Genomic DNA, 136924 nt, shown 5'->3' on the forward strand with positions numbered 1-136924 from the left:
ATGGTCAGAGAAGCTACTCAGCTCTCCTCCGTGCAGCCGCAGGGCACAAAGCCGAAAGAGACGACGACCACCCTTCTCGACCAGTGACGGCCCCTTCATTTTAACCGGGAGCCAGAACCTGAGCTGGGACTTTGGTTCCAGCGCAAACATTCTGCACTATTTTTTCAGCACAGTGTAACCGGATACAGGGGTATCAGCAGCGGTCCAAACAGAACATGCTTGAACAGCATCAACTTTTTGGCTCACCATGATACAGCCTCTCGCCCAGAAACGATTCTCTTCATTTTTCACATGGTTTGACAAGGAGTGACTTTCCATTAAAAAAATTCTTTTTTCACTTGAGCAGAATTTTTTAAAGGAAAAAAAAAAGGACTAATAAAGACACGCCCATTGCTGAGAGAGCCCCGATGGCGAGGTGAGCCCTGACGGGTGTCCCTTCATGTCTGACCCGCGCAGTCTGGGGTCAACGCCGGACGCCTCACGAGGAGCCGGGAGCCTCGTGAGATGCTGCCGGTGGAGACGGGACAGCCCAGCGACAGCTGCAGGTCAAGGACAAAGACTGGGGTCCAGCCAGTCTTTCAATTTTGCATATGTTTTATCACTTGATCTGTGAGGTAGCTCTTTTTATGATCTACACCGAGGGAGCTGAACCCACAGAGGTCAAGTCACCGAGCTGATGTAATGAAACCCCGGGGCGTCTGTGCCCAGTTCTTCAGCCTGCTGGGCCTCTGCTCCTCCAGGAGGAGAACTCTGCCGAGTTCATCCTCAGAGCCCCATCGCACTCAGCACAGCTCCCAGTGGACAGTCCGAAAACGTTTGCTTAGTGAATGAATGGGCAGGTCCTTGGACGGTGCCTTCACTCTCCGCACTTCAGAGGGCTAGGTCAGACGGCTTTAACAGTCCTCCCTGCGTGGAAGAGGTGATGGCAACCCCTCTGCGACCTCCCTTCTGACGCCTGTCCCCGCTGTGCCAGCAGGAAAGAGCCAGGGTGTCCATCCCGTTCTGTAACCCTTCTTCCACGGAACAGACCGCATTCATTTCCCATCGCTGCCATGCCAAGTGAGCACACACACAGCGGCTTCCAACACGACGAACTGACTCTCTTACAGTTCTGGAGGTCAAAAGTCAAAATCGGTCCCACTGGGCTCAAGTTCAAGTGTACACAGAGCTGCTTCCTTCTGGAGGCTCCAGGGGAGAATCCCTGTCTTTGCCCTTTTCAGCTGGTAGAGGCCACCTCCGCGCCTCGGCTTGCGGCCCCGCCTCCGCCTTCGAAGTGCGCCCCTCTAAGCTCTGCTCCCACCCTCGTGTCACCTCCTTTTCTTCCGCAGTTGGCTCCCCCCTTGCCTCTCTCTCCTACGGACGCCTGTGACTCCAGGTCCACCCGGATAAGGTGACGTTCACAGGGAGTTACAGGGAGCTGGGCATGTTCCGGAGGCATTCTTCAGCCTACCACCGTTATCGTAACACTTAAGATTTACATTTTTTACAAGGATTTTTAAAAATGTATTTTTAGAGAGAGGGGAAGGGAAGGAGAGAGAGAGGGAGAGAAACATCTATGTGAGAAATCGGTCTTTATGTGTAGGTGCCTCAACCCAGGCATGTGTCCTGACCGGGAATCGAACTGGCGACCTTTCCCTGTGTGGAATGATGCCCAACCCACTGAGCCACACTGGTCAGGGCAAAATTTACATTTTTAAAAAATATTTGAAAAAATATTTTTAAATTTATTTTTAGAGCTGGGGGATAGGAAGGAGAAAGAGAGAGAAACATCAGTGTGATGCAGACCCCAGCCCACAGTGTCCGTGTCATCACGGATGAAACGAGACATTCACACAGACTACCGAGTACAGTGGAGGAAAAGGGACAGCATGGCTTTTCTCTCAAGGGGAGCAAAAGCCTTGGCCCTTGCTGTGACTGGCCTTTATTGGGTTTCTCGGCACATTACATGATGGTCCTCATTTACTATGCACAGGTTTGCTGTAGGTGGTTACCTTTTACAGAAAACAAAGGAGCCAGTGCTGCTAATCACATCACAGAAGAGGGATATTTGCAAAAGAAAAGGCAAAAGTGGTTGAACCGGTTACATTTGTCCTTGGAAGGTTTAGCATGGAATTTAGGAAGTTGCTTTGCAGTAAATGTCCTCAATTCAGGGTGAGGGAGTTTTTTAGCAAGAGCAAAACTCAAGGCAGCTTAGGCCCATTGCAGGCCTGATTCCTCACGAGAGAACTTACTATGGGTGTGGGTCCTGTGCATCTCCGAGTGGGAGCTGGGCCCACGCCACGCAGAACAGTCTCCTACAATTAGTGTGTGGTCGCCTCTCATGCACCCCCTACTAGAGACCTGGCCCACAACCCAGGCATGTGCTCTGAGTGGGAATCGAACCGGTGACCCTTTGGTTCACAGGCCAGTGCTCAATTAACTGAGCCACACCAACCAGGGCAAAATTTACATTTTAATTGTGGATTTTCCTGTCTCTCTAGCACACTCTCAGCAACATGAGGGTAAGAACGGTACCTGATTTACCTCTACATTTCAGCTCCTAACGTGGTACCTCACATACAGTGACTGCTTAACGAATAATTATATGAAGAAAGAATCCCATGTCTATGGATTGCTTCTGCCTAAAAGACCATCACAGTACAACATTCCAAAGAAATCTAAATTGAACTTCAAAGAAGTCTTGAAAGATGAGTCCGTCTTTAGCAAAACTCTCTTGGAGACCCAGAGAAGGAAGTCACATAGCGCATTAAACAGCAAAGCTTCCTAAACGTACCCTGGAGACATCTCTCCCTCCCCCGAGCACTTTGCTCAGTCTCTCCACTTGCCTGCCCAACCACTGTAATTGTTCCCAGGAAAAACGCAGGAGCATCAGGATTTAATTTTGACACTACCCACTCTCAGCCAATCAGCAGTCTATCAGGAATGGGGAAGAAGAAAAAAATAAAAAGAAAGCACTATTTACTTCCTCAATTCTTGGGTGTGTTCTTGGATCCGTCTGCTACAGCGGGGTCTGGGAGGCATCCGTGACTAGTCCCCAGTGGTCCCTTCTGGAGCATGTTTAGGACCAGTTCTCTGTCGCAAGAAGTCACTGAAGGGGAGCTGCTCCAGGCTGACTCTGAGGAGGCCTCTGGGAGCCCACCCGGCCCGAGGCTCAGGGACCTCCAGCCTCTGCCAGCCAGCCCGCATCTCCCTGAACACTTGCCTTCCTCCTCCTCCCAAATTAACATCATCAACCCAGAAAAATGAGTCTGGGCGAAATCTCACTTGGTTTAGTAACTCTCCGCTATAAATTCCTGATGCTTGGAAGTGACCCAGCCCTTTCTGGTTCTCTAAGCTGCGCTTGCAGGCACTTGGCTCTGTGTGCGTGTCACCCCAAGTGCATAATAATGGCAGGAGTTCCAAGGCAGGAGTTTTACCTGCTTTGTTGCACCGAATCCTCACGCCAGCCCCCTGAGCTAGGTATCCTTGTCATCCTACATCTTTCCCAGGGGAAACCTACCCCCTCTGAGTTTCAGTGACTTGCCCAAGGTCACCTAGCTAATAAGCAGTGGGGTCAGAACTCATATCCGGGCACTCTGTCAGGCCAGACACCTCATCTTCCTCATTGCCTGGACTGCGCAGTGAACTTCACCTTGACCTGTGCTCTATTAGGGCTTTCAGGCATCCTGCCTCATAGGCAGAGGGCTTGGGTCAGGGCTCAGCCTCTGAAACTTCCGGTCCTCCCTGTCCAGCCACGCTCCTGCCTTCCACTTACTGTGCCCATGAGGCCAAGCTCATAGCACCTGAAAGCGAAGGTAAATCCTAACTTCCAGCTGCAAGCCTCTTCAGGAAGCTTCCTAGACCTTCTGAAGAGTTGGCATAACCCTGTGGAAGGTGGTCCTTCACCTGGTACAAACAGCCTCCTTGGGGCACCGTCCCAAACATGAGGTTTCTGACCCCAAAGGTGCCCTCGGCTAGATTACAGAGAGATCACACTTTGCGTTCAGCGTCTCGAATGGTAGCTCTGCTCTGCTCTGCTGACACTCACATTTCACAGTCACGCATTAAAAACTCCCCACATTGCCCATTTTAGTTGTCCAATGTGTTATTATAAGAAAGTTTGTTTGGAAATTCTATCATTCAGTACTTCGGTTGTTTCCAACTTTTCACTTCACTGCACAATATAAAACAGATTACTTTTTGTTTGCTTAATTTTTGGTTTATTCACTTTCTTGAAGATAAGTTTTCCAAAGTGCAATAAATAGTCCAGAAGATATCAACGTTTTTATAGCTTTTGATACCTATAATTGTCCAAGGAATTACGCAGATGCCTATTGTCACCAGCAACATATTTCTGTCATCCGCAGTTCTGTTAACATGGAGTTTATCATTTTTATTCGCTTTTCCTAGTTTAACAGTTCTAGGATGATATCTTAACGTTGTTTAGATATATTTTTCTTTATTGCTTTGAAGGTTGTATATTTTTCCATGTGATGTTTGTTCTTTCTTTTTATTTGGAAATAAACTAGTCATCTCCTTTGGAATCTAGACACAAACTATGTATTTGTATCAGCTCTTTCCTATTTTAAAATAAACTCCTAACAGTTCTATTTTTCACATAAATTTTATTTTTATAGCTTTGTTTTATATGTACTTACCAGGCATTTTAGAGTAATCTTTATATATTCATATCTTGTCCTTAATAATATTTCTCATTGCTTCAACAGTGAGGCATCAAGCAAAAAACCAAAACAAAACCTCATAGAAACAGATAACAGTGTGGTGATTAGCAGAGGGAAAGGGGGTGAGGGGGTGGAAGGAGGTAGAGGGGGGACAAATGGTGGCGGAAGGAGACTTGACTTGGGGTGGTGAACACACGATACAATATCCCGATGATGTACTGTAGAACTGTACACCTGAAACCTAGATAATTTTATTAACTAATGTCACCCCAATAGAGTCAATAAAGAAGAAAAAAGTACTCAGACATCCATCATACCTTCAAACATGAGAAAGCCATGTTATTTTTTCCCATTCTTAAAAATCCTCGTGTATGTTTTTCCTCTAACCCATCTGCAGTATATTATTCCATAGGATGTGATATATTACTCCAGAGTAATTAACTTCCTTCTGTGATCCCATTGCCCAAACAATCAGTTAGCACTGAAACCTCTCTGTATTGTATTGTTTCTCCTCTGTTCTAAATTACATGTATAAAGTAGGACAGGACATATGTGCTACAGGAATTTCTCTTTTGTTTCATTCATGCAACAAATATTTATCAGGCACATACGATGTGCCAGGCACTGTTCCAGGTGCTAAGGATACAGCTGTGAGTAAAACAAATATCCTGTTAGAGAGGAGGAAGAGAGACCAATTTTAAGAACAGATGATAGATGATGGATAAATAAATCACAAGTAATGTAAGACAGAATGATTGGGAACCTGATGTGGGGGTGAAGAATTGACATTTTCAACTTTGGAACTTAAGGAGATGACATTTGAGCAAAGGCCTGAAGGAAGGGAGGAAGCAAGCGTGCACACTCCTGGGCGGGGAAGAAGGTTCCCACTGAGAGAACAACAATCGTCAAGGAACAATAATTATAAAGGAATGTCAAGGTCGTTGGGAGGAAAGGGCCTGTTGCATCCTGGCTGTGGTGCTGAGAAAGCAGGAGGAACGCAGCAGAACCCCCATCTGTGAGCCCTCCCTCCCCCACCCCACCCAACAGTGGTGCAGCCCAGCAGTCTTGGTGGTTCCGGTGGGGGCCGAGGAGGTGAGGTGGTGAGGAGCAGTCCATTCTGCATCTATTTTTGACCTTGGGGTGGCTCCACATGCTTTGGCCAGACCACTGGCAGGGTGGATTTGCCATTTACTGAGATGCTTCAGACCGTAGGAAGAGCCAGCCATTTGCAGTTTGGAATTGGTCCTGTTTTAAGCTTAAGATGCTATACCAAATAAAGATAGCTCCTTTTTGTAGCTACACTAGTACTTTTTTTTCTGTTTGTGGACCTCCACTTTTGATAAACGTACTTTCTGTAAGGCATTTGAAATCTTGTGAGAGAATCCTTATCTTTCCTATTATTCTATAACATTGATAGCAATTTTTCAGCTTCTGTAATTATTCTGTAAGGCCTTAAACTAGCACTGCATCACAGCTGTTCACTCTGAAAGCCCTGTCACATTTATTAAGTTTTGTTTTTTCAATAATGATCTGGTATATCTCTCCATTTGTTCACATTCCGCTCTACTTGTCCTGTTATGGTTTCGTACTAGTCTTGGAATAAATCTCGTGGCTCAAAGAAAATCCTCAAGCAAATTTATTTTTGGTTTGTGGTTATAAATGGAATCTTTCCCTATCTTTATTTTATGTTTTTATTAATATGCAGCTCTGTTTCACTGACAGATAGAAATGTGTTTGTTCTATGTGGGTTTCTTTTGGCTATGTCTTGGCTGAATTCATTTATTATTTCTAGTAATTTAGGAGCTGCTTTTCTTGGAACTTTTGGGTATATAATCATGGCAACTACAAAAAAAATTTTATCTCTCTCTATATTTTAAATTTAGTATTTTTTAAAAAATATATTTTATTTATTTATTTTTAGAGAGAAGGGAAGGGAAGGAGAAAAAGAGGGAGAGAAACATCAGTGTGTGGTTGCCTCTCATGTGCCTCCTACTAGGGACCTGGCCTGCAACCCAGGCATGTGCCCTGACTGGGAATTGAACTGGTAACCTTTTGGTTCACAGCCCATGCTCAATCCACTAAGCTATACCAGCCAAGGCTATCTCTATATTTTAATGTTTTTCCCAAAAGCTATTACCAGCATTCTCAATACTGTGTTGAAAAGAACAGTCCTAGACCTCCGGCCAAAATGGAGGTGTAGGTAGACACACTGTGCCTCCTTGCACAACCAAAACAAGGACAACAGTTTAAAAACAAAAAACAACCAGAACTGACAGAAAATCGAACTGTGTGGAAGTCCAACAACCAAGAAGTTAAAGAAGAAACATTCATTCAGACCAGTAGGAGGGGCCAAGACAGGTGGAGAGGACGCGCAGCAAGGCAGTGGCTGGCGGACCCAGTGAGGCCACGGCTGGTGGAGCAGGCAGTCCCACATTTAGATAAACCGGGAGGAACAACTGGGGAGCGGGGCAGACTCCACAACCCAGGGCCCCAGCACGGGAAAATAAAACCTCAAACCTCTGACTGAAAACACCTGTGGGGGTTGAGGTAGCAGAGGAAACTTTCAGCCTCACAGGAGAGTTTGCTGGAAAGACCCACAGGGTCCTAGAATGTACACAAACCCACCCACCCAGGAACCAGCACCAGAAGGGCCCAATTTGCTGGTGGGAATTGGGGGAAGGGACTGAAATCCGGCAGAGAGCAGAGCAAGTGCCATTGTTCTCTCTCAGACCCCTCCCCCACATACAGTGTCACAACCTAGTGTCTGGGTTGCCCTGCCCTGGTGAACACCTAAGGCTCCACCCCTCACTACATAACAGGTGCATCCAGACAAAAAAAATGGTCCAAATGAAAGAACAGATCAAAGCTCCAGAAATACAACTAAGTGACAAAGAGCTAGCCAACCTATCAGATGCAGAGTTCAAAACACTGATAATCAGGATGCTTACAGAATTGGTTGAATTTGGTTGCAAATTAGATGAAAAAAATGAGGGCTATGCTAAGTGAAATAAAGGGAAATGTACAGGGAACCAATAGTGTTGGGAAGGAAACTAAGACTCAAGTCAACAGTGTGGACCAGAAGGAAGAAAGAAACATCCAAACAAAAAGAATGAAGAAACAAGAATTCGAAAAAATGAGGAGAGGCTTAGGAACCTCCAGGACATCTTTATACGTCCCAACATCTGAATTACAGGGGTATCAGAAGGAGAAGAGGAAGAGCAACAAGTGAAAAACTTATTTGAACAAATAATAAAGGAGAACTTCCCCAATCTGGCAAAGGAAATAGACTTCTAGGAAGTCCAGGAAGCTCAGAGAGTCCCAAAGAAGTTGGACCCAAGGAGGAACACACCAAGGCACATCATAATTACATTACCCAAGATTAAAACTAAGGAGAGAATCCTAGAAGCAGCAAGAAAAAAGGAGACAATTACCTACCTACAAAGGATTGCCCATAAGACTGTCAGTTGATTTCTCAGAAGAAATCTTGCAGGCAAGAAAGGGCTAGAAAGAAGTATTCCGAGTCATGAAAGGCAAGGACCTACCTCCAAGACTGCTCTATCCAGCAAAGCTATCATTTAGACTGGAAGGGCAGATAAAGTGCTTCCCAGATAAGGTCAAGTTAAAGGAGTTCATCATCACCAAGCCCTTATTATATGAAATGTTAAAGGGACTTATCTCAGAAAAAGAAGATAAAAAATATGAACAGTAAAATGATAGCAAACTCACAATTATTAACAACCACACCTAAAGCAAAAACAAAAGCAAACTAAACAAACAAGTAGAACAGGAGCAGAACCACAGAAATGGAGATCACATGGAGGGTTACCAACAGGGGAGTGGGAGGAGGAGAGAGGGGGAAAGATACAGAGAATAAGTAGCATAGATGGTAGGTAGAAAATAGATAGGGAGAGGGTAAAAATAGTATGGGAAATGCAGAAACCAAAGAACTTATATGTATGAATCATGGACATGAACTAAAGGGGGGAATGTGGGTGGGAGGGGGTGTGTAGGGTGGAGGGGAGTGAAGGGGGAAATGGGACAACTGCAATAGCATAATCGATGAAATATATTTTTAAAAAAAGAAAAGAAAAGAACAGTCCTAGTTGGACATTCTGATCCTGCTTTCAAGACGATGAACTCTGACATCTCCAGCAGGTGACATTGGTCTTCAGAGGGAGTACATGGCTCTCTTCATCAAAAAATAAAAAATCTCTTGCCCTGGCTGGTTGACTCTGTTGGTTTGCATGTCATCCTGCACACCAGAAGGTTGTGGGTTTGATCCCCGATCAGGGCGCATACCTGGGTTGCTGGTTCAATCCCTGGTTGGGCGTGTATACGGGAGGCAACCGATTGACGTTTCTCTCTCTCTTTCCCTCTCCTTCTTTCTAAAAATCAGTAAGTAAACATATCCTCAGATGAGGATGAAAACTATATATACATAAACTTCTACATCTGATTTCAAAGCTTTAAGAAGAAATAAATATTAAACTTTATTGACTGGCATTTCCATAACTATTAAAAATGTGATTGTAAGCTTTACAATAGCTTTTCTTGTTTATTCATGATTTTATTTTTTCCTTGTTTTCTTTTAAAAATGAAAATGCACTAGTTAACAACATGCTCCAGCATCCAATTGCAATTACATTCTTGTTTTCCTCTTGCATTTGTACCAGCTTTTGGCATGTCTTGATTGTCATATTATTTAGAACCTCACACTTGAAAATTGGTAGGCCTTTATTATTCAATGTATGTTCTCATTCTTAACATTTGTAACTGTAAAATCTACTAAATTCGATATCGTGTTTTCACCATATTTATGAGAGAACTCAGAATAGTCCCATTACTGTAGACTTTTTAAAAAAGATTTTTATTTATTCATTCTTAGGGAGAGGGGTAGAGAAGGAGAAAGAGAGAGAAATATCAATGTGTGGTTGCCTCTTGCACACCTCCTACTGGGGACCTGGCCCACAACCCAGGCATGTGCCCTGATTGGGAATCGAACTGGGGACCCTTTGGTTCGCAGCCCGCACTCAATCCATTGAGCCACACCAGCCACGGCTCACTGTACACTTTTTAAAGTCCTGAATTTCATTATTTTTCTTACAGGCAGTGACTAGTTATATTTATTTTATAATCCAGTCTTTACATTTATTTTTTTCTCATAGGGGAGCTTATCTCCTTGACATGTAATATAAATGATAAACTTGTGTGCTCTTTCATTGTCCCTTATCTTTATCTTTATTGCATCTTTTTTTTTTTAACTTCCCTGTTTTCTTTCATTTGTCCCTGTGAAGAAACAGAAGTACCAACATTTGTGGTAATGTTTTGACAATCTAGAATCCTGTTTGAGAGTCAAGGTTTTTACATAGGATTTAGCAAATATCTGAATGCAGGCTTTGTTTTTTTCTGTGTGTAGGGGGGGGAGATTTTTTGTTTTGATTTTTGCCTATAGGGTCTCATTGATATGTGGCAACAGATCTGGGAAATGGGTCTCATTATCCTCATTTTGAAGATCTGAGGCTCAGGGAGTTTAAGAGGCTTGTGGATGTTTTACATCTAGTAAGTGTTAGAACCATAATTTAACTTTACTAGACAGGGTGTTACCTGGGGTTTTATTGTGACTCATTAGCTCTGCCTGCAGCAGGGTCTAGTGAATTATTTTGTCCTAAGGGTTTTTTTCCTGCTTCATAGGCTTTTTTTTTTTAAAATCCTGACCCTTGGACACTTTTTTATTGCTTTTTAGAAAGAGAAGAAGGAAGGGCGGGGGGAGAGAGAGGGAGAGAGAGAGAGAGAGAGAGAGAGAAAGAGGGAAACATTGATGTGAGGGAGAAACATTGATTGGCTGTCTCCCGCTTGTGCCCTGACTGCAAATCGAACCCAGAAGCTTTTGGTGTTCAGGATGAAGCTCCAGCCAACCAAGCCACGTCTGCTGGTGCTGCTTTGTAGACCTCTTTGTCCCTGGCTGTGGTTGGTCTGTGTCTCCGTGGGGTTCTGCTGGTAGGTAGTATCCAGCCTCCCCTTTGGTTTTCAAGAAGAGAAGACGGAACTGGTCAGTCCCGCTTACGTACTGGCAAGGGATCCTATCCAGGTGTGCCCCTCTCAAGGCCATGCTGTTACTCGGCGACAGAGTCTCTGTGGATGTGACCTGGGGGCCACCTGCCTCAGACATAGCTGAGAAATTACTCACTAACAAAACAGTCTCCTGGACCCCATCCAGACTTGCTGAGTCAGACTCCGGGGATAGGTCCCAGGAATTGTCACGTTAACTGTAACAGGCCCCCGAGGTGACTCTTACAGACACTCAGGCTTGAGAACCACTGTCCAGGTTTGACACAGCATGCCCCCCCAGGCCAAACACAGGAGGGGGTGTCTTCGAGTCACGTTCTCGTGTGACCCTCTCCCTGGAGTGTGGGCAGAATCTGTGACCTGCATCCAGCCAATAGAAAATGGCAAAGGTGATGGCACAGACACTCCTGGGATTACGGTACGTTATTTAGGGCGGTCTTGGAGGGCTGGAGACAGAAACCCCTCCGCCGGCCTTGAAGAAGGAAGCGGCGCGGGGCGAGAGCCTGGAAAAGGGCTGCGTGCCAGAAAACTTGGGTGACCTCTAGCTGCTGAGAGCAGGCCCTGGGTGACAGCCAGCGAGGAAACAGGGACTTTGGTCCTACAGTCACAGGACCGGAGTCCTGCCAACAGCCAGGTGAGCGGGAAGAGGAGTCGGAGCTCCTTGAACGAGCACAGAGCACAGTCCCGGCTGACGCCTGGAGTGCAGCCTTGTGAGACCCGGAGCACAAGGCCCCGCAGAGCCTCGCCTGGACTCCGACCCACAGACACCGCGAGATGACAAATGCCTGCTGTTTTCAGCCGTTCAAGTCCGTGATAATTTGTTGCACAGCACTAGAAAACGAGTACACCTCCCTTCTCAAAATTCCAACACCCACCTCTCTTGTTATCACATTATTTAGAGCGTTGGTGGGCGGTGAGGCAGAGGCTGTAAGTATTTATTATTGACTTAAATCTGAAATGTATCTTTTAAAGTAAGGAATACAGCAGCATACACTCATTATACAATTTAAAAGACCACCACCACCAAGGATGTAGACAAGGGTGTGGAACAATTGGCACCCTTGCCTCTGCTGGCTGAGGAGTAAAACAAAAAGATTTTATTTGTTTATTTTTAGGGAGGGGGGAGGGAGAAAGAGAGGGAGAGAAACATCGGTGTGTGGTTGCCTCTTGTGCACCCCCTACTGGGGACCTGGCCCAGGCATGTGCCCTGACTGGGAATTGAACCGGCAAAAGTCTGGTTCACAGGCAGGCACTCAATCCAGTGAGCCACACCAGCCAGGGTGCAACTTTTAATTTTTAAAGATATCCTAAATCGCCTTCCACAGAGGTTACATATCCCCACCAGCAGTGACAGTCCTGCTTTTCCCAAGTCTGGTGCTGACCTCTGCCACAGCCTGTTACCGGACTCTCCGATCTGATGGGTGAAACAGTGTATTGTAACCTTACTTCGTATTTGTCTTGTTAGGAGTGAGATCAATCATCTTTTTGCATTTGTAAGGCGGTATTGACAGCCACCTTTCTGTGAACTATTTATTCACATCTGCCTGCGCCTCTAGATGGTTGTTTGGCTCGAATTCCCAGGATGCAGGGGCTGAGACAAAGCTCCTGTGCTCGTGCTCACCTGGGGAGTGCAGTGTCAGGACCCAGGACCGCAGGAGTGACAGGGGGTGTGGCGGGGGGGCACCAAGAAGGGAAAGCAAAGACAAGGTGGTTCGTGATGGAGCCCTCCGTGGGTTCAGGAGGGGGGTGGGGATGGGGAGGAGAGGGTTTTAGCTGCCCATAGATCAGCGTTTCCCCACAGGGCGTTCGCCGCCCTGCACCGCTGGGCTGCATCACCCAGCACAGCTGCTGGGGAAGCCGGAGCCCGAGTCCCGCGCCACGGTGCTCTGCCTGAGCCGCGAAGAGGGGAGAGTCACACCTTCCCGATCGGCCACCAGGGCGGCCGTGGTCCTCGCACAGTCTTCATCCTGGTGGAGGACAAGCTGGGCAGAGTTGCTGGGGACAAAGCAACTTGGGCAGGGGCCAGGGAAAGCCACTGAGCAAGCCACTGAGGTCCTGGAGGGCAGGGAGATAGATGACGGCAACTCTAGAGAAAATGTCGTATGTATCAAGTGTGGAAAGTCCCATCCCAGGGCATGACATGTAGTGAGGCCCTCTACAATCCGGTCCTCTTGCTATTGTTGTTATTATTATTTACTGTTACTGCTATTAGCAGGTGTAGGGGAAATACAGAGGAAGCCACTAAACTGAGCGTTCAGGCAGCTTTGGAAGAGACAGTTCAGGCATGGAATCGTGTTGTGGGGAAAGGGACCTCCGGGAATTGCTCAGGTGAAAATAGCCACCAAATTCTGAACACCTGCTCTGTCAGGAACTCCACACACATCATTTCATGAAATCCTTACCACAAACCTTAACCTCAGGGGTATCATCACCCCACTTGTCAAAACAAAGAAACGGAACCTCAGAGCAGTTCTGTGAATTTCAAGGTCAGAAAGCTAGCGGCCGGGCTTGGTTCAACCCAAAGCCACGTGATTTCAAAGCGTGTTTATCTCCAGGCTTAACTCGTAACCTTTCGGGAGGGCCCAGGACCTGCGGCTCTCCTGGGAACAAAGCCTAGTAGTTTCAAGGCTGGCCAAGGGCTTGGACAGCGAGGTAAGCTGGGCTACGTTCTTGAGTAAAGTCGCAAGGCTACACGTGTCCGTCTTTCTGTCGACTGGTGCTTATCGCTCCGACTGTCGTTAAACATGTCTTAGTGTTTTAAACAACTGAACTTGGGCTGGACCACATGGACCACCCTGGGTGTGGGGAGCTGGTTCTCGGGGAATTCAGGCTTCCCCTGCACCCCTCCCAGGCGCAGCAGCACATTACCCCTGGTTTTCGGAAAGCGGCCTGGAGTAGGACACGACTGCAGAGTTTCTTTGGTTTGCATCTCCCCTCACGCAGCAGATGTTCGCGTTGGCATACCACGCATGCTCCGTCCCAGCAGGCCAGACGCGGAGACTGCCCCAGGCACGGCTGCCCCAGCTTCACCTGGCCGCAGCCTCTGTGACCCCCGCTCCAGTGCTCAGGCTCCTCCCGGCCAAAGACTTCTCCTTGGCATCACAGAACTTGCAGGTGGAGTCTGAATTCCCACGCAGTGTCTGCCACGTGGTGACACGAGCCTCCTCTCCACCAGCCATGGGGTCTTACACGTGCTCAGACCCCCCCGCACAGTCCCCGGTAAGTTGCAGAATACTTGGCAGGTGATCGGGGAATATCCCTCAATCAGAGAGGTTCACGGAACAGGAGTTGAGCTCTATCGCCTCTTGGCGTTAGTATTCCAGAGGGACTGAGGGGCTCTGGACCTGGGGTGGCTTCTTTAAAACCTCTCCATTTGTATGTGTGTCTCCCCCACCCAGCGTCCTGCCGAACATGAACCTGCCCTGCCCTGCCCTGTGCATCCCAACCACAGGACGGTATATGGCGGGGATGAGATCTGGCTCCTCTGGGGGGAGCTTTTCCAAGGACTCCGACTGTTTACTCAGCAAATATTTACTGAGCAAAAGGGGAAGAGGAAGGGCATTCCAGGGAGAGAGAACAGTTTAAACAAAGCCAAAGAGGAAGGAAAACCAGAGGTATGTATGGGCTCTGGAGGAGTAGTGGAATTCAGTAGATAAAATCTGGAAGATAACAGGAATCCAATCAAGAAGTCACTGAATTCTTGGCAAAGGGGTTTAGGCTTGTTTCTACAAGCCAGAGGGAGTCCAGAAAGATTTTGAGCAAGAGACAGACATCATCAAAGCTGCTCATTAGGAAAATTAATTGGACGCTAGTGCCTAGACTGGACGGAGAAGAATAATCGCATGAAGCAGACAGCCATGATTGGGGACTCACCCTGCGCCAGGACTGTGCCAAGCCCTGTGTATATCCACGCACTGTCTCCTCCAATAAAAGCAATAGAGAGTGCATTTAAGACTCAGGGCCCGGCACATGGTGTTTTCCAATCCTCACAATCACCTTGTGAGTTGAGTTTTGTTATTGCCTCCCTTTTACAGATGATGTCTGAGGTTCAAAGGGATTAAATATTAAATGCTCCAGGTTAAATGGCAATGAGTGGCGGAGCCAGGATTTCAGTTCAGGCTGGTCTGACTCCAAAGCTGGTTCTCAAGGGAGGGAGCTCTTAGGACGCAGTTGCGGACGTCTTGACAGTCGGTGATGAGTGGAGGAGGAACAGGAAGGAAGGACGAGAGAAAAGGGATGCGCAGCTGATTTATGGGCCCCTAACAGGCGTGTCATGGCAACAGAGAGACGGGCTGAGAGAGAAAGTGGTCCAGGATGGGGCAAGGCTGGTGCGTGGGAGAGCAACGGAGAAGTAGCATTGTCATGAAAAGCAAGAACATAGAACTGGAAGAGAAAGGCAAGACCACAGGAGGCAACGTAAGTTAAAGGGATTCAAAATATGTTGAATTTGATGTGTTGATGTTGATAGAGATTCCTTACAGGCATTTGGAAAAATCATCGTATTCCTTACACCCTGTTCCCCACTTACAATTTTTCATTCTTTAAAAAATTTAGCCCTGGCTGGCGTAGCTGAGTGGATTGAGCACAGGCTGGGAACCAAAGTGTCCCAGGTTCGATTCCCAGCCAGGGCACATGCCTGGGTTGCAGGCCATAACCCCCAGCAACCACACATTGATGTTTCTCTCTCTCTCTCTGTCTCCCTCCCTTCCCTTTCTAGAAATAAACAAATAAAATCTTTTTTAAAAAATTTACTTAAACATGTTTATTGTGGTCAAATATGCACAGCCTCAAATTTACCTTTAACCATTTTGAAGAGTCCTTTATTTTTTTTTTAATTAGCCTAAAGTTGACTTCCAATGTCCCGTTCAACATATGTACGGAGCTTGGAAATCATCGCTCTATTTTAACAAGTAAAAAAGCTGAACAAACAGAAAAATCAACAACTCTTCTCAGACTCAGCAGAGTGGTGAGGTCACGGGGCAAACTCCTGCCCTCAGAGTCGGGGAAGCAGACAGGCAAACACGGAGTCGTGGCTTCTCAGAGCAGAGACTCTTGAGCAGAAAGCTCTGTGGGAACCGGCAGCAGGGCAGAAAAGCCTCAACTCCCAGTGACAGATGGCTGGGGGCTCAGCGTGAACAAGTCTGAGTTTAAAACTACCAGGGGTGGGGGCCGGTCAGTCATAAGGGGGGATCCCCAAGCTTTGTGAATTTTAGCCCCAAGAGCTCTACCTGGCTCTCAGAGCAAATGCCCTCAGGCTTCCAGCGGTGGGAGGGGAAAAGGGACCGTGTTAATATAAGCCAGAGACAGGAACAGCATCACGGAAGTGGAGATCACATGGAGGGTTATAGACAGAGAGGGGGAGGAGTGAGAATGGGGGAAAAGGTACAGGGAATAAGAAGCATAATTGGCAAGTACAAAGTCGACTGGGGAAGGCTAAGAATAGTATAGGAAATGGAGAGGCGGAAGAACTGATATGTACGACCCATGGACATAAACTAAGGGGGGGATGCTGGAGGGAGGGGGGTGCAGGGTGGAAGGCGATAAAGGGGAGAAAAAAATGGGACAACTGTAATAGCATAATCAATAAAATATAATTAAAAAAATAAAATATGCCAGAGTATTCTGTTTTTCTTTCTTTTTTTAAGATTTTATTTATTTTTATTTTTAGATAGGGAATGGAGGGAGAAAGAGAGAGAGAGAGAAAGAGAGAAACATCAATGTGCAGTTGCTGGGGGTCATGGCCTGCAACCCAGGCATGTACCCTGACTGGGAATCGAACCTGTGACACTTCGGTTCCCAGCCTGTGCTCAATCCACTGAGCTACGCCAGCCAGGCCTGTTTTTCTTAACAAGGCCTGCTTTCAGGAGAAGCTATTACTACTTTATGAGAGCCTAACCTGTTGAGGTTTTAGCAGAGCTTGATCAACCTAGAGAAGGAAAACACCACGCCAGCCCACTCTAGCCATCTCGTCCCACCTAAGGGGAGAGAAAACTGAGAAGCGCTTGTGAAGTTCCAGCCCAGACTCGCTAAAAAACTGAGACCTGGTCATAGAACTACAGAACACTTCCCCTCCCCCTGCACCTCACCACACACCAGTAAAGGCCTGTTTGCGGAGCTCCTTTTCCCAATGCACCATGTCTGGCGTTCAACGACAGCAAAAAATGACAAGGCATACCAATGGCAAAACTTACAGTGTCAAGAGACAGAGCAAGCATAAGAACCAGGCTCATCCAGGGCAGAGAGTGTGGGAATTATCAGACAAGGAATTTAAAACAACTGTGATTAATATGCTAAGCGCGCTAATGGAAAAAGACAACATGCAAGAACAGATGGGTAATATAAACAATAAAGATGGAAGGTCTAAGAAAGAATTTTTTTAATGCTATAGGTCAAATACACAGTAACAGACATAAAGAATTCACTCATTGGGCTCAATAGTAGATGAACATTGCTGAGGAAAAATCTCTGCACTTGAGACTATGTCAACAGAGACTTCCAAAATTGAAAATCAAAGAGAAAAAATACTGAAAAAAAAAAAAAAAGAACAGAATATCCAGGAACGGTGGGACAACTATAAAAAGGGTTATATTTGCATAATGTATGGAATCCCAAAAGAAGAAAAAGAAAAGAACAGAAGGAATATTTGAAGCAGTCATGACTGAGGACGTCCCCCAAATCAAGGTCAGATACCTAACCACAGATCCAGGAAGCTTAGAGAATGCCAAGGAGGATAAATGCCCCCAAACCCACACCTAAGCATATCATATTCAAACTACATAAAAAGCAAAGATGCAAAAAATCTTGTAAGAGACAGAGAACAAAACACTCTGCCCATAGAGGATTAAGGATAGGTATCAGCCCTGGCTGGTGTAGCTCAGTGGATTGAGCCCTGGCCTGCAAATCAGAGAGTCACTGGTTCGATTCCCAGTCTAGGACACATGCCTGGGTTGCAAGCCAGGTCCCCAGTGGGGGGGCACATGATAGGCAACCACACATTGATGTTTCCATCCCTCTCTTTCTCCTTCCCTTCCCCCCTCTCTAAAAATAAGCAAATAAAGTCTTTGAGAAAAGAAAAGATAAGTATTAATTTGACTTCTTAGGAACCATGAAAGCAAGAAAACAATAGAGCAAAAATTTGAAGTGTTGAGAGAGAAAGAGAAAAAAAAAGTTCACCTAGAATTCTGTACCTTATGGAATTATCCTTCAAAGGAAAAGAGAAATAAAGACTTTATCAGACAAACAAAAATTGAGGATACTTGTTGCCAGTAGATCTGACTTGCCAGAAATATTAAAAGAAGTTCTTCAGAGAGAAGGAAAATGATATAGATTAAAAAGTTGAATCTATGTTTTAAAATATGGAGACCATTCGAGAAGGAATACGTTAGGTAAAGTTAAAGTTGTTTTAGCTATTCTAGTTCCTTTGCTTTTCTGTGTGAATTTTAGAATCAGTTTATATATATCTACCAAAAATCTGCTGAAGTTGTGAGTTGACTTGAGTTCCGTTTATCAGTTTGGAAAGAATCAAATCTGTACCCTATTTGAGTCATTTAATCCGTGAACATGGTATGTCTCTTCTTTTATTTAGGAGGTTTCTTTCATCAGTGTTTTGTACTTTGCAGCATATACAACCTGTATGACATATCTAAATATTTCATTTTAAGCTATTGTAAATGATACTGTTTTTTTATTTTTTATATGAATTTTGGTTTCCAATTTTTATTGCTAGTATATATAAATATGACTTTTTATTTTATTTTTTTAAAGATATCTGCTCATGTGCATATTCTTTTTTTTTATTTTTAGAGAGGGGGGAAGGGAGGAAGAAAGAGAAGGAGAGAAAAATCAATGTGTGGTTGCCTTTTAGGTGCCCCCTTACTGGGGACCTGGCCTACAACCTAGGCATGTGTCCTAGATGGGAATCGAACCAGTGGCCTCTTGGTTTGCAGACCTGTGCTCAATCCACTGAGCTATGCCAGCCAGGGTGAAATATGATTGATTTTTAAGAGTTGACCTTACATTCTATCGTCTTGCTAAACTCACTTATTGGTTCTAGGTTGGGTATTTTTGTGTGTGTAAGTGAATTGTTTGGGCTTCTCTGTAAATAAGGACAGTTTTCTTTTTTTCCAATTCATATGCTTTTTATTTCTTTTTAGAATTATAAACAGATGTTGAGTTTTTTCAAATGCTTTTTATGTGTCAATTGCTATAATCATGTTCCTTTTTTTAATCAAATGATGTATGTGGGAATTACACTGATGGGTTTTCAAATATTGAACAAGCCCTACACTCCCTGGATAAACCCACTGGCATGGTAGTCTTATTTTTTAAAATATTTTATTTACTTATTTATTTTTAGAGAGGGGTGGGAGGGAGGAAGAAAGAGAGGGAGAGAAATATCAATGTGTGGTTGCCAATCACATGCACCCTACTGGGGACCTGGCCTGCAAGCCAGGCATGTGCCCTGACTGGGAGTTGAACCAGTGACCCTTTGGTTCACAAGCTGGCACTCAATCCACTGAGCCGCAGCAGCCAGGGCCCAATCCTTTCTTTTAAAAAAGATAGAACCTAAGAAATGATAACAATCCTGTTTTCTTAACATCCCAGTTAAGACATTTTCTGGATTCTGAGCCAGTGGCATTTGCTGTGAATGGGGTATAATTTCATTTATGTTCTGCTCCTGAATCCAAAATACAGATGGTAATAATGTTAACTGCGGTGATAACCAACTTTTGTAATCTCACTATCTTATCGCCAATTGATAAAACTAGTCTTCCCCGCGGAGCCAATTTCAGTGACAGACACAACAAAGACTGACATTTTTCTACAGCTGCCGTCCCAACCTGATCTCTTTTCTTCTTCCGTTTCTCGGCCACACCTCGGATGGGACAAAATCTGCTGACCAGGCAAGTTAAGGCTTCTGTGCGATTCGGCACGATGGGGATTTCTAGGGGACTTAGGGCATTTCTGCTTCCTTCTCCTCCGGAAGGGCGTGAATACAGTCGTGTCCCCTAATCCAGGGTGTTATTTCCGTGGTTTCCGTTACCTGCAAGTCAGTGGTGATCCAAAAGTATTAAATGGAAAATTCCAGAAATAAACAATTCATAAGCATTAAATTGTGTGTGGTTCTGAGTAACGTGACAAAACCTCGCGCCCCCCAGCTCGGTCCTGCCCAGCGGAGGATTCAGCGCTCCACCCAGCATTTCTGTGCAGTGTGCGCCACCGGCCTCAAGGAGTCGCTCTCTCAGTCATCGGGTCCACTGTCCCGGTGTCTCTGTGCTCGCTGGTTTCCAAGTCACGCTTATGTTACCTGCTAAGGCCCCAAAGTGTGAGCGTGGTAAAGCTGACTCAGAATATGCCAAACTAACATGAGAACTGAAATACGCCTGAGAGAGGCCGTACAGTGCTTCCTCTACCTGGAGAGGCGTGTATGTACAGGAAGAACACAGTGTGAACAGGGTTTGGTACCATCCACGGTTTCAGGCATCGCCTGGGGCTCTTGGAACGTGTTCCCCGCGGATAAGGGGGGACGACTGTGGTTCAGGTATTAGGTGAACATGTCGTCCACCTGAGGCCCCCGGAAGAGACCAGCCCAGGTCACGAGTGTGCAAGTGAATGAAGGAGCAATTCCCCACCAGGCAGCCCCTCTCCAAGTGAGGGGAGAAATGGACTAAAAAAGTCCACTATTCATGGATTTTGTCTCATTTTTAAAAAATGATTTGAAATTTTTCCTGTTTAGTTGACGTAGTCCTGCTGTAAAGGGATGTCTGCGAAGTAGAATAGGGGATTAAACAATAACTTCATTCAAAGAGTTAAAACTCGTGCATGCTTGTGACGGGCCAGGGACGGCTCTACGAGCTTTCATGTATCAATTCACCTAATCGTGACCCCCAAGGAGGCAGGTACCTGCTCTGGACCTCCCCGGGGGGAAACTGTCACAGGAGGGGTTGTCCAATCCCGAAGGAGCGCTTTCACTTTTGTGGCATCTACATCTGTTGCTTAGATCTTTCGTGAGTATGCATTATTTTCATCATTGAAAATTGATTTTTCTTCACTCACCACGAAAAGGTCCTATGCACTCACTGTAGAGTTTTTACAATATGGGAACAAGCTCAAATGGGTAAAGAAGAATGACCGGTAACCTCGCCCCCCAGAGGTCGTAGAGCATTTTGGTGTGTACTCTCTCAGCTCTTCTTTCTTTGACTAAATATATAATTTGACACACTCGCAACCGAACCGGTTCCCTCTGGAGCGCTGTGTCCAAGGCTGCCTTTTCAGCGGGTAGCTCCGTCGTGGCCAGGATTCCACATCACTGTCCAGACGCCCGCCTGGTTGCCCAGGGTCGCCGTTGCCGTATTTTTGGTCGCCTCCTGCCGAACTTCCCTTTTGCTATAGGAAGTGGCACAGGGTGGCTAATTGAACATTTGAATGTGGCAGAATAGCCTGATTGATAAGTCAGCCCTATCTGGTTTTCTTAGCTGTGAATTCTTGAGAAAAGAATGCGAAGTATTTTTCCCACATCCTCCCAGGAGGGCGGCCAGGGCTTCCGCCCCGGGAGGTCAAAGCGGAGGGAGCTGGTTTTCCAACGGGGAGCGAGCGCAGCAGCCTCACCTGTGGGGTAGCAGCTTCCCTCCGCAGCAGAGGGCGGGGCATCGCCTGCAGCCACAAGTGGCTGCGGTTGAGATCCCACTGGAATACAAACAGCCGCCCACCTCTCGGGACGCCAAAACCTGGTATGGAGGTGGCTGGGAGAAAGAAAAAAAAAAACCCACTAGGTGGTCAGCTGCTGGGAGAGGCCAGTGTGAGTGGGCAGCTCAGCAGCCTGCCTGGGGAAGCAGTTCCCGCAGACAGGAAGGCCCAGCCTTCGCCCCGCCGCGGGAGGAGCAGCCACACTCCGGCCATCTGCGCCGATTAAGGACCAGCTGCCCCAGCTCCACAAGATCCAGCCCTTTGTTTACGGATCTGGGGATTTCTGGTTTTTGTTTTGCTCTGTTTTAATTCAGTAAGCCAAGGGAGAAAGCCCTGATAATGGTATGTGTTATTAAACTTCTTACCAGCTTCGAAAAATAAAGAATATTGGTCGGCATTTCTCTCTCATCCAATGTCACGGAGCTATTCCCTCCTTCCTTATAGGCGGAACCCTCGAGGGGTTCCTCGAGGAGCGTTCACGTGGGTACCCCGGTGTTCCTTCTCCACCACTGGCTGTTCATTCCAATGTCCTCTATGCCTGTTAGGGGTGGCAAGTTCTGCTGGATCAGTCAGCTCTGCGGATTTAGGGACCTGGCCTGGGCCAGGACAGACGAGGTTAGGGACCCTGGTTCTGGTCCTTGGTCACTGATCACTAATCACTCGCTTGAATCACTGACGTGCTTTACACCCCAGCGAGCTTCTTCACCGCTCCGTGCCTCCCTGCTCTGGGCTGGACAGATCTATGAACCCGTAGGTCTTTGCCCCTTGGGAGCCCTCGGCCGATGGGCAGTCTAGACAAACTCCCTGGCACATGAAATGACATATCCATGGAAACCATAAGCAGGTCAATAACTTCCCACGGGCTCCAGTCAAATCGGACTGCAGGCAATGTTCCAGAATAGTTTTTGCTTTGGCTATTCCCCTAGAATGAGCACCCCTCTTTTCTGCCTGTTGACACCCTAATCACCCTTTCAGATTCAACAAAAACCTCTCTCCTCGGGGCGTATGCCTTTGGTGGCAGCCAACGGATGGGATGTACTTTGCAAGCTCCCTGCAGGCAGAGGCTGGGCCTCATTCACCTCTGCGTCCCCCACAGGACCCAGGCCAGGATTCTGCAAGTGAAGGTGCAGCCAAATGTTTGTGGAGCTAAAAGTGGGCCCTGGGCCTCGGCTTGGATGCAGCCTCAGGCTATTTCAGGCCCTGGAGCGGGAGGGTGGTGCAGCGGCAGCAGCAGCCGGCGTTGGGGCTGTGAGATGAAAGGGCGAGCAGGAATGAGGCTTGGGTGGCTGGAGGCCTCTCTGGGCCCCCCTCCTCCTCGCCTGCCCCACCCCCTCCTCGCCCAGCCCCTACAGGAGCAGGAGACACTGTGTACTTGGGACACTCTTCCATCAGACTTGGGCCCTCTGGGACCCTCGCTCCACCCATTCCGTCCCCAGGTCCCTGACCAGAGGGCAGGGGTCCATGTGGGTCTGTAGGAAGCAGTCAGAGGGGCTGTGGGGCGAGGCCAACGTCCAAGCTTTTGGTCCCTGACTTGGGCCCCGGGCTTGCTCTTGGTCTAGTGTGAGGTGTTGACCCTTTGTCTGGGCTCCGTTTGGAGCGTGGAAGGGCCATGAGCTCATGCTACAGGCTGAGGAGTTTTCCCTCACCGCCACAGAACGGGACACGCGCTGAGGGTGGGGGTGAGGGAGGTTAACCCTTTTCCGAGGCAGGAAGCCGGGCTGGCACTGGGTCAGGTGGGGCCCTCGGCCCTCCCAAGGCTGCCCGGGCAGGAGCCCCACGCGCCGCCGTGGAGCAGAAGCGAAGTTTCTGAGATTGGGACAGACGGATGTGAGGGACCCCGCCTTGGGAACCCAGGTTGGCCACAGGAAAGACTAGGAGGGTGAAATGGTTAATGGCTTGTTGAAAAACAAGGAGAGTCCCTCCTCCAGGGGCCCAGCTGGCTGGAAAGGCAGGAATAGAGGCTCCAGGGGTGATGCAATGGGACCCGCCCTGCACACCAGAGAGGGTGTGGAAGGCGGGCTCCCACCCAGCGACAGCCTCTGCACAACCAACAGCCCCAACAAACGGGATGCAGGGCGGGGCCTCTGGGCCACAGCGGGCAAGACCCTGGCCACCCAAGACCCGGGAAGGTGCCTCGTCTTCCTGTCCCACTCCATGCAGCCCCCGAGTCTTCCTGGTCAAGGCAGACCCTTCTGCTAGCCCTCAACAGGGTGCCTCATCAGCAGGGCCAACCTCTTGTCTCTGCCAATTAATTCCAGGACCAGTCCCAGCCCTAGGGGCAGGTGGCAGGCGGGGGGGGGGGGGGGGGGGGGGTGCTGTGCCTATGAGGAGCACACACAGGCAATGCAGTGCCTGATCCTGGCATACCGGCACCTCCACCTCACCAGCCCACTCTCTGTTGTCTAGGGACAGGGTATCTGCCAGGATCACAGTATTCCAGAAACTTCCAAATGACTCAGAGCCATTCCAAGGGCGGATGTGTTGATCTGCACTCAAGATGGACCGGTGTCCCCACCTTAGGGTCCGGCAGTCTCAGGGACAGGGAGAGCATGCCATTTATTTCTGAGAAGGACTTTGCAGGGTGGGGCACAGGGGAGGGTAAGGAGAGAACCCCTCTCTGAGAAGGTATTGGGGGTGCCCACATTTTGCAACAAAGTCCTGCTATTGACTCTAAGCCCCGTGAGGACAGGAACTGCGTCTCTCTTATGGACGGCAGCCTCCCTGGCATCTCGCCCAGCTCCTGACACAAAGCCGGCGCTCGATAAATAACTGGACGACAGAGACCGAGCAGAGGTTCAAGGCCAAGGTCGGTTTCACAATTTCATCAGTCAGTCAGCTTTTGTGGTCAGCTCCTTACCACCACACACACGTACCCACAGACACAGAAAAATACACAAAGGAACACAAAGAATCATCAGGAGCAGACTTCCCTGGACATGGGTCGTAATTCCTGGATGCCTCCTCAGCCTCCACTTCTCCCGCCACAGCTTTGAGAACTGAAGAAAGAGGCATCAGGATTTCTGGTACCAGCCAGAATAAAGCATTCGAGGCCGCTCTGAGGGGCTGCTGGACACACAGGAGCCAGCCCTGGGGGCCGGAGCTCACGGCTGGGGCAACCCTGGGCCCCCTCTTCCAGGGAGTGCAATCCTGGCACAGACCAGCTCCACACCAGCAACGATAGTCGACAGCCGTCTCCTGCAGCCAGCGGGGTCCTCGCTTCCCCTTGTCCTTCTGGGAAGTAGGGCGCAGAGGGAATTCCAAATGCACAACAAGAACTCCTTTCCCTCCAGATTTTTAGCACGATTCACGTCTTAGGAACTTACATTTGCACAATACTTGTAACTTGTTCAAAGCTCTTTTATGGTCATTCTATTGTGAGATGGGACCACCTCCAGCCCCAGAAGAAGCGCTGTCACCCGGCTTTGCACGAGGAAACAGATTCCAGGAAACAGGTCCAGGCTTGCAGGGGCCGAGCTGGGGGCAGAGTCAAGACTCAAGGCCACATCTCCGTCTGCCCAGAGGCCTGGCTTCCCTCCATGGGGCGCAGCCTCCCCATGAGTCAGCTGTCATGAGTTCTGGGGGCTGCACCTCATGTCCCCTTAGCAGGGGGTGTCTAGTTTGCAGCCCACGGGCCACATGTGTCCCAGGGTGGCTATAAATGTGGCCCGACACAAAATCGTAAATTTATTTAAAACATGAGATTTTGCATGCCTTTGTGTGTGTGTGTGTGTGTGTGTGTGTGATTATATGTTGCAATGTATTTATCGTCTGACCCAAGACAACTCTTCTTCTTCCAGTGTGGCCCAGAGACGCCAAAAGGCCAGACACCCCTGCTGCAGCCACAGAGTGTCCCCGCCCCCAGGCCCTACCTGTACAGCCTGGACACCTGGCCCCACTACAGACATCTCTGCTGCTTCTCTCTGGCAGGACCTGGCGCTGTGACTCAACCTGGTTGAGTCCTTTGCCTGAAAGCTTTTCCTCCTCCAGTTCCTGTCCCGACACACACTCTATTTATATCGCGCTAAGTTGGAAACAGCTCAAAGAGGAAAACAATAGGAAAACCACTAAGCAAACTCCTATGGCGATGGGAGGGGTCAGCTGGGACACGCTGGCGAATACGTAAACGATCTCGGTGTGGGGTAATGTGTTTTGAAACGTTGCGATTTGATCAAAGCGGAACACAAAATGACATGCTGACGGCAGGTGTAGCAAAGTGGTCATCTGCATAAGAACCAGAAGTCGACTTAGATATAAAGAGATTTCTTTCATCTTCATGGGACTCTTTTTTTTTTTTTTTTGCCTACTAAGATTGTGCTCAAAACAATAATACATTGCAAAATAAATAATAAATATCATAACAAGCAGAGAAGGAGGAGTCTTTCTCCATCGCCAGGGGACTGCCCAACGTCTGGAAAGGGCTGGAGCTGCAGAGGGTGGGGGCTGGGAGCTGTGGGGACGGAGAGGCAGGCGTGCCCGGGGAGCCAGCGCTCAGAGAGCCGCAGAGCTGCCGCTGGGAGCCACTTGGGGCCCATGGGGCGGATTAGCAATGTCAGTGGTGCCTCCCAGAGCTGGGCACCGTGGCGGTTCTGGGGCAGAAAGAACGTGGGATGTCATGTAAGATCTCCCGCAGTCTTTCTGCACCTTCCGTTTCAGGGGACTGAAGTGGGACCAGGCCTCCAGGAGGTGGAGGGTGTGCAGACAGCAGTCTTGTTCTGGGAGGGGGCGGGGCAGGTAACCAGCAGGGAGTAGGAGGGTGCGAAAGGCACCAACCTCGGCTCCCTGGGGGACCCAGGGACAGTGCACTCCACAGACAGATCAAACTCAACCTGTCCAACCCGGACCCCTTATCTCAGCAGCTGCCCTCCCCCTGACCTGACCTGCTCCTCCTCCTCTGTCCGCCATCCTCGTGGCTGGCACCACCATCCATCACGGCTCACCAGGTTCTGCAGAACTGGCCCTGGCTTCAGCTCCCACTCCGCCCTACTTCACACCCTATGCTCCACCCGCACTGAAATATTTACGGTTCCCGTAAGATGCTGTTTGGCCGCCCTGCCCTTTCTCAAGTGCTATTCCTTCAGCCTAAAATCCCTTCCCTACCTGGCCCAGCTGCTGACCTGTCAAGGTCAGCTTTTCGCTCATCCCTTCCTACGCCCACCCCGCCCCAGGTACACAGCTCTGCTTGCTTCCTTTTTCTCTGCAGTCCGATATCCAGCACTGCTCCTGCCGTATCTTCAGTATTTGATGCATATTTTATGCATTGATAAAAAGGATGCATGTAAAGGGTAATTTGGGGGGGTAGACAAAAGAGTGAATTTGGTGAACCAGAGTAAGCCCACCACATTCTGGTGACATTTCCCAAGTCATCTCTGCCCTCAAGCCACTTCTTTTTCAAGCAGCTCAGGGCCCTTTGAGTCCTCCCTCGCCCCCCGTGCCCCGCCCCCTGCCTGCCTCCACCACACTCAACAGGTGCGTCGGTCCGTGGGTCCCTGCTCTTCTCACACCTGCCCCCCATCTCTGATCCGCGTGCGGACTGTGCTCCTCAGGGAAGTGGGCCCTGACACACCCCCTGAATCCGTGCAGAGGTGCTGAGTCAGGCAGGTGGTGCGGTGGCCCACAGACAGGTCAGGCTTGTCACCCTGGAGAGGCAGCCCCCTGCGCTGGGCCATGCGGAGTCATCTAGGAGTGGTGGGAAAGCCGTGGGGAGAGCGTGAGATGCCTCTCACCGATGTTATGTCCTCACGCTCTCTGGCTGGGTGAGCTCTTTGAACTCCAGCCCACACAGGGTGGGAGGGGTGACAGCCACCTTTGTCCTCTACAGCAGGCTGGTTTCCAGGAATGCCCCGGGCCCTGGCTTGCTGCCCCCCCACCCCCGCTTTCCAGCTGAAGCACTCCCAACGCCCTTAGGTCAGCCTCCCCGGCACCGCCGTGGGCAGGCCGGCCAGCCAGGTAAGTGGAGCTGGACCTGTCAGTCTCCTTCTTGGCTCAACATGCAAAGGTACCGCTGCCTCTAGGCCTGGCCCTGTCTTCCCATCCTCAGCCGCCACACCGGCGGGCCTTGTGTTTGGGAAAACCTGGACTCCCGTTCCGGTTCAGGAGTAGAAGCGAGGCTGAACCTCACTGTCTAGATGCTACCGTCTCTGATAATGGGATTAAAGATGAAAAACCCAAAGGACAAGCACACCTATGCTTTTATTTAATCCTTAAATAAGCAAACTTAAGCCATGTGTTTTCCTATTCACAGGATGTGGAGTCTCACCTCTGCCCCAACTGGCTCGGCCTCTGCTCCCCGAGCAGGCAGCTCTGATCCCCGGCCTCTGACGACAGTCCCTGCAAACCCACAGAATGACAGCTCCTTCGGGCCACACGCCTGCAGTGCCCTGGGTGGGCAGGCGTGGCTTCTGACCCCAGCTGGGAGAGGATGAGAAAGGCTCCTGTCTGGCGCTGCTGGATGAACCCGGTGTTCTGGTCCCCTCTCTCTCTGTGCCTTCTGCCACGGGAGCACCCCCGAGAGAGGAATCAAGGGGCTTGAAAGAGTGGGCAGAGGAGGGAATCCTAACAGTTGAGATCGGGCTCTGCAGAAGCAGGGCATCCCTCCAGGCACTTCCTCGGGCCGCTGCAAATACACGGCCGAGTGGGGCTGGGTGGTTGGAATGGGGGCTTCTGTGACTAAGACTTCTGGGGCCCCGGAGGCAAGGGTTTCACACTGTTCCCAACCTGGAACATAAATCAGTGGGGAAAATGTCGCTTCAAACCACAACTTCTTTCTCTAAAGACTTGACCCTGTCAGAGACCTCGGGATATAAAAAGGTGGGCTTGTGGGGGAATTTAGGGAAAAAACATTGGTAAGACTTGAATTCTCAGCACAGTAGAGAGGAATCTGGCTTCCCAGAGTCAGTCAAGGAAGGGAGGTAAGAAGGCGGGGTATGAAGGGAGTAGGAGGGGGAAGGAAGTTGGATCCGCACAGTGGGCCGGGGAGCTTTGTGCGGTGGTGTGACCAGGGAGCATTCCCAGGTGACTGGATAGCCAAAATAACTTTGCAGAACATTTCAGAAATGTGACTTTAAATTGTTTGCTGTGTGATGTAATCCCTCCCCTGCGGCCAACAAATTTCATTAAAAGTTCTGCTACATGTTACAGCATTATTTTTGTGGTTGTTTTGGAATCGGGGTGGGGGTGGATGGAACGGGGCTGTGTTCCCTTTGCGAATTGATGGCAGGAACTAAAGAAACAGCCACAAGACCGGAATACTGAATAAAACTTCGATGAGGCAAAAAACTAGAGCCAGAGGTAACCACGAATTCAAAGTCTCCCCCCCCCCCACACCCCCAGTAATTCACGGAAGTGCTAGGGAGGGCATTGAACTTTCCACAGGACACAGGAGTTCAAGCCAAAGTCCTTTGCATTTCAAAGGACACACTACCTCAGCTGACATTAGGTTACAAATAGGCTTTGCCTCTCCAGCGGGACTAAGCCTTGCAAAACATAGAATGTATCACACTGTCTTTACTATCCAGGGCCGAGCATGGGAAGAGCACACAGTAGGGCCCAGTAAACGCATGCAGGTGGCCCATGGACGCCCTGGGCTCGGCACCGAGAGCAGAGATGAATGTTTAGGTTGGGGGTGGGGGCGGACTGAAGCAGGAAAGCCGTTCTGGCTGGAAACTTCTCCCCCCACCTCCATCCTCTGACCCAGTAGCCCTATCTCGAAGGTCAGAGAACATCAGCTCCGCGGTCTGAAGACCTGAAAAAGGCAAGGCCCAAGGGGAGATGGTAGTGGAGGAGGTCACACAGGGTTGTGCAGAAACCACAATGCTGAGTCTGCCCACCCCTAGGGAGTCAAGGAGGCAAACACTGCCCCTTGAGAAGGGGCTTCTGATCCAAAGGTCCTGGGACAAGGGAGCTAAGTGAGTGATCTGCCTTGGGCCGTAGATGTTTCCAACGAATGGCCGCAGGATGTCGCATCGGGGATGTGGTCTTTGCTGCCAAGCACCACCTTACGCCCTTCTGAGGCCTTGCTGGGAACACCACAGCCCAGAGAACGCCCCAGTTCGGGGCATCCCTGTAGGAACCACGAGCCGCTCCCAGGGCTGATAGCGCCACCTGGCGCCGCAAAGGCTCCGACTCATCCTGCGAGCTGGGAGGTACAAAGGGTGAATCGGCCTCAGTCCAGCGTGATGACGTCAGGACCGAGCGTCTTTTTTCCCCGCCCCTTCCCCCGCCCCCCGAGCTGCCAGTACCCGACGTGGCGTCACCGCCGTATACCCTTACTTTGCGTGCGTGTGTGCGTGCGGCGGAGGTGGCGGCGCGGAGCTCCGCGCTGCTGCTTCTGGGGCTACTGCCGCCCCTGTCGCTGTCCGGCTTCCTCGGACTGCGGAGCCGACCCGGCGCGCGTCCCAGCACCTCGGCACCGGACGCGGCTCGGCAGGGCGGCCGGCGGGAGGGTGGGCGAGCGCGTGTCGGAGGCCGCCGCGCGGGCGGGCAGGGGGGCGCTCGGGAGGGAAGGAGGCGGGGGCGGCGGGGCAGCAGCGGGCCCGGCCGGCCGGGGAATGTCGATGCCTGACGCGATGCCGCTGCCCGGGGTCGGGGAGGAGCTGAAGCAGGCCAAGGAGATTGAGGACGCCGAGAAGTACTCCTTCATGGCCACCGTCACCAAGGCGCCCAAGAAGGTGCGGGGGCTCTGGGTGGCGGCGGAGGCCCGGACCGGGGCCTCGCGGAAGGGGCGCGAGCGGGTCCCGCGCTCCAGCTAGGTCGCGACTTCGGGGGCGAGGGATCGGGACGACTGGGATGGTGTAGGGTGGCGAGTAAGCCGTCCCAGGCCTACCCCGAGCTGGAACGGCCGCCCCTGACCTCACTTTCCTTTGTCCCTAGGCCCTAGTCCTCCGGGATCTTTTTGAAACCCGGCAGGGCCGGGCCTTGAATTCGCCGCTGACTTTTCCTGGCTGGAGGGCCTCGAAGACGGGAGTGGGAGGGGTGAACCGACTCAGCTGACCCCTGTGACCAGCCCCAGGGGATGGGGGTGTGCACAAAATCTCCCCAGGCGAGTGGGCAAATTTGGTAGAGCTACTTTGGGAGCAGTGGCCAGTTTATCCAACAACTGCGTGCTAGCCCGGAGGCAGGAGAGAAAAATGCCAGGAGTTAGCTCTTCTAGGCAGGTGGAAGCGATGAGGACAGCAGGAGAGTATAAAGAAAACTAGGATTTTCACCTTCTGCGGGTGTCCACCTTTCGACAGATGTAAGCAATTAGCATTTGGGGGTTGGTGACGGCAGACACTGTCATGGATACAAGTTGATCGCAGTCGCGTGAATAGACCACTTAGGCATCCCTGGCGAAGGAAGCTGGGCGGGGGGTGGTGGCGGACGGGTGGGTGGGAAGGCACGATTGCTCATTCCTGACTGTTTTTAGGGAGGCAGAACGGGTCTCCTCTATTGTGCTGTGGGTTGAGCTCAAAGGACATCCTTCTGATTGTCTCGTGGAGATTAAAGGGCGACCTTTGGAACTTTCGTTCTGATTAGCTCTCAGAGTGGTGGGACCCGGATGGCTCCTGCGCTCGGAGCCTTTGCTGCCAACCACATCTTTCCTTCCACATACCTGGCACCCAGGTAACAGTGGATGAGAGAATCTTTGCAGACCCGTGAGAACCTGGGTAAATTATTTCCCACCGGTTTAAAAACTGTTTCAAGGCCGCCTCTGCCTGCAGGGTTAGATGCGTGCGGTGCTTGCATGCGCTGAACTGAGCCAGGTTGGCAGCACTCAGTATAGTCCTTGAAGCTCCTACACGTGAACCAGTTAAGCTGTCCTAAGTGGGAGAGGTGACTTTTTTTTTTTTAAAGGAAATTAACCCTCCAGAAATCAAAAGCACGGTTGAAATGGCAGGTCGCTGTTGTGTGCTTTTGCTCCATTTTCCCATGAACTTAAGATCTCAGCAATACAGTGCCTTTTAAAAGGTTGTGGAAGATCCCTTGATTCTAAGGAGCCTGATTAACCTTGTTTTTAGTGCTCTCAGTTCAGCGGACTGCTTCCTTGGGGCAGTGACCCTTTGTAGTCTGTGGTTTAGAGGCAGGCGTAGCCTTTGTAAGGCGAATGCTTAAGGGAGGCACCTGCATGATCAGGGGAAGCCGGAAGCCCTGGTACCCTAACTCCTTGCACTCGTCCTCTCCCCGGGAGGGAGCCTGTCTTTTGTGTGGCTGCTTAGGGACTAGGCACCTTCATTCCTACTGGCCTTTATTTTACTGGGCCCTTATTCTCACAAGTTCCACTGTTGATAAGACAAAGTTTGTATTATAGATCGTAACTCCGTAAAGGCAGGACTCTGGCGCACCATCATATGCGTGGTGCCTGGCCCTGCCCCTCGTGGGTACTCCACTGTTAATTGCCCACCTGGCTAACGAGTAACCCAGATGTCTGCGTGGCTGCTTACTAGGAATAAGTATCCCTTTTCCTCTCTTCCTCCCTGGAGGGATATTGCTCATGTGTACTATCGTCAGGCCAAGTGCTGATGATTTTATAGACTCATATCCCTTTAGCTGGCGGAAGCAGCCTGGGCTAGGAATGAGGGAAGAGCCCACAGAATTTTCCATTTGCTGGTCAGTGTGTCCCCGTGTTTCTTATTAATCTTGCTCTGTCTGAGATTTATTGCCTAGCACTTACACAACACTATATTAAAGTGCTTTATGATAACTAATTACCTCTCCCCTAGTGATGATAAAAGTCATTTGTTTAGTTAATGAGTGGGTTGAGGACTAGTCAAGGTCACGCAGCAGCACGTCCTTGGTGATCTGTTTTTTTTCAGAACTTCAGCTGAATTGGGCATCATGACCGGGGGCCCTTCTGTGCCTCTGCCATGTGTTGGTACCGCGAGAAAGCGTGAGAATGGTCAGAGAAAAAACGTGGCTTGGCACCCACCGAACGGTGTGAGGAAAAGCCCTCTTCAAATGGCGCTGTCCTTCACCTGTGACCATTCCGGCGTGGCTGGAGACCGAGGAATTCTTGGGTCATTCCCAGCCCCAAGGCCCCTCGAGAAATGAGGACATTTCTGATGCCAGTCAGAGGCTGTAGGTTTCTTCAGGGTGACCTTGATGGTCCTCAGATCAGACGCCACTTTGGGGAAGAGTGGGTGCCCCTCGATTAAAACCGTAGGTAGTGAGATCCTTCCACTGTTAACTGTAACATACTCGGTTGTATGTGCCTCAGGGTCTGCCGAAGTGCTGTGTAGGTGACAGTCACTGGTGTGACTCAAGGCTTGACCTGGGTGCCAAGAAGCCAACTAAGTGGCTGGCACCTTGAGCAGGTGACCTTCTGTGCCTCGGTTGCCTCCTTTGGCAAATAAGCGCTTTTATTTGCAGCACGTGGAAACAGGCACGGGGCGGGAACCGAGATAGAGCACAAGTAAGAGAGGTCTACTAGTGTGTTATACTCTGTCTCTTTAGCGGGCATTCGAGCTACTTCTAACACAGGACTTATATGCCATAGATAGGAAGTCCACACTGTAGAAAGAAGCAAAAAATAGTTAACCCTGAGGGCTAAGGCCGTTGAGGAGGCTGACCGTCACATGTGGCCCTCAGCTTGCTGGTAGCCTGAGGGCGAAGGGAATGCCGGAGTTACGGTCTCATTGGCAGGCCCGGGAAACGGCACGTCCCCATTCCTCGGGAGGAGACCGGCACCGACACGTCCAGAGGAGACTCTGGTGGGACGGTGGGCGGAGCTGCAGATGGCTCACGGGGTGAGGCGTGCTCCCAGTGGTGGCTGCTGATTCAGACGGTGTGACCCGGAAACTCTGGGCGACAAAGGAGCCCTTTCGTTGTACATTGTAGCACAACTGAAGGGGGTCCTTGTTTAACGTTGTCGGTTCCCAGCGGAACCCGACAAGTAGGCAGGTCAGCCCGCGCGCCATGATCACTGGGTGTTCGTCCCTCTCGTCCTGCACCTTCGTGTCCTGGAGGCAGGAGCCGTCCTCGGGCCTTTAGGAACGGGCATGGTGTCAAGTTGATTTTTCCCCCCCAATAAGGTCAACCCAGACCTCCAGCTTGTTGTTGAAACTTACTAAAATAGACGCGTCTCTCTGGAAGGCCTGTCAGAATGTTTGCTCTTCTCTGCACTTCGGGACATTTGGAGAGGCTCTTCAGAGGAATACTGCAGGAATTTGCCCTGGAATTTGTCCGTCAGACCTTTACAAGCAGCACAAGAGGGGCAAGGAGAGAAGGAACACAAAAGAGCTTGCTTTTGCTTGTAGGATATTCTTTATGTGAATGGAAACTATGTACCCGAGGGGCCAGCTGAGCTGGGAAGTATAGCGGGTAGAGCCCCAGGGAGAAGTGCTTAGCTGCTCACGTGTTTGGTGGAAGCCGGGGTGTCCCCTCCTCTTCAGCGTTGTGTTGCGGCATTTGCATCAGTGCTTAGGGTCCCTGGGAAGAGATCTGTCCATTGTCTGCATCCCTTGCTGACAACATTACAAATGGGGACCACGGGTTTTATCAGGAGGGCATCATTTGCATCCAGTGTGTGTTGCCCAATGTAATGTCCCTGTAAAGTTGTTCACAAAGTTTTCAATGCATTTTGGTACATATGACGTAGATAGACCCTTAGCTGCCTGGGACCCTGATCAGTTCTCTTGGCCGTCTCACGTAGTTACGACCTGTCAACAACCACTTTCGTGCTGTCTCGGGCTGTTGTTTACAGGAACTGCCAGTAAAGGAGGCTCACTTATACCTGTCTGCTTATCCAGTTTGGGGATCTGGCTATTGAACTTTTATGAAGAAGGGCAACCCTCATTATACTGGGTATAGTCGTTCTGAACACGTCATAGTGAGGCGGGTCAGAAGCGTCCCCATCACGCACGAAGAACAACACGTTCGCACTGGCCGGAGTTTGTTTCAGCCTGAAATCTGAGAATCTCAAGTGAGAGACGGATTCCTGCCGTGAGGTTTCCTCGAGACTCCTGTCAACACCTCGAGTACTGGAGGGAGTCGGAGATTCACACGGACTTGGGTCCCCTCTTGTTTTCTGCTGTCACACTTCCTTCTGACTCAGTCAGGGGTTCTCGCTGTCCCGCTGTCGGCCGGTTGTTAGTGAAGCTTCTCTAACTTTCCCTCTCTGTCCCCGACACTGAGGAGCAGCACGCTGTGAGTCAGCGCTGGGTTTCCCGGGGTCAAGTTCACCTGCAGTCTCGCCCGTCTGGGAGACTTGTCACTTTAATGTACCGGACGGGGGTCTTAACCTGTCTGAGCCTTTCTTTCTTTCTTTCTTCTTTCTTTCATTGTCTGTAAATGACTATTTCACTCTCATTATTGTGGGACAGTTTTACTGGGTGCACAATTTCAGGTGGACAGTTATTTTTCTCAACACTCTGAAGGCTTGTTTTCATTATCTGCTGGCCTTAATTATTACAAGTAAAAGTCAGCTGTCTTTCTAATTGTTTCCTAGGTGATCTGTCCCTTTTATTCTGGCTACTTTTAAGTTTTTTACGACCGTGTGTCACTGTGGCCAAGGGCATGGACTCGGAGCCTCCGGTCTCCCACCTGTGAAAGGAGCAGCAGTGGTAGCACCGCGGGATCGCCGAGGGGGTGGGCACTCAGTACGTGCCCCTTGGTGTATTCACTCCCGTGCACCTCGTGCGGCCGGGCGGCCTGGTTTGCCTGGTCCAGCTCTGGCTCACACCGCTGAGCCCGGTATGCTGTTCCGTGAGTGCCTTCCTACACCCTGAGAAGCCCCGGTCTGTTTGAAATGTCCTTAAACAGCCCAAGCAAAGACGTTTCTGCTGGAACGTCTTCTCAAGAGAAGGAACGTGTTCCCTGACCAAAGTGTTGTTATGCAGCGCTGACACCTGTCGAACACTGATGTCGTTGTTGGTTCCCAGGCCGCACCTGGACAAGGGAGGACCGGGCGCTTGTGCTGGAAGTGGGACCCGCTCTGCCTGACCGCTCCGCGCATCGCCTGCCCCCCCCCCCCCACCGCCCCCGCCCCACACCACAAGATGCTTAGAAAGAGGCCGTCTGTCAGACACTGGGCTGGCTGAGTCCAGGAGCGTATTTCTTCCCCTGCAGTAGTTCGGGAGCCTGAGGTGGTCGGTGCTCTTTGTTCCCCCCTCCCGCCTTGGGGTGCTCCTCAGCCTCCCCAGAGACTCCTTGTCAGCGCCTTGAGGGCTGGCCTCGGGGACTGACGCTCACTGAAGCCAGCAGCTCAGGGAGACTTTGTGCTGAAGCTGTTTTAAGGACTAATACCTGAACGTTGTCCTTCGTCGGTATCTCTAGACCAGACGCATGAGGGCGAGGACCACACCTCACGCACACGGGTCGTATGTAAGTGCCTGCACGTGGTGCCACGGGTCCCTGGTTTCTGAGCAGAATCTGCAGGGTGGTCACCCCCGGAGAGAGTGAGCTGGGCTCCCTGGGTGGCCGTGGCTCACTCTCCCCTTCGGTTGGCCGGGCTGTTCTTCTTAGAGCTCTCCCGCAGGGTGACAGCGGAGGACCAGGAACTGCAGGGGGAAATGACGAGAACTTCCAACACCTTAGTGCTCCCCCTGTACTGCCGGAAGTAGGTGAGATGGGAGACCTGAGAACACGTGGCCCCCAGCTTCTCGGCTCAGTCGCATGAGAGCCGCAGGGCAGGAGGCGGGAAGCTTAGGGATATCCTTAGACGTAATGGAAATGGTAACTTGAATTTCCCATCAACTTTTTTTTTAAGACTTTATTTATTTAGAGGGAGGGGAAAGGAAGGAGAAAGATGAGAAACATCTATGTGAGAGAGAAACATCGATTGGTTGCCTCTTGCACACCCCCAACCAAGGACCAAGCCAGAAGTCCAGGCACGTGCCCTGGCCAGGAATCGAACTGGTGATCCTTCGCTTGCCATACGACGCCCAACCAAATGAGCCATGCCGACCAGGGCCCCATCAACTTTGAAAGTCTTAGCATTAGGGACACTGCCCGAAGTTGAACTGGTAGTCTGATTTTCACATGCTCTTCATTTAAAGAACAGAGGCTTACTGTAAGGGTGTTTGAGATTTGGGGACCAGTGGTGAGTCAGTCGAACAGTTTCACATTGGAGTGTGTGTGTCGGGAGTCCTGAAGGGAACGGGCGGCAGCTCTGCCCAGCGGTGCTGGGCAAACCTCTGATTCTTCTCGTCCTGCAGCCCCGGCCGCCCTTCAGGACCGAAGGCTGAGCTGGGTGTTCAAAAGCTATATGTGACCCCATCTCTGGAACACATCTTCTTTAGAGCTGCAGCCTTCTGGGAGCCGGGCCAGGGCTCACCCTAACCGGGAGCTCAGGCGCTGGCTGGCTCTGAGGGCTCTGTGTGTGGCGCTCCCTAAAGTATGTGACCTCGGCAGGATTAGGAGGAAGGGGGGACCTTCAGAACTTTGCAGCTTTGGAAATAAACACAGGTGCCTCGTAGAGATGGCAGATGTGTTCGTTTATTCTGGTAACTGATTCAGTTTCCTGGGGACGGCCAGGTGGTCTCCAGTTCCTAATCCAGGGATCTGAGTGCCCGGCTTCGGAATGCTAGACTTCTTAGCAAGCAAGACATGAAGAGTCCCAATGTTCAGTTCTTCTGGAGAGCAGCCCAGTTGGCTTGTCATGCTGGGCTAGATGAATTGTGAATGTTAATTATACCGATCAATACCGTGGCCTTGGTAACAGACTCGTAGCTGCTGTAGAATCTGTTTACTTCGAGTTTGTGACAGAAAAGGGACCGAGCTGGCTGGGAACACGGTGTTCTGAGAGCCACAAACTGTATTGTGAGTCCAAGGAGAAGCAAGCCAGGGGGGCTGACCCCGTCGCACCTCTTCCCCAGGACTTCCCAGGGGAGGCGTCTCTCTGGGGGTGGTTCTCTTCTTGTTTGCCGGTATTGGATCGAGGTTGGCAAAGGCTCGGCTTTCAGTGAGATGGGATAAAGGCTGTTTCCGATTCGTAAGGGTTAGAAGGAGAGCATCCGTGTTGGGGGACACCCCAGTTCTCTCCCGTTTGCAATTAGGAGTGGAGGGTTCCTTGCACTCAGGAAGGAAGCCCTCCGATCCGGGGAGCAGAGGGTTCAGGATTCTGCACATTCTTCTCTGACTCCGCAGGGAGGGGATTAGCCGAGCGCTGGGCATGTGTGGAATGAGGGCACCTCGCCAGTTGCTGCTGAGTTCGGACCAGGCCATTGTGGAGATACAGTCTCTCCCCCGACGAGCTCTTTGTCGTGCTCTCCTGAACCCCGTGGGCCCATCTGCTGGGTCGTCTCTGTACTTGGCAGGTGGAGGTGTTATAACAGGCAGATTCTCTGCTTCCTTCGCTTTGTTTTCTCTCTGAGCAAGACTTGGCCAGCCCATCTGTTCCCTGCCTGCCTTGAGTCTCTTTCTCAAGAGCCTGGTAAACTCCATATGCCTGAGTTTGCTTTCGCAGGTCCTGCCGAGACTGTCCCAGATCAGTACTTCTCACGGAGTGGGGAGGTGTGGACGGTGCCAGTCCTCTGGGAGCTTTTTCAGAATGTTTGTTCCCAGGGCCCTAACCCAGAATGGGGGCAGGGGTCGAGGGGAAGGGGCAGGTGGAGAAGGAGATGGTGCGTGCATTTTGAAACAGCTCGGATTGGGAAGAGCCCTAGTTTAGAACCCCTCTTCCAGATTTCCTAGCGAGGCCGGCCAAACTGGCTACAAAATCTGACATTGGGATGTGATGCAGCTGCCACCTGTCTTGGGTGACTGTGGTCTTGAGGAAAAGCCTCATGTCCCAGTGTGAGAGGTCCTGAAAATTACCTGTACTTACTCTTCTTTCCTGAGGTATCGGTGTAAGCTGTGGCCAGAAAGCACGCAGCCTGTCCACCCGGAGTCGAGGGCCGCCTGTGTCCCAGGGCCTGTGACAGGCACTCAGAATACATCTGCAAACCAGACTGTGGTTCACACCCTTGTCCCCTGGGGTGGTTCTTTGGGTCGTATGAGTCCCGCGTGGTGGCTCTCCATCATTTGGGCTTTGGCACTCTCTCAGAGCTGTGCTCGTCCCCCTGCAGTGTGCACGGGTCTATAGCAACCTCACACAAGGGGGCGCTGGCAGCCTCAGGCCCCTTCACGGACCCCAGACTGACAACCTAGAACGCTTGCCGAGCATGGAGAACGTGGTGATGGGGCCACAGCCAGGCCGTGGGCTGAGGGTTTGGGGCCCGTATCTCCTGGTCCAGCCACGGCAGTTTGCAAGGAACCTGAGGGTATCTTTAGAAAAAGTCAGTATGAGGGGTGGCTAGGCCTCCTCTGAACCAGTAGCGTTTCTTGAATCTGTGTTCTCTTGGAAATCCTGGGAACGGTTTGACTCTCTGTCCCAGTTCCCACCTCTGGTTTTTGGTTGGCTGAGCTTTTTTGGACTCAGTGGATTAAAAATCAGGTCAGAATATGAAGATTTCCTTAACATGGTAATTTATATTATGAATTCCTGGACTAATAGCGATGGTAAAATTATAAAGCCCATTTAAGGGCATTTTCGTGAAGTTCTGGCTTCAGAACACAGAGTCACAGAAGGAGCAGGTTGAGAGGTGGAGGAAGTAGCCGAGGAGCACAGATTGGAGAAAAGCGGCAGGGGGAAAAGCGGGCAGAGCCCCGAGAGAGGGCCGACGGAGCTGGGGAGCCAGGTAGCCAGGAGAGCGGCTTCCTTCTTAAGCCAAAGGGAGTGGCTTTGAGACCCAGAGCAAAAAAAAAAAAAAACTTTTTGGCCCTGAAGAAGTCTGTCCATACTGCTTTGTTACCAGATGGAACTCAGGATAAGACTGGGAGGGCTTCACGCGCACCGACAGTAAGACCTCTCTTCCTGGAAAAGGTGGTGCTGACTTTTACGAAGGGCAGACCCTGCCTCGGGGTAGGACGGTGTGTGAATGACGTGTGGGACGGGACGTGAACGCAGTGCGGTCTGGGGCACTGTGGGAAGGAAGGGCACAGAACAAGCAGGGCCGGAGGTAGCTGCTGGAGCACAGGGGGGTGCAGAGTCCTGTGACATTCCTCCTCGACCCCCGGAAGTCCGCTCCTGAGCGGGACCCCGGGCCAGGGCCTCTTCAGGTGGGCGTCCGAGGACTGTTCTTGTTTCCCTGCCTGCGTCCTGAAGGACGTGCCCCCACCCACCCACCCCGAGGGTGGCTGAGTAAGTGCCGCGTTCAAGGCCGTCAGCTGCTGCTATAAACTCACAGCCCATTAGAGAGCAGAGTCCACAGCCCTCCCCAGAGGAGCGGGAGGCCCTCGATGGTTGCATTTAGAGCTTCCCTGCAGCGTGTGGACACGCTGTTCTGCCACGAAACCTTCCAGCCTGCTGTTACTGTGAGGGCGTCTCGCTGTTTGCTCAGTGGTGCATTAAAGCCAGCGCCTCCTAATCTGGGGGAGATCATCACACCTGGTCATCTTCGTGTTGGGCTTTTAAAGAAGCCCTTTAAAGTGATCAGAGGCCCTGGCCGAGTGGCTCAGCTGGTTGGAGTGTCATCCCACACACCACACGTTTGCAGGTTCAGTTCCCAGCCAGGGCGTACACCTAGGTTGCGGGTTTGATCCCCGGTCATGGTGCATCTGGGAGGCAGCCAATCAGTGCTCCCTTCTCACATCGATGTCTCTATCCCTCTTCCTCTCTAAAATCAATAAACATATCCTTGGGTGAGGATTAAAATAATAATAATAATGAAACCATCAAAGGAATTTGAGGCCTCCCTTCCTGAACCTTACAGGTTCTATTCAGCCTGTGAAGTTACGTCGTTAAAACCTGTTACTCAGTTTGTAGAAAACGTCTTGAAAACCATGTAACCAGAATTTTTTTCTTCATTCGTTAAATGAGTACTTTAAAGGAATGACTATCACGGATATGAAACCGAGACTCAGTAATCACTTACCATGTTACTTAAACCCAGCACGCTTCAGTACATTAACAACCGTATGAGAATGTTCTTTCATTGTAGTGGAGCCTGAGAAGTGGTACCAGAAAGTGGGAAACAAAAGGTGTTTTTTTAAGAGAATTTACTTGGGGGGTCCCCAAATTTAATGTAACTTGTATTGGGAAAACCCCTTTGCTAGATCTTCTAGACGTGTTGTAAGGTGCCAGGGGACTTGGAGTGGGTACCGTCTGAGTGGCGTGCTGCAGGTGGGAGGGGAACCTTGTGGAGCGCTCTCAGTGCAAGGGCGCGTTGTCTGACTGCACTAAGTATTAGTGTGAAAGAGAAGTTGCCTGTCACCTCTCTGCACAGGATAAAGTACCTTAAAAACCACATGCAAAGTATATTTTCTGTTGTCTGTTTTAAAGGTGATCATTTCTTACAAAAATAGCCACTTCTTCAGGGGACCAAAAAAAAAAAAGTCATTGGCGCATTTGAAGCATACCAAACTGAAAACCTTGGATAAATAAATCCAGGTGGTATTGCTCAATTGCTTCTGATGTGCATAGGAAATCCCTGGTCATTTCTTTCACCCTGTAAAACGGTCCGAATTAGACCACCCACACATTCTCCTCTCCCCTGTGTCCCCAGAGAGCGTGGAAGTGTGTGCCGGGATGCAGCTTGGGCCCCTACGTCCTCCCCTCGCCCTTCCCGAGCCTGAGCAGCCGCACTTCTCAACGGCAGTTCCCTGGCCGCTTGAAGATGCTGCGTTCCTTCCCCACAGCAGTCTGGGTTTGGGAACTGAGACAGTGCTGCTTCCCTAAACTGACACGTCTTCATCTGGTGGTAGAAGCTCAGAAGGCTCTGGCTCAGTAGTACTGTTGTAAACTGGCCCCTGAAAATAAAGGGGAAGCTGCTGTTTCCAGAAGAAGGATGATAGCTCTGGGCTTGTAGGGTTTTGGGGGGGGGCTGTTTATTTTTTGCTTTTTTGCCTTGAGCGAATCACTGAGCCCTGCCCCCTGTTGTGCTGTGAAGGGTGGATCCAGTACTCAGAGGGCTCCAAAATGTTTTGGAAAATACAGATCCTCTGGTATAAGGAAGTCACCGCCATAAGCCGCCAGTGTAGGCGGAGCGCCTGCAACTGGAGAGTCGGAGGGACCTGGGCGTCCGGGCCTCGGTGCCCACGGTACTTACTAGTAAGGACGGGCTTCACACCCCTGGTCATCCCTCAGTGAGAGTCCCAGTGTACTGGTGGTTTTACTTACTGTCTTTATGTCCGGATCTCAGCAAAAATGGTTTGAGAATCAGTGGTGGTGTAGCAGTGTTACTTATTGATAAAATACGCTGAATAACTTTTCCTGCACAAAACTTGATTTTGACTTTTGGTTTGCCGTACAGCCTAAAGCAAGAGACGTTTGTCCTTGTGTGTCTGTCCACTTCACTCATTAGAAAAGGGCAGTTCAGAAAGCCCTGGATCAAGAAAACCCAGATTCCATGTTCTGGTCTGGGAGGCAGGGGTGTACGGGATGCATTCCGGGGCAAGAGGTGGCTGTTCCTTGTGAGCGGCCCCAGGAGTGGCAGGCGGCGGTCCCTGTCAGCCAGCTGTTCCCTGCAGGCTGTCTGAGATCGGGGCTTTACGGGGAGACTGTTACCTAGAATTGAACACACACACACACACACCACATTAGAGAGTCAAGAAGGGGGGCAGGCACCGCCTCTCTAGCATGGAGAGTACAGGTACGTTTTTGGTGTGGCCGACTGTCTTCGGCAGACTCTCGACTGTGTACTGTGTCTGTAATCCGTGCTTCTGGAGGCTTTTTTTTTTTTTTAAGGACTATGGATACTAAAACCATCTGCAGCTGATTGGTCTTCAGAGTCATTTCACCTCGCCCTTTGGGCTTGGAGATGCCCAGTTTCACTGCAGGATGGGTTCTGAAAGGTCCGTTCCATTCACAGTACCTGGTTCTGCGGAGTTGCTGTTTAACAGCAGGTCTTTAAGTCAGGTGGTTTTATCTAGTGTGGCGTCCCGACGGCCTTGTCCTCTCCTGAGCCTCTCTGTTGTGGGTGGGTGCCAGCTGCAAAACCGATGCGGTCTCTGTCTCCTGAGCTTGTTGGGTGTTAGTCTGGGGCCAGAGAGCCGACCGCGTGGTCTCGGTGGCCACTCTTGGGAGCTGTTTGTAGTTCTTCGGCCACACACACTCTGGCAGGGGCCTGCATGTCGCCCACCTCCAGGTGGGTACGGCCCTCCCGGTGCTGAGCTGACTTACAGGTGGGACTTACTGCAGCGAGTGTGTGAAGAGGGTTTGAATGTGTGAGATGTAACCAGTTTCAACTTCACTTAAACTAGACTTCCAGACCAAGGGAAAAAGAATTATTCCTACACGTCTCCACTCTTGTTTCTTCTGGGTAGGCTGAGATATTATACGTACGGCATTTACTCAGTCTGTGCGGCCACCTTCCAGAATGCTGGAGAGACTCCATCTTCCGGAGCTGTCCACTGATCACTTGCTCTCGGAAGGAACGTTTTCCCCACCTAAACATCCATCTGAAGAAGGCAGAGTTACCTGTTTGTAGGCAGGTGACAAGTTTGCATCTTCAAGGGCGTACCGGCATACCTTGCGGTGAGGTTTGCCCGTTTCCCTTCTGTCGGAGACCAAGACTGTTAACATGAGAAAAGCGATTCAAACAGGAAAATTAAAAGTTCTAAGAAGTGGTCATGTTAAATCTGAAGTGGAAATGTCAATGTGAACTCGTGGGTGAAACAGAAAGACTGATTTTTCTCTCCACCGAACGAACCTGAAGGGCCGCCCCCTCTGACAGCCAGTGGCCCACCTTCTGCCCCGGTGTCGGTTTGAAAAGGCCACTCCACGGGGAAGAGCCAGCGCTCCCTGGAGAAATGGCTGCTTCCAGGTCCGAGGCAGAGAACAAGGTGAGCCTGGCGTGTCGTCTCGGGGCAGGCAGGAAGCGCCCAGGCGGGGCGCCGTCGGAGGGGGTGGGAGGCTCCCCCTGGCTTGCAATCGAAAGTATCACTGCATAAATAAAAAGACACATGGCGAGTGAAAAAGAAAAAGATAGTGAGGAAGAAGCTTTTCTTTGCCAAAGAATGCCAGCTAATATATTTGGAAAAAACAATGAAAAAAAATAATCATCCTATAAGCCACCCTCCTCCCCAGCAGAACCAGTTCAGGCGGGGATTAGGAGCAGATGGTGGAGTCACCAGGGAGCAGGGCACTCACAGGCTGACAACTGTCGCTCCGCAAACGAACCTGCACTTGCAGTGGCCTCACGTGAAACAGGGGTCCAGTTTCATGTCACCAATGGTGGAACCAGCCGGTGGCGTGTCACCTGATGAGATGCAAAGTGAAGTCTGTATACAACGTCATCTATGAAGTATTCCTGCCAGAATTTTAACCTCTTTCTCATCGAACCGCAAAGCCCAGCTTCCAGTTTACGGGAAGGAAACAATATGAAAAATTCAGAATATGGAAGAATCTGTAAGGCATCTGGCCTGGACTCGTCAAGGAAAGTCAGTATCTCAGGGGGAGCGGGGGGAGGCGGGAGGAGGGTTCTCCATGAGCGGAAACTGAAGGAACCTCACAGCCAGGTGCACGTGGTGAACCTTGGCTCCATCCTGGGCTGGACGAGCCGGGGGGCCGTGGGGCTGTGACTGAGTGCAGACTGGGGGTTCGATGGTGGAGGCCTGGGGCTGATATTCTCGAGTACAGAGCTGTTGGGTTCTGTGGGACAGAGTGTTCTTAGAGCATGTTCGCTGGTTTTTTCCTTTTGCAGTGACGTTTGAAAGTATGCATTTGTACGTCTGGATGTGTACAGAGGAAGAAATCTAGTATGGAAAATGGAAAGCTTCCGTTTAGGTGGAGGGTATATAGGTTTCATGACACTGTTTTTAAAAAACCCTTTGCACGTTGAAAATGATCATGACAGAAAGTGCAGCAGCGATGGTTTGGTTGGGGGTGAGACGGGGGGCACCTTTGGTGGGTTCCTAAAGTCACAGGTCTGTTCCCGTAATTCAGGTTTCTTCAGCCACTCGTACAAAAAAGTTTTTTGTTTTTTGTTTTTTAACATAGAGTCAATGACAGTCCAATGCCAGGCACAAGGAGTGGCGAGTTTTCGTGTCTTGTTGGTAGTGGCTCGAGGGTGAGACGAGTGTGGGCAGGTCGGTAGCTGAGTAGACGCCGGAGCACAGTCCGGACGTGTGTTACGCTCTGCGGTGAACCGTGGTTTTCAGAAGGTTAGGAAGCCCTTCCCTCCCTACTTGTGGCCACTTTTACCCTCCCCATTTCACCTCCAGTTGGCAGTTTGGGGACCCGATCACCTGTTTTACCAGATCGCGGTAGGAGAGAGCAGCAGCCGGTGCAGCACTTCGTGACGAGATCGGAGTAGCCGATAAGGGTGCAGCCGCTCTTCGCTCTTCAGCTGGTGGAGTTGTTCAGGCTTTACGTTCCTTCCTCACCATCGAGTGACTCAGCAGCGTGGGCCCTGGCGCTGCCTGTTGCTCCCTGCCCCACCCCACCCCCAGCGCTGATGAAACATCAAGTTGAATCCCATTGTGAAAGGCGTGCTGCTTCTGCCTGGAATTGGATTCTAGCGTGTGTGTTACATCCTGTTGCTCTTGAGACGTGGAGACGGGCGCATGGGGGAGGGACCTGTGTGCTGTGGTTAGCTTGCCCATCCCCTGCTCCCCCCCGCCCCCCCACCCCCCCCGCAATTCAGGCCCCATCTGGGGAAACTGAGGACTTAAGAAGCCGGAGACGGGGAGGGAGGGCCTGGTGTCTCGGAAGACCGGCTTCTGCGCAGGACGGGGAGATGTGGCTGGAGCAGGCGCTGGAGCCGGCCCTGCGCGTGAGCCTGCGTCCCGGAGATGAGTCACTTCCTGGCGGCGCACCTGAAGGCAGCATGTTGGGAAGGGGATGCCCTGCTTCTTGGGGACGTTTCTTTAACCTCGCTGAAGGCCTGGAGGGTGTTTGGACTGACATAGTTCTTCCAAGCAGTTGGGGCTCGTAGGTGACGGTTTCTTCAGATGCATCTGAGGTGGGACTCAGGCCAGTCAGGGGTGAGTACCAAGAAAAGGTCCTACACCTGTTTAGCTGACGGCCCTCCCCGCTTCCTTCCCTCTGAGAACGGAGCTGGGGGAGAGGCTCGGTAGAGGAGGAGAGCATCAGCCGGGAGACGTGTGTGCGAAAGAGGCCGGCAGGACCGAGGGCGCCCCGGCCAGCGCACCGCTCACTGCTCAGTGATCGACCCTGTGCATGCCTCCAGCTCCCGGTGGCCACTCTTGGCTCAGCTGCTGAGTGTTAGCTGAGAAGGACGCTGACCGTAATTTTTTCGCAGGAAAATCACACGTGTATGCTAGCGGAGGCCGTGCGAAAGATGATGTAATGAGTTTGGGAATGTCTCAGAGTCAGTGTGCCTGAAGGAGGAGGGTACTGGCTGTTTCAGAGAGTCCTTGGCCGTGAGAAGGACTGCTCCCTCTGCCCGCTCCTGAAGTGTGCTCCCTTGATGATTTGTTCTCCTAAAACTTGCTGTTTACCTTGAGTTTAGTCTTCACCCTTGGGAGGAAACCTTTCTGAGGAAATGGACAGCTCTTAGACAGGCTTGTGAAGTCATAGGCTCCATGGGCAGTCCGGCCTGCCCCCTGGCGGGTGCGGGCCTGAGTGAAGAACACCCCGGTGAGGCTGTGAAGACTGCGGCCTGTGGCACGGTCCTGACGACGCAGGAAAGTTCTGGGACAAAACCACCCGTGTTAGTATTCACTTCCTGGTGGGCCAGGGCACGCCTGCAGGTTGGAAGGGACCACGTGTCCTCCCACAGGTCTCTGCCGGACTGGCACTGGGTCCTCGGGTGGTGCCTGGCGAGTGGGAGGTGGGTAACGTGCTCCATGGGTGTTATCCTGGTTCCTGATCCCGGTCCCTGGGCCAGCGTGTGGCAGGGGAGGTCGGGCAGGTCACTTCTCTCTGACTCAGGAGCTCCGGGCACGGCTGGGTGGGGCCGGGCAGGAAGGAAAGCCGGGTGGTGTAACGTCTCCACTGCACGGAGAGGCCGTGTTTGTGGAAGTGAGCTGCTCGGCTTCTGAGGGTAACTCAGCGCTCAGGGCCAGCCGAGTGCGTGGTGCACAGCCACTTGCCGCCTCTGGAGGCTGGGGCCACTGTTCCTGCGGCTGTCTGCGATCCTTGTCCTTGGTGGGCTCTCCGAGCTCCCTGTGCACCAGACTCCCCTCGAGGTGGCGGCAGTGCCGGGCCCCACGTTCTTCCTTCCCCAGGGCTTCCCTGTACCGCCCCCAGCAGCACACGGAAGAGAGTCAGCTCCCGTACCGCTGAGCTATTCGAAGAGGTGCTCTAAAACAGCCCGTTGAATTGGCCTGACAGTTAACTGAGTTTTTAAGGCACAGCAAGCAGACTGCTGTGTTTGGGTGAGCTATTGGGACAGTGGCTCGGTCTGACCTCCTGGCCTGTCTCGGCCGTTGGCAGTAGTGCACGAATGGAACGCAGTTGTGCGTGCTGTGAGGAAGGCTGGTGTATGGGTGGCGAGCGTCCAAACAGACAGTTCTTTAACAGGACTTTTCGATTTTCAGATTCTTTCTGGACTTCAGCTACCTACCTCCTTTTCCCTCCTCCACTTCCCCATCCTACGCCATATTTAGCCCTAGCATTTCCCTACCCATCTGGATGTGAAGAAACTCTAAAGGACACCAATTAAGACTTAAGAGTGATTGGAAGAAGTCGTGATAAGGGAAGTAATGTGAACAGAGCAGCTTTGGATTTTGTTTTTATCTCGCTGGTCACATTTGGCCCAAATGCAGCGCGGCCAGCCCGGTTAGCAGGCCGTGGCGGAGCCCTGGTTTCGCTGTGGAGAGCATCTGCCGTGTCCAAAGGTTGCTTTTGGCAACGGCGGTGTTGTTCACCATGTGACGACTGTCCAGGGGCTACCTCGCCGGGGGAGGACAGGGCTCCTAGCTGGGGTGGGAGAGGAGATGAGGTCATCGAGCATCTTTGTGTCGCTGGGTCCTCTATTTATGAGCAGGGAGAATATCAAAGAGCGACAGGGACGGACAGCTGCCTGTCCGTGTCACGGCGCGAGCTCCCACTCCGCCCACTGGGAGTACGGGCCGTGTTTATCGTTTTCGAGGTGGGGCTCTGCACTGATCGTAAGCTGCTTGCAACACGGTCTGATATTTTTATTTTCACAGCTTAATGTCTTTAGACGGGAAAGAGCTGCTAAGCTTTAGGCGACCCATGGCCTGTGTTAATGTGAGGTGGAACGTGACTCAGTTCTTAGGGTGCTGAAGAAACACACTCCGTCTGGCCACAGCTGCCCCTCTATTTTTTATATAAAAAGCTGCAAATGTTACTGCAGTTCTCACCCCCACCTCTGGTAGGCGGTGCCTGGGAATGTACGGAGAACCTTTTGAAAAGAGATGAACGGAGGGAACCAAAACAGCCAGGAAGAGAGCACAGCTTTGGAGCAGGCTGCCACACGAGGTGGGGGGGTGGGGTGGGGGGACTGCCTCCAGAGAGGCTTCGAGGGCACCAGTGGTCTCCTGACGGTGTGTTTATTTCTGCCACCACCACGACCGCGCACTGGGGCGAGGGTCAGCTTCACCTTGGTGCGGTGCCCGTCCGTCTGTCCAGTGAAACCGGCTTTGCCGACTGCAGCAGTCACGTGAACACTCAGCAGGAAGTCCTGTCTGGGGGCCCGGAGGAAGGGCAGGCGCTGAGCTGTGGCCACTTCAGTGGGTTTGGGGTGTTTTGTTTTGTTTTGTTTTTGGGTTTTTTTTTTTTTGGAAAGGCAGTTTTGCTTTAGGCATTTAAGCTATTTAAAGTTGTAGCACCTAAAATGAAAAAGATGCTTCAGAAATTGTGGTGCACTATACGTGGTTTAGCTTGAATCTTCATTGGTAGTCACTTTTTATTTTTGAAATTTTACTGAATTGATCTTTGAAGACAGGTGCAGGGCTCACTTATCCTACAGAGATTTACTGAACACTCTCTGTGTGTGCGGCCCTGGGCTGCACGGCGGGACCGCGGCCCTTGCCCTCCCCCGCCTCCGAGCTCTGCCCGGCGGCAGTAGAGCGGCTGCGGGCCCCGCTGCCCCTCGTTCTGCAGCGCGGCCCGCAGAAGAAGACGTGCCCGGTCGGATGTCGAGCCAGGGTGGGGTTTAAGTGGAAGTACTCCCGGGTGTTTGTGTCAGGCCTGCTGCCCTAACGTAGTGGCTGTTACTGCGAGGGGGTTCTCTGCTTTCGTTCCTGGTGTGAACCCCAGATCTGTGTTCCCCTTGACTGCAGCTTTATTCCCCGTGGAGACCTACTAATTCACTAACGGATTTGTTCCCACCAGCCGCCCCTGCCTGGGCTGCACATTGCAGCCTGATTCACAGGTCATGGCCCAGCCTGGGCTGGAGGGCACCCGTGACAGAGGAGGGGCTCCTGGGAGCTGTAACGAATGGGCAGTTCACTGTTCCGGCTCCGGAGTGGCTGCGACCATGTTGCTAGCATTGCTGGGGAGATTTTAACCTGCAATAGCGTACATTTCCAGAGGTGTTTGCTGAAGACTTAGCTTAATGGGTTCTCCATGGAAACGTTTTCAGATTTGGTCAGCGGGCTGTGGGGAAAATCTCAATTCAGATTCTCGACCCGCTCTGTTTGTCAGGAGGCCGAAGTTTTAAAGAGGGTTTATCAGGGTTTAACGAGGAATTCAGGAGGAAGGTTTATAGGAGAAGGTGTCTTCATACTCTTGAGAAACAGCCATTAATTTGCCTATAAATAATATTATAAACTATTTGCTGTTGCTTAAAGCCAGTTTTCCAAGTATCTTTCAAACAATTACCGAGTTCTGGTTCATTTCACTCAAGGAAGTTTTTAAGGCAGAGCTCACCGGGCCGTTATTTTCTCCTCCCTCCCCCTGAGCCCTGAGCAGTTAGAATTCACTGTGGTGTGCAGATGTGTTCTAATGTCTCTTTCATTCGTGTGTGCCGGTGTGTCACTGCACGTGCAAGGCTCTGGGACGCCACACTGGCGCTGTGAGGTGGAGGGGTGTGATGGGCCCCTACTGCTGGCACCCGGAGCGCAGCGCCGCCCCGAGGCCTCTCCTCATAATTCTTCCCAGAAGGAGGACGCACCCCCTGCTGTCTCCAGGATAAGGATGTGCTTTAGGAGACTGTTCTGGAGAAGGAACAAGCAAGCAGAAGCACTGGGAGAATATGCCTGGTTCTGAAAGAGCTGGGAGGGAGGTTAAAGGGTTTAATGGACCGAGGTTAGAAGAGGAAAGAAAACTTGACGGAACACGGGAAGGGAAACTGAGGAAGTTGGGCAGGTGCCGACATTTCTGCCTCGACCGCGGGCCAGAGACAGTGGTTGTTGTTCTGGGAGCAGCAGGAAGGCGGCCCCTGCCGCCCGCAGTTCCGGTGGGAAGAGCGGCGGGCTCAGTGGTAGGTGCTACGTGATGACAGCTTCTAGGGAAGACTCCATGTGGCCTTTAAAAATGGGACATTTCACAGAATCCTTGTAAGCTTTCAACATCTTTGTTTTACTCTTACAGCAAATCCAGTTTGCTGATGACATGCAGGAGTTCACCAAATTCCCCACCAAGACGGGCCGCCGGTCCCTGTCCCGGTCCATCTCGCAGTCCTCCACGGACAGCTACAGCTCAGGTAGGCGAGCACTACCCCCCCCCCCCCCCCCCCCCCCCCGGCGCCCTTCCCTGCAGCCTGGCAGCGCCGCCCAGCTGTGTGCGGGGAGCCCGCTCCGACCGCTTGGGCAGCTGGAGTGTCGCAGCCAGCCCTGTTGCTGGGGACGCTCCCGTCATCTCGGGGCTGTCTTCCCCGGGCTTTCTCCGTGTGTGGTCTGTGGCCAGGGCCTGGTGGGTCGCTCGGAGCCGGTCCCCACTCCCGCGTTCGTCTGTCCGTCCGCCACACTACCAAAGGAGGGAGGTCAGCGGCATTTAGGCTGACGGAACTGGCCTTGGAAAGAGGGGCATTCTGAAAGCATAGTTCCTGATTTCTTTGTTTGAGATATTCCCTGCTTCCTATCTCTTTGTTTCTTGTCTCCAAGACTTCTTGGATTGTCACAATAAACATTAGTACTTTGCTCCTTTCATTTACTGGGTCATCCTTTCTGTGGAAGCTGCCCGCCCGGAGCGGGAAGGATTCCCACCGCTCAGACGGCCCTGGCTCTGTTTCTCTTTGGCCTCAGCCCCGTGTGGGTGGTCTGCTGGGCCCTTCTCGCCGTCCCGGTGGGCTCCGGAGGACTGACTTGGAGAGGACATAGGCCCTCGGGATCTGCGTGCTGGGGGACCCACATGCGAGGTGCACAGGGGCACCGCGTCCGGCCCCCCGCGTTCAGCTGAGGAAGCATTGCTCGAAGATTCAGAAGCTCGCCCACAGTCAGAGGTTGCGATTAGTGGCAACCAGGAGATTTATACTGAAGCCATTGTCTTTTGTTGGAATATCGTTTGTATTGTCTTGTTAACATTAAGGACAGGGCTTTAGGTGCAAGGAATGTAAACAAACAGATTTTTTAAAACTTACTTTCCACCCTGTGCCTGATAACCCAGCACAGACAAGATGGGCGGACTGGGGCAGATGGTGGTGCACAAGGCTAAGTACTGAGACAGAGGAATGTACAGAGTCACCACGGGCCTGTGTGCAAGGAGGGGTTCCGGTGTAGTGGCTGTCATAAATGAAAAGGTGTCTCGTCCTGGAGCGACAGGTACAAAAGGTGGCTGGTGACAAGGAGGCTGGCTGCTGGTAGCTAACAAAGAGCCAGTGGTGGAGGACTGAGCTGTAGGAGGGAGAGAGACGGACGGAGCGGAGAAAGCTGTAACAGAGGCTTCAGAGACCTTGGTGGCCGCGTGTGACGGGAACCTGCGAGAGCATTTCTGAAAGCTTGGTGACGTGGTCTGGCTGTCCTGGGGGGCAGGCCCCTCCAGTAGGGTCCGTTCGCTGGGGTACAAAAGGCAGCGAGCAGGAGAGCCCAGCGCAGCGGCAGGGACGGCGGCCAGGGGAACACTCGAGTCCGACGGGACACCGTGGTTTGAGGAGGGATGGTTGTGTGTGCTCCTGCGTGTCTCTCTGCAAGGACATTGCAGTTTTTAGGTGAAGCCGCTTTTTAGAGCCAGAGCTGCTCACCTGCTGTGTCATTTCTTCCCATCGCCATGTTCCTCGGCGCAGCCTAGTGCAGAGGCCCTTGTAAGACTATCTCACCGCTTCCCTTCGTATCCGTGGTTTCAGAGTGTGGTCCTCCGACCCACAGCTGGGGACACGGCAGAAATGCCGGTTCTTGGGTCCCACCTGAGACCTTCTGAAGGGGATTTCTGGGGGTGGGGCCTAGATGCTTTAGGTGCTTAAGTTTAAGACTGGTGACTTATAGAAGTGGCATTCCTTACGTGCCCTAAATTAGTCGCCCATTTTTGACAGTCTGGCTCTAATTTGGGTGGGGACTCAGTACCCCCATCATCTGGGATTCACTGGAACTGGTGCCAGATCAGAGTCAGTTGCTCCTTATCGGAGGCACCAATGGCACTGTCTCGTGGGCTGGGCGCGAGGGCCAGAGCCCTGAGCGGGCCCAGCAGTTCCGCCCCTGCCCGCCGTCTGTTGGACCCTGGGGGAGCGCGGCTGGGAGAGACGTCCAGGGGGCTGTGCGGAGGAGCGTGGCCGTAACGGAAACGGGAGCGCCTCGGGGCCCGCACTCTGTGGAGTCGGGGCCATCGAGGCTTCTCTGTCCTCGTCTCTCCTCCCCGGCTCTAGCGGCGTCCTACACAGACAGCTCTGATGACGAGGTTTCCCCCCGCGAGAAGCAGCAAACCAACTCCAAAGGCAGCAGCAACTTCTGCGTGAAGAACATCAAGCAGGCAGAATTTGGACGCCGGGAGATTGAGATTGCGGAGCAAGGTAAAGGAGGGGCGTGGGTGGGGCCGGGAGCAACCTCTTACTGGCCACGGGGATCCACAAACCACCTGAGGCTGGAAAGCTAACTTGGAGGTCTCCTGGGAAAAGCCAGGATCCTGGGCTCGTGTACAATCAGATCTGTGTGTGGAGCCCGGCCTCCGGGTTCTTGTTGTCGTCCTCCCTGCTTCCCCAGCACGCGGTAATAATACAGAGAGTAGTTTCTGTCCCCTCACCTCCACGGCACCACGTCTAGGGACCTAGCTGCGGGGCCAGCAAACCTGGGGCCACTGCTGTGTCTGGGGCCAGAGCTGCTTGTCCCTGGGGCCTGGCTTTCCCAGAAGCCGCGGTGGCGGGGGTCTTCAGCAGGACGGGGTGATTTGGGGCCTCGTTTGGCCTTCAGTCCCGAGCAGCCTCTGCTAGGACAAGAGTAAAAGTGACTGACAGTTAAGTCTTGGTTTCTCCATCCCACATGCAGTGCCGTCTCCGTACCCTTGCGCTGCTTTCCCACTGAAGCGCGCTCCGTCCTGGCAGGGGAATGGGAGCCAGAGAGGCTGACCGGGAGGACAGGGTTAGACCGCAGAGAAAAACGGGGGCAAGTGGCTGCTGCCGCTGCGGGGAAGGCTTTCCCCTGGAGCTATGGTTTGGTCACGTGTAGGAGCCCCTTGGCCAGCGCTGTGGCCGCTCCCCTGTCCTCCCAGAGGAAGGAGGAGACACCCTCCATTCGATCAGTTTTGGGAATTCATTCTCTGTTTAGTCCTTTGCATGTGAGTCTGAAACAGCAGAAGAGAGACATTCCAAGTGAATGGGTGACAGCCTCCCCTGTTGTTTGCTGGTGACGCTGCCAGTTACCCCAGAAACAGGCTCAGGGTTTTCCCGACTCCCCGTACCCGTGGCTCCGGACCCAGACCGCCCTCCCTGATGCTCGAGCGGGAATCGGCGCTGGTGCTCGTGCAGGCGCAGCTCAAACCCTCTGTTCTTTCACAGACATGTCTGCTCTGATTTCACTCAGGAAACGCGCTCAGGGGGAGAAGCCCTTGGCTGGTGCTAAAATAGTGGGTTGCACACACATCACAGCCCAGACCGCGGTGAGTTTGCTGGGAGGAAACCGAGAAACTTCTGATGAGGAGGGGGAACGAGCACGTTTTTTTTTAAACTTGCCTTTCCTTCCCTGTCTATCCAACCTCCAATGCTGCTCACCACCAGACGGAACTGCTCTGTCCGCAGTGGTGGGGCTTTCTGCTCTGTCTGTCTGGGTGTGACCTGCTTTTCACGGACCTGGCATCGGGAGAGCTAGATTTGCATAAATCTATGCAAATAGATTACTGTTTATTTGCATAAACAGGATTGTTACAAAAATGTCGAGACCTCAGAAACATATCTTTTGGGGGCTGCCAGATAGCAATGTGCTGTCTCACTGGATCACACCTCCTGTGACTTCCCAGTGTTGGGCCTGCCAGAGTGGCTGGGTGTGGCGTTGCGGTGTGCCACTCCCGTCGGCCCTCCCCCCCTCACCCTGCCCTCCTGTGCGCCCACACAGGTGTTGATCGAGACCCTGTGCGCCCTGGGGGCTCAGTGCCGCTGGTCTGCCTGCAACATCTACTCCACGCAGAACGAGGTGGCAGCAGCGCTGGCCGAGGCCGGTGAGTTCAGCTTCTTGTCATCGTCGTCAGTACCAGCTCTGCCTCAAAACAGCACCCCAAACGTAGTTTTTATGTATCAGAATTGTCCTTACAGTGCCGTGTCTGTGTGGGGGCTGTAAAATGTGGAGGGCAATAAAGGTAGCAGCAGGAAGAACACGGATAATACAATTAAGGTTCAGACCCATGATGATATATCATAGGGTCATTAACAGTGACCTTGGCAAAGAATCTAATTACCTGGGGGGAGTGCCCAGTTCTGGCGTTGAACGAACGAGGAAGAATGTTAAACCACCTGAGCTATACAGAAACATGCGCTCGGCGGGCCTCCCTTCACCACCGGTCTCATCACCACACGCGAAGCGCCTTCTGGGTTGATGCTGTGTGAGATCTTTGTATTCAGTGTTACTTCGAAAACACGTGGACCACTTGGGAGTCCCATTAAACGGGAAATGGTTGTTAGTGTTAAAACGTTCAGAATAAAAGCACCGCGTAAGGACCTCCCCTCTGCCGGGATGCTTGGAGAGCAACTTTGTGACACTTCGGGTTTTGTTATTTACCCTTTTCTGGTGTTTATTGCAAAAAACTCAGGGGGTTCCGAAACAAAACACCGTAGGTGTGCCACAGAGATGATAGTATTTGACAAATTTCTTCATTTCTCTACTCACGTTTTACAGAAATGAAATAAGTCTCAGTACGTGCACGGTTTTATACATAACCGAAGCACAACGCCGTCAGAAGCGGTTTCTCCTGTCACTTTGACAGCGTCCTGTGTCGTGCTCGGTCACGTGGACATGTGATCTCACTTCTGCAGGCGCCGTTTTGACTTTTTGCCCTGCCCAAGTGATTGCACCTCCGGGGTGGTTTTCCCTCCGCCGGGCTCTCAGAAAGTGCGGCTGGCATGGGACGTGCCCACGGGAGAGGCCGCTGACCTGTGTCCGTCTGTGCAGGGGTCGCGGTGTTCGCATGGAAGGGCGAGTCGGAAGACGACTTCTGGTGGTGCATCGACCGCTGCGTGAGCACGGACGGCTGGCAGCCCAACATGGTAACCCGCGCCCCCTGCGCTCGGGCGGTGGGGTCCTTTCCTTGCCCTCGGAGCTCGGTTCCCTGAGCGGCACGGGCGTCCGGTCTGCCTCGTGCACTCTGTCGCCGAAGCGTTCGGCCGGACACCTCTTCAGGGAGGGTCTGGGCACCGGGTGGGCAGGGGGGTGGGGTGAGGCTGACCGGGCACGCGCGGCTCAACCGCAGAGCGAGGTGGCGGGAACCGGCGCGGTGCCTCCACGGCGCAGGGTTCTCGTTCGTCCTTCCCGCCCCGGCTCTCCTCCTGCGTCCCTTGGGGGGACCTCGCGGGTCAGGACTCCACTGGACACAAGTGCGCCCTTAGCCTGACACTTGCCGCTGGAGCCTAGAGCAAACCCGGGAGTCCTTCCAACCGTGTAACACCAGCAAACCCTACTCTTCCCGCTGTCCGCACGCGCTCCCGGGAGTGCCGGGGAGCGCTCCTCCAAAGCACACGGGGCTCTCGCCCCAGTACGGCAAGTGGGTTTGCAGTCCCCCCAGCGCTAGCAGCCAGAATGCCCACGGAAATCTCCTGGCTCTTCTGCAGATCCTGGACGATGGGGGAGACTTAACCCACTGGGTGTACAAGAAGTACCCAAACGTGTTCAAGAAGATCCGAGGCATCGTGGAGGAGAGCGTGACTGGCGTTCACAGGTAACAGGCGCCGCGGCGGCTACCCCGTGCCCTCGCCCGGTGAGGGCTGCGGGTCCCTCTTCGGCTGTGGGGCCGCGTCTCGGGCCTGCAGGGGCTCGCGCGGTCTGAGTGTTTCTGTCAGGAGGCTGCCTGAGTTTTTACTTCTGGAGCAACCGAGGAGACCCTAAGAGGGAGTCCCTTTGGGCTCTGGTTTACACATCCCTCTGTCCCGCCGACTCCACTGCGATTCTCAGCCAGCAGGGGAGGCAGGGAGTGTGTCTTAAAAAACTGGACTTGATGTTGTATGATAATCTTATATGTGGAACCGGAAAAAATTCTATTGTGAAACAGTACATTAGACACACTACACAAAGTACACTGGGCAAAATATCCTTGGCGTGTCAGAGCCCCTAAAAGATCCCTGCGAAGGTTCCTGTCCGCTGGGGACGTGGCCTGGGCCCTCGCGCACACGGGGACCGGGGCAGAGTCACTGATCATCTCGCTTATCGGACATAGGCGTGGGCTCCGTGGAGACTGGGGAAGTGCTGGTCTAGAGAGATACATCGGGAGAGAAGTCAGTTCCTTCAACTGAAAGGACATTTTTTTCCTCCCAAAAAAGGGGGCGGGGTGGAGAAAATGAAGTGAGGAGGGATGACACGGGTGCCGTCGTGGTCACCCCCCTCCCTGGGCGTGACCGGGCCGGAGAGGGCGACGTGGGGTCGGAAGGGAACGGGTGGGTTTGCTGCGTTTCTGCTCTCCCAGCTGACTGTGTTGTTTCTGTGGCCTCCCCCTCCCCCGCCCCCCCCAGGCTGTATCAGCTCTCCAAGGCCGGGAAGCTCTGCGTTCCCGCCATGAACGTCAACGACTCCGTCACCAAACAGAAGTTCGATAACTTGTACTGCTGCCGCGAGTCCATCCTGGACGGGTGGGTTGGAGTGCGGAGCCGTTGGAGCTCACGCGCGGCGGGTGCAGGCTGCGGTGTGGAACCGGTCTGTGCCGCCCCGGGCCTGTCCCCCGGTTTTCCTTTGGCTTCGGGGGACCCACTTCATGTGGAGCCCAGCCAGCTTCCACTTGGAGTTCTTTTCATTGTGTGCGGAGGGGCTGTGTTCGAGCCGGTAGTGCGTGCACTGAGCCCCTGTCTGTCCCCGCAGCCTGAAGAGGACCACGGACGTGATGTTCGGAGGGAAACAGGTGGTGGTGTGCGGCTACGGTGAGGTGAGGAGCCGCCCGGTGCCTGTCTTCTCCGGACTCACTGGGGGTCGTCGGGGCGGGGGTCGGGGGTCGCCGATCCGAGCTTTAACGTATCTCCTAGATACCGTGTCCCATTTAGCAGAAGTCCTCCATGCAGACTCCTGGGTAAAGACACACAGAACAAGTGGGGTTTTCAGGTTTTCCCACTCAGTCTGGTGGGACAGCGTGTTGGCGTCATCCCCCCTCACTGCCCCGCGAGCGACCGGCAGTGGAGCGGAGTGCAGACTGGTCTGTCCTGAACTAGGGCGGGTGCAGGGGCTTCGTCGTCCGTCGTCGGTGACGGCCAGCCAGGGTCCCATGCGTCTGAGTGAGCTAGCAGGTCCTTCTGTACTGAGAGACGAGAGGTGGCAGTCGCTCTTCCCAGTCTCGTTTCCCTAATGGTGACACTTGCATTCCCCTCGTCTCTTCTCCTGTCCCAAGCCCCAGCCCTCGCTGTGAAACATGGAATGTCCGACGAAGGGTCACAGCCTACTCTGAATCTGTTTCCGCCCTGCCTGGGGTGGCGCCCCTGCACGGGCCCGCCAGCGGATGGGTGGTCTCAAGGACCTCCCGCCTCCCCAGGACCCCCCAGCCCTGGTCCCGGGCCTCGGGGGGCCTGACGGCGGCCCTCTCCCCGTGCTCTGCAGGTGGGGAAGGGCTGCTGCGCCGCGCTCAAGGCCCTCGGAGCCATCGTCTACATCACGGAGATCGACCCCATCTGCGCGCTGCAGGCCTGGTGAGCACAGCGCCCGGGCCGCGGCTGGCACCTCGAGCTCCTGGGTTTGCCGTTGGGTGTGGGACCACTCCTTGCGGAGGAGGAGGAGGCTGGGCTTGCTCTCCCTCCGTGTAACCCCAGGGCACTCCTTGAGCTGCTTGGCACCTCCCCTCCCTGCGTGGGGTCTGAGGCCGGTGCATGTAGTCCAGCACGGCTTGTTGCTCACCGCCCCTGAGGGGGAGCACGGGCCTGACCGCAGAAAGGGATCCGCTCGTCTCGTCGTGTGAGCGCTCTGCCCCCTGCCCCCGCGGCCTGTGCTCACGGCGTCCTCCATTCTCTGCAGCATGGACGGGTTCCGGGTGGTGAAGCTAAACGAGGTCATCCGGCAGGTGGACGTCGTGATAACCTGCACAGGTGAGTGTCGGCGCTCTGCTCCTCGCGGAGCAGTGACCACTCGGCTGGGCCTTCGAAGAGCTCAGACCGGCTTTCACGCAAGGTGAGACCCGTGGTCCGCGTGAGAGCCTCCCAACCAGAGGAGGCTGTCGGAACCTGCGCACGTTTCCCAGAACGAAGAGCCTTTTCCCCTGACGGCTCTTTGTGCTGCCCCGTCTCACAGCCAGGTGACACAGCCTGAAGAGCTGTCGCCCAGCGCGCGCTTCTCCGCGCCCCGCGTGCCCACGCTCCGGAGCGCCGGCAGGCCTCCTGCCCGTGTTCTGACTGACAGCTGCCCGGCGCCTTGGCTCCCCAGCACCGCTGTCCTCAGCCCGCCCCTCCCTTGCAGGAAACAAGAACGTGGTGACGCGGGAGCACCTGGACCGCATGAAGAACAGCTGCATCGTGTGCAACATGGGCCACTCCAACACGGAGATCGACGTGGTGAGCCTTCCTGCGCGTCTTCGGCGGCTGGGCCTTCCCCTCTGCCTCCGGGGGGCCCCGCCCCTCACCGTGCTGTGTGCCTTTCAGACCAGCCTCCGCACCCCGGAGCTGACGTGGGAGCGAGTCCGTTCGCAGGTGGACCACGTCATCTGGCCCGATGGCAAACGCGTCGTCCTCCTGGCAGAGGTACACGCAGTGGGACTTCGCCAGCGCAGCCCGGGCTGTGTGGTTAGATCTGTGGGGGGCGGGGCCTCTGCTTCCGTGACCTCTGTCTCTGGGTGACAGTATTTCTCCAATGATCTGGTCCCCAAAATAGACTCACACAAAAAAATACTTACTTCCCACTAAGTAACATACTACTTCCTGGCTGCACGTGAGTCTTCAGCTGGTCAGACTCGGGGCCTTGCAGAAAGTAAGATGAAACCTGATCTAGAGCTCCAGTTCTTCCTCTGCCCGCTGAGCCCGGGGGTACAAAGGCTCCCCCTGCACCGGTGTGACTGGCGTGACTCTGGGACATGAGACGGGGGGACGGCACCGCTCACCCCAGCTTCATCTCCCCCTTCAGGGCCGTCTGCTCAACCTGAGCTGCTCCACAGTCCCCACCTTTGTCCTGTCCATCACAGCCACCACACAGGTACGTGACCTCCTGCCCGCTCATCCCGCCTGAGATGAGCGGAACTGGGCCTCGGCCCGTGCGCCAAGGAGAGGGCCCTGCGGTGTCGCTAAGAAGGGTTTTGGGGTTTTCTGACCCTCTTTTCCCAACTCAGGCTTTGGCACTGATAGAGCTCTATAATGCACCTGAGGGGCGCTACAAGCAAGATGTGTACTTGCTGCCCAAGAAAATGGGTGAGTGGAAACAGGAGAAGCCCCTCCTGACTCCAGCCCATCGCGTGGTTCGGTAACGGCAGCGGCATGAAAAGCATGGATTGAGCGTCAGAGTTCTAGTCCCTGGTCTGGCACTGACGTGTTTGGGCCTCAGGACAGGTTCTCGTCTCCATGAGCCTCCGTTTGTTCTTTAACCAGTGAAGCAGGAATAACACAGGGTGCGTCGCAGAGCTGTAGTAAGAACAGCAGCTGGCGAGTGGAAGTGCTCAGCGGGAGGGGAGGAGGGGATGCGCTGGCTCTGTGCGGCCCGGGGAGGTTCAGTGACCTTCCCGCTGCCCACGCCACCTGAGCACCGCTCGGGGCCAAAGGGAGACACAGAGAAACAGGTGTGGTCTTGATCGTGCGTCGGCCGTTTGATCCGCAGGCGACCTCTCGTCACTCTCGGGGCGGCTGTGCTGTGCTGCTGTGACGTACACTACAGCACGTCCAGTTCTTGACCTTCCTGCTCGGTGGCGCCCCCTCCCAACTGCAGTTGATTGGCCCAAAGCCCTGTCCTCTCAAAGCTGAAAAACTAACTTACTGTTCTCATCACCTCAGATTGGTTTTCGTAAAAAAATTCATTCATAAAAGTAAAGCCCAAGAACCTTACCCGTGGAAATGTAATAAATTTGTGCCAGCTGCCTTAGAAATCCTTGATCCTAAGATTGGAGGCCTTTGTCTGATCCTAAATAAATGTTAATGACACAAGGCCCTTGGAGCTTCCCAGAGGCCACTTGGACGCATAACGTGACTGTGACCCGGCTAAGAAGTTCCCACCGGAAGGCGAGAGTAGTCCGTGGCGTGTTGGCCACTGAGGTAAAGCCAAAAGCTTTGCCAGAGAAAGTCGGGGAGGTGCAAGTTCATCCCGGTTTATCACCTTGGCAAGTGGCTTTCTAAGTGCACCCGGGGGAAATTGAGAGAAACACCCTGCTTTAGAAAGGCAGTGTGTCAAGGTTTTTTTAAGTAAGCACATTTTCGAGTTGTCAGTTCTTCCAAAGTGTTTCCGTCCCTCGTCCGTTCTCGAAAAGCTTCAGATGGAAATGGGAGTGGCTACCCCCCCAGAGGCAGATTTGAAGTGGAGTCTGTCCCCCTGTCACTGTTCTTCCCAGACGAATACGTGGCCAGCTTGCACCTGCCATCCTTCGACGCCCACCTGACAGAGCTGACGGACGACCAAGCCAAATATCTGGGACTCAACAAAAACGGGCCATTCAAGCCGAATTACTACAGGTAACTTGGGGGGAAGCGAGTGAGGAGCTCTTCTCACTCCTCCGGCACTACGCCAGGCCGACTAGCCAGCCTTCTCAGGCAGAGCTGGCGTTCCACCCCGCTCGGAAGCGCTCCAGAGCCCGCCCCGAGCTAACAGGGCAGGCAGAGGGGCAGTCTCTCTCACTCTCAGCACACGTGAAGAAGTAGGCATTTTCTGCCATTTTGGAGACTGGGCCCCACCCCTAGAGAGTCTAATACCGTTGGTCTGGGACGGGGCCGAGGCTTATTCTGTAAAAGCTCCCCAGATTACTGGAATGTGTAGCCAGGCCGAAAACCACTGACCTGCATTATCAGGGAGCAGGAGGTGACCTTGTCAGAAGCGTCTGAGCCTCTGCGGAAGCACAGGGAGGTGACGGCAGGGATCCCCAGCCTGGGCCGGGGCGGGCCCTGGGCAGCGTGCCTGCCCCGGACTCTCCCCTCCCCTCGGAGCGCGCCGGGGCTGAGCTGCCCTCTCTCTCCCTCCAGATACTGACGGACCACACCCCCGAGGACCAGCCCACGTGAACCACACAGCTCTCAAAGAAAGCTTTTTAAAGATCACTTTTATTTTTGTCCTGTTCCTTTCCTCTCGATGTGTTTTCTATGATTTCGTTCTTGTTTCTCATCTCACTGCCCAAGTTCTGCAGACAGCACAGGAACTTGCTTCGTGGCTCTTTAGATGAAACTGGGGTTCAGGGGTCCTCGCTCTAGTCACTGAAGAAGGGTTTTACTCTCCGAGCCCAGAAAGGTGACTCTTCCTTCACTGTTTCTGGGGACTTAGTCTTAACTGGGTACCTTATCAGCAGGAGGCGTAAGGTACCTTCGAGGTGGAACAATCTGCAGAGTCTAAATTGCCTTAAAAGAGCCCATTTCGTAGCTGCTGAAGTCAGTGCTCTTTGACTTCCTCAGAGGAGCAGGGGAGGGACCTGCCGGCCAGGCGGGTCAGACGTGGGTGGTCTACGTTGCCCCCCCCCCCAAATGCCCCCCCTTTCCGCCCCGCATCCTGTGTGGAGGGGCTGCGTCTGGCCCAGAGATGCGAGCTGGTGGGTGGTGTTTGCTCAGACCCAGGGGGCCCACCCGGATTGGGACAGCCCTTCCTCCACCCCCACCAGACCCCCTCATTTTTCAGGTTTTTAACCAGACTGCCCTCTGTTAAGTTGAATTTCGTCCCCCAGCATTTATTTCTGTTGTGCAAAAAATACGTAAGACACATGTTTAGTCTTAACGCTGAGAAACTGCGTGGGTGGCTAGTTGGTTCAGTTTCTCTTCGAACGCTTTGGAGCTAAGAGGGCAGAGCTGAGTCTGGAGAAGTGCTGGTCTCAAACTCGGATGAATCCCTGTTCCTAGCCCGCAGTTTATAGCTTCAAAATGAACTGGGGTCATAACCGCCAGTTCTGTCAGCTCTGCCCCACACAGCTTGTGCTGAAGGCGAATCCCTCGGGCCTTTACTCAGCATAAAGCACTGAGCTCTATTTCTAGGATTTATCCCTCAAGAGCAAATTTCTGGACAGCTGTGCTTCTGCAACCTGAACTGCGTGAAGGGAGGCGGGTGTGGCGGGAGGAGGAAGGAGGTCCTGGCCCTGGTGAGGGAACGCCAGCTGCGGAGACCGAGCCGGGACCTCAGGCCCCACGCAACGTTAGTTTTACAGAAGTGGTACCCCTTTTGATTGACACGTGCCACAAAACGTTTCTGAGCTAAGATCTGAAAGGGACGTGTGCGTGTAGAGAAAGCAGCCAGTCCGGCCTGCCTCACGCTCTGAAGGAATCCCGCAGGGCGGCTCCCAGTGGCCAGAGGGGCGTGTCCCTGGCCCTGCCTCCGCTCACCAGCACTTCCGCATGGTCACCTGAGCTGCGTGCTCCTGAGCTTTACCTGTATAATTATCCAGGATCCTAAATCCTCAACTTGTTCTCGCTTGTGATCCTTCAGAGCTGGGTCAGGTGTTAGTGCTAGGTACTAGGAGTTTTCATTTCTCTACCGCCATTGCTCAGAGAGACAGACGTGGAAACCGGAACACGAGAAAGGAGAGCCCTCGCTCGCCCTGCCGCTCCCCGGCAGGGCACCACGGTCTTGCCAAACTTTTTGCCCTTTCCTCTCCTGTTTCTCCCCACCCAGCCCCTTCCCACTCCTTGCCAGTATGGCCATGCTCGCTTCTCTGTAGACGCTAAAGGTTCAAGCCCTTTTTCCCAGGGCAGGTAACCAGCCAATCAGAACACCACATCCTTTAGGGGAAGTAACCTGGCCAACAGGGGTATGCGTCACGTCAGCTCTGCCAGAGGGAGGGGGCCCAGGCCCCGCCGCCCTCAGGCCTGCCCCTGCTCCCGTGTCTGTTACGGTGTCCACAGGAACAGTAGGCAAGGGCTTCGTCTCTGTCAAGCCATGCAACAAGGACACCGTGGGAGAATGTCTGGCATCAGAGGGAGCATGTGGAGAGCAACTCGGGAGGAACAAGTTTATTTTGTATTGAGTGATTTTTATGAATGCAATATTAATCCTTGCAGATGAGCAATAATCATTAAAGTCAATTAAAATGATGAGACCTTACTGGGTGTCTGTGTTGTTTTTGGTTGAACAGCAAACTTCGCTAGAACCTGTTTTCTAGGCTGGGGCAGGTCACGGGCCAGTCAGCAGTGCCTAGCAGAGATTTGCTGAGGACCCAACCTGGAGGGCCGCGGGCTGGAGTCCGAGTTCTAGGTGATCTCTTCAGTTTGGTATCCTGAGTGCCCGCTCTGTGCCGGGCACTTCGCACTCACTGTCTTCAAGAAGCAGGCCTGCTGCTTACACTTCAGGGCTCCCCACTTGCGTAGTGCCCCTCTGAGACCTGGACCTAACCTTTACCTTGAAGAATGTCTCCAGAGTCACGTGAGCTTAAGCTCCTCTCCCGTCTCTGAAGCCGTTGCCTTGTCTCCTGATGTGACGTGCATCTATTAACATTGTTCTGCCCTGGCTGGTGTGACTCAGTGGATGGAGTGCTGGCCCACGGGCCAGGGGGTTGCCAGTTCGATTCCCAGTCACGGTGCATACCTGGGTTGCGGGCCAGGTCCTCAGTGGGGGGGTGCACAAGGGGCAACCACACATTGATGTTTCTCTCCCCCTCTTTCTCCTCCCCTTCCCCTCTGTTTAAAATAAATAAAATCTTACAAAAAAACTGTTCAAAAGTAGTACGTTTTCCATTTTGTTAAGTTGGTCCCAGTGTTGACAATTTCTGTGCAGACTGGTAGAAGGGGTGTTTTTTAAATTCCGTGAGACTATCCACACACATAAATCCAAGTGCAGATTTCAGAAGTTGGGAGCACAGCCCTGCTTGCTCGGGATGTGATGTCCGTGGCCACCGCGTGCCGGAGCGGCAGAGTGGAGTCGTTCCAGCCAAACGGCCCATGAGGTCAGACGTGTTTTCACTCCAGCCCTAAACAAAAAAAAGGTTGCGGAGCCCGGCGTGAAGGCTGGATGGGGAGGTGTGGTGAAGAAGGGAAGGTGTGTTGGAGTCATTGGATCTGCACGCTAGTAGGAAAGCAGAGGGAGTGTCTGTGAGAGCAGACGCCGAGAGGGCAAGAGCACTGAGAGGAGGAGAGCACCAAGAGAGCGAGACAGCGGAGAGCTCTCTGCTGGGCGGCAGAGGCTAACCCACCTGCGTCCTGGCCCGTGTTTGCTCTGGGGTCGCGAGGGAGTCTCAGCAAATGGATGAAAACTTAAAAATTACCTAGGAGGAATGTATGATTTTGATTTAGAATGTGTAACAGTAATAAATTTAGAGTTCATGACCAGTTTTAAGTTGCAATTAATGATGCACGTATATATACACACATATGTACTATTGGAAACTAGACACTGTTAGAACTTTTAATAGCATTTTTGTATTTTTGTTTGCATTTGGTTTAGAATTGAAGTGCTCAAAAAAGGGAAGTCAAATATATTAAGTGTATAAGGGCATTTGGAAATGTTTGAAGGAGTTTAAGTTTATAAATTGGATATTCAGAGTCTCCTTAATAGTGATTAACATTTGCTAGATTTACAAATAAATTAAGACCTATAAATTAAACTTTAAAAAGCATAGAGTTGTATTTTTAACTTGTTACTTTAATAAATTGAATTTTTAAAAGCTGAAATGACATCATCTTTGCCCGCACAGCAGCCTTTGAAGGCATTTTAAAATGTGCTCTAAAAAGAATTGTTCTGGAACGTGCTTGTCTGATCCTCCTGCCTTTTCCCCTCATCCTGCTGTCCTGTGACTGTGGTTCTCCACTTCAGCCAGCAGATGGCGCATCTTCTCACTGGCCAACAAAGGAAAATAAATCCACAATCCCTTTACTGAACCCCTTGTGTTTTGTTTTGTTTTTTTTTAATAAGGTTTTATTTATTTATTTTTAGAGAGAGAGAGGGAAACATCAGTGTGCGGTTGCTGGGGGCCATGGCCTGCAACCCAGGCATTTGCCCTGACGCAGAATCGAACCTGTGATACTTGGTTCACAGCCCGAGCTCAATCCACTGAGCTACGCCAGCCAGGGCACCCCTTGTGTTTTGAAACTGAGAATATTTCAGATTATTAGGAAATGGATGAATATACAGTATATTAGGTAATGCCTATTAGGGGGATGTGGACTAGCATTCAATATCGAATGTCAATAAGCTCGTATGCAGTAAGTTTATTGATATCTATAGAAAAAGGGATAAGTAACAACTATTAATAGCCTCCTATCTGTTCAGATCATGTTTTGATGCCAAGTAGTTTTGGCCAAACCAGGGACATGTTTTTGATTGTTCGGAATTTTTTTCAAGTTGCAAAGGCTTGTGGCTCTAGAACAATGACACTTGTGCTGTGTGACCGGCTCCGTCCTGTATGCTTCACAGCTAGCATACATGACCCTCACAGTAACCCCCTGAGACAGGCACTGCTGCTGTCCCCGTGTCACAGATGGGGACATTGAGGCAGCAGGTGAAGTAACTTGCCCAAGGTACTCTGCTCCTAAGTTGGTGGAGCTGGAATTAACCCAGACAGTCTGGCTCCAGGGTCCATGCTTAACCCTGGGCAACATCGCTTGTAGGAAACAGCCCCAGACCAGGTTTCTGGTGTTGGAGTTGCATGTGGGGTTTGGTTAAAAATGCAAATTCCTGCCCTAGCTGGTGTGGCTCAGTGGACTGAGTACCGGTCTGAGAATCCAAAGGTGTCTGGCTGGATTCCTAGTCAGGGAACAGGCCTGGGTTGTGGGCTGGGCCCATGGTTGGGGGTGTGTAAGAGGCAACCACAGACTGATACTCCTCTCCTCCTCTTTCTCCCTCCCTCCTCCTCTTTCTGAAAACAAATAAAATCTTTAAAAAATGCAAATTCCTGTGTTCTGTCTCAGAACCTACAGGGAGAGACAGACTCTCAGGGCTGTGGGGAAGGGGAACATCTCCACTGTCGCAGGGTGGTTGAGAGGTAGAGCTAAGAGGTTAGACCCCAGGTCTTTCGGCTCCCTGTGGCCCTTCTCCTAAGTACCCTGAGGCTCCCCAGGGTACTCTCAGGCAGTTTTCCCAGGGGTGCCATTTCTCAGCAGAGAGTGTTTCAGCAGAAGAAACGGCATCGGCATGAAGACCCAAACTGCAGATGCCATGACCTTCCTCGCGCTTCCTGAATTGAAGTCCTGGCAGCTCGGGAAGCCAGGCCGGTCTGCAGTTTTCCTACGATGGGGGCCCCTGGGCTCACTGATGAGCCGTGGCTGGGCCGTTGCGCTCCGGACTTGGTCGGTTTTCAATCACAAAAATTCTCACACATACTCACTGATTCCACCATTTCAGTGCATAAACGCCACACCAAAAATGGGTCATTTTCTTCAATATCTCTCGCCTTTGTATTCCTGTCTGGGCACATCACTTCCGAGGGGTCACTTGCCTAGTCGGGAAGTCTAGTGAGGAGCTTGAGCTGGACGAACAAGGGCCAGCTGCCTTCTCTGAGGGGCACTAGCTCTTCCCGCTTGCTTCCAAGGGAATTTGTCAACAGAGGGGATGGGTTTGTGTCCAATTTTTTCAAGCCAAGACTTTCATCTCAGCTCTAATGCTAAGATATGATGCGGGAGGTACTGTCTTTCTCTGGCACTGACTGGTACAATGGCAGCAAATCAGCACTCAGGGCTTTTTCCTTGTCTGTGCTTCCCATGCCTAGTGAATAAGGTCTTTTTTTCTAATTTTCCTCTCAAAATCAAATGTCATATGCAAATATGACTAAATAATAGGAACCAGCTCTAACCCCTACCATTTTCCCCCACAAATGTTCAATTGATGTTTTTTTAATTTAGAAAATTTTGTGGAAAAATACATGTAACAAAATCTGCCATTGAAGCATTTTTAACCATACAGTTCAGTGGTACTGAACACATTCACATTGTGGGGTTGGTTTTTTTTTTTTAAGATTTTTGAAATTTATTTTTACAGAGAGGGGAAAGGAGGGAGAAAGGGAGAGAAACATTGATGTGCAAGAGAAGCATTGATGGGTTGAGAGAAACATCAATCAGTTGCCTGTCGCACGTGCTCCAACTGGGGACCTGGCCCGCAGCGCTCAGTCCACTGAACCACATTTGAAAGTAAACTCCTTGGAGACTGGAAACATGTCCATTTTGTTCACTATGACAGATGCAAAGCCAAGTTGAAGTTGGGGACGACTAAAATGATTCAAGGGGCTAAAGGAGGTCTCACAGGTACAAGGACATCTAAACTGGGACTGACTTGAAATAGGAACCTTAGAAGACCGAAAAAAGTAAGAGCTTAAGCAGAGAGAATCTCGCGAGGCGTTGGGCAGCCAAGATGGCTTCAGCCCCTGCCGCCACACTCAATATGGCGACCGAGGAGCGTTCCTGGAAGAAATCTCGCGAGAGCTGCATCGCTGCTACTGTACGGGAGTTGAGCCGGGGGTGTGGAAGAGCCAAGATGGAGCCGGCAGCCGGCGGTCCGGGCCCGCTGATCATGAACAACAAGCAGCCTCAGCCGCCGCCGCCTCCGCCGCCCGCAGCCGCGCAGCCGCCACCCGGGGCACCGCGGGCCGGCGGGGGTCTCCTGCCCGGCGGCAAAGCCCGAGAGTTCAACCGCAACCAGCGCAAAGACTCGGAGGTCAGAAGCTTCGGGGGGCGAGGCCAGCACCGGCGGGCTGTGTCTGGGGACCCGGGCCAGCGGCAGCTCTCCGGTCTCAGCTGGGTTTCCCGGAGGGTTCGCTAGGGTTTGACAGGGGAGTTGTCATTTCAGGGCGAAAAGAGCAGGACGTAAGTCTGGCACCTCCGCGGCCGGGGGCGTGAAGCCGGGGTCCGCTTCCCGAGCTCCGCCGCCCGGGAGAACCTCCGGGAGCCGGTGGCTGCTCGTTGGTTCCTCCGTGACCGGAGCTGTGGATGCGCTCTCGGAGCCCCAGCCTCTGGGAAGCCGCCTCCACCCCAGTTCTGCGGGTGAGGAATCGGTGGCACACCTGCGCTCCAGGGGGTCGGGCGGCAGACCCTCGGTCCCGAATCCTCTCTGCCTCTGGTCCTGTGGGTGCCACAGCGCGCGGTGGCCGGCGCGTGCGGGAGGGGAAGGGCCCTGGAAGCCGGATGGAGGTAATTATCACCAATGGTGCTACGGCGCCAGGAGGTTGCGAGAATAGGAGAGAGGGAATCCTTCCATCCGATCCGAGCCAGGGCAGGTTCAGGCCACGGTGCGACAGTGTCTGGGGGTTGGTGCGCCCGGTGCGCCCGATGCTGAACTCTTGTGAAAGATCAGAAATACACATTTTAAACAGGAGTGAGGGCTCAGCGTGCTGTTCCTCCCCTTCCTGAGAGGCTGGAGTCTGGGTGAGTCGCCTCACCCTGAGTTAAAGAATTCCTCCCTCCCACTGCCTCCCATTGTGGAATTCATGAATGAAGACACTCACGTTGCAGCGATTTAGGGCTTCTTGTTCCCAGAGTACTTACTGTGGGGGGTCTCTCCTTCCCCGGAGGCAGTTGGGTGGGTCATCAGTCAGACGCTTATTGATGAGAGGGAATGCATAACGCCCCAGGTCATATCAACACCTGGTGGTACTGCCTTCAGACGTGTGAAGTCAGGCTTTGGTTTTTGTTGGCAAGGGCAAACCCCTGGGAAAACATGTCAAAACTTGGCAAGTCCAAAGCAGACATTCCTTGAGCTCTTAAGTGAATTATTTGAGGAAGGGAAGAAACCGACCTCTTAAGGAGCCCTTTTGCAGGGTGGGGGACATCCGTGAAGAAAGAGTTTTACATTTTTTTAAGTAGCTGTGAGTGATCAAATAAATACCCTTTGATGCATTTAAATTTCTCTTTCTACCCTTGACTTCCCATCTGGGATCAGCACCAGGACAGTCGGTCAGGGGCACATTTAAGCTCAGAGCCCTGTCTGAATGCGTTTTCTTAGGGAAAGCCAGGCTGTCTCAGCTCCCAGCTGAGATCTGCAGGCTGGGGGCCTGAGCAGGGCCTGGAGGACAGGGAGGCGGACACTTGGTGAGAGCCTACTGTGCGCTCCCTCGCTGTGATTAATGCTTGGAAAACTTCCAGCCAGATTTCCGTCACCCCATCCCGCAGACGGAACTGAAGTTCAGGGCCTCGCGCAAGCGCACCTCTGTTGCCGCTGAATGGGGGGCCGGGCTCCTCAGTGTTTGCGGCTGTGCTGTGTCCTTTTGTGGGTGGTCTTTGTCTCCCCCGGTGGCTTGTGATCAAGCCTGAGGACTTGCCTCCTTCTCCACTTCTCTCCTCTGAGAATAAGGCTTCCAAGATAATGTGTTCTCAGTGATCACCTGTCTGCAACAATGGAAAGATTCTCTTTGCCCACATTCTCTCCTGTGCCGGGAGGGGAGCCGTCCCGTTCAGCTGCTGCCCTCTCCGTCTGTCAGTTCTCAGGGAACGCTGAGAGAGGGGCAGGACGACTGAGGGTGTGAGCGCTCATTCCGTCCTGAGCTGTTGGTAGCCCGCTAGCCAGACAGAAGGGGTGCTTCTGGAATCTCAGCGCCGCGTGGAACGGTCATTCACTGCCCAGATTGCATGGAAGCTTTGTTATTCACCCAGCAAGTATTTTTTTTTTTTTAGTTTAAACCATCATTCATTCATTTATTCATTCATTCATGCCAAATAGTGTGCCGGGCATTGTGAAACCGTGGGTGAGCAAAATGGACCGAGTTCCCCCTCTGACGGAACGTGCGGTCTCCTGGAGAGGCCGGCGCTTCACACGCACACGTGCCTGTGTGTGTAGTCGTGAGTGAGGGCGGGTGCCCTGCCGGGCCCGTGCTGGCTCGGGAGACTCAGTGTTGTGGTGGAGCTTCGGGGAAGTGGAGGCAGCGGCCCTTCACACGAGTGTCTCTGGCATCTCGGCAACCTGTCGCTCTCTCTCTCCTGTTCTCAACAGGGCTATTCCGAGTCCCCAGACCTGGAGTTCGAGTACGCCGACACGGACAAGTGGGCCGCAGAGCTCTCGGGTAAAAAGCCTATACCTTCGTGTTACTTAGGGGTGTTTTCTCCTTATTGGTTTTCAATAAAATGAAGAGTGAATGCCATCTAGGAGCCCATTCCCCCCGGGAGTCTGAGTAATGGTGTGTGCAAACTGGTTAGCTACTGGGCTCGGGCCTCATGCATCCCATGACTGTGGCTGGCCTTTTCCTTTGATGAAGCGTCTCCGTGCGCGCAGCTCCTTGGCCACGCACTGTCCCCGACAGCGGTCTCGCCTAGAGCAGTGGTCGTGCGGACTGCCCGCAAGTGTGCCTGCATCTGGGCACGCCAGCCTCGCGCGTGTGTGACTTGGGGTTTGCTGAGCTGCCCCTCCAGCCCCAAAGCCCAGGTCCTCTCCAGGAGAGGGCCGCCACGTGAGAGACGCGTGCTCGTGCCAGCAGCCAACCTCCAGCATGGAGTGGGGGGATCACACGCCCCAGACCGGACACGCCTGCGTGGGTGCTTGCCCGGCATTCCGGTGGTCGGCTGCCGGGGAAGCCAGCCTTCTCTCCGTCCTGGTCGTCAGGACGCCGAGGCCCCCTTAGCAGTCACAAAACACAGTCTCTGCTGCTCGTGGGACCTGGTGGGAGTGTGGACACGGAGCTAACGAGACTGTGTTCTTGACAGAGCTTTACAGCTACACGGAAGGGCCCGAGTTCCTGATGAACCGGAAGTGCTTTGAGGAGGACTTCCGGACCCACGGTGAGCAGCGCCTTGTGCTTCTTGGTTCCTTTCAGCCCGTGTCCTGAGGGCCGCAGGGCGTCTCACAGTCTCTGAACACCCCAGTTGTCCTGGGGTGGCCGGCGAAGGCTGCTGACCTGTGATTGTTCCAGACCAGATGTGACATTAGGGTGGGCTTGCGAACACTGGTGGTGGCTTTTCAGAGTGTGAGTGCTGGGGGGAAAGGGCACTTGATGTGATTGAACTTGCACCAAAAACAGCCTTCTTTCTTTCAGTCTGGGAATGCAATTCATAAGGCAGCAGTGTGTCCTTGCCCTTATGTAGAGAGTAACTGATCTTTCCGAGTTCTCTGGACCCGTGGCAGTCCGGAATTTGGTGGCCAAACATGGTGTCAGGTCCATTGTGAGGGTTTTCTGGGCTCAGGCGTCACTGGCCTCTTGCCCTTCAGTGACGGACAAGAAGTGGACCGAGCTGGACACCAACCAGCACCGCACCCATGCCATGAGGCTCCTGGATGGCCTGGAAGTCACCGCCAGGGAGAAGAGACTCAAGGTGGCCCGGGCCATTCTCTACGTTGCCCAAGGTATGGAGTGGGCCCCCGGACCCCCGCCTCCCCTTGGGTGATGGGGCCGGCCAGACCCGGGGGGGCCTCAGTGAGCTGTGCACCGGCCCTGCAGGCACCTTCGGGGAGTGCAGCTCCGAGGCGGAAGTGCAGACCTGGATGCGCTACAACGTCTTCCTGCTGCTGGAGGTGGGCACGTTCCATGCCCTGGTGGAGCTTCTGAACATGGAGATAGAGTGAGTTCTCCCGAGGGGCGGGCAGGGGCAGGGGCGGGGGCCGGGCTTACGGAGCTGCCTGGTCTAGAGGGTCTGGTCCAGGGCCTGACGTCTCACCCCCGGTCCTGTGGCATCTCGTGCCGTCCAGGCACAGGTCGTGGTGGCGTGCTCCCCCGACGGGGCAGCTCCTGCCCCTGGGGGAGGCGCTGACTCCGGTCTCTCCTGCAGCAACAGCGCCGCGTGCAGCAGTGCGGTGAGGAAGCCGGCCATCTCCCTGGCCGACAGCACGGACCTGAGGTGAGGCCGCATGGGCCACAGTGAGGGCAGCGGGGCCTGGGGGGGCGTCCTTGGGTTTTCGTGCTGTGTGCGTGTGCGTGTGCGTGTTCCTTCTCACACGCTACCCTGCAGGCGTGCTGGGCTCCGTGTGGGCTTCGTCGGCCCTGCTGAGGGCTCTCCTGGTGCGCAGGGGGGTGGGGGGGGTGGCTCTGGGCTGAGTCTCCCAGAGGAAATCCCAGGTGGAGCCACCTGTGACAGAACCACAGTGCCTCTGAGAGCTCGCTGTGGCATTCCGTGTTGCACAAAGTGCCCGATGCGGCTCTCATGCACAGCTTGACTGCCGTCTGTGTGCGGTTAGTCCTGACCATTCTCGACGCTTCGTGGCTGTGCAGAAGGAGTGGCAGCTGCTCAAGGGCAAGGTCACCTTCCCCTCCTTGTGAGGGTTAGGGTCTGTCTCTTCTTGTGCACTTCGAAGTGGAAGTTTTCAGACTGGGGGTTGGTGGTGCCCCCACTGTAGTCAGGGTCCCTGGCATCACCCTGTGTGCCCGACTCTCACCGTGGTACCCACACTCTGTTCACATTGCCACGCTACTCCACTCTGGCAGGTCCAGCCCCCACTTCCACAGCTCGCTGCTGCCTCTGTGTCGTTTTCATTCCGGGAAGCTCAGGGCAGTAAGTGCTTTTGGCCATTCTGGTTCACAGCAATCCACTTAGCACCCATTTGTCCAGCGCCTGCTTTGAGTAAGCACTTGGCTAGACTCCGGAGGCACAGAACAGGCCTGAGCCCAGCCCTGGCAGCGTGGGGCTGAGCAGGAAGCACCGCATGCTCCGTGCGGCTCTCAGTGTCCTGGACTCCGCAGCACCCCCGTCAGCCAGCCTTCCTGCTCCAGCTTCCTCACGCCCTCTGGGGTGTGGGCAAGCCGAGCGCTCCCGTGACCCCCCACCCTCCTGGTTTTCTCGTCCGCAGGGTCCTGCTCAACATCATGTACCTGATTGTGGAGACCGTTCACCAGGAGTGCGAGGAGGACACAGCCGAGTGGAAGGCGATGCGGCAGACCTTCAGGGCTGAGCTGGGTGGGGCCCCGGGTCCCGGTCGCTGAGGCTGGCGGGCGGGGAGAGGCCTGTCCCTGCCTGCGGCCCTGATGCCTTCGCGTTGTCTCCAGGTTCCCCGCTGTACAACCACGAGCCGTTTGCCATCATGCTCTTCGGGATGGTGACCAAATTTTGCAGTGGCCACGCCCCTCACTTCCCCATGAAGAAGGTTCTCTTGCTGCTTTGGAAGACAGTGCTGGTGAGCACCTCCTGGGGGAGGAGGAGCGCAGGTGCCAGGGGGCGGAGCAGGCGTGGGGCTCGGACTCGCCCTCCTTCCCTCCCTCCAGAAGGGGCCGGCCCCGTGGGGCCCGGGCCGGGCGTTATGCCCTCCTCAGAGTGGCCTGCACGTTTTGTCTTGGCCGCACATCCTGTTCGCTCCTCCCAGAGCCTCCCTGAAGCCAGAGAGGAAAGCTGAGTTGCTCAGAAACAGTGGAAGTAATTGGCCTAAAATTGCTGGCACTGCTGGCTTCCAGGGGGATGTTTAGATGATGCTTTTTTTTTTTTAATTGGAATATTCTGCAATAGACAGTTGACCCGTGAACAACGCAAGTTTAAGCTGTGCGGGTCCAGTTATATGTGGGTTGTTAAAATACAAGTGGACCCATGCAGTTGAAACCCACGTTCAAGAGTCTGCTGTGTTTTTGACTCGTGGTTTCAAATCCCTGAAGTAGGTGGAGGGCCGACTTCACCTCTGTGTGGGTTTTGAACTGCATGGGGTGTGGGCACCCCATCCCCTGTGTTGTTTCGGGGTCAGCTGGATTTGCAGTCTGACTTGAAAGTCTGGCATGTGCCCGTTCTGAAGCGTACAGGCTCACTGGTTTTCCTGGGAGCTGGAAGGGCTAGGCTCTTCAGTCTGCGTTTTCGTTCGTTTTTTATTAACCCGAAGAGCGAGTCATACACAGAGCACACATGTGTGTGTTTGGTAGGCTTAGCCAGCCCCCATTGCTCCTCTCCCTTTCCGACGTTGCTGAACTCCTGGGGAGTGCGGGGAGTCCCTCGTGCAGAGGTGGTGAGGTCCTGCAGGGATGTGGGTCCCGGCTGCTCTCGAGCCCGACACAGCCCTGCTCCCCGTCTGACGCAGTGCACGCTGGGTGGCTTCGAGGAGCTGCAGAGCATGAAGGCGGAGAAGCGCACGCTGCTGGGCCTGCCCCCGCTGCCAGAGGACAGCATCAAGGTGATCCGCAACATGAGGGCCGCCTCTCCGCCGGCCTCGGCCTCCGACCTGATCGAGCAGCAGCAGAAGCGGGGTCGGCGGGAGCACAAGGTGAGGGCGACAGAGGTCCCGGCCCTCCCCAGGGTTCTGCAGGTGCACATGCGGTGGCTTGGTCCTCGGACAAGCGTGGTAGGGAGTTGTCTCTGAACAGCTAGTCCGAATGAAGGCCTTCGGGCAGGAACATTGCGTCTCCCGTCCAGGGGCCCGGTCTTCAGTGGGCACCTGGGACGTGGTATTTTTAAGGGACTAGGACAGGAAACGGCCTGTCATTTGGGTCCAACCTTGACCTCCTGTTTCCCACTGCCCTTGGCTCTGCACCTCCCACCTTTCTGAGGTCCAGCCTCGCCAGCTTCCTTGCCCCGCTGTGGGCCCTCAGTTGGCACTTGTCATCTGCCCCCCCCTCCCGTGTGCAGGCCCTGATAAAGCAGGACAACCTGGATGCCTTCAACGAGCGGGACCCCTACAAGGCCGATGACTCCCGAGAAGAGGAGGAGGAGAATGACGACGACAACAGTCTGGAGGGGGAGACGTTCCCCCTTGAGCGCGACGAGGTGATGCCTCCCCCACTCCAGCACCCCCAGACCGACAGGCTCACCTGCCCGAAGGGGCTTCCATGGGCGCCCAAGGTCAGGTGAGCCTCGGACCTGCAGAATGCTCTTGGCTCCTGGAACCAGAGCCCTCCTGCCCTCCGGCCGGGCGCCTGGCCAGCGTCTCCATGTGAAGTCCGCCGCCCGGCCGGGCCGGCTGTGGCTCCTGGGTGAGGTGCTCTCACAGGGCCCTGTGCTGGCCCTGCTGGCTCTGCACCGAGGGGCCCTCGTGTGCTCCTGAGTCCGCAACAGGAGCTGGCTCCTGGTTGGACTCGGGCTGGGGGAGGGGGAGGGAAATGGGAACAGGGACGTGCCAGTGAGCTCATCCCCACGCGCCCTGGCGTCGTATATGGTTAACATAAAAATTCTGGGTGAAGGAAGAGATCCTTTGGAACCGTAATTAAGATATCTGAGACACGTGTGTGAACTCGTGGATGGCAAGGTACCTGCACATGTAGAAATGGTAATGGTTTGAAAAAGCACTAACCTAAGAAGTAGGTAAACATGTAAGAGGATATAAAGTCATTTTCTTATTTATTTATTTTTTTTAGATTTTATTTAGTTTTAGAGAGAGGGGAAGGAGAAAGGGAGAAAAACATCAATGTGTGGCTGCCTCTCACGTGCCCCCCACTGGGGACCTGGCCTGCCACCTAGGCATGTGCCCTGACTGGGAATCGAACCAGCAGCTCTTGGGTTCACAGCCTGAGCTCAATCCACTGAGCCACACCAGCCAGGGCTAAAGGCATTTTCTTAGTCCAGGTAAAGCCCCAGTTTTCAGGGGCCCAAGATGGGAACACACAGCAGAGCGTCAGGAAGGGCAGGATACACTGCTTGTGTGGGACCGGAGATGTGACTCGTGAGAAAATCAGTAGCTTATAGCTCTCATTGTTGTAAAAATTTTAATTATTTGAGGACTTCCAATGATAATGTTGTAAATCACTTTACAATATCACTTTAATTTTGCAAGTAAACTGGTTACATGTAATTTCAGATTATAGATTCAGCATCATTGTGAAGGACATTAAAATAGATGGAAGGTTTCAGTTCTTTATTTCTTTTTCTTTTTGTTTCCCATAAAGAAAATCTGTCGTGGGAGGTTTCTTCTCCCGGCTTCACAGTTCCCGGACGTTCGGGAGTCTGTTAGCCAGGGCTCCTCGGAGTAGCGTGCCCTGCAAACCCTGCTCTCTTTCCTTGGCAGAGAGAAGGACATCGAGATGTTCCTCGAGTGCAGCCGCAGCAAGTTCATCGGCTACACCCTGGGCAGGTGAGCGCCACCTGAGTCCCTTTGAGGAGAGGCAGCGAGAGGTCCTCCCTCTCGGCCTTTGGTGTTCGGGGCCCCGGGTGGACGGGCGTCTGGGCCTCACACAGGGCCTCCTTTCTTCCCCAGCGACACGAGCACGGTGGTGGGGCTGCCCAGGCCAATCCACGAAAGTATCCGGACTCTGAAACAGGTAGTGGCTTCGGGTGCACTTTTGGCCTGGTTTGGTCCCCAGCGAGGAAAGTGAGCCCAGCCCGCTGGGAGGAGCCGTTCTGCCCTGGTTGCCTCTGCCTGGAGGGAGGCGCTGGGCCTAGGGATGGGCGGCCTGCGGCTGTGCCTTCTGGCAGCTCTGCTTTGTAGGTCTTATTTGTTGTAGCTGAGCTTTTGTTGGGGACTCACTGGTGGCTCGCTCGAGATTGTGTTACCTGCCCTGGCTGGTGCAGCTTGGTGGGTTGAGTGCCCAAAAGGTCGCTGGTTCGACTGCCAGGCAGGGCACAGGCCTGGGTTGAGGGCCAGGTCCCCGGTTGGGGAGCGTGTGAGAGGCAATTGATGAATGTATCTCTCACACATTGCTGTTTCTCTTCCCCTTTCTCCCTGCCTTCCCCTCTCTCTAAAAGGGAATAAAATCTTAAAAAAAAGATTATATTAGCTGAGAGTTCTTGAAGTTTTAAGGGGCCCATTAAACACCCTCCCCCTTTTCTTGCTCCAGCGCTAAGGCAGTTGAGGTAGAGGAGCAGGGTTGCAGCTCCAGCTGTATTGCTGACGGAGCGGTTGGACGGGAGGCGAAGCATGTGGCGGCGGCAGGGCCCGACCCCCTGACTTCCGGGGCGAGGCAGCTCACCCAGCTGGGCCTGGTGCTGGAGCAGGAGAGGGTGGCGGCTCTGCTGTGGTTGTGAGAGAGAGAAGAGAAGGAGGCTGGGCCAAGAACACCCTGCTCCTCCTCCCACACTCACGAGCCAGCGGGGTTGGGGGGGGGATGTGACGGCAGGGAGGGACCCAGGTGTGGGCACTCGCATGTCCCTCCAGCTGGGAGGGGACTCCAGGGGTGGGGAAGGAAGAGAGGTCTCTCCTCCCAGCGTATCTGGGTGTAAATGTTTATGTTTTTGAAACATTTCTAAAGTTTTTAGCACTAAGTGGGCCCATGTAGTTGGGCTTTTTGAGTACTTGGGTACTTGATTCTGAGTACTTTTAAGTTCTTTGATTCTGCTTTTAATAGTTTTTCTGTCACTGTTGGCACCTGAAAGCCCCTTTCTCTCCTTTAATTTGCTTTTTCCTAATCTTCTGTGTGCGTTTGCACTGGTCTTAAAGGCAAGTGCTCACTTAGGAAGATGGTTTGGGTTTTGGACAGTAGTGAGGGATCGTGGTGGAGCTGTAGCCCTCTTGGGGAAGACCGAGTTGGAGGAAGGTGGGGTGGGCCCTGGGCCAGCGTGCGGGCGGCCAGCCGGGCCCGAGACGCAGCCCGCAGCGCCCTCTCCCCTCCCCCCAGCACAAGTACACGTCGATCGCGGAGGTCCAGGCGCAGATGGAGGAGGAGTTCCTGCGCTCTCCTCTCTCGGGGGTGAGTCGGGAGCCTTCCTCCGCCAGCAGGGCCCCCAGCCCTTCCCAGGCTCTGTGCTGAGCCCAGCCCTCGAAGCCGCCTTGGCCCCTGCCCTCAGAAAGCCCCCGCCCGGTCTCACTCCTGTGGCCGGGGGCTGGGGGTCGGGGTGACCTGTGTCTAGTGCAGGGGTCGAGAATGCAGACTCCGAGCCAGCCACCGCCTCTGAGTCCTGGCGCTGCTATCCAGTGGTGACAGCCCAGCAGAAGGCGGGGTCTCCCTGTGCTCCAGTGTCCTCACCCGTAAAGTGGGCATAATAACAGTGCCTTCCTCACAGAGCGCTAGTGAGGACTAGCGGAGTAGTAGAGAGTGCCTGGCAGGTCCCGCTGTCACCACCAGCATCTTTACCGACAGTGACACTTACAGATTCCCCCCCACATCCCCCTGGCCAGTGAGTAAGCTGGCTCGGGAGACCGTGGTCGGACTGGGGTTTGAGTGTGTGCCACTGTGTTGCAAGGGAGAAGAGGAAGTCGAGCAAGTCCCCGCGGAAACCCTGTACCAAGGCCTGCTCCCCAGCCTGCCTCAGTACATGGTGAGTGCCTCTCCAGGGGGCCCTGGCCCTGGGCGCCTGCCGTGGGATCGCCCTCCCCGCCACACTGGACTTGGGAGTGCGTCCTTCGGCCCCTCCCCCCGCTGCCTGAGCCTCTCCAGGAGGACCGCCCGCCCGCCCGCTTGCTTCATCCTGCACCCGGGCACTCTGGGGCAGGCTGTCTCAGGGTCTCCTCCCCCGCAGATCGCGCTGCTGAAGATCCTGCTGGCCGCAGCTCCCACCTCAAAGGCCAAAACAGACTCGATCAACATCCTGGCGGACGTCCTGCCCGAGGAGATGCCGTGAGTGCCGTGGGGCCGTGAAGGGCGCAGGTCGGGGCGGCAGAGCAGGGAGGGGTTTGCTAGTTGCCTCCTTTTCTGGGCTCAGCTTCTCTGCAGGTTAGGTTGAGGGTGTTCCCGGCTCAGCAGAAAAAGTAAGTACCGAGTTAAATACTTAGTTCTACTGGTTGGGGGGAAGGCCTAGTCCAGCTGGCCTGGACTCGAGCGTGGACTCAGCGGCTAGGGGAATGCCTGGTGGCGCTGGGAGAGGCAGTGTCTCCTCTGCAGAGTGAATCAGGCTGTGTCCGACAGTCCCGAGACCCTCCCTTGAAGGCTGTGAGACTGGGACATCCCGGGCGAGCGGGGTCCACATCTGGATGATTTGCCAGCCAGTAGCTGGACCTCAGCTGGGGAGCGGTTCCCTCCTACTCCCCAGGGGGCTGGCACGCAGGGCATTTGTGAATCTCGGGGCGATGGTGGAGTCCTCAGGGGCTCCTCCCTGGGCCACAGACTGCACCTCTGATGTGTGAGCTCAAGCCCCGAGCGTGTTCTCCAGCCTTGACCTGGTGCCCTGCTGGGCTGCTGGGCCCCTTGCGTGTGGTGTGAGAGCCAGGTGGGGGAGGAGGCGGGACTTGGCTAGTACCGAAGGGGGTGGCACAGAGCACTGGGCCATCGGGATGGCCCTTGGGCTGGGGGTGCCAGAGACGGTGAGAAGTCCTGAATCCTGAATTCAGAAACTGATTTAAATGTCTAATCACTATGCCACACACCTAAAACTAATATACTACTGTATATCAAGTGTAATTGAAAAATAAGTTTTAGAAGCTTCGTAAGTTTATCGGCCCCCAGAACCTGTCTTCCCCATAACACGAAACATCTCAGCGTGGAGCTATGCCACGGAACACGCTGGAGGAAGACAGCTTCTACGGTGCCAGAAGCTTAGGGGAGACCTTGAAAAAGAGGTTCCTTGCTGGAGGAAAAGCAGAGAGATAGGCCAGAAGTGTGACTGGGGCGCCCCGAAGAGGAAGAACAGCGCTCGGAGCTGGGGGCGGGGCAGGAGGCGGGTGGGGGCCCTGCCCTGCTGCAGGCTCACCCTCGGCCTGTGCCTCCAGCACCACAGTGCTACAGAGCATGAAGCTGGGCGTGGACGTGAACCGCCACAAAGAGGTCATTGTGAAGGCCATCTCTGCCGTCCTGCTGCTGCTGCTGAAGCACTTTAAGCTGAACCACGTCTACCAGGTACCCGCAAGGCCTGCCTTCCTTCCCGTCCTCTGGGCCAGGGCCCTGGGCGGTGCTGCTCCTCCAGCCCCGAAGAGTGGGTGCCCTTGAGCTCTGAGTGAACACTCTAAGACTCAGTCTGCCAAGCAAGGCCTTTGTCACCGGAGGAAGGACGGTGAGGTCCCAAGGGCCATGCTTGCTTTTTTCCTGTCGGTTTCAGTTTGAATACATGGCCCAGCACCTGGTGTTCGCCAACTGCATCCCTTTGATTCTGAAGTTCTTCAATCAAAACATCATGTCCTACATCACTGCCAAGAACAGGTGACAGGGCCCAGGGATCGGGAGGGGCGGGCAGGGCCAGTCAGCAGGGCTCCCCGCAGGCCCCTCCCACTGAGCCCACTCGGCACCCACACGCCAGCGCTCTCTGGGCTTCAGGGCGCAAAGAAGCGTGAGACACGGCCCCTCCCCGTGAAATCCGAGTCCAGCTCCCCAGCTAGTCTGGGGACCGGTGACTCAGCCTGTGCCTGGGTGGGAAGGGTCCCATCCTGGGCTCCAGGGCTGCCCTCGCTGCCCTTTTTGTGCCCTTCTGTTTTGAGGAGGCCGGCCAGGCTGCCCGTTCTGTCTGGGAGCTCAGCCGGCCGCGTGCACTGTCAGGCCCTGTCTGCTGACTCGAACCCCCACCCCTCTCGCCGGGTGCCGGCTGTACTCGACAGTGCCTGCGTGTCAGTGTGGTGCGTCGTGGGGTGAGCCGTCAGCCAGACACCGTCTCCCGCAGGGGCTTGGCCTGAATTCAGTGCCTTGAGATGTCCCCCCGCCTCCCGCCCGTCCCCTAACCCCCAGATTCGTCGCTGCTGGGAAGGCAGGGTCTCCATCCCTTGTGAGATTACAAGCTGGTCTCTGGCCTGAGGGGCCTTACAAGTCCCCTTGGAGCAGGTATTTAGCTGGGGGAGCCAGGGCGGTACCGACAGGGTAGAGTCCCCCTTCCGTCCCAGCAAGCGACGGGGAGAGCCCGGGGCCAGCCCGCTCACAGCGGCTGCCCAGACCCCGGCTGTGGCTCACGGCGGGCGCCGGCCTCCTCCTGCCCCCGCAGCATCTCTGTCCTGGACTACCCCCACTGCGTGGTGCACGAGCTCCCGGAGCTGACTGCCGAGAGTCTGGTGAGTGGCGAGGCTCCTCCCCAGTGTCCCTTCCGCGTGCGGGTCGGTGGCTGGGAGCCGGCCTCCCCCACACTGGGGTAGGCGAGGTCACTGGCAAGTGCCTGGCCCTTAAAGCACCGCATGCGTGCAAGGGCACCACGATTTGGATGTGGGAGTCAGTTTGTCTCGGGAGCAGGTCACCGGGCCGAGCTGCTGATCTCTCCCCACACTGCAGCTCTGGGGCCACAGCTCTGCGGGAGCCCGATGTCCCAGGTTGTGGGGGCTGAGGCCCTGCCCCCCACTGTCATGCTGTTTCCTGCAGGAAAATTTTAGGGTGCTCCCCACCACCCCCTGCCAGCTCCTGGGGTGGAGTTCCCCTGGGCTGAGGAGAGGAGTGCATTCCCGGTACAGGCCAGAGAGGCCCGCAGTTGGGGGATCATGCGCGTGAGGGCCCTGGAGGCTGCCGAGCCCCTGCCGCTGTGGGCGTCAGGGTTGCCCCTGGGTTTGCCCCGCAGGAAGCAGGTGACAATAACCAGTTTTGCTGGAGGAACCTCTTCTCTTGTATCAATCTCCTTCGGATCTTGAACAAGCTGACCAAGTGGAAGCATTCCAGGACGATGGTGAGTCAGCGCGGTTGGCAGGCCCGGAACCTGGAGCTCCCAGCTGAGTGCTAGCTATGCCCTGTACTGTCCCTTGTACAGGGGAGCAGGGGTCCCCAGGGTGGGCTTGCTGCTATGGCTACCTCCTCCCCTCCTAACTGCCCTGCAGCCACGTCCTTGCATTTTAAGGTCTGATTCCTTGTTCATTGATGAGTTCAGCTGGAGGCTGGAGCTCAGTTGTGCACTGAGTCATTCACACTTGCAGAGGGGTTTCTGCCTGACTAGGGTTCTGGGGGTCTCCCTTAACCCTGAGTGTGTGGGTGCCTTGGGGTGGGAGGTCCATGAAGCCTCTGATACTATAGGTCCGTGCATATAGCAGTATTTCTGAAGGAATTTGTAGCTTTCTTCATATTCCAGAAAGACTCATAATGAGGGTGGCCAGCGGCCCTGGTTTGCCTAGGACTCTGGTGGTTTTAGCAGTGGAAGTCCGAGGTCCCAGGAAACACCTCAGTCTGGGGAGGACTGGGACGATGGCCCTCCTGCCACGACCCCAGAGGGAGTGAGCGGCCGGGTGCTGACGCAGGCATCCGTGCCGCCCTCCACTGGGCCCTGCCTGTGCCCCTCGCAGATGCTGGTGGTGTTCAAGTCCGCCCCCATCCTGAAGCGGGCGCTGAAGGTGAAGCAGGCCATGATGCAGCTGTACGTGCTGAAGCTGCTCAAGGTGCAGACCAAATACCTGGGGCGGCAGTGGCGCAAGAGCAACATGAAGACCATGTCTGCTATCTACCAGAAGGTTCGGCACCGGCTGAATGACGACTGGGCCTACGGCAACGGTGAGGCCCTGCACAAGTGGGCGGTGGGGGGGTGGGGCACAGGGCGCGGGTGCCTTCCCGCTCTGCCCCGGTGCCCTCTGCGGGGCCGTGTGGAGTGCTAGGAAGGACTTGGAGGGTCTGGTCGGCCCTGTTCCTCTGTGCCTCCCTGGAAGTCATTCCTTTTCCAGAAGCCGTCACAAGGCGCTCTCGTCTCTTCTCTCCCCCTGCAACTGCCTCGGTTCGGGCCACAGATCCTTTCTCGCCTCCAGGGCCTTGCCCTCCATCAGTGCCCGGAACTGTGCTGCAGGGATCTTTCCAGAGTGCAGCTGCGGTGGCACCTCCCTAGTCAGGGCCTTCTCCAGCCTCTGGTGGCCCTCAGAGTTAGAGCCGAGCGCCTGAGCGCACCACCTGCGCTGAGGCCCCCACCCCATCCCTCCCTGTCCTCCGTGGCCCGGCCCAGCTTCTGTCCTGCCGGCCTGTCCCGCCCAGGGCTCTGGGCGCACACAGCACTCGGCCCGTTCACGTCAGCCTGTGCTGTCCCCACTCCTGTTCCCTCCCCCAGCAGGTGCCTCCCCCCGGGCCCCCCGTCTGTCCCGTGTGTGTGTGGGCTGTGTCCCCTCCCCTCTGGGCAGCCGCCTCAGCCTCCTGGGCAGTGTGTTCTCCCCGGTGTCCCCTCACCGCGCTGCCGTCACAGTCCCTGGCCCAGCACACCGTGGCCATGTGACTGCATTCCCAGGGCCCTGTGAGTTTGTGCCTGGGCAGAGAATGGAGAGGAGGGCTCAGGGGGGACCTGCAGGCTCCTCCCCTGGCCACGGAGCGCCAGGGAGAAGGTGGCTTTCAGAGAAGGGTTTGGGTCTGTCCTCGCTGCGTCCACGCGGACGGGAGTGGCCCCTGCTCCGCAGAGCTGGCTTCCTCCGTTCACCCGGCCCCCCTGGCGTGAGCCCTCTAGGGGAGAAGTCCCGTCGGTGTCCCAGAGGGCAGACAGGGCCTGGAGGCTGACGATCAGCATTTCAAGCCGGGGGGGCCCGGCCCCCACCTGCAGGAATGCAGGGGCGCTGCCCCGCGGGCCTGGCTCTGACCTCCCTCCCTGCTCTGCCCAGATCTGGACGCCCGGCCGTGGGACTTCCAGGCGGAGGAGTGCGCCCTCCGCGCCAACATCGAACGCTTCAACGCCCGGCGCTACGACCGGGCCCACAGCAACCCCGACTTCCTGCCCGTGGACAACTGCCTGCAGAGCGTCCTGGGCCAGCGGGTGGACCTCCCTGAGGACTTCCAGATGAACTATGACCTCTGGCTGGAAAGGGAGGTCTTCTCCAAGCCTATCTCCTGGGAGGAGCTGCTGCAGTGAGCCTCCTGGTTGGGGGACTGAAGAGGAAAGAGGTGACGTCCAGGTGCCCAGGGCCCAGCGCAGGTCACTGCAGTGTGCCCGTCTGCCTCCAGGTGGCAGCACAGCCTCACTGCACCCTCCTGACAGCACCAGCCCGGCCTCTGGTTGATGCCCAGCCTCCTGGGAGCAGCCGTCTCTGCTCGGCACCCTCTCTCTTCCCTCCCCCCGCCCCCCTCCCTGGGACATGGTTGGTTACAGCTCATTTCTCATTCAGCCCAAGGCTGGGAAAAGCTGGGATGGGCTGGGAACCCATTACATCTGAATTTCGGGGGTCATGCTGACTATTCTCGAGATGTGCAAATCCTTGGCATGTCAGCTTGCCAAGGAGGAGGGCTGAGGATCAGGGCCAGGGAGTCGGAGCCCTGGTTCTGCCTTGGGGTTCGTGGTGCCGTCCCAGCCTCCTGCCGGGTGTCCCCCCCCGAAGCAGGAGCGGGGCTCCTGCGGCTCAAGGGCGCTCTGGTTCCAGATGGGACGGGGCTGGGATGGACAGAGAAGGTCCCCTCCCCAGCGGTGCCACATGTCCCCTGGTGTGCACGGCCTGTGAATACCTGTGCGAGAGTCTGTGTGTGCGCACTCGTGCCGTCTCGGGTTTTTAACGTGTTTGTGTACTCTGTTTACATTAAAAAGAAGCGAAAACAGTTCCAGTGGCCTTGTCTGCAGAACACAGGCTCCTGCGGATCTCCTCCGGGTCCAGAAAGGGGGTTTTCTTGCCTGCGTCAGTAGGCCCCCCACTGGTCTTCTGCCCAGCTGCCCGCCTGTTCCTTCCGGGCCGGGGGCGGGCACCCCTCCGAAGTGTCCCCTCCCCCGGTCAGCTGGAGTTGCCACAGCTCCAGCTGCTGGAGCGACACGTAGTCCTGCACCCCTGGGTTTGACGGCACCGCGGCGGGAGCCCAGGGCTCCTCCAGGTCACACTCCTGAGCTGCCCTCAGCCGCGCCGATCTCAGCGTTGGAGGGGAGGGCTGGTCGGGGGTCAGGGGCTCTGGGCCCTCGCTGGGGCAGACAGTTGGGACTGAGTGGAAGTTTAGGTGCCCTGAGCCTGAGGAAGCAGTCCATCGGGAGTCAGCCTCAGGGTGAGAAAGGGGGTGCCCGAGGGCCCGGGAGCCTCAGGGTTGCTTGGGGTGCAGGGCGCAAGGAGAACCCTTGTGGCAGCTGTGAGCTGGAGGTCTGGAGCTTGCGCCTGGCCTTCGGAGGAGCCCTGGACGCGCCTGCCTCCTCCTGACTCCGTCTCGAGGCCCCGCCTCTCCGGCCTCCCACTCTGATGCTGGTGGAAGGGGTGTCCCCTTCCTGAGCTGCTGCAGCTCCCGTACCTCACCTGGTGGCTCTGGGCACGAGTTTTGCATCCCCAAGGGGTCTTGACTCATAAAGGAGTCGTGGTCTGGAGGACCCTCCGTTTGTTGGTTCTTCGGTTCAGTGCCTGTCCTGCCTGGGTCCTGCGGAGCCAAGGCCCCGGGCGGGGCTCCGGGACAGGCCCTGATGTGCCCTCGAGGCGGGGAACAGCAGGGCGGCAGCTGGCAGCACACTCCTGACGTAAGTCACGCAGCCTCTGAGGTGGACGCCCCTGGGGTAACTGGTGTTTTGCCCCAACATAGCTTGCACAGGACGTGGGGATTTGACACAACTGGTGTGTGCGTGGCGGGCTTTCTGCCGGCTTTCACCAAGGCCTCCGGGAAGTCGGCGCCGTGAGGGGTCGGTTTGGGCAAGAGCGAGTTGCTCATTCATTCTTACCCACCGGCAGTCTGGGCTCCGCGTTTCTGATTTCCCCAGCCCCCCAAAGCTTCCCTTCACCAGAGGGGCCATTGTCCTTCGTGGCGTGCAGGGTCTGTGAGCACCAGACACCTGCCTGAGTCTGTGCGGACAGGAACAGGGACCGGGAGCCGCAGAGCCGGGCAGGGTCTGGGCCCTGGGGCCCTGGGCAGGGTGTGAGCCCTAGCACAGCCAGAGGGTGCCCGCAGCAGGTTGGCCCTGTGGACCCAGTCCCACCCACCTCTGCGGCCTTGTGACCCATGTGGGTCACGAGCTGGGCGGGGCCCTCGGCGGCCCCTTGCAAAGGGCCGAGGTACATAAAACTCGGAGTGTTGCTAGTGGGCTCGGGGCCCAGTGCTCTTTCCATCGCTTTGAGGACGGGACCGTCCTGGTTAGGCAACAGTTGCCACGCACTGGGTGTCACGGAGGCTCGGGGCCCGTATCGGTGCTTCCCGAGCCCATCGTCCACGCGGCAGCCAGCAGCTGGCAGCTGCTGCCGTGAGTCTCCCTGTTGGACGTAGCCCTGGAAGGCGGTGTCACCGCAGGGCCTGTCCTGCAGACGAGGAACCGGCACAGGAAGGGCGAAGGGCCTGCCCGAGGTGGCAGCATAACGAGAGCCGGGCCGGGTGCGGACCCAGGTCTCTGTCTGCAGCGCGTGTGCGTCCCGGACCCCCCTGCCCCCCGCTTTCCCTTCTAACAGCCCGTGCTACTGCCCGGCGCTCGCCACCGGAGCGTGTGTTTGCACACGCTTCCCCAGTCGCTCCCCCGTACTTGCTCAGGTGCGGTCCCTGGGGAGGTTCTTGGCTAATGCCTGTTGAGGTAGGCCCTCGCTGGCCGCCCCAGCCTGGCCTCGGCCTGGCCTCTGGTGTGTCCAGAGGCGCGCCCCTGCAAGGTAACTTGGGGGCTGTCGCCGCCACCTTTTCCTCTTCTCTGTCCCAGCCGTCACGTCTTTCCCTCCCGGGTCCCACGCGCTCGTGCGTGCGTGGGGGCCTCTGCCCTACCTGTGAGGTCGATCTCCCGGGAGGCTGGCTTCCCGGCCGTCCCCTAACGAACCGACGTCTCAGAGAAGTGGCGGCCGTGCCGCTGTTTGGCGCTGGGCACTGTCGGCCTCGGTCGCTGCGGGGACTTGAGCTGGTCAGGTTCAGCCTGCTGACTCCTCTGTAAAGCCGGTTTAACGGCAGCACAGTCGTGAGGGCCCCGAGTGAGGGATAACGGGCCTGCGCTCCTGGCTGGCGAGGAGCTACACGGCTGATCAACACACGGCAGCTGCTGTCAGCACTGCTAGGGGCCCTCCCAGCTCTGACCTTCTGTGCGTTTGCACTCATTCCCTGTGTCCCCTGGGAAGACAGAACCCCTCCCCCCTCCCCACCCCAAGGACCAGAACCATGTCTTAGGCCTTCTTAGATCCCTGGTCCTTAGCGCTCTGCTCTGAGTTCAGGAGTCTCTCAGAAGGGGCAGCCACTGACCCGGCAGCCCTGCCCTCATGCCTCGAAGGCCTCTTCCCCGTTCTGGGTGCCCTTGTGAGCTCGCGGTCGACAGATGGCCACAACAGGAAGTCGGAGCGGAGATGTGGCACAGACACTGCAGGGCCACACGGTCCCACTGGCCCCAGCACTGCCCTCCCGCTGGAAGAGAGCCTGGGCGGGCGGCACCCCAGCGTCAGGGACAGGGCCCCAGAGCAGACGCTCTGTGGCCAGTGTCCCCCTGGTGCCCAGGGCCCTGTGGCACTGGGCCTGCTCCGGTCCGGGGCCTCAGCGGGCAGTGTGGCTCAGCGGGACTGCCACTCAGGTCGCTGTGTGAGTGGCTGGGGGAGGCAGAAAGGGAGATCGAGTCCCTCTAATGAGAAACATCTCCCGGTGCCGGGCTGAGACCCAAAGCCTGGACTGCAGGGCCTGCCGCCTCGGGCCCTCCACGCTGGGCCCGGGGTCTGGGCCCCTCGCTGGGACCAAGACCTAGGGTCTCTCTGGGTGGCCTCGCTGGGGCAGGGAGGGGCTTGAGCAAAGGCCATCGACTCTCAGGTTGGGATTCCAGGAGACGCCACTTGCCCTCTCCTTGTCCAGAAGGGCTGACCAGAGCGGCAGCCTGGCCTCGGGGAAGCGTGGGGCCTGGGCTGAGGTCACCTCTGGAGCGAGGCTGGGGGCTGCGCCTTAGTGGTGAGATGCCTGGAGTGTGGAGGAGGGGGGTGGGAGGGGGGCTAATGGGAAGCAGGTGGAAGGGCGGCCCGGGTCCCCACCAGGGGACAGGCCGGCCGGGATGGCCCAGGCAGTGGGGGAGCCGTCAGCACACAGATAATCCCAGGGAACAGGCTCCGGGATGCCCATTCATATTCATTATGTGCGAAGCAGGCGGTTGTAAAGTTAGCTTTCCCTTCATTTAGCTGTCACTGGGCAGAAAAATATGAGCTGTGGGTAGATGCCCCTGGATGGGAGCCAGCAGCCTGCTGGTGCCCTCCCCCGTGGGCCCCGCCTGGCCCCTGCCCGCCTCTCCCGCTCCGGCTGCCGCGGTCTCTCAGCTTTCCTTTCTTATCTCTCTCTTCCCTGCTTCTGCTCCCTTGGCTATGTCCTTCTCCCCTCTCAGTCTTTTTCGTCGCATTCGTAGAACAAGCTGCTGTCCCTGCATCTCTCCCGATTTGGGGGTGGGGGTTGGGGTGGGCAGGAAGTCCAGAACTCTGCTGTCCTCTCACGGAAGTGGGAAGACCTGGTTCAGCGGTCTTAGCCCCGGGCCATCACCGACAAGGGGGCCAGAGGTGGCTGGGGGCCTCTCCCGCGCCCCCTGGACTCTTCCCTTCCTGTGGACCAGGGCTCGGCCACAGCTCGGCCAGCAGCAGCACTGCCGGGCAAGCAGTGCCCAGGAGCCAGGCCATGACCGGGTGGGAAGAGGAGGACAGGTTTCCTCGGGCACAGCGAGCCCAGTCACAGGGACAGGCCGGAGGGAAGGCGCATCTGACGGGGCCCTGCCGCTCTGGGAGTAAGCCCAGTGCTGGTGTCTGCCTGCTGGGCCTTCCCTGTGCCTGGGGGTGGCGGGCCAGCCTTGGAGGCTGAGGCCTGAGCTGCACTTGTGGTGGTGTGCTATTCGCCGTGAGGGTGGGAGGCTAGGACGGCTTTTCCCCTGCCTTCGGGGCTGCGGAGATAAGGCAGAAAGAGGGGATGAAGGATAGGATGGGCGATCCTCTGAAACCGCAGGAAAGAGTCCTGGCTTTCGTCTCTGCCCCACGGCTCAGACACGCTCCTGGGGCCTCTGGGGGCCGGAATCTGCCCCGCCCCCACGGCTGGGAGCTCAGAGCCCTCCGCCAGCTGCCCGGCCTCCCGTTCCACTGCCCTCCGTTGTCAGTTCAGCCACAAGCTTACCGGCGCTGTCTCTCTGCCCTCCCACCCCACATTTCCTTGGGAGCCCAGCCGCCCCTCTGTGCCGGCCGAAGCCCCAGGGACCCGGGGCAGGGCATGCACCGGCCTCGAGGGCTTTGCTGCAGGCCCACCCTCCCATGGCCTGGCCACCCTGAGCGCAGACCAGCCCAAGGGCAAACCCTGAAGATCCGCCACCTTTATTGTTATGCTGGGCAGCACTTTTTTTTTTTTTACAAAAGCATGTTTACAAAAGGGGGGGTTGGGATCTCGGGGTCAGAGGCTGGGAATCTGTTTTATGCTTACCAACGCCCAGTGAGTAAACCAAGTGAGTCCAGGGTTCCCATGGCATATCTCTGGCCTGGTCCCATGGAGGAGAATCCAAATATTTGGTGGTTTCTGGTGGAATTCCTGCCCCTCGGGGTGGAGAGGACTCCACAGCATGTGGGGGCGCGGGTGGGGCGGGTACAGGGGAGAAGGGGAGGCCTGGTGCCTTTGACCTCCAGCTTCAGGCCCTGGTGAGCGCCCTCTGGTGGTGGGAGGAGGGAGTGAGGCCCCCGCAGGGAAACCTCCGAAGGTTCCGGTTTCCCCTGAGTCACAAGAACAACTCCTGGCTCAACCTGCGTCCTCCTCCCGTTCTCCTGCATCCGACAGTGAGGAGCCCACGAAGCTGCGTCAGTGGGAGGGACAACAGTGGGCCTTGGATGAGGTCGGAAGGAAGCAGGGCGGCAGCTCCAGCCCAGCGTTTGGGTGAGGGGACCCAATGTGGTGGGGGGGGGGGAGAAGCCCCCTCTCCTCCTGGGCAGCCCCGCCTTATTCTGGCGGGAGGCGAGGGTCCCAGCTGCTCCGCCTGCCCCTGGGAGCCACCGGGGCCGGGGGGCCGAGGTGCGTTCTCTCTGGCGTCCGGTCCAGGGTGGGCGGGAGCAGCCAGGAGCAGGACGGGGGTGGCAGCTGAGTCTGCGTGTCCACACACATCATCATCACGTGGTCCAGTTCAGCAGGCTGGGTGGCTCCTTGGGCTTCACCCTGAGCGACACGAGGCTGGGGGACTTGTAGTCGGCGTCCGGGGAGGTGTCAAAGCTGTGGTCCCCCAGGGCAGGGGAAAAGCTGTGGAGGGAGTAGATGCCGGGGTGGGCTCCGGGGGAGGCTGGCACCCCCACGAAGCCGGCCACGTTCCCGTGCGAGTGGGAGTACGGAGACATGCACGGGGCGGGGATGCCCTCCGGAGACACGAGGCAGGGCCCAGCCGGGCTCCCAGACCCTGGGCCGGGCCACAGGGCGCTCTGCAGCTGAGAAGAGAGACAAAGCAGGCCCGTGAATCGGTAGCCCCGGGGGCTGCCTCCCTACCTAGGGGCTCACTTTGCCCTTGGGGCTCCCGACACTTTCCCGAGAGGCCTCCACTCCGCCCAGGTCTAGAATCTGCCACCCTCCTGCCCGCAGTGCTCACAGGAGGCCCCTCCCGCCGCATCTCAGGATGGGGTTTTTCCCACGGTCCCTGTGTGCCGGCTGCCCTGCAGGCATCACCGGGGAGACCAGCCGCTGGGCAGCGGGGGAAGAGATTTGCCCACAGTCGGCCGCACAGGACCCAGTGGCACTCCGGGGCTCCCCAGGGCCAGAGCTCACACTCGTGCTGGCTACCCCTGGGATGTGGTCAAGCCCAGACTGGGGTCGTGGAGGGGTCTCACCTGGGGGTGGCTGTCTGTTCGGGGCAGCGCAGAGATGTCATAGGCAGACGTGAAGGGGTTCCGCCCCTCCTGGACCTTCCCGTAACGCTCCCGCTTCCGCCACTTGGCTCTGCGGTTCTGGAACCAGACCTGGGGGCGGGGGGCAGAAGGTGAGGGGCGACAGAGCGGCTGGGGGAGTGCAGCGGGCTGGGGAGAGAGCTGGTGCTCGTGGAGCACAGGGTGGGCAGCTGGCTCCTGGCTGGGGGTCTCAAGTGGCAGGAACTTGTAAGTCCACATGGTTTTCAGAGCTGGGGAGCCTGGGAGAGCGCCCCCCAGTACCCCCTCCAGTCTCCAGGCTGAGTCACTCTGGTTCTCCAGCCTGACCGTGTCTGCTAAGGGTGTCGTGGTGCTCCGTGGCCTGGGGTTCCAAGGTGCTGGCACACATATATTGGGGTTCTAGCCACCAGCCTCCTCTTCTTTTCTAGTCCCCCACCTCCTGGCATCTGAGGAATGTTAAAAGTATTTCTGTTCAGGCCCTAGCCCTGCTTAGAGCCCCACTAGCTTCCCGGGGAGCTCAGCCCGGAGCCCAGCCCTTGCACCAGGCCCTGCCTGCTCCACAGCCTCCTCCCCTGCCAGGCTGCCGCGCTCGGCGCTGCCCCGCTGCCTCCGGCCCAGCCGGCCTTTGAAACACTCTGCCCCTTGCTTGTCCCTGCCTCTGTCAGGCTGTCCCTGCCTGCACTGCCCGCGCCCACCCTCCCCGAGCCCGTGCATCTGAGCTGGGCACCATCCCCTGTCCCTCACGTGTCTCAGACCACACCCTGTGGCCACTGTCTGTGTTGGAGTCCGTGTCTGCCCTTCGTCTGCGAGCTCCTGGCAGCCCGGGTGGCGTGTGGTGTGCTGTGCGCCTGTGTGTGCGTGTCTGTGATGAATTTGTCCTTGGGCACGTGCCCAAGGACTGCTACATGTATGTGTATCAGTGTTTGCACTATCATTTCACAAACTTACATGCTGGCCTCCAAGGCTGCATTAGAAGCAGCCCTGTGTGTTTGAGCGTGCACGCACGCCCATGTGCAAAAGTAACCCCAGCGCAGCTCGTCACACTCCTCCACCATCATCCTACCCAGGCAAGCAGGCCAGGCCCTGAGTTTGGGAGCCGGGCACAGCCGTCCCCCGACCCTGGTTGCAGAGATCTGGCAGTGGGCCGGGGCAAGCCCAGGGGCAGGGCACCCCGCCTGCCCGGCTCCTGTCCACTCGGCCGTCCTTTCCTGACTTTCCCTCCCCTGCAGGCCTCTGAGGGCACCTGGGGCCAGTGAGGTGGATCGCTTGCCTGGGAATTCTTCCCTCTCACCACCTGCTCTCCCTGGACCCCCCACCGCAGGCTGCCACCTGTGCTCTGGGCCTTTGTATTGTCCCATACGTGGCCTCATTATCCCCTGCACAGCGGGGCCTGTGGGTGGCTGTCCCGCTCCCGTTGGAGACAGCATCCCTACCCCGCAGCCCCAATCACCGGGAAGCTTCTGCACTGCGTCTGGGGCCTCGTGGCTCTGCCTACACCCTCCAGCGCTGGAGGGCCGAGGAGAGGACTGGGGCTCGTGTCCAGGGCAGTCCCATAGGGGTGGCTGGTCAGACCGCAGCCCAGCGGCCTGCCGAGGCCTCCGGGGACAGGGTGTTCTGGCCTTCTGCAGCTTGTGTCCCCTGGGGTTGGTCATGTCACTCTGATGGCTGCAGGCCCCGCAGAGCCCTGGTGGGCAGCCCCAGACACCCGTTTTGGGGGGGGGGGACATGGGAGCAGGAGGACTCGGCAGAGAAGGGGACGTGGCCCCAGGTCCTCTGGTCTTACGCGGAGTCCAGCTGTAGAGCGCTCTCTGCTGGACCCGGCTGGCCCGACGGTCCCCACAGTCTGCCGGAGCCGCCAGCCCCGGTGCCTCCACAGACCCTGGGGGAGCCTGACAGGGGGGTGACAGCCAGGTCTCCTGCCTGGAGTCTGTCCCCTCGCCTTCCCCAGAAGCCCACACCCATGCCTCCCCAGGGCCTCCCACCCAGGGAGCCTGTGGTGCAGCGTGCAAGGGCAGCAACCACCACCTTGCCCTTGAGCCAGACCCTGCCTGAGCCTCCCAGCCCCACCCCCTGCTGGCCACCTTCGGGTTCTTCCTCTCCTCCAAAATGGCCTAGCCAGGGACTTCCTTCCTCCCTCTCCCCCGTTCCCAGCGCCTGTCAGTCTGCCACCCGTGCCCCCACAGCTGGGCCCCACCCTTTGTGAAGCTGGCCCCAGCCCATCCAGAAGCCTGGCCCGCATCCCTGTTGGGCGAGTTTGGCTGGCTCAGAGCCAGGGTCTGAGTGTCGGTGGGACTGGAGGTCACAGGTGCGGGATGGCTTTGAGTACCACTGCGCCCGAGACACCCCCATCGGGGCCCCCGCATTCTGGGCAGCCACCTCTGGAGCAGCCCTGATAGGTCCTCCTCGTTCCTCTGCTTCCAGAACACTGCCTGGCCGACTCCTCAAGGCTGCCCCCTGAGCAGGCAGCCCCATCACCCTCTCCTAGACTGGGGGACGGAGACCGAGACAGTCACGGGCCGGCCCCACGTCACCTGGTCATCGAGCACGCAGTGGAGATGGGGCTGCCACATGGGTCTCGGACTCCCGGAGGCCACCGGCCCCACACGCAGGCCTGAGCCTCCACTCGGACCTCCAGCCTGTGGCCCCAGCAGCGCTGGGTGTGGGGGGCGAGCCCAGCCCCCGGGGGTGCCTGGCCCACCGTCTGGGTGGTCGAGGCAGCTGAGGGCCCAGAGCGCCCTCACCTGTACTCGGGCCTCGGTGAGGTCCGTGCGCAGAGCCAGCTGCTCCCGGGCGTACACGTCAGGGTAGTGGGTTTTCTGGAAGACTTTCTCCAGCTCCTCCAGCTGGAAGGTGCTGAAGGTCGTGCGGTTGCGGCGCTTCTTGCTCTTGTTCTTGGCCAACTCCATGGAGTCGGGGAGTCCCGGGGACAGAGGGATGCGCAGGCCGGCCAGGCAAGGGCCCGGGGAGCCTTGCATGGTAGAGGGCCCGTCTCTGGGGCCCCCGCGGCAGTCCAAGGGCAGCTGGGGGAAGCTGGCGGCTTTGGAGGCCTTCTCCTCAGCTGCAATGGAAACACGAAAAGGAGGATGGAAACCGAACCAGGGGTTTTGTGGGTGGAATGGAGGGAGGGGAAGACTGTTGACGCTTCAGTCCCCGCCTCCCCCTTCCCTTCTCTCCCCTCCCTCCGCAGCCACCCTCCATGGAGCCTGGCATCGGGAGGCCTTCCTGCGGAGCCTCCAGCTGGGGAGGGGGCCCCAGGGAGCCATGCTGTCTGTGTTCCGGGCGGGTCTGCTGGGGCCCAGGGAGGTCCATTTCGGGGAAGCACGCTGCGGGGGCGCGTCCCACGGGGTGTGGCGGTGCCAGGATGGCGCCACGGCGCGGCCTAGCGCCTGGGCGGGCGGAGGGAGTGAGGATGGGGCGGCTGACATGTCCCTGCCCGCCCCCCCCCCCCCCAGAGAGGACCTCCGTGTCCCCGTCGCTGCAGGCCTTGGTTCCCACGCCCTCGCGCCCGCGACACAGATGCCGACAGGGATGCTCAGACAGCCTGGCCGGTTCGGCGGCACTGCCTTGCCTGGACCCCACATCTCGGGGCTGAGTGAAGTCCCCCAGCCCTGGGGTATAAAGGGCAAGATGGGGCAAAGAAGCTTCCAGAGGGATCGTCTCGTCCCTCCAGCAACTGTGGTGTTCGGGCAACGGCCGAAGCTCCAGCAATAGAGAGGAGCTAAGCCGTGCTCAGAGAAGGGGGGTCGGTGTGGGGACGGGGCTCAGCCCCCGACCCCATTGTAGGTTGTCCCGCCCTCCTCTGGAGCTGCTCACAAGCAGGGGGACCTGTCTGCGGACCGGGACAGCCCCCAAGAGCCCCACTCCAGGGGCCTAGGCCTGCACTCCGGAAGCTGGCGAAGTCCTGCCCCAACGGCCACGCTCTCCCCCTCTGGCGAGGACCCCCCACAGCCTCACCATGAAATCTCCACGCAGCAGTCTGCCTGCCGGGATGACGGGAGACGCCACGAAGACGCCCCACTGACTCACAGGGCCCCTTCCCTAGCCCCGGGCCGGCCCCCAGGAGGCCCAGCGAGCTGGCACCAGACCGCAGCTCCTTCCCCGGGGCTTGGAGTCGGGATGGCAGCTGTGGCGGGGAGGGTGGGGCTGGAGGGCGGGCTTCCGGGTCCCACCAGCCCCTGTCTGCGCTGTGGAGGACAGGTGGTGCAGGTGTCCCTTGGCAGGAGGGTAGGGGGCAGGGACCTCGCAGGGCCACCCAGGTGGTGAAGGGTGCTCCCTGCTGTGTGTCCTGGTGGCCCGGGAGAGTCGGGTCAGGCCTGACCCCTGGCTGCGTGCAAACGACGGGCCAGGGGCCAGTTTCCTTCACAGCAGGGGACGCTCGGACCGCAGAGAAAATGGGCCAGCCACCACCTCCCGCCCGCTTCCGCTCTGGGCCACGCAGGGCTCTTGTCGTTCTGGGGTAGGAGCTTAGGAGGAAGGACCCCTGGAAGTGAGGTGAAGCAGACAGTTGGGAGCGATCGGGGAGCCCGGGAGGCCAAAAGGGGGCACCCCCGCACCCAGCAGGCCTGAGATGTGGAGAAGTCAGCAGGAGGTCCCCGGACTCCGGGGGGGGGGGGGGGGGCAGGGCTCAGGGCGGGGGGCCGGGGAGTGCTGACATCACTGCAGAGCCCCCCCCCACCCCCCAAGCTCTGGGGCTTGCTCTTCTGCCTCCCTGGCCCTCAGTATCTGCTCCAAAGGGGTCTGCCCGGAGGAAGGGGCCAGATCTGGGGCCGTAGGACTTGCCTTCCTGACCGGCAGCCCCCCAGGATCAGGGCTGAACGTGCACGGGGACGTCTCAGGATGCTACTACCCCCAAAAGGGCCAAGCCAGCTGGCCGTGGGTGGCCCCCCACGCCTGCCCATTCTGCAGCCCTCTCAGAGACCAGAGAACAACTCTGGTCTCTCTCCTCGCCATCACCCCAGACCTTCCCCAACTGCCTGGAGGACCCTGGGGGGCCGAGGGCGAGGGCGGCATTCCTCCTCTTTGGGGGGATGGGGTGCGGCGCCTCAGAGAACACCAAGCAGCGCTGCTGCCCAGAGAGGAGGTGGAGGTGGAGGTGGAGCAGGTCAGCGGGCCAGCGGTTGGCATCCAGGCTCCTCAGGGGAAGGGTGCTCTCCAAGGCCCGGGTGCCATCCAGGTGTGTCAGGCAGTGTGTAGGAGTCCCCTGCACCTGGTGGGGACACTGGGCAGTTCAGGGAGAGTGCTCATGTTGGCGACTCCAAGCCTGGGGCTCCACACCTGGGTATCCGGCCCGTGTAGCCGCAGCACCACGAAAGTCAGGAGCCAGGACGAGGACCTCGGAAGGGCCACGGCGCTCATCCCTGGCTCTCGTGCTCACAGCACTCCTGCTGCCCCTGCTAGCGGCAGCCGGGCGGGCGGCCCAGCGGTGTGCGCCCGCCCGGAGCCCCACTGCCCCTCACCATGGCGTCCACTGAGTCCACAGGCCCAACCCCCCGCTTTGAGCTTTCGCCCCAGCCTGAGCTGCGCCAGGGCCGCCTCCGATCGACCCTCAGTGCTCGCAGAGGCCAGGGCTCCCGCCGCTGCTCAGGGCGGCGGACCCGAAGCCAGTGCAGCCAAAGCACAGCATGTGGGGGCCCCAGTGGGGCCTGGTGCTCACCCTGGAGTTTCCCAGCCTTGGCCGGTCGGGGTGTCCGGCCTTCTGGCGTCTCTGGGCCACACTGGAAGAAGAGTTGTCTTGGGCCACACATTAAATACACAAATGCTAACAAAAACTGATGTGCCAAAAAAAAAAAGTTTTAAGGATATTTACAATTTTGTGGTGGGTCACATTCATAATCATCCTGGGCAGAGTGGGACCCGCTGGCCACGGGTTGGACACCCCTGGCCCTAGAGGTCTCTGCCTGGGCGGATGAGCTGGAACTCTCCTCAAGCCACCGTCTGCCCCGGGAAGTGCAGCCCCGAAAGTAACCCCGCTCACGGCCTGCGAGCCAGCCGGCGAGTTCCGAGGTCAGGGAGCCCAGCGAGGGGACAGACTGCAAGGCCCCGCAGAGCGGGACGCACACGGCGGGCACCTCTCCGGTGCCCTGAGCAGCCACGCGCAGGGGGCAGAAGGGTGGCGGGCACCGACTGGACGCAGCGGGGTCCAGACCAGGGCCCGGCGCTCTCCCTCCAAGAGCGAGAGAGGAGCGGGGTGAACCAGGCTCCGGGGCGCACCAGTGCCCAGCCGCGGCCAAGATCGCGCCGCAGATGGGGAGCAGCTGCGAGCTCACTGGTCTGAACTGGAAACGTTCAAGCCCGTTATTTTAAAAGCCGGGAAATAAGGCGGGTCCCCCCTTTGCCCGCCACATTTCACACGCAGACTGCGCGCCCCGCACCCCGGGGCGGTCGCTCCCCAGCGCGGGGCCCCGCCTCAGGCGCGCGGGCCGCGCGCCCCTCCGCCCGCCGAGTTCCAGAGGGGGCGCGGGGGCGCCAGACCTCTTTCCGGGGTCCGCTCGCCCCCGCGGCGCCCCCTTTCCGTTCGGCCTGTCCTCTGCGCAGCTCGGATCGTTCGTCGTCTTCTCTCACTCGTTATCATTTTGCTACTTTCTGCTCTTTTAGGGTGTCCCCTTCTTCTTTCGTTTTGTCTGCGCCGACTCCCTTCGTCTTTGCTCTCCTCCATTTACCCGCTTCCTTCGATCTCGCTGGCTTTTTTTCCTCGTTCGTTTTTCGTCTGTTCCTTCCCGTTCTGCCCCGCTCGCCGACCGCCTCGACTCTCGTCGTCGCCTCTCTCCTCCGATGCTTCGTTCGGTTTCCTTTTCCCTCTTTTCGGTGGTTTACGCTCTCTGGTTTTCTTTCCGCGTATTTCGTTGCTGGCCCCCTCGCCCTCGCCGCTCCTTCTGCTCCAGCGCTCTCCGCCGTTTACTCGGCGTCGGGCGGGTCTTGGCGCCCGGCGGCCCGTGCGAGATCCGGCGCGCGCAGCAGGCCCGCAGGGTGGATTCTGCCATTCGCCCGGCGCCCAGCTAGGCAGGGTACCTGTCCCCGACGGTGCTGTCGGCGCTGCGCGACCGCCGCCTCTGGCTGGGATCAGAGGAGCCAGGCCAACTGCTTCTCATTAAGTCCCAACTGTGGTTTCTATCAGGAGAGCCTCTTTCAAAGGCCACAGACACGAAGCTCCGCGGCCTCGCTCATTTCCTCCGCTGACCCCCACACCCCTCCCGCCCTCTCCTACACACTCCCACCGCCGGCTGCGCGAGGCCGGAGCTGCCCGTCCACTCCGCGGGGGTCCTCAAGGAGCCAGCCGGTCGGAAGCGGGTTAGGCCGATCTCGGAGGACGCAGCTCTGGGCCTAAGCTGCGGGAGGCGGCGGCGCAGAAGGGGCCGGCGCCCTGTCTCCCACACATCCGCCGGCGCAGTGGGCGCTGGCGGGGCTGCGGAGACGCCTGCCAGGCCCCAGCGTTCGGGCGCGATCTCGGGAGGTGGCGCGGTCCAACTGACCAGAGTGCACGGAGCACGGAGGCGCGGGCACCGAGGCGCCCGCGGAGTAGGCCCGCCCGGGCTGCTCCCGACGGCCCAGCGGTGACGACTCAGTGCAAGGAAGCCACGGCTGCAAGAAGCGGGGCCATCGCCGAGCTAGCGACGGGGAGGCCAGGTTAGTGGGAGAAACAAGAGCACCGTTACCACTTAGTGAGCGTGGCCCCGGCACTGCGGGACCAGCGGCGGCCACCCCTTGAGCGCCTTCCCCGAGGAGCTGGACCTGGGGAGGAGAGGCCGGCAGGGGCCAGGCCGCAGCCCTCGGCGGGCGGGCAGGGCCATTCTGGGTCGGAGCCCAGCCTCGGGGCTGCCGCCGGAGCTGGACACCAAAAAAAGCCACACTTCTGTCCCCGTATCGGGGCCAAGGGCTGAGTGTGGCACCCGGGCCCTGGGCCCCGCCAGGGTTTCTGGGTGGGTGGCAGTTGCAGCCCCACTCCCGCCAGCGCAGCTCTCCCTCCCGCCTTCGGGCCGACTGGGCCCCGGCCTTCGCCCCTCCACCCTTCCTCGACCTCCAGCCTCCCATTGCGGCCGCGGAAGGCTCGCGTGGCTCTGCCTCCTGCGCTGTGCCGGCTTTTGCCCGGCCTGGGCTCCCGCGAGTCCCGCTCCCAAGGCAGCCGTGGGCCAGGGCGAGAGGGTCACAAAGTTGAGAAATAGTCGAGCCGCGGAGGGAAACGGGAAGGCCGGGGCGGGCGGGGAGGAAAGGGGAGCGGGTCCAGCTGCGCGCTGCACCCCGCGCCGCGCGTTACCTTCCGCGGGGCCCTCGTAGAAGTGGCCGCCGTTGAGCGCCGGGCCGGGCCCCAGGTCCTGCAGGTACTTGGTGGGCGGCTTGGCCGGCTCTGGGAGGTAGGGCTCCAGGGGCCCGCAGGCCGGAAAGCGGGTCAGTCGCGGGCCCCGGGGCGGCGCGGGGTGCAGGTGAGGCGCGGTGGCGGAGGTCCCCTGGGCGTCCTGAGGCTCATCCCCGGCGGCTGCATAGAGGTCGGGCCCGGGCCCCGGCCCCACGCCGAAAGGCGCGCAGCGCTCGGGGTCCATGCCGGCTCGGGGCGCAGAGGCCGCCGGGGCTCCAGGGCTCGCGCTGCCCGCGCGGCCTGTGAGCGCCCGCCAAGGGGGAGGGACCTGGGCTCGGGGGCGCGGAGCCCCCGGGAGCTGCGTGCGCCGCGTTGGTGGGGCGGGGTGGGGGGGCGCGGCGGGCAGCGGAGGGGGCCGCGCCTCGGCTGGAACCATCCACGTCACGTGCGGCCCCTGCGCGGGTTAACCCCTCGGAGCCCGAGAGCCCCCAGATTCACCCCAGCCTGCCTACCCGAGGCAGCTGGAGCAAAGGGGCAGGCAGACCCCTTTGTCTGCCCGTCTCCGGGAGTCCCTTGCCCAGAGCAGCACCCTTGGTCCTGATACCCGGCCTAGAGGCTCTTGCCCCTGGAGGGGGAAGGCAGTCCTCCCCCCAAACCGCATATCCCCCCTCCCCCAGTTGAACTTGTTGGCCTGGTCTCCAGACATCAGTCTAGGATAAGGGCGAGGCAGGTAAGGGCTGGGACGTGACCTAACTCCTTGCTGGGGGCTGGGGAATGGTCGCCTCCAGCAAACACCTCCCTTAGCTCTGGTGTCTCCCTGGGATGGAGAGTCACTGGGCGTGTGGTGTGCAAACGGCTCTGCTGTGGGGCTGGGGGCTGGGCACTGTCTTTAGCTGTGGGACCTGGAACCAGCCAGCCCCTCTCCTCATCTAACTGTGGAGGTCAGACCCAGTCAGCCCTCAGCCTCTTTCTATGTATTCCTGGTGGGTCTGAAGCGGCGCAGGGCCTGAGCCCGTAGGGAGACTCTCCCGGGCAATTGAAGGGAGACCGGCAGGCGCGACCTCTGGAGCAGGTGGCGGAGAGGTGCGGGGTTTGGGTTTGAATGGCAGGCACGGAGTGAATGCTTGTCAGCGGGCAGATGATCTGCGAGTGCCGGGGTGGGGGGCACCCCCTGTAGAGGGGCTGCCTGCAGCTCAGACCCCGGGCTCCTCTGCCCCAGGCCAGCCATCTTGCAGGGAAGGGAGGGTGGGAGCATCGCATCTCCTGGGGGGTGGGGGGGGGGCGCTCTCCAGCCAAAGGGAAGTACAGGAGGAAGGCAGTAGCTCAGCCTGATTTCCGACGAGAGACTCGACCCCCACCCTGCCTGGGATCCTCGGCACAAGAAATACCAGAGGGCCCTGCTCGCCTCTGTGGATTGAGGGGTCCCTCTGGGGAATCAGCCATGCCCCCCCCCCCCCGCTTTATTTTCTGTGCCTCCAGAGACCAGGGAGGAGAGGTGGCTGGCGAGTCAAACATCATTTGTGTTTCATTTGAATTCTCAATTTTTAAAGGAATCCAAGAAGCCTGGTGTGAACACCTCCCTCTTCCGCTGGGGGCTCAGAAGGGGCTTCGTGGCTGTCCTCAGCCCGAGCTGGGCCGTAAATCAAGGCCAAACAGGAACCAGAAGCCTTGCATCTTGCGAGCAGTCATTAAGCCGTTATTAAACATACCGTAACTTCTCTGAAGCCTTATTGGTTTGAACGCCACACTGGAGGCATCGTGGCCATTAGGGCAGCTGCTCACAGCCTGCAGACGGGGCGGTGAGCCGGGAGCACCTGGGGCTGCTGCTTCCAGCCAGGAGGGAGGAGGCTCGGCTCAGAATGAAGTTCCTCTCTGGCCTCGCCAGGGATCTGTTCCCTGGGATCCCGTGGATCCCAGCTCTGGGCAGACAACTGGTGTGATCCCTTTGGACTACGCGTCATGCTTTTCCAGAGTTATTGGGGTGTGCGGTGGACATTGTTTTCCCACGGAGGGGGATGTTGGTGTCCACGCGGGACCCCTTCATCCGTTGCACCAAGGAATCGTGTGGCTTCCTGTGTGAGATGCAAGTGTGACACAGGAAAAGTGTCCCCACCGACAGTTCAAACAAGGCAGCCTGGCCTAGATGCCACGCGTTTTGCCTCGGGTGACTCACTAAGCCTCAGTTTCCTCATCATAAACGCGGGCAGTGCGCGCGGCGGAGGGATATGGAAAGCGCTCAGGCTTCGGGGGATGTGATGAACTGCGTTAACGGAAGAGATTCCCGCTGTCACAGCGGTAGTCAGAGACAGCAGCCCGACTTCTGGGTCATGTGGCCGCAGTGATGGAAGGCTGCTAACCCCGTCTGAACAGGCCAGGGGCTGGGGCCGAGAAGAGAGCCCTGGGGACCTCCGCCCCTCCCCACGCCCCACAGTCCCCCCTGCCATTCTCCTGCTCTGAAGGGCTGAGGGGCTGAGGTGGTGCCGCGTGATGAGCTGAGGGGCAGGAAGCCCGGGTTTACATTCAGGCTGGAGGGGTGGCTGGAGTCGCCCTCCTGGGAGGGTTTTGTCCTAGGGGCATGCAAGGCAGGGCACCTGGCGGAGCCTCTGCCATTGCCCCTTTAAATCACTGGTGCGAACTCCTGTCTGGATCCGTATGTGGTCTGGAAGACTTCGATGGGGCAGGTGCATGGACAGCGCCCGAAAAGGGCAAACTACTTGCTGAGTTTTCCTTCCTAGGAGGGCCGAGAGGTCCTGGAGAACCACAGGGGCCCGCCGTGGAGAGACGGAAGCATCAGCTAACACACAGCATGGACAGCGTGCCAGACGCTCTCGCTAATCCTCTGTATCCACCAGGCTCTTGAAGTCTCCCAACAACGTCGTGAAGTAAACACCCTTGTCCCCATTTCACAGAGAAGGAGACTGAGGCCGCGGAGGGAGCCAGCCCTCCAGGGTGGATGCAGCCGCTCAGTGGCAGAGCCAGAATTCGCACTCACGTCTGTGGTGTCCACCAAAGGGAAGCAGTGGAGGCCAGGGCGCAGGGGGACAGAGCTGGTCCTGGCTGGAGTCACACCGCCGCCTTCCTGGTCACCCAGTGGCGGTTTGTGGAGACCCTCTCGGCACCCAGCCGTGGCAGCTCTGCAGTAGGCGGAGAGGGGTTGCCTCCGAGCTGAGACTAAATGAAACAGAGTGTCCAACACCTGAGAGGTTTTACGACCCACGGAGGCAGCCAGATGTGAGGCAGAGTTTAAAGAGACTTTGTGAGTTTGTGGTTCGCACTGTTTAATGACCAGCTGGAACTACAATAGTGTTTGTCACTGATGCATCGTCCTTAGAGCAGGCAAGATGAGTGGGCCAGGTGACCCGGAACATTCTGGGTTCTGTCGTGAAAGCATCGTAAAAAGAAAAACCTCTGCACCCGCTGGGAAACACTACTTTTAAAAGGGACGTGATACAGTCCACTGACCGGTTCTATGCAGCTGTCTTGCACCGGCTAACTGCTTCGTTCATTCACGTGGGAGGAGGACCCGCCACCACGTGACCGGCATTCGCTGGCCCTGGGACGCAGCCGCACGTGAGGCAGACGGGCCCCCGTCCTCGAGCGGCGTCCACTCTTCGAGGATGACCGTGACCGTGGCCGTGGCCATGGCCGTGGCTCGCCAAAAGGGAAGGAGCTCGGATTTGGATGGGAGTGAGATCTGGTCTCGAGAGCAGAGCTGCTGGCTCCCAGCCCCCACTGGACGGTCAGTGCTCGAACCGGGAGACTTCCGTCCCAGCCAGCGCTCTGCTTTCATTTCGGCTTCCCCCAGCCTGCACCCCGTGAAGGTGAGTGCCCCCCTCTTCTCCCGGAGGGGCTGGAAGGACGGGGGAGACGGGACCTCACATCTGACATTGGGGTGACACACACGGCATTTCCTCCCAGGCGGGAAAAGCTCGGTTATCGTTTCGCTCGCAGGGCAGACCGCCTGTGTCCCCCGGGCCCCTGCAGACTCCGAAATCCTGAATTGGTCCCTGTGGAAATTCCGGGCTTGGGACTCCAGGTCGATTGTTTCTCATTAGTGACATTCTGCCTGGAAGGTCAGGCCGAGGAATGGTAAATAAACGTCCAGATCCGGCGCTTCCTCCCCGCCCGTGATCTCTAGAAGGAAGGAGGAAGGTGGGGCGGGGGCGGTGGGTGCCCGGACTCCTGGCCTGTGCTGCTCACGGTCCGGGCTGAGGTCTGGGCTTTGGGGTAAGATTTCTGGGCCGCGAGGGGGCTGGTTCCTCTCTTCCGCCGATGGGACCTGTGTCTCCGGGCATGCCCCGGCCCTGGCTGTGCCTCCCTCTCTCCCCCCGAGAACTGAGAGGAATGGCTCTGTAGTTCGGGTTTCCTGGGACGAAGCAGACAGTGTTGATACTGACATTTTTTTTAAAAGTTCTATTTATTGGGGTGTGTGTTTGAGAGAGAGAGATTGATTTGTTGTTGTTCCACTGACTTATGCACTCGTTGGCTAATTCTTCTGTGTGCCTTAACCGGGGACTGAACCCTCAACCTCGGCGTATAGGACAAGCGCTAGCCATCCGAGCTCATTTCTTGAGCCCGACTCTACCCTGAACCTCTCTTTCCCTGCTCCTTCTCTCTGCTCACCTCCGGGGGGCTGGGGTGGAAAGGGTGCGGGGCTGAGAGGTGGCACTACGCCCGGGACGTGGCGGTGCCCTGCGGCCAGCGTGCCCTGACACTTGCCTCCTGGCCTTCACGTGCAGTTTGTGAAGGGCTCTGTGGCCAGTGCCTGCACAGACCAGAAGCCGGTCTGTGGGGGAGTTTCTGATGAACTCAGGCTTGGTGTAAAAGAGGGGGGCAGGTTTAAGCTTGTTGGCAATTTTAACACTCTGATCAACTGATCTTTGGCGTTCACTTATTCACCAAGCCTTTACTGTGTGCCTGCCATGTGCCAGCCAGCGGGGCGTGCAGTGAGGACAGGGACGCAGACCCCTGACCCTGGGGGATCTCCAGCCCCAGAATGCTTGCAGACTGAATCCATGGGATGCTTGCAACCATGATGAGCGGGAGTTAACCAGGGGTAGGCGTACGGAGGGGGCGGGGGGAACAGCCCAGAGGTGAGCACCAGGTCTGGGACCTTGGGTTCGCTGAGTGCTGCTGGGGCCGGGCAGGAAGAGAGCTGGGGCCGGGGCTGGGCTGGGAGGTGGAGAGACGATGGTGTCCACAGGAACCCACAGAGACTCCGGTGGGGAGGGGGGTAGGATGGCTCCACGGGCATCGGTCCGCATCTGCCAGGCCTGGCTCTGGGTTCACTAGTGGGACACAGGGAGGAGGAAGCCCCGGGCTGGGGAAGCACCCCCCCCCCCCACCATAAGGGGGAACCAAGGACCACACCCAGCAGGCGTGTATTAAGAAAACACAAAAATAACATCAACAGCAGCAGAAGCGCATCTGTTTGCTGGGAGCCGTGGAGCGGGAGTGAGTGGAGGGGGCAGGGGGGCTTGTATCGCGGGCCGGGCCGGGCCGGGCCGGGCTGGGCGACTCGAGGGCGTTTTGGAGCAGAGTGTTGGCTCTTAACCGGAACGCGGGCCAAGGCGCCCCTTGAACGCATTTCGGCAAGAAATCCATTGGTTCCAGAGTGCAGATTCCAGATTTGTTATTTTACAGGGCTAACAAGTATGTAATTATCACATGTGGGGCCCTTCCAAAGCAATGCAAACACTCACCACTGAGCACCCTGAGAGACGTCAGGGAGACCCACGCTCGAGTTCTGGAAGGGGCCCCCACCCCGTCCCAGCACACCCACGCCAGTCCGGGGTCTGCTCCCACGTGGGAGGGAGAGAGGCAGTCAAGACTGGGGCTGACCTGATGAGGGGCCGGGAGAAAAGCCAGTGGAGAGGGTGGGAGGCCTCTGCCCGGCCTTTTCTGGGGCTTCCAGCGAAGGCCAGGCAGCGGGAAGGGGGCCGGTGGCACTGCCCAGCGCCAGCCGGACGCCGGCAGTGTGCCGGGCCAGCACCGCCTCATTGCATCTCTCCAGGGTCGTAACGCCCGTGTTAACATTCCCATTTCACACAAGAGGAAATGCAGTTTGGTCTGCGTATTAATTAGCTACCTAGCGCTGTGCAACCAATAACCTCGACTCCCGGTGGCTCCAAACTCAGCCAGTGACCGTGGGCCAGGGACTCGGGGGCAGAAGGGCTGAGTGGTCTGCCGTGGCGTGTCTCCTGACCCCAAGCCACATCTTGGCTGGGCGACAGCTTCCTGAAGGCTGGAGGAGGGTGCAGACGTGCTTCCCAGGTGGCTCACCAACACAGTTGGCAGGTTGGTGTTGGCTGCATGAGGGTGGCGGGCCTCGGTTCCTCCCCGGGGGGCAGCTGGCTTCCCCCACAGTGAAGGGTCCAGGAGACCCAGGGGGACGCTGCGGCACCTTTTACGACATAGGCCTCAGAACTCACGTGCCCTTACACCTGCCGTATTCTGCTGGTCACGTGGGTCAGTCCTGGTTTCGTGTAGAAGATTCCACAGTGTGGCTCCCTGGGGGCCATGGAGGAAGCGGCTCCCATAGACGGACCCAGAAAGCTGCCCGGTCCCGCCGCTGCTGAGTTCCGCTGGGACTCTGACCCGAGCTGCCCAACTCCAAAGGTGAGGCTCCGAGGTCAAGTGTCGGGTCCAAAGGAGCGGCGACGCCAACGGGTTAAGAACAGGACCTGGGGCAGGAGAGACATGACAGGTGTCCACAGGCAAGCGGCGAAGCCCACTGGGCCGTGAGAACCCCCCTGCCTGTCCCAGAGAAGACGGAGGAGGGCCTAGAATGGGGACAGGCTGTGCCCTGGTCTTTTCTGCACCCCGAGTGTTTAGCTGTCACAGCAGGAAAACTCCTGGGGGGCTCCCTCCCTGCGCTGAGCCGGTTTCGGGGCTCCTCGGGGACTCTTTGTCCCTGAGGGTGAGGGAAGGAGGCTCTCCCACCTTCCCCCGGGGGAGGGTATGACAATGCCCTGTTTGCGTTGCCGTCGGCTTAGCAAAGGGAGCCCTGACTTAGACCTTGAACTGAGTGTCGGGGAACGGGGGCGGCCCTGAGAGCCCACGATGAGTCAGGTCCAGACTAGGCACTCTACGTTTTCAAACTTCACGTTCTCTGCTCAGGGCGTGAGATAGCTATTATTATTTCTTCTTTGCAGATGAGGATGCAGAGCTCAGAGAAAGCAAGCTATCCGAGGTGTCACATGCTTCCTAAGTGATAGAACCAGGAGAGACTCCCCGGCAGGTGGCTGCCCGAGCTGGCACCATCTCCAGCGTGTCACGCTGCCTGTCTTCTGTGGGTCTGAGCACGTGGTGGGGCGAGGCCTTGCTGGGCAGAAATCAGAGAGGGAGGGGGCTAAAAATGCACCCTCACTCCAGAGCTGGGGCAGACCCTTCTTATGAGACTTGTTTCCTTCTGGGGAGACGAGATGCGGACACATGCACAGCCACCCAGTCATACAGGATGTTTTCGGGGTGTGTGACAGGCTGCCCTCGCCGAGGAAGCGGCTGGTGTCCCCGAGGTCACTCTCGAGTGGAGACCAAAACCACCGCCTGGTCCTGAGCACAGCAGCGCCAGTCCCTGGACTCCCTCCCACCTGCACAGCCCTGGGGACCAAGGCCAAGGGCCACTCCCTGTCACAGAGAATTCTGGGAGTTCTCGGAGCTGGAGCTCAAGACAGTGGGAAAGTCCAGCAAAGTGCAGGCAGGTGGAGAGGAGGGTAGGGGCTGAGCCGTGGCCAAGCGCACAGGACGTGTCTGCATGCAGGGAGCTGGGCTGCCGCCCGCGGAGGGTTGGTGAAGGAGCAGCAGCCGCTGTGTTAACGGAGAGCCTGGGCGGGGCTGGAGTGGGGTCTGCTCTCTCTGAGCAACGGGCAGCCATGCAAGAGTGTTGAGAAGCACGGAGCGGGCTGGCCCAAAGGAAGTGATCGGCTGATAGGGGCGAGGGTTATTCCTGCTGCCACTCGGCAGGAAGAGGAGAGCCGTGCCCATGGGGGTGAAGACACTCTCAGTAGCTGGAGCAGGGCGATGGTGACGGTGATGCCTAACGCCTGCTGAGCGCTTGCTGCGGGCCAGGCCCTTCCTTAGGAGGGAGAAGGGGAAGACACAGAGAGAAGGAGGAAGGTGCCCAAGGTAGCCAGGGGACACAGGAGAAGAGGGCACAGTCGGTGTGCGAGAGGGTGGCCTGAGGTGACAGAGGCCCGAACGGGGGTGTGGCCAAGAGAAGGGGGAGGGGTGGCTGGAGGGAAGAGTGTTTTGTGGGAAGGAATGGCCAGACTCAGTGCCATGTGGGTCAGGGTGGGGGCGATGGGCGGTCACCGCCCCGGAGAAGGGGGTGCTGCAGAGACAGGGCACAGGGATAGTGTCTCCGGGGGACATTCTGAACCTCTGAGATGGAGTTCCACCCGGAAAGGGGTCCTTCACTCAGTATAAGTGCCACCTACAAAGTCATGGCGTCTGCAAAGCCCCGGGCCGCTCGCTCTCTGCATGTGGGGCCAGAGGCAGGAGGGACCTGCATGGACTTGCCAGGCCCTGGGGTCCTGTGAGTAGTGCCACCCTGCTGAGAGCCATGGGCACACCAGGCACTGGGTGACGGTGGCCTGGCTGCTGGCTCTCTGGCCCCTCAGAGAGCATGGGCCTCCCCCCGGCCCTGGCTGAGAGGCCTCAGGCGGGGCTGGCGGTAGAGAGCCCAGCCCGGGGTTGGCATGGCTCCTGGGAGGCAGGCAGGATGCTTGCGGGGAGGGGTGAGCAGTGGCGAAGAGCCGGGCCGTGTCCATCTGAGTCCACCTGTGGAGAACGGAGAAAGGAAAACCGTTGGTCCCTTTAAACGGGAGGGTGGGCCCGGGCCCTCAGCTGCAGGGCAAATGTCTCTCTCCACAAAGGTCCCCGACTCTGGGATCCTGATGACAGGGATGGCTTTAGAGGCAGCCCCTGCTTTGAGGGCCCTACGACAGCCAGGAGGCTGGCGCGCAGCAGGGGGTGGAGGAGGCTCGTCTGTCTGCCGGGGCAGCCGGAGGCCCCGCTGGTGGCGTGTGAACATAGTGTGTGCACGTGTGGACGATGTGTGGCTGGGTCTCCGACTCGGAATCCTCAAAGCCCTCATCTGCTTTGGGGGCCCCTCGCAGCCGACGTCGGTCGGCGAGCGGCAGACTCTGAGGGGTCCACACGGGGAGGGTGTGTGCAAGCACACACGGGCCCCGGGACGTCTGGGGAGAAGCGATTCTGTAGGCACATTCGCGCCAGACCCGTTGGACAAAGAGACCGGATATTTTGCTGTTTGATAAACTTCGTAAAACGGCGGAGCTGAGTGATTCTGCCGCTGCCTGAGTGCAAGGATTCTAAGAAGCCATGCCAAAAAGATAAATTCGGCCGCGGCTTCCAGAGCGGGGCTGACACAAATGTGCAGAGAGAGGTACATCAAAGTCAGACGCGCCTTCCTGACGACCAGGGGTTCCGTGTGTGGCGAAGTGCGTGCGTGTCCATGTGTGTGCGCTGGGACAAGTGTTTGGCAGACACCAGGCCACATCGAGGGGCCCGGAGATGTGCCCTGGGCTCCCGCCAGCTGCTCTGAAGGCGGCGGTCTCCACGGCAGGCCTGCTCGGGCTGTAGCTCCGGTGGGGCCGTCCCTGCTTGGTACAAAGGAGAACCGCCCTCTGCCGCCGCCTCGGAGATGGAGATGCAGGCCCTGCGGCCGGCCAGCTGGGGTTAATTCAAAGTGGAATGATGGCACCGAGGGGTCAGGAATCCCTCCGTGGGCTGGGTGACCAGCCCCTGAAAGATTTACTCAGTCCTGATGACAGGGGCTACAAGCTTGAGTGTAAAAACATCAGCCTTCCCCTAGCTGGTTCCAAAACCACCAGCCCTCCCAGGCGTGGTGTGGGGCAAGTGCAGGGGTGTGGAGTGAGAATCGCATGGTAGCCCCGGACGGCGGCTCGAACCTCATCTAGTCCAAAGGTTCACCACGTGTGCTCCCTGGGCCGGCACAGCAGCAGCAGGAAACTTGTTAGCGCCCTGGTCGGTGTGGCTCAGCTGCTTGGAGTGTTGTCCCATAGACCGAGAGGTCAGAGGTTCGATTCCCAGTTAGGGCACATACCTAGGTTACGGGTTCGATCCCCGGTAGGGGTGCATTTGAGAGGCAGCCAATTGATGTTTCTCACATCGATGTTTCTCTCCTCTCCCTTCTTCTCTCTCTAAAAAAAAATCAATAGGCATGTCCTTGGGTGAGGAAAGAAAGAAAGAAGAAGGAAGGAAGGAAGGAAGGAAGGAAGGAAGGAACTTGCTAGAAAAGCAAATTATTGGCTCTACCCCGGACCTGCTCAGTCAGAATCTTGGCAGGGCGGGGGGTGGGGGGGGCGCAGCCATCTTTATTTTTACACAGTTTTTCTGGGTGACACTGATGCAGCTTGAGAAGCACTGATCGGGGGTTGTCATCGTCATTTTGAAATGAGGACATGGAGGCCCAGAGAGGGGGCTGTTGCCAAGAGCATACAGCTAATGAAGGACTCCAGCGCTCCCCCTCACTCATATGGTCTCAGCTATTTCTTTTGCACATAGCATGGGGGGATTGTAATGATTTTTTTCTTAGAGGCTATGGCTACGTGTTTATATGTTTTCCATTGGTTAATAAGCTGTGCCGATCAGCAGTGTCCCGGGGGCCCAAACCGTGGGCGTGACTGCTGCAGAGCTCAGGCTCCGGGAAGTGGGCTCCAGGTCGGCCTGAGCCCGGCGCCCCAAGTCCCCAGCGCCTTCCCCCCGTCCGCCCCCAGATGCCGCCTCTGAAGCTGCGGACGGCCCGCCCCACACACAGGTGGCTCCGTGCGAATGTTCTGGTCAGTCCCCCTGCCTCCACCTGCCAGGCCGAGCGAGGGGGGACGCGGCAGGCTCAGTTTGGCCCACCGGCCTCGACCGCCTTGAAGGGAAGACCCGCCTCTCCCGCCGGCCCTCAGCTCTCGGGGCGCCCAGCGTGGTTCGGATAGCGCACCGGCGTTTGTTGCCCCGGCGGAACGGCACGTCCCTGGGGCAGGTCTGTTCCCCGTAAGGACAACATGTGGCCCTTGTCAGCCGCAGTGAGAGCAAGCCGCCTTCCACCGCGGCCATCAGGTCACCTCTCGGGCTCCCATCCCTGGACCCGGAAGAAAGGCAGCTTCCTAGACCCAGTGGTGGGAGGGGGAGGGGGGGCTCTTGGAGACTTTGGGGTGACTTCCAACAGAGCAGCACGGAGACAGACAGAGTGTTGTGGGTTTCCTAGCAGACAGGGAAGGGGCCAGGTTGCTCTGTCCAGGGTGAAGAGGACCTTAGTGAAGGATGTGAAGTGGGAGCAGAGGGGGGAGGGACGCCTACATGAAGATGGTTGACAAGAGGGTGGGGGGAAGAATGGCAGGACAGAGCGCCCCCCCCTCTTGTCACAGAGCCTCCTCACTGAGCCCCTGCCCCACTGGGAGCGGGGCGTTCCTTCGAAGCCCGGAGATTCGGGAGCCGGCGTCCCCCACCTGCAGGGGGCTGAGCTGTGCGGGGCGCTGGGATGGAGTCCCCTGAACGCCCTTCTCTGCTTCCCCCGCCCCATCGGGGGTCCTAGCCTGCAGTTCAATAGTTACGGTGAATTAACGCTTATTCCACGTGAAGCACTTCACAAAGCCCTGGAGATAAGTGGCGCTCGCTTCCCCGGAGTGTTGCAAAGCCAGGTTTGGAAATGTCGGATCCAGGGGCTTGGCCGAGGGGTGACGGACACAAAGGAGAACAGGAGAAGGGCGGGCGGGGGCGCCGCTCTCTGTTTCGGCGGGGCCTCTGCGCTGGGCGCCAGGGCTCGGCCCGTGCTGGTTGACTCCGACCTGGTGGGCGAACGGAGATCCAGGGAGTCAGGAAGTCCCTCGGCCGCCACCAGCGAGGCCAGAATCCTCCCTGTTCCTGAGCTCCATTCCCGGCTCCGCCAAAACCGGGCGGGGAGGTGGGGGGCGGCTCTTCTGGCAGCCCCTCTCTCTGAGAATGCGGAGTCCGCTGACGAGTTTGGCCCCTGAGGACTGGCCTCCGCCCCCGGAGATTTATTAATTACGCGTGTCATTGAGTCTCTGGGCCTGGGTACAGGGGCTACCGCCGGAGGGCCGCCGTGCAGGCGGTTTGAGGTTCCTCTCTGCTCCGTGCCCGGCGCCTTTGTGCGGCGCCTCAGCCCAGCACCGGCCTCCCGCGCCGGCGTCGCGGAGACAGCGGGCAGGGGAGACGGCGGGGGCGAGCAGGAGTTGTGGGTAGGTGGGGGTCTCCGCCCAGCACGGGCCCTGCGCCCTCCTGCCGCCCGGCCCGTGGGTCCCGGTGCCCGGAGCCCCCGTCCCACGGGCGCGCGCCCAGAGTTGGGCGGACCCCTCCCAAAGCGGGAATGCGATTGAAGGAGAAAAAAGCATTCACAGTTAAATGTCAACATCAAGTCTCCATAAAAGCAGATCAAAGGGAACAGGCGCTCGGTTTCTCCCCGGATCTCCCGGCGCCTGGATGCTCGGGGAGCCTGGGGAGCCGAGTTCCTCTCTCCAGCCGGGCCAGAACGCGCGGGGTACGCGCGAGCAGAAAGGGCACTGCGCCCGTGAACTTGGGGCCTGCGAACTGAGAGCCGCGCGCAGGTCGTCGGCCGCGCAGCCTGGAGAGCGGGGCGCGGAGCCGGAGGCCCGGGAGACCCGGGAGCTGGGAGCGCGGCGCGCGGGCCTGCGAAGAGCAGACGGCCCGGTGGGAGGCCAGAGGCGCACGGGCGCCGCCTGCCCAGACCCCGCGGCACTCGCGGCCGCTCCTGTTCGGCCGAAGGCCCGGGGGAGCGGCCGGCATCGGAACGCCAAGCCCGTCGGTGGACCGCACCGCGCCGGCTCCCGCGCCTTCCCTGGCTCCTGCGGCGCCCGCAAGGCGTCAGCTTTCGTTTTCTCCGGCCCCTCCTCAGTCCCCCTCTTCGATAAGCTTGTGCTTGGGCTTCCTCTTGCGTTCCCGATTCTTTAAGGTGAACGACTCAATCCCGAGCTTGTTTCTCCTGCTCCCTGACAAAGGTCGCAGGTCGCGGTGACCCTCCCCGGGGTTCGCGGTGGGACGGGCGACTTGCCGTCCCACGCTCCTCAAGGTCCGGACCAGGAGAGAGGTGAATGGAGATGATCCCTCACATCTCGAGGATAAATCTGGAGAACTTTATTAGTAGCAAAGTTACAGTGTCTCTCTCTGTCGCCCCACATAAAAAAGGAACTGTAAACTTCGGACGTTTTCTGCGTGTATCAGTTTTACGTGGTGTAGCATTGCACCCCTCAGCCCCAGGACATAAATTTCCTTGTCTGCCCAGCCTGCTCCTAGGTGAAACCACGTGTCTGTGTTGAGTGCTTGTGTGTGCTGCCGGCCCAGTGACGGTGCCACGGGAGTTCCCGGTGACAGGGTGTGGACGTGCACGGAGGGTCACTTGTGCTTGGACACCTGGGGGAACCACCTAGGACCCGCACTGGCAAACACACCCACCCAGGAGGATTTCTCCTCGTATGTCGGGCGACGTGACCGGCAGCTCACCGGCGGTCAGGGGGCAGAAAAAGCAAAGAGAGTTCAAGGGAGAGGGGTGGCTGTGTGAATAACGAAAGTGAGAGCGGCAGAGAGAAGACGGATGTGGAGAGGCGGGTGCAGTGCTGGGAGATGCAGGGGGGGACGGCCCTGGCACAGAAGGACAGGGTGCGAGAGGCAGACAGGAAAGAGGGGACGCTGATAGAAGAAGAAACGCGTAAGGAGAGGCGGAAGGGGGGCAGGAGGGACAGACGGCGGAGAAGGAGCATCACGGAAAGATGGGGAAGGAGGACAGGAGGGGGTGGGGGACGGCGAGACAAAGGGCCTGGGCCCAGGCAGCGGGTGGGGTGGGGTGGGGAGGAGACGCTGGGAGCCTTGGAGGCTGGGAGCCTTCCCAGGGCCCGGCGCCTCCCCAGGGCCTGGCTTCTCAGATTTCCCCGACGCAAGGGAAATCCAGGGCGGCCTTTGTGGGCTCCATTTGTTTGCTCCAGACCCGGATCTGGTGATGCCGTTGATTTGGTTTTTAAACAGTGGGTTTGCAGCCTTCTGGGCCGGGGCAGCGGTCTGCTAGCCGTCCTTAAACCTGCAGATTGGATTGCATTTCGGCCACTTTGATGGTCCCGTAATCGTCTCCCGGTTTTCCAATTTCCAATTCCCTCCGCCCGGCTGGGGGTTGAGAAGGGAGTTTCAAGATGCCTTTGATAACGTCTCACGGTTACAGATTTCCATAACAATTTTCTTTACCAGATCGTTATGTCTGATGCAGCCCCAGATGTTCTGGGGAGAAAGAGGGAACTGGTCTGTCCCCCGGGTCGCAGCCCGCGGGGCGCTGGAGGCAGGCTCCCAGAGCAGATTCACGTGCCCTGGGACTCAGGACCCTCCCCCAGCTCCTCCCTGGCCACACTTTCAGCTTCCTTCCCAGGGCCAGGAACCCCTGCTCTGCACGCAGCTCTGGCTTGAGTGGGGGACCCTGGGTGTCTCCTGTGCACCCAAACACACCTCTCCTGAATCCCTCCCGTGCTCTCTGTTTGGTGACAGTTTGTGGAGTCGATAAACCACTCTAAGGGCTTAGTGGGTCAAATGAGTTCCAGGTGCCCCTCCTGAAGAATTTTAACAGGCCCTTCTGCAGACACGGGGTCCTTAGGAGCATCGGGAGACTTTCCTTCTTGCTCAGACAGATTTACTGAATGTTCCCCGGGTGAAGGCGCAGAGACGGGGGCAAAAGCTAGTCAAAGGCGCCCCGCCCTTGAGGAATGCAGCCCTGGCATTGCTGGGGAGAGGAAGCCTGCGAGCCAGCAGCTGGGCCTGAAGGCCGAGGGAGTGTGAGAAATGGAAGGAAGAGATGTAGTGAGGTGGCCCCCGCGTTCCAAGGCAGCAAGATGACCCAGGCCGGGGACCTCAGGGAAAGCCTCATGGAGGAGGCAGCGTCTGTTCTGGAGGTCCTGGAGCACATGTGGTAGGCCGATGGGGGAGACTTTGGAGGCAGGGGGTTCCCCTCCTCCCCTGCCCGCAGCCTGACCCGGGTGGCTGACGGAACAAGTGTCTCTCACGCGGTTCCTTTCACCCAGCATTTGCTGGAACAGGGCGCTGAGCTGGGCCGCGCTGCCGGCGGGGGATGGGAATGGAGGAGACGGGTGCCTGCCCTCTGGGCACGGTTGGTGGAGCTCATCTGATGCAGAGCTCTAAGGGGCGCCTCTCTGGGGGCTGCCCGGACAGTGAAGGGCGGGCAGTGGCCACCAGAGCAGTTGCCCGTTTCGTGTAGTGGGTTCCACGTGACATTGCCTCTGGAAGAAAAGGAAGGGGTGCTCTGCTGCTGGAGAAGGGAGGGAGGGAGGAGGGAGGAAGAAAAAAACAAAGAAAATCCCTAGTGCATAGGTGCTTGTGCATTATGAAAAATGGTTAAATGAAAAATGAGCCCTGGCTGGTGTGGCTCAGTGGATTGAGCGCAGTCCTGTGAACCAAAGGGTCGCCTGTTCGATCTCCAGTCGGGGCACATGCCTGGGTTGTGGGCCAGGCCCCCAGTGAGGGGTGCGTGAGAGGCAGCCACACACTGATACTTCTCTCCCTCTCTTTCTCCTTCCCTTCTCTCTAAAAACCAATAAATAAAATCTTTTTTTAAAAAAAGAAGGAAAAATGAACTAACGGGACGCATGAGAAGGTATGAGGAACCAAAGACTACAATTAGATCCGGCCCAAACCCAACTGTGAGCTCGGACTGTCGACTTTAAAACATCCTGAGCCCCTAGGCTGGGTGTGCTCTGGTGTGGTCTCCCCACACCCTGCCCTTCTCTCCCCCTCCCCCGCTGTTAGGAGTGACTGCGTTTCAGCTGTTCCCAGAACTCTCACGAGCCCTGTCCCAAAGATACCCCAAGACTGGGTTCCAAATATGGGGGTGTCTGATGGCCTCAGCTCAGCCCCAGTTAGAAATCCCACCCCCTGTTTTTGATATCCCGTGAGTTGCAATATGATGTACTGCCACCAGGGGGCAGGCTAGAAACGTGGGGCTCTGTTCTCTGCGGGCCAGGCTTGATGCCTGCTGCTGCTGTGTGCGCAGTGTGGGGAGTCCCCTCGAAGGACCTCTCTGCAAGGTAGACGAGGATGCGTGCGTGGGGACCCTGCCTGCAACAGGCTTACAGTCCGTCTCCCGGTGACTTCCATGGTGCAGGCCCTTACTCCTTCAGTCGGCAGCGGAGTCTGTTGGGGCTGGAACCCCAGCACCCTCCAGCACCTTCCCCTCCCCTCCCAGCAGTCCCTGCGGTGCCCCAGCTGCCTGGCTTCTGCTTAGGGTCCTCACAGCCGTCTCCAGCCGCATCCTGCCCCCATGCCTTAGCTCTCCTGCCCTGCTCCAGGGCCCCACGCTGGGCTCAGTGGGAGGCAGAGCCAGGGAGTAGACACAGGCCCCGCCTTGGGGAACTGGAGGGACAGACAAAACAGAGTTTTCCAGAAACATGCCCAGAGGCAGCGAGCAGCGGGCTGGGCTGCAGGCAGCAGAGGGTCCCAGCGGGGCTTTGAAGGGCGCAGTGTGCGGGCTCGCTGCTGAGGCCTGGTGCCCGGCACCACGCAGGCGCCCCATTGCTGTGTGTTGAATAAGTAAAGGTGGTGGGGAGAAGTTGGGGGATTTTCACACAAGGGACAGTGGAGGGGAGGTGTCTGACAGTCCCGTGGCCAGGGCCACTTGCAGGGCGACCTGCCACCCCGGGTTTAAACCTGAAGCCCTGTCTCTGAGGAAGCCCTTCAGCCCCAGGCTCACCTGACGGCAGTCCCCTGTTCCTGCTCCCCGCTCCCCTAAAGAAAGGGTCCTGCAGCTGGTGCATCCTGGCCCTCCCTCCGTCCTGCCCCCTTTCCCCTTCTCCCGCCCAGCAGGGTCTCTGCTCAGGGCCCCCGGGGCCCAGCCCTGTCCCCACCATGACCCCCCATTCTGACCTCCAGGGCTGCCCACTTCCCTTTCACTCGGCCTGTCCCTGATAAGGAGACTGGAAACAGGTTTGCCCTTTCACCTCCGCATATCTGGAGCCCTCGGGTCCCCACATCCTGGGTCACATCCTGCCAGTCCCTGTGCCTCCCCCGGCTGCCGGCCACCAGCCCAAGGACTGTGGGGTGAGGGGGCTGCAAAGGCCACCGGCCTTGGGAGACGGGCCTCTCCCGGTCCCAGGCGAGGACGGTCCCAGCTCCCGCCCGCAGGACACTGAGCGGCCGGATGGGACGGCTGAGCTGACCGAGTCCTCCCCTGCACTCTGACTGACATTCTTACAGAACCGGCCGGATGTTTCTCCTTCATGAGAGACACAGCCCCGGGCAAGACAGCTGTGCCTCCCTCAGCCTGCACAGCTGGAGGTGCCGAGAGCCCGGGACCCAGCTTGCTTCCTACTTTTGGGATAACATCCCGGGGCCAAAAGTTCTCCAGGGGAGGGTGTGCTGGCTTCTCTGAAGGCCCCAAGAGGTCAGCAGGACTGTCATCTGAATGCCCTCTTGCCCCTTTTCTCCCGAGCCCCATTCCCTGCCTAGGTCTGTGGACCCCACACGGCCACTGGCATCGGACTCCGGCCGGCAGTGCTGTGCCTGGGCCACCTCAGGTCTGGTCTAGGCCGGCGTCCTGAGTCACGCCCAGATCCAGCATCTGGGGACATTATTGTCCGAAACTCCGGTTGTGTGACCGGATGCAGCTGTCATTTAAAGGGCACGTTGTAATCTTTGTCGATTCAGAAGGCATTTCTTGAATTTGTGGCATTTGGGGGGTGTGTGTCCTCGGTAACAACATCAATTTTCTCCACTAGTGAAGTCCGGTCGTGGCAAATACCAGAAGCAACGCGAGAGAGGGAAGGGTGGGCCACCTGCAGCCTGCAGGGGCCGCGCAGGGAAAAGGAAGTGTTTCTGCCCTTGATCTTGGGGTGGTTTGGGTGATTATGAGCTCTGGGTATGAATATGAGGCTCAGAGCTCTTATTTGCATCCCTGGGTCTTTTACAGCCACGGTTTTTGTTGGGGTTCCCCCCGCCCCAGATGTAGTCACGTGAATAGCACCTTCACGATTTGGTCCACATCTGAGTGCCACTTGTACTATTAACATTTTTCTTTAAATTAACTCAGCGCGCACACACACACATCTTTTAAGAGGAAGTTTTACATCCTTACCATAAATGGAAGACTAGTAGCACTTGTCATAAACAGAGTCGCCGTAAAAACAAATAAAACGAAATCATAGCCGCGTGATTACACTGCCGCTAGAGTGGCGTGGGGAGGGCTCCGAGGCGAAGGTTGGCTTTCCTCCCTGAGCCAGGCACGTTAGCAAGTGTTAGAGGGTGTGAAAGCCCCACCGGCCATGTTTTTAGTGACCAGGTGCAGCTGCTATTAAAGGGGCAGGTCGTAATCACATATGAAAGAGAATTGGAAAGGAACTATTTTCTCACACCTCAGGGCGCTGCCTAAGACTGTCCAGGTCCGCCCAGGGGCGGCCAGCCAGCCTGCCTGGGAGGAACCGCTCCCTGGCGGCTGGCCGGCAGGTCCCTCAAAGCTAACGCCTGACCCTGCCCTCCCAGGACCCTCTGCCCTCAGACCTGCCCCCAGGGAGAGGGCTGACCTGGTGGAGTCCCTGGAGACCAGGTTGGGGGTGGGGACCAGTCTGGCTTTCTCTGACGTTGCCCAGAATATTCCAGCCTTAAGGAGACAACCCTAGCAAGACTGTTCCCGCTTCCCTGCGCAGAGCTACGGGGCATGTCTGGTCCTGGGTACAAGAAAAGCCCCATCGCAGGGGCCAGCAGGGTGCTTCAGTGACACTCTCCGCTGCTGGCAATCGTCAGAGGATGTTCTCAGCTCTGCCCACGCCCCTGAGTTCCGGCCGTGTCCGTCCAGCTGTCCATTTGTCTGTCCCGTGTGCAGGCCTGTCAGGCACCACAAACTCAGCATGTCCCAACAAAGCAGAACCCTGGATTCCCACCCCGAACCTGTTTCTCCCCCCCCCGGCCCCTCTCAGCCGGAGGCTGTGCCACGCTCCAGTGGCTCGAGCCGGGACACCCACGTGGCCACTTTGCTGTGCTCACACGGGGTCCAGCCCCTCCATTGTCCTATTGGCTCCGCCTCCCCAAAGCATCCCGAATTCAGTGACTCCTCTAACCCTTCTGCCACCACCCTGGGCCATGCCCTGCCCTCTCCTGCCTGGACAGTGTGCCTCCCCCCCACCCCACCCCCCACCCTGTTCTGCACGCCAGAGCCCAGAGGGTTCTGAAGAGATGGGTCGGAGCGTACACCCTCCGTTTAGGTTCCTCCAGGGGCTTCTCATGGCTCCCGGGACAAGATCCAGGCTCTGTCCATGACCTGGGCCCCACAACTGCCCTTCCTCACCTCACCCCCCCCCACCCCGGCTCACTGTGCCCCCACCCTCCACCCCACCCCAGGGCCTTTGCCCTGCCGTCCCTCTGTCCCTCTGCCTGACCCCTGCACTCCTCATTCCAGCCCTCAGTGAAATGGCCCCTCCTTAGCGAGGGCGCTGAGCTCTCCTCTGACTCCTCCACCTGCTTTTTCGTTCGGGGAAGGTCTTCATTTCTCTTCACTGTTGAAGGACAGTTTCATGGGATAGACACATGTAGGCCAGGTTTGTTTGTTTTTTTTTTTTAAAGATTTTATTTACTTATTTTTAGAGAGGGAAGGAAGGGAGAAAGACCGAGAAACATCATTGTGCGGTTGCTGGGGGCCATGGCCTGCAACCCAGGCATGTGCCCTGACTGGGAATCGAACCTGTGACACTCTGGTTCACAGCCCGAGCTCAATCCACTGAGCTACACCAGCCAGGGCTTAGGCCGGTTTTATCTTCTTTCCGCAGCTGACATGGTTCGTTCCACTGGCGTCTGGCCGGCCTGGTGTCTGAAAGGGAGTCCCACGTGATGCTCATCCTTGTTCCTCCGTGGGTAGAGCATTTTTTTTTTCCTCTGTCATCTTTCAAGGTTGGCTGTTCGTCTGGGTTTTCTGCAGTCTGAGAGTGGGGTGCCCAGGTGTGGACTGTGGGTACTCGTCCTGCTTGGGGTCCTCCGTTGACACTGCGGTAGGCACTGACTGGCTCACTTCTGTGCCTCCCACACCTGCGCAGCCACCTCCTGGGTCTGGAGCCAGTCCGTCCCTCGTGCCCTGGGCCTCCTGGGGTGCCTTTCAGTCCGTGCCCCCCAAGGAACCCCGAGTTTAACCTACCTTTATCTCTCATTGATATTAGGAAGGACTGCCTTTTATTTTATCCTCTTTATTGTCTTATTTTTTAAAAGAATTTATTTATTTTTAGAGAGAGAGGAAGGGAAGGACAGAGAGAGAGAAACACCAATGTGTGGTTGCCTCTCACGTGCCCCCCACTGGGGACCTGGCCTGCTACCCAGGCCTGTGCCCTGACTGAGAATCGAACCAGAGACCCTTTGGTTCAGAGGCCCGGGCTCAGTCCACTGAGCTACACAGCCAGATGTAAAACACCTTTTTTTTTTATTTTTTAAAAAAGTGTTAAAATAATTGTCGTCAGTTTTTTAACTTGGTTAAATGAAAAGTAAGAACATTACATTATAATGTCATGGTCCAATAATGGCAAATACGGGAACCAGTGAGGCAGCCCCTCGGCCCACCCTGCTCCGCACTGCCCGCCTGAGTCTCCTAGACTGGGGGAGAGGTGGGCTTCCGGGGAGCGATTCTTCCTTTCTTGTTTCTTTTCTTGTTCAACAGCGCTCTTAGGTCTGTTTTGATTCAGAAGAGTTCCTCCTCCCCACAGCCCAAATTTTTGGTGTCGATGCTATTATAGATGTGCCCTTCCCCCGCTTGGCCGCCCTCTACAGAGCCCCGCCCCCGGCCCTGCCCCCGCCCCTACCAAGGCCCCGCCCCCAGCCGTCACCGCGCTGTTGTCCGCGTCTGTGGGCTTGGGACTCCGCACGCCTGTTCTTTGGCTAATCTCTTCCAGTTCTCCCCGTCTCCCTCCCCTCGGAGATCGGCCAGTCTGCTCCATGTACCCATGCTTCTGGTTTTATTGTGTCTGTCAGTTTATTGTGTTCATTAGATTCCGCATGTGAGTGAGATCATATGGTATTTGTCTTCCTCTGACTGCCTTAGCGTAATGCTCTCCAGGTCCATCCAGGTCCATCCATGCTGTCGAAAAGGCGGAGTTCCTTCTCTTTCTTTTTTTTACAGTTGCGTAATATTCCATTGTGTAAATGTACCACAGCTTCTTTTTTTCTTTTTAAGATGTTCTTTGTTTTTAGAGAGAGGGGAAGGCAGGGAGAAAGAGAGGGAGAGAAATATCAGTGTGTGGTTGTCTCTTGTGCACCCCCTACTGGGGACCTGGCCTGCACCCCTGGCATGTGCCCTGCTGGGAATCGAACCAGCAACCCTTTGGTTTGCAGGCTGGCACTCAATCCACAGAGCCACACCAGCCAGGGCTGTACCACAGCTTCTTTATTCACTCTTTTACCGATGGGCACTTAGGCTGTTTCCAGGGCTTGGTGACTGTAAATCATGATGCTATGAACATAGGGGTGCATATATTCTTTCTGACTGGTGTCTTGAGAATCTTAGGGTATATTCCCAGAAGTGCAATCACTGGGTCAAAGGGCAGTTCCATTTTTAGTTTTTGAAGGAATCCCCACGCTGCTTCCCACGGTGGCTCACCAGTCTGCGTTCCCACTGGCAGGGCACGAGGGCTCCCTGTTCCCCACGCCCGCACCCGCGAGTGTTTGTTGATTGGTGGGTGGCAGCCATTCTGACGGGTGGGGGGACTGGGGGACAATTCTGCGTGTTTGTTGCAGCTTTGGGCCCCCGGCAGGTCTTTCAAACGCCTGCTCGTGGGTGGCTGGACGGATGGATTGGTCTGCCAGGTAGATGACCCTTCCTGCCCTTGAAGGGGCCCCCCTTCGTCTGGGCAGGAGGCTCCCAGGTGCCGCTTGTTGAGGTCGAGAGCCCCGGATGCCAGCCTGGTGCCGTGAACTGCCCACCGCCTTCCGGGGACCCTGGCTGGACTCTCTCAACCGCACCCCATACTTGCACAGACGCTTGCCACCCCCCACAGCCCCGCCCCCATCATCACCCCCACCCTGTAGCCGGGCAGTGAGGTAGCTTTCTCCCAGCAGGCCCAGCCCCTTCCTGCCCCTCCTCTGGGCCTGCTCCCGCCTCTGGCCTTCCTTCTTCCTCCTCCCGCCTGGGGTTGGGGGCAGTCCAGGGTCAACGCCACGGACCACGTCAGAGTCCAGGACCCAGGGCTCTTACCTGGGGGCGCCCTTCCAGATGGAAGCTAAGGGGCACATTTGTGTAACTGTGGGGGTGGGGATGTGGAGGGGGGTCCTGGGACCCTCGGACACCGCTGCCCCTTGCCCTCCAGCTCCCCCACGAAGCCGAGCTGGCCACAAGCTCCAAGATTACGCGGCCTTCTGGGGAAGCCAGAGGGGCAGGACCCGGATGGGGACTCCGGGCCGTGTCCGGAACCTCCCTCAGCCCCACGGCCGCCTCCCTGCCCAGGCTGCTCAGAGCTCCCCGACCTCACAATCCCAGCCTCCCCACTCCCGGGGCCGCCCGGAGCGTCAGTAGCAATTTCCTGGCAGGCCGGGTGACAGTAGCCTGAGCCAGCCCGGGGAAACCCAATGCGATGGTGTCAGCAGCGGGTGTCCCTCGGCGCCTGGGGACTGGGGCTGAGACTGTGCAGAGCTGGCCGCCCTGGGGGTGGGAGGCGGCCGCTGCCAGCCCCCCCACCCACCCACAGCTGCCCTGGCCCTTTCACACTGATGGAGGCATTTGTGCCCACCCCACCCCACCCCCGGCATCGCGGGACCCTGGCAAAGATACCTCTGCACTGCTTCCAGGAAAGGCTGGCAGAAGTTGCCCACACCTGGAGGCAGTGCCTGGGGTGACGGTGCCCCGCTGGACAGGCAGAGCCCGAGGACCCTGCCTCAGGGAGGGGCAGAGTGGCTGTACCCCTCCCACCCCACTCTCACCTCGCTCCAGCACTCAGAGCGGTGGCTTCATCCTTGGGGTGGCCGGCCAGCAGGCGGTGCCTCTGCCTCTGGTTCGACCTTGTTGCTGGGTCATGCGGGACACCCACTTTCTGTGCCGGCCAGATGCTCCCCCGGGAAGACCGCGTTCCCCCTCCCTTCTGTGTCCCCTTCAGGTCAGCCGGGCTGTTTTCCAAGGACAGGCAGGTCCTTGAGGCTGGAGACGGGCCATATGTTGTTGCGTCTCATTGCACCTTACAGGCTTGGATGCAGTGGGTCCCCGTGAAAGCGCGTGTTCTGAATCGGAATGACTCGGGGCCACCGTGGGCACTGGGTCCCCTCCCGGAGAATGCGTGTGGCCCCCCCCCCCCCCGGGCACAGCGGAGGGGCCAAGTCACGTGCTGCTGCGCTGGGTCAGGCCAACTCGACCTGCAGGGGTGGGGGGCTGCTTGGCTCACCAGGGGAGGGGGCTCCGAGGCTGGCCCCAGCCTGCTGCAGGGGCTGGGAGACACCTCCAGAGGTTTGGGACGGGGGGGGGGCGAGTGGCCGTCTGTTTGGTCTGGGCTCCAGTACTGGCCGGCGTCCAGCGAAGCTCTTTTCTCTTGGCCGGAGGACTTTCTGCTGTTGTTACCAGAACTTCTCTCGCCAGGGCCAGCTGAGCACGTGTGTCCGCTGCGTCCCCCCCTCAAGTCTCCTGCCCGCTCAGTGCCTTAGACGGGGCCGGGCTCCGCTCTCCAGGACCCCCGAGTCGCCCCCCTCAGCTGTGGAGTGTGGCCGCCCGACAGGCGGGTCTCCTCTCAGCAGAAGGCTCCGACCGCGGACGCCACCCGGTCCCTGCTGACTGACCGCCACCTCCGGCCGGGTCCGTGGGTCTCCGGACAAAACAACACAGCTGCTCCCAAGCTGGGGGTGGTGCGGACCAATTAAAAATCGCTTTTCACGGAAGGAATGGCCAGAGATTTGACCATTTCAATTTTGTCAAAAAGACTTTCTAGAAGCCTTCCTTTCGACATGGTTTGTGACAAGAAGGACAGAGCCTTTTACATCAGGAAGGGGTGGCACTCCCCGTTATAAAGAACCCGCTACTGACTGTCCCCCTTTGCCCCAGACTGGGAAAAGCAACGACGGGAACCCCAACCCTTCCGTGGACCTGAAGCAGCAGACCCAGCTGTGTCCCAGGGAGCCCGTGTCCAGCTCTGGGGCTGGGGGCAGGGGGGGCTCGGGCACTGGCCCCACCCTCCACCACCACCTCGCAGCCCCCTCCAGTGAGGGGCCCAGGGTGTTGGAGGGGGACTGGTGTGCGGCCCACGAGGCCGGAGCCAGCCCGGGCCCTGCAGGCCGGGGAGCAGCAGGGTTGTGGGAAGAAGGGAGGGAGCCCTGCCCTCCTGGCGTCACTGTTTCTGCCCGGAGGCCTGGACCTGAGAACCGGCCGAGGGCCCTGAGGGGACGGAGCGCAGCCCAGGCAGCCTGAGCCTTGGATAGTGAGTGATGCCAGCCTCTGCTCCCGTTGTCTGAGTGACTGGGCCAGTCCCCGGCCCTCCCATTGATTCCTGGGGCTAACTCGAGTGGAGCCACTCACGGCCAGTGCACAGTGGTCTGACTGCCGGGGCTTCTGTTAGAAGGCGCTAAGTGTCCGGACCCCAGAGCACCCAGGTGGCTGGCTCCCACTTCAGAGCTCCGCCCCCACACCCCACAGCTTCCAGGTTTTCTTGAACTTGAAGTCCGGGCAGGGATGTCGGTTTCTCTCCCAGCCTGTTGCTACATCGGGCCCTCGTGCCTCCCGTTCTCCACTGGGTGCGGCGTGTTCGACTTCATGTGAGCACCTGACCCCTCGGTGCTGGCACAGCTGGGCGCACAGGTGGAGCCGGGACACCTTTGCGCCCCTGGACACGCAGGCTCTTCCTGGGGTTGGACAGCGGAGGCTGTCTCTGACCTTCGCTCACCTCCTTCCCACCGTCTCTCAATCCGAAGACCAGGAGGAAGCCCCTCCCCTGGAAGAATCACTCTCCCTTGGTGCTCTTCTGCCTGGGGGGCTCCCTCAGCTGCCCCCCTCCTCACCGCAGGGTGGGGGGAGTAGCTGCTCTCAGGGAAAACCTGCGTCTTTGCCCCCTCCTCCCCAGCCTCTCCGTCCCCCTTCCGCCCCCACCCTCGGCCCCCAGGTCCCCTCCCTGGCAGCCCTTATCGGCCCCAGGATCTGACCTGCAGATGCACTCCCTGCTCAGTGTGCTCCTGACCCCGGCGGGCCCATGCCGCCCGGCCGCCTGCCCCGGGGCCAGCTCCGGCCCTGCTCGCCTTCCCTGGAAAAGCCCCCACGTCTTGAAGCTGATTAAAACAAACACAGCTCATATTTTTGTTCTTAATCCAATTCTGCGCTGGGCTGGGGTCGGGGAGGGAGGATAGGATGACAGGAGCCCATTCCCGGCTGTGCAGGGGCCGGGGGTGGGGGGACCCAGCCCAGGTAGGGGCCGAGCAGCCCCCAGGGACTGGGGAGCCTGTGGGCTCTAGTGGGGGTGCCCGACAATGGCTACTGGGCCTCCCCGCACAAGCCTCAGCTGCTGCCCCCAGGAAGCTCCAAGGAGGAAAGGCTCCTTCGCCAGGGCCTTCCCAGCTGGGGGCTCCCAATAAAGGCCTTTATCCTCCAGTCTGGGAGCAAGACAGGCTCCTCTTGTCTCAGCTGACCCCTGACCCTGTGGCGTCTCTCCCCAGCACTTGGCCTTGGAGTCCCTCAGGACACAGACCCAGACGCGCCCTGTGGATGCCTTTCCCTGTCGTCGGCCAGTGAGAGAACCCTGTCTGTCCGGGACCCAGAGAACTCTGCGATTGTCCGAACCAGAGGCCGGATTTCCTGGTGGAGGCACCTCCCATCCCAGAGCTTGGGGGCAAGGACGACGGAGAGTCCGGCGGTGGGTATGGAGGCCGCGTGCCCGGGTTCGAGTCTCGCTCTGCTGCCCTCGCGTGGTGGCACCGTGAGCAAGTCCTCGGATCTCTTTGCACCGCAGTTTCGTCGTCTGTGCAGTGGGGGGCGGAGGGCTCCTACCTCAGGGGTGCCGGGAAGAGGTGGGTGCTCGACACTCACACTGAGAACGGCATCGGGCCCTGGGCTGTGTGCTGCGCTGAGTTGGCTGTCTGGGGGACGCCGTGCTCTGTTCTGGCCCCACACGACACACTGCCAGAGGAAGTCTTGATCATTCCCGTTACCTCTGAAGGTGGGGGCGGGGGGGGGGTGGAGGGAGTCCTGGGTCCGTGGCCCGACAGCTGTGCCATTCTAAGCCAATGACCCCTGCTCTCCGCGCCTGTGGAATGGGAGCAGGCTTGGCCTCCGAGGAGGGTGCTGCGCTTCGACTGCTGTAACGAACACAGAAGGGCCTGCCACCGTGCACGGCACGTATCTCCTGAACCTCAGGTGTTCGGTGATTTCATTGCTGAGTGAGACCTTTGGTGGCAGTCTTGTCTGGGATAGGAGGGAAGGAGATAAGTCAAATGAAAAGACAGGAAGGGCCCTGGCTGGTGTGGCCCAGTGGATTGAGCGCAGGCTTGCAGACCAAAGGGTTATAGGTTCGATTCCCAGTCAGGGCACACGCCTCGATTTCTGGTGGGGGGCACATGAGAGGCAACCACGCAGTGGCGTTTCTCTCTCTTTCTTTCTCCTTCCCTTCTCTCCTTCCCTTTCTCCTTCCCTTTCTACTTCCCTTTTCTCTCCTCCCCTTTCTCCTTCCCTTTTCTCTCCTCTCCCTCTGTTTCTCCTTCCTTTCCCCTCTCTCTAAAAATAAACAAATCTTTTAGAAAAGGGCAGGAAGGGAAAGGGGGGACGAGAAAGGCACAAACATAACAGAATGGCTCAGAGAGTGGCTGCGGGAATGAGGCTAAAGACTCGGAGTCCAGAAGTAAGGGGGTTAGAAAAAACTGCCAAAAACAAAGAGGGAAACAGAAAAGGCAGAGAAGAAGAGCTGGGCAGAGGAGAGTCCAGAAGGGAGGGGCCCGGAGAGGGGGGACGGTGGGCACACCCCAGGGAGGGTCTCAGCGTCCACCCCGTGCCTGCAGGGATGGGATGTCCCGCAGGCCGAGGTCTCTGCGCGGGGGAGGGCAGCACGGGCCACGGTCCTGGCCATTCCTTCCCCTCCAGCCGGCTTCTCGAAGCTCTGGACCAGGGGGCCGCCCCTCCCCAACCCCCCGCCCTCGTACAGCCATCGAGGTGCTGGCCCAGCTGGGATCAGAGGTCCTTCTGCGAGGCCGCTGGCCTGGGGAGGGCCTAGCTCTGCCCTGGAGAGACACGGGCTAGATACCGAAGACCCGTTGTGTGAGTCCCAGCCTGGACAGCTGGTGGCCGCCTGCAGGATGGGCCGGGCCAAGCCCCTCCTAGGGCAAGACCCTCACTGCCCTCCAGCGGCATCTGCTGGGCCCCTTCCAGGATGGACCTGCAGTTACTATGGCAGCAGATCCGTGGATGGGTAAACAACCACGTCTTCTGTGCCCCCTCTGGAGGACGAGGTTGGGGGGGCTTAGTCAGGGGTACCTAGCAGACTGCCCTCCCCGGGCCTTGGTGAGGCAGCCTCGCCTCCCAGGTTCAGGGGTCTCTCACCCTTCCCCCGCCCCGTGATCACCGGGCTTGGGCCCGGTCCCCACCCCCAGCTAGAGACCAAGCCGCATCCGTGGGTCACGGGAAGCGGCTGGAAAGGGCCCATAAAACCCTCAGACTCCCGTAGGTGCTGAGCGGGCCTGTGAAAAGCCGAAGCGCTTTTATGTGCCTAGTTAAAGGCCTTCCCGTCGCGTCGGGATTTACAGGGAGGGGGTGGGGCCGGGGTGAGGGGAGGCCAAGTGCAGCCTCCAGACCCGGACGATCCCCAGGGCTGTTTGGGACCTGGGGGCACTCAGCGGTATCTGGGCCCTCTCAGGGACCGTGAGGCTCCACCTTGGTCCTCCGACATCCTGAGCCGGCTCCCTGGGGCAGTGGTGGCCGAGACAGTGACATTCCAGGCCAGCAGGGCCCACAGCCGGGGGAAGGCCCCCTGGAGACAGAGGCAGGGCCCCCAGCAGGCAGAGGTCCGGCGGCCCTGGGGGTTTTAACGTAGGGACTGGGCCGACCCCCGTGGCTTCCCTTGGAGAGACTGTGCCACAGCCAGCCTTGCCCACACCCTGGGTCTGATCCCAGCACCAGGGGACCCTGGAGAGAGCCAGGCATCCGCCCCATCTCGGCTCCTGAGCTCACAAGGCCCACCCGGGAGCCTGCCCCAGGGGACACCTGTAGGAAGGTGGTGGCCAAGTCAGCGGGTTACTGAGTTTAGTTTCCTCTCTGGGATCGCTCAGACCGACCCTCTCTGACCCCTGTGGGCGGTGCCCCTCCCTGGTCTTCCACAGTGTCCTGAGCTCACACCCCCGCAGGGCCTGTGCACCTACGTTAAAGGCCCACCGGGGTCCCCCTCCCTCCGGACTGTCCGCTCGGTGCCCTTTGCCCGGAGCTGAAGGAAAGAGCCACGGCCACTGGCCACCCTGGAGCCGGGCACCATGCCCAGTGTGCGCGTGAGGGGACTGAGGCCCACAGACTCGGTGACTTGGGGACGGTCCGGGTGGGCAGTGCCCATGCCAGGGGGGAGCCCTTTCCCTGCCCCTTTGTTTCACCTGAGCTGGCGGTCTCCTGACCTCTGTGTGCGCCTCCGCCGACGCTGTGCTATGTCCACCTTTGTCCTTGTCTTTCTGACTGTCCATCCCCTGGGCCGCTTGCCCTGGAGCCCTCTCCTCAGCCCCTCCCTGCTGGGGAAGGAGATGCAGACAGAGCACACCCAGGCGCCTGGGGGCGGGGCCCTGGGACCTGCACCCAGGGCGGGGGCTTTTGCGCTGACCTCACTGTGATCCCTGTCCCCGGGGCCTCAGGCCCCAGGTGCCCACTGCGACCGCGGGCCTCTGGCATTCTCTCCCACCGCGGCAGCTGCCCCGAGCCCCTGTGATCCGATTGGGTTTCCCCGCTCCTGGTCAAGCAAACATGCCATCTGGGCGAGAGTCCCATTTCCTGTACGTGTGTCAAAATATCGGAGCGGATGTGAAATAGATCAGACACGAACAAAAATAAACTTTTACGGAGTGACTGACTGGTTTCCTCCAGGGGGAACCAGCGATTCACTCCTCATCTGGGGCCCAGAAACTTGGCCGGGGCCTGGGGGGCCGTCCCCCACACCTGCTCCCCGAGGCAGTCCTGCCTCACGTCCTGGGGCTCCGTGCTGGCCCCTCTCCTGGAAGGCACTGTCCCCAGGGCTCCCTGGGCATGACGGCCCCTCCCAATGAGGGCTGAAGTGAGCAAGTTTCCTCTCTGGGCCCCGCTCCTTGATGGGGCAGCAGGACTCGCTGTGTCAGCCCCTTTCCCCCTCTGACAACCCGGGGTCCCCAGGCTGGGCTGCAGCAGGGCCATTTGGTCACCTCTTCTCTTGGGCACAAGACGATGATGCCCTCCCCATGGCCCTTTTACTGCTGCATCGGCGTGAGGCCTGGTGGACAAGCATGCAGGGTCTTCCTGTCTGGGCAGCCCTGTCTGAGTTCCCCATGCAGGCTGGTCAAGGTCGCCTGCTGGTCAAGGTCATCTCGCCCCTCCCCCTGCTTCTGGCCAATGGGTTCCATTAAACAGGGCTTGTTCTCTCTCTTTTTTTTTAACTTCTTTTTTTTTTAAGATTTTTTAATTATTTTTTTTTTAGAGAGGGAAGGGAGGGAGGGGGGGAGAGAGAGAGAGAGACAGACAGGCAGACAGACAGACATCAATGTGCGGTTGCTGGGGGTTATGTCCTGCAACCCAGGCATGTACCCTGGCTGGGAATCGAACCTGGGACACTTTGGTTCCCAGCCCGAGCTCAATCCACTGAGCTACGCCAGCCAGGGCATGGGCTTGTTCTCTTTATTGCTAAAAGTGTACGGGACACAGCATCCCAGCCTCCTGTCGGAAATGTGTCTCTCAACATTATTCTCAACGCTTCCGCACGTATGTGTCTTCTCACCTGTCTCCCCAGCCTGGTCCTTAGAGGGAGGGAGGGAGGGGTCAGAGGTAAGTGGGAGCTTGGGGGAGTGCACTGTGCTTCAGACTCCAAGCACTCTGTGACCCTGAAGCTTCCTGGAGAGGAAGGCCTGTCTGCCGACCCACGGGATGCCCACCAGACCAGACCCCACTTTGGGGACATGGGTTCCCGACTGGCAACGCACCCAGCCCGGCCTTCCCCAAGGACCGGCTGCAGCACCCTCAGGCCAACAGCCAGGCGGAGAGGCCGGCGCAGGCTGCCGAAGGACCAGCCTCGGCATCCCTCCGGGAGCAGCATGGAGCCCCTTGGGAACCAATGCAGCGGCGTCCTTCGAGTGGCCACCAGCCCTTCTGCCCAGCCTGGCTGTGGACCTGCAGACCAGCACGGGCAGGAAGTGCCCAGGGCGGGGCTCCGAGGGTGCCTCCTTTGTCCCCGAGTCTCATGCGTCATGTTTGATCTCGGCTGCGTGGCGGAGGGTTCTTGCCACTCTGATTGATGACTCTGATCTTCAAAGCAACGTCACCCCTGGAGGAAGGGGGCAGTTCATCAAAGCCGTCCCTGGGCGGGGGGTGCCCGTCAACGTCAGGCCTCCAGGAGCCTGAGGCCCTCAGCTGGGTGTCGTAGCTGCCAGCGTTCCGCCTGGCCCGGGAGCCCCTTTGCTTCTCCACTGAGTCTGGCCCCAGTGTGAATGCATCTCTGTTCCTTATTGTTGTAACTGAGACGGGCTTGTAGACTTTTCGGGAAGCGCTCTCTAAGGGGAACACAGCAATAAGGAGCTAGAAGACATGGGGCGAGTCGTGGACCCCAGGAACCACGAACCAGAACCCTCCCCGTGGTGTCCCTACAGCCCTGGTGGCAGAGGGAAGCTCCTGCATTGGCCCCTGCTTAGGTGGGCAGTGGATGTGTGCCCGTGAGTGCATGCATGCCTGTGTGTGTGTGCACGTGCACACACGCACATGCGTGCACACACATTTGTATGTGCACATGCGCGTGCATGCACACAAGTGTGCAGGCATGCACACACATTTGTGCACGTCCACATGTGTGCACACATGTGAATGTGTACGTGTTTGTGTGCCATGTATGTGTGTGCCTGTGTGAGTGTGTGCACACAGTTGTGTGTATGTGTGTGCATCCGTGCATGTGTGTGCACAGCAGGGAGTGAGCCGTAGCTGTGGGCTGCTCCTTTGGGACCCCCATGTGCACCACGGGGGTCTAGCGTGTGTCCTGTTTAATTCAGGGGAGTCTGGACCCCCAGTCAGAACACTTCTCTGAAGGTGGCCAGTCCCTGCCTGCTCCATCCCGCCCCGTCTCTTGTCCCCACCCATCTCGTCCCCCACTGATCCCATGCACGTCCATGTGGCCCATGTGTGCCGGGCCCTCGGCCAGGCTGCCCTTGTCGCCTTCTTCCCTGGGACAGCTCTTCCTTGACCCACTCAGGACCCCTCCCTGGGGAAGCGTCTCTGACCTGGCCTCTTTCCCCTTGGACCAGGGGTTCCCTCCCTCCACGACCCAGTCTGTGCATGGGCTACAATGACAGGTTTACAAGTGTGTCCCCAGCAGAGGGGCGTGTCCCCCTATTCTCCCCTCCTGCCTCAGTACCTGGCCCAGTGCCCAGAACATGGCTGTGAGGGCGGGCAGGGGAGGGCGGGTGTGTGCTGGAGGAGGGGCTGGTCTCTGAGTGAGGCAGGGGCCCCATGGGGCGGGAGCCCCAGCTCGGAATTGGCCTCAGACGCTGAGCTGGCCTGGGAGGTCACCAGTGACACCTAGTGGCCACAGCAGGATGCAGCCCCACGAGGTTTTCCAGAAGGTGAGTCTGGTCCCACACCGTCTCTGGGCTGGGCTTCCACGCTGCCCCAGCCTGTGTGTGGCACCTGTCCTGTCTCCCAGGCTGTAGGACGGTGGTGCAGGGCAGGACTTGGTTTGTTGGGGGCCAGGACCGAGGCCTGGAGAGGGGCCGGGCCACGCACAGTTGGAAAGGACAGGGCTCCCATGGCCCGGTGCCATCGGCTGCCCTCTAGCCCCAGGCCCCAGGCCCACCCACCTCCACCTCTGCTCCCCAGGCCTGGGGGAGGCTTTGGGGCCCTCACAGGAGTAGCCACAGCTGCTGAGAGCGCCGGTGCCAGCCCATGGATGAGTGGCGGGCACTGGGCCCTGTTTAACTACATGGTACCTGCGGTGTGCCAGGCCTGGTGGGGGGCAGCTGGGGAGGGCCTGCCTAAGGAGCTGCCTGTCCTGGCCAGGCCAGGCCTGGCTGGGCAGAGACCCTGAGGGACCCCTCAAAGGGACAGGGGTCCCTGGTGACTGCCACAGCAGGTGGCACAAGCTGAGTGGGGTCTTGAGAAGCCCAAGGTCAGCCTGAGGGCGACCCTCACCAGGGGCTCTGTCTGGGGACTTGCTGGTGTCACCCTGCCCACTAGGCAGCCGCCTCCCCTCCAGGGCCTTGCAGAGCACACGTCATGGGTGCTCAGGACATGCCAGTGAGGGGTGGGGGCGGCACGGGGGCAGTGGCAGGGGGGCTGGACCCACAACGTCAGGCTCACAACCCTGTCACAGGACCCTGCTTTTTCTGCCACTGTTTTCCCATGGACCATTTCCAGCCAGTCGGAGAGGGGACCAGGGACACTGTTCTCAGCCGGGGGACCTGGAGAGATATTGTATTTTTTTTTTTTGCAGGAATGATTCCTTTCTGCCCCTTCTTCCCCTCACCCCCACCCCATCTGTCCCTTCCTAGCACAGGTGCCCTGTAGACCTTCCTGCCCTGCCCCTTCTCTCCTCTCCCCCTCCCCCCACCTCCTCCCTCCGCACCCATTCCCTGTCTACGCGTCTCCTGGCCCACCTCCGCCTGTGCTCCCCGCCCTGCCCTGTCCACTGTTCCTGCCGCTCCGAGAGTCTGTCTGTCCCGGGCCGGCTTTGTGGCTTTGTCTCCAGCGCAGTGTCTCTCTCCGCTCACCCCCAGCCCCGCCCGGAGGGCCAGCCCGTCCTCTTACACAGCAGTAGCTCGGCACCCTGCCCGGGAGGCAGGTGGGAAAGGGCATAACAGGTCTTTCTGCTGAGCCTGTCTCTCAGCCTCAGCCTCAGCCAGGGTCTTCGGAGACCCCTCGAAACCCAGGCTGCCCACCCGCCCACCATCGCAAGTGCTCCTCGGCGCCCCCTCCCCGAGGCTGGCCGGCTCTGCTCCGGGCTGCTGTGATCTGCTTCCCTGTGCGAGCGGGTTGCCCTGGCCTGGGGGCGTCGTCACCCCTTGGCAGGCGCGGGGTCTTCCCTGACAGCTGGGAGTGACAGCGCGCACCTGTATGAGTCTGTGCAAGTCCACACTGAAGGTCTTTATGGGTCAGGCGCTCTGCTGGGTCCTGAGGGGCGTGACCTGCTTCTTTTGGCCCTCACAGCCGCCCTGCCGGGGGGGGGGGGAGGGGTGCTGCGCAGTGACCACAGTCCCATTAGACGGAGGAGGCCAGTGAGACTCCAGGAGCCGGCCTGCTCCAGGCAGGCCCCAGGCTGGCAGCCGGACGCCGGCTTTGCTCCTCTGAGACTCATGCCCTCAGGGTGCCGACGGCCGGTCCGCCCCCAGGACACGGCCAAGGGCGGCAGGCAGCTGTGCATTCACAGACCGGCCCCAGAGCACCCCGGCCCCACCCCCGACGTTGTACGTGTTTCCATGACAGTTGCGCGTGCACTTGTTGGTGAGAGGGGCCCGAGCCCACCACCTCCCTGTGCTGTCTCCGCACACAGCTGTTGCTCCCGCTCCAGCCACAGAGGCCCCCATTCCTGCTAATCTTCCCCCTAATTATGGCAATCATTGTCTGATTGCATGGGCTGATTACACAACTGCATCTTCTCATGCTAATTCCGTAATTAAGACAAGCAGTAATAACGCGGGGGAAATTATGAAATTTCCAAGTTGCAAATATGATTTGAGGGCCCGGGAAGGTGCCCCCAGTGTCCCCCTTGGGGAGGGCCGTGTGAACTCCAGGCATGGAGGAGGGGTTAGGTGGTGACCATGTCTCTCAGCTTCCTGGGGCTCCCCTAATTCTGAAGTTTTTGTCCTCGTGGCCCCTTAGCACACGGGACTCCCTGACCCAGGGGGCCTGGTTTGGAAAAGCGGGGCTCCACAGCTGCGGCCCTCACAGCCTGTCACAGGGGAACCTGCCTGTAAGCGGCCACTGGCCTTGGAGACACGGGACCCGAGTTGTGCTTCTAGAAGCCCGGGCCTGACTCGTCTTCCCCACGCCTGCCAGTGTCTCAGGCAGACCAGGCCGAGGAGGAGCGGCCGGGCCTCAGCTTCCCCCACGCCCAGAGCTCTGGCTCTTGACCCTTCCTCAGAAGTCCCATTTCACCTTCCTTTCATCTCTTTCAGAAGGTTACTCAAACCCCCTCCTCCAGGAAGCCTTCCTGGATTAGCTCTGCTCTGGGCCTCTCCCACGATATGTCCCCAGGCAAGTCCCTCCTGAGGCCTGTCCACCCCACGTCCCCTCCTCCAGAGGCCGGGAGCTCCCATTGGCTGCAGGGAGACCTCGTTTGCCTCTGCTCCTTCTGCCACCACGGCGTCGAGGGGCCCGACGCGCTGTATGCACGTTTGCAAATTCTATCTCATTCCAAATGCACCAAGGGAGTTGGCTGTTTAAAGAATACTACAGAAGATCCTTTGGTAAAGACTGGGATCCCTCTGATTTATTTTTAATGTAATTTTGGATTTTCATCTCTAGGGCAGAAGGGGGTGGAGGGTAAGGGAGAGAGACAGGCAGGTTTATCTCTTTCCACAGCCGCCTTCTCCTGCAAGGCTCAGCGTGTCTAACTGTCAATCTCCGTCATTCAACAGTCACATTTTTTTCGGCTTTCTGTGGACCAGGCCCGTCTGCTGGAGGTGGGGATACCAAGATGGAAGAGACCACTCCCTGGGTGCTTCCACACAGGGATGTTCAAGGGGACTCGTGGTGGTAGAGAGGGAAGGGGGAAGGGGGATTACCTCTGTTCAGGACTAGGGAAAGCAAGGAAAGCTTCCTGGAGGAAGCAGTTGTTTTTTTTTTTTTAGACATTTTAAAAAAGATTTTATTTATTTATTTTTAGAGAGGGGAAGGGAAGGAGAGAGAGAGAGAGAATCACTGTGTGGTTACCTCTCACATGGCCCCCACTGGGGACCTGGCCTGCAGGCATGTGCCCAGGCATGTGCCCTGACTGGGAATCGAACCTATGATGCTTTGGTTCACAGCCTGCGTTCAATCCACTGAGCTACGTCAGCCAGGGCTCGAGGAAGCAGTTTTTCACCAGGGTTTTGCAGGAGAAACTGGAAGAGTCCAAACGAGACGAGACGAGGAGGCAGAGGAAGTGGCAGGTGGGTGTGGCCGGAGTGAGGGCTGGGGAAGCGGGCTGGGCCAGGACGCCGTCGGGGGCCGGTCTCTGAACTGAGAAGCTGGGTTGGACCCCCAGAGCGAAGAGGATTAAAGTAGATGGTGTGTGCTCGGACGGACAGACGGACGGATGCTGGCTGTTGCAGGAATGGGGCCCACGGGGGTGGGACTGGACGGAGGAGGGGATCTGCAGGTGCTGAGCCCCAGGGAGCCGTCTGTGGGTTGTGGGCTTTGGAGGCGTTGGAGGAAGAATGGAAACCAGAGGAGGAGTGGCTGGCAGGGGAGAGAGGAGCAGGGAGGTGGGAGGTGCGGCTGGACCGGGCAGCACACGGGTGGGGGGAGGAAGGGCAGGATGTCAGGGAACTCCTGACTTGAGAACTTAGTTTCTCTGGACCAGGATGCGGGTCGCCTGCCAACTGTGAGACCGTGGGGCAGGGGAGGGGGAGGGCCAGCTGAGTCTGTGGTGCCCCAGGAGGCTGCCAGGGCCAGAAGAGAGGGCTGGAGGTTGGGGCAACTCTGGCGCGGGGCGGAGAGGGGTCAGGGTGGGCGCTGGGGACGGGCAAGGCCTGGGAAGTCAAGGGTGTCGGCGACAGCGTCATTCCAGTGCAGTCCAGGCTGCAGGGGGAGGAGGAAGCAGGAGGGGAAGAGGGATGAGAGGAGGGAGGCTGCTGGCCGAGGGGACCCCTGGCAAACCACCCAGCCACTGCGGGGCATCTGCGAGGTCGTCTCCAGGCTCACTCATCTCTAAAATGAGATGAAAACACTGTCCTCGCACACTCACCTGTGTCGGACCACGTGAGGACCTGGCCCAGCAGACCGTCGACAAGTGGGACGGAGAGCTGCCGGTGCACCGGAAGTGGCCGGCACAAGGGCGTCTCCAGGAGTGTCCCTTCCCTCCTTCACCTTGGCCCGCGGGGTGCCTGCTTAGTGTTTCAGGAGGCAGCGTGTGGGGGCAGGGAAGGCCGGCGCTGAGGGGCTTGCTGGCCCGAGGGTCAGGTGGAGCCCCAGCATCTCTCTACCGAATGGAGGTGAAGGTGGCGCCTGCCTCCAGGCTCACCCAGAGCGCCCGGTGGCACCAAAGGCTTTCGGTGGCTCCCAAAGGCAACCTGCTCATCGGCACAGCTGGCGGCTTCCCCCCTTCCTGGGCTCACCTCCACACCCCCTACCGTTGCTTCCTGGGGTCGCCTCCCAACGGAATCCGAGCCCTGGAACCTGTGTCCCAGGGTCCGCTTCTGGGAAAGCCCGTCCAGAGGAGCATGCGAAGGGCATGACGGGAGGAAGACGCTGGACTGCTAGGCCGACGGCTCACAGACGGGACCCCCTCCCCCCCCGCCCCCTCCCCAGGGCAGGGGCGTCCACAGCAATGCGGTCTCTCTGCAGGGCCAGCCCTGGCAGAGTGGACACTGATGTGGCCAAGTTCCCTCCCTCTGCCGTCCTGTCCTTCTGACCCTCCCGTACCCGATCCTGCTCCTCTTTCTCTCCATCCTCTGCCTCCTTTCCTGAACCCCCTCTTTTCTTCTCCTCTCCTCCTTTCCCCCCTCACAGAGGAAGGACACTCTACGCCCCAAATGTCCCTAAAGTTAGAGCTCTCCTGTGCCATTGTGACATCACTGGGCATTAGCCAATGCCTGCTGCCCCTGGGCTGGGTTCTTGGCCTTGTGGGACCGCCACCCGTCACTGACCGGGAGCAGCGGCCACCTCCTGCAGGCCCCTTCACCCTCAGGGCAGCCACCGGAGCATGGGTCCCCCCTGACTCTGCTCCCCACCGATGTTCCTCACGGTCAAGCTCCTCCTGGGCCGGAGATGCAGCGTGCAGGTGTCGGGGCAGGAGAGCGTGGCCACGCTGAAGAAGCTGGTGTCGGAGCGGCTGCAGGTGCCCGAGGAGCAGCAGCACCTGCTCTTCCGCGGCCAGCTGCTGGCGGATGACAAGCGTCTCTCCGACTACTGCATCGGGCCCAATGCCTCCATCAACGTCATCATGCGGCCCCCGGAGAAGACGGCGCCTGTGCCCGCGCCCGCGGAGGCCCTGCAGCCCCAGCAGCCCCAGCAGCCCCAGCAGCCCCAGCCACTGTGGCACCAGCTGAGCCAGGTCCTGGCCAAGCACTTTGGGCCCCAGGACGCCAAGGCGGTGCTGCAGCTGCTGAGGCAGGAGCACGAGGCGAGGCTGCAGAGGATCAGCCCGGGGCACCTGGAGCAGCTGGCGCGGGACCTCCTGACCGAGGAGGAGCTGCTGGAGGAGCCGCCGTCGGGGGAGGAGTCCTCTCAGGCTGTGGCCTTGGTGCCCGGAGAAGAGGGGGAGGGAGTGGGGGAGGGCGGGACTGACCAGTAAACCAGCCATCCTACTCATTTGCACGCTCAAATTTGCCCAGCCTCGTCCTTGTGTGTGTTCCCTGGGGCTTCCCCACTAGTGTCCACGGGTGTCCAAGGGGCCTGTGGTTGCCTTGGAAACGTGGGATGATCCCACCATCCCCACCCCCTAGAAGGGGTTCAGATGACCCCATGGGCAGCCCGGAAGTGTGGTGGGAAGGCTGTCCCCCACCCTTGTAGGCAGGGCATCGCCTCCTGGGCTGAGCGGTTTGCCAAGCACGTCCAGCACCCTCTTAGCGCCCTGTTAGCAAAGCTTTAAGGCTCTAGACAGAGCCTCTTGCTCCTTTGGATCAGGAAGGTGATGTGGGTTCACTGTCCTCCATCCTTGGGCCATGGAGCCGACCCGCCGGCCCCGACAGACAGCCGAGAGAAGGGGAATGGCAGGAAGCTGCCCCTTGCCCTCTGGGTCAGGCTGCCCCTGCTGTCCGCCTGCTTGTGCCCTCACAGCTTCAGGGACAGGGACCACCAGGTAGGAGTGGAAGGAGAGCACCTACTGTGTGCCAGGCCGGGAGGTCACAGGGAGATGCGTACAGACCAGGAACAGCAGGAAACTGAGCTCGGGCCGAAAGGGCGGTTTGCACAGTCACCCCCTCACCACGTCCCGCGTGCACAGAGCCAGGTCCCATGGCTCACGTCTGCCCCAAGTCACCCGTCCACCGCTGTCACGGAGGCCCCATTCCTTGCCCCACACCATCCAGGCTCCCACAGGACAAAACGGTGCCAGTCAGGGCCCCTGCCTTCCCAGGCGTGCAGCCCAGAGGGAGGGACAGGCCACCGGTGACAAGTACAGCAGCAACATGGAGGTCGAGGACGGCCCGTGTGACTACAGGCCCAGGCGCCCGCCACCGCCTCGCAGGACCCTGGCCTCGGTGGGGAGGGGCCAGGCCTGCCCCTCCCTCTGTTCTCGGTGTGGGAAAGTGGCCCTCGCCAAGCCGAGGA

General features: G+C 57.4%; 4 protein-coding genes and 1 long non-coding RNA gene across 8 annotated transcripts; 3 read left to right on the plus strand and 2 right to left on the minus strand.

The window, feature by feature from the left end:
* Window positions 1–29698: 29698 nt before the first annotated feature.
* Window positions 29699–62914, plus strand: AHCYL1 (adenosylhomocysteinase like 1). Of its 4 annotated transcripts, none has more exons than XM_028502825.2 (17): window positions 29899–30079; window positions 49771–49882; window positions 51977–52120; window positions 53102–53202; window positions 53655–53757; window positions 54705–54799; window positions 55361–55467; window positions 56255–56371; window positions 56598–56661; window positions 57324–57412; window positions 57735–57805; window positions 58173–58267; window positions 58355–58453; window positions 58833–58901; window positions 59035–59113; window positions 60241–60361; window positions 60866–62914. In XM_028502825.2, exons 1-17 carry the CDS (start codon window positions 29960–29962, stop codon window positions 60870–60872), a joined length of 1593 nt encoding a protein of 530 aa, XP_028358626.1. In that variant the 5' UTR covers window positions 29899–29959; the 3' UTR covers window positions 60873–62914. The 4 variants fall into 4 exon arrangements, with proteins under 4 accessions (XP_028358627.1, XP_028358626.1, XP_028358628.1 ...); XM_028502827.2 differs by lacking the exon at window positions 29899–30079 and adding an exon at window positions 43436–43745; XM_028502826.2 differs by lacking the exon at window positions 60866–62914 and having other exon boundaries at window positions 29699–30079; window positions 60241–60365.
* LOC118498222 lies at window positions 53269–53593 on the minus strand. The gene is made up of 2 exons (XR_004900749.1): window positions 53458–53593; window positions 53269–53423 (listed from the first exon to the last, which is right to left on the minus strand). It is a non-coding gene; the product is annotated as an uncharacterized LOC118498222 (long non-coding RNA).
* A 4336-nt stretch (window positions 62915–67250) lies between the features above and the next one.
* On the plus strand, window positions 67251–83880 carry STRIP1 (striatin interacting protein 1). Its single transcript, XM_028502910.2, has 21 exons — window positions 67251–67457; window positions 69726–69795; window positions 70433–70507; window positions 70935–71069; window positions 71164–71284; window positions 71492–71560; window positions 72507–72613; window positions 72703–72830; window positions 73713–73895; window positions 74258–74475; window positions 75630–75695; window positions 75819–75882; window positions 77176–77247; window positions 77741–77815; window positions 78017–78114; window positions 79203–79329; window positions 79529–79629; window positions 80399–80465; window positions 80960–81064; window positions 81672–81876; window positions 82956–83880. The coding sequence occupies exons 1-21, from the start codon at window positions 67278–67280 to the stop codon at window positions 83201–83203; spliced, it is 2514 nt and encodes an 837-aa protein (XP_028358711.1). The 5' UTR covers window positions 67251–67277; the 3' UTR covers window positions 83204–83880.
* A 4643-nt stretch (window positions 83881–88523) lies between these two features.
* ALX3 (ALX homeobox 3) lies at window positions 88524–98661 on the minus strand. Its single transcript, XM_028502887.2, has 4 exons — window positions 98299–98661; window positions 92789–93105; window positions 90012–90140; window positions 88524–89615 (listed from the first exon to the last, which is right to left on the minus strand). Exons 1-4 carry the CDS (start codon window positions 98579–98581, stop codon window positions 89307–89309), a joined length of 1038 nt encoding a protein of 345 aa, XP_028358688.1. The 5' UTR covers window positions 98582–98661; the 3' UTR covers window positions 88524–89306.
* A 36423-nt stretch (window positions 98662–135084) lies between these two features.
* Window positions 135085–135967, plus strand: UBL4B (ubiquitin like 4B). The gene has a single exon (XM_028503234.2). The coding sequence runs from the start codon at window positions 135387–135389 to the stop codon at window positions 135945–135947; it is 561 nt and encodes a 186-aa protein (XP_028359035.1). The 5' UTR covers window positions 135085–135386; the 3' UTR covers window positions 135948–135967.
* Window positions 135968–136924: the final 957 nt, after the last annotated feature.

The sequence above is a fragment of the Phyllostomus discolor genome, chromosome 14, assembly GCF_004126475.2.
Source record: "Phyllostomus discolor isolate MPI-MPIP mPhyDis1 chromosome 14, mPhyDis1.pri.v3, whole genome shotgun sequence".
Classification (NCBI taxonomy): Eukaryota; Metazoa; Chordata; class Mammalia; order Chiroptera; family Phyllostomidae; genus Phyllostomus; species Phyllostomus discolor.

Excerpts from the sequence above, each read along its gene's own strand:
- AHCYL1 (XM_028502827.2), top strand. The coding sequence starts at position 43,605 with ATGAAGTATTCCTGCCAGAATTTTAACCTCTTTCTCATCGAACCGCAA. Across the intron at positions 57,806-58,172 it reads CGTCGTGATAACCTGCACAG|GAAACAAGAACGTGGTGACG; the intron begins GTGAGTGTCGGC and ends CCTCCCTTGCAG. Across the intron at positions 58,902-59,034 it reads CCATCACAGCCACCACACAG|GCTTTGGCACTGATAGAGCT; the intron begins GTACGTGACCTC and ends TTCCCAACTCAG.
- STRIP1 (XM_028502910.2), top strand. The coding sequence starts at position 67,278 with ATGGAGCCGGCAGCCGGCGGTCCGGGCCCGCTGATCATGAACAACAAG. Across the intron at positions 67,458-69,725 it reads ACCAGCGCAAAGACTCGGAG|GGCTATTCCGAGTCCCCAGA; the intron begins GTCAGAAGCTTC and ends TGTTCTCAACAG. Across the intron at positions 72,831-73,712 it reads TGCTTTGGAAGACAGTGCTG|TGCACGCTGGGTGGCTTCGA; the intron begins GTGAGCACCTCC and ends CGTCTGACGCAG.
- ALX3 (XM_028502887.2), bottom strand. The coding sequence starts at position 98,581 with ATGGACCCCGAGCGCTGCGCGCCTTTCGGCGTGGGGCCGGGGCCCGGG. Across the intron at positions 93,106-98,298 it reads CTACGAGGGCCCCGCGGAAG|CTGAGGAGAAGGCCTCCAAA; the intron begins GTAACGCGCGGC and ends TTTCCATTGCAG. Across the intron at positions 90,141-92,788 it reads TCACCGAGGCCCGAGTACAG|GTCTGGTTCCAGAACCGCAG; the intron begins GTGAGGGCGCTC and ends CCCCGCCCCCAG.
- UBL4B (XM_028503234.2), top strand. The coding sequence starts at position 135,387 with ATGTTCCTCACGGTCAAGCTCCTCCTGGGCCGGAGATGCAGCGTGCAG.